This window comes from Pseudorca crassidens, chromosome 5 (assembly GCF_039906515.1).
Source record: "Pseudorca crassidens isolate mPseCra1 chromosome 5, mPseCra1.hap1, whole genome shotgun sequence".
NCBI classification, from domain to species: Eukaryota; Metazoa; Chordata; class Mammalia; order Artiodactyla; family Delphinidae; genus Pseudorca; species Pseudorca crassidens.
In genome coordinates, this window is record NC_090300.1 from 121,425,826 (window position 1) to 121,570,004 (window position 144,179).

At 37.3% G+C, this 144,179-nt stretch overlaps 1 long non-coding RNA gene across 1 annotated transcript; it reads right to left on the minus strand.

The window, feature by feature from the left end:
* Positions 1–46,536: 46,536 nt before the first annotated feature.
* Positions 46,537–114,463, minus strand: LOC137224551 (uncharacterized). The gene is made up of 5 exons (XR_010943380.1): positions 114,291–114,463; positions 91,622–91,779; positions 75,797–75,929; positions 48,804–48,851; positions 46,537–46,724 (listed from the first exon to the last, which is right to left on the minus strand). It is a non-coding gene; the product is annotated as an uncharacterized lncRNA (long non-coding RNA).
* Positions 114,464–144,179: the final 29,716 nt, after the last annotated feature.

Genomic DNA, 144,179 nt, shown 5'->3' on the forward strand with positions numbered 1-144,179 from the left:
GGGATATATGTATACATATAGCTGATTCACTTTGTTATACAGCAGAAACTAACACAATATTGTAAAGCAATTATACCCCAATAAAGATGTTAAAAAAAAAGAGTGAATGCAACAGATAATATGGCCAAAAGGAAAGTCATTTTTATAGACTGAACTATCATTTTCTTAATAGTGTTGATTCTAGTTAAGACAAAAACAATATCAAAATGTGTATGTAAACATGTATGAGTGTGTGTGCATGTGTGTGTGTTATCTGAGCACATGTAACACAAGTATAAGTCGGCATAAAATAGGTAAGCAGAAAAAACTTTTAGAGAGGTAAAGAGTTTCCATCACAATGCCACGCAGAGAGTTAGAGCATAATTTATAGAAGATGTATGTTATGTTCATCCCACGCCCTTCTCTATTCTGCATACCAATGGCAGACAGTATCAAAAGAGAACAATTTTCTTTCCCATGACAGTCAGACCAGGCCTCAGTATCTCTTTCAGCCCCACATTAAAAGTACTGTAGTCACTATAAAAATCGATCAATCAATCATCAATCTTTGCATTCAGTTTAAGTTATTTTCTATCAAAGATCAGCAAAGGACTTCTGAATTTTGAATGGTGGTGAAGAGTCCTTCAGAGATATTTTTCACCAAAAGCCTGGAAAGATTATCCACTTCCTTCTTTCATTTCTTTCTTCTGACTTTCCTTTGAACAAACATGTATCAAGCACTTACCACATGCCATGCATCATGCCAGGTGCTAGAGATTCAGTGATGACCGGGAAACTGCAGTAGAGAAACTCTAGGTAACGTTCATCATTCATAAGCAGTCCCTTCTGGAAAGATTTTCTCCGCTTTGCAGAAAGCTACATGGCCCTAGTTTCATCCCACCATTCTGGCCATTCCTATTCCATCTCTGCTGCCACCACTATGGTCTAAACTATCACGCTTACCTGCACTGCTGCAGAAACCACCTTAGTAATTCGCTATACTTGCTCTGATCCCATCCAATTCATTCTTCACCCTGGAGACAGAGCAATTTCACACCAGATCATGTGGTTCCCCTGCTTAAAACCCTCCAGTGGATTTTTCCTGCCCTTAAGACAGAAATGAATGCCTCTAAAATGGTTTTCAAGGCGCTACACAATTCATTCCATTTCTGTTTATGCAGCTTCATCTACTGCTCCTTGCTATTCACTCAGTGATCAAACCACAGTGCCCTCTACCATTTCATAAACTCACCCTGTTCCTTCCTGCCTTGAGACTTTGAGCGTGTTGCTCTGTAGTCTGGAATGCTCTGTTCTCACTTCTCCCTCTGATTAACTCAGCCACCTTTCAGATTTTAGCTCAGAAGTCACTTTCTCAGAGAATTCTTCTCTGACCACCTGCCTCACTCACAGACTAGATTTAATTAATATCATATTACCGTATACCTTTCCTTCTTTCATCACAGTTAATGACTATGCATTTTATCTGTTTGATTATTTGATAAATGTCTGCCTGCCCTATTAGACTACAAGCTCAATGGCTACATAAGGTGTGCAAGAAAAATATCTGCTTTGATCCTAAGTGTGTGTGTGTGTGTGTGTGTGTGTGTGAGATGTATCTTGCACATAGCAGCTGCTCAACAAATAGTTGGTGTGTGAAGCCATGAGAAAACAATTAACTCATTGGTTGCATGAATGAATAACTAAAGATAACTTACAATCTAGCAGAGAATAGAAATAAGTAGATAGGCCATTGCAGTACAGTTTGATAAACACTGTAAGAGGACAAGTACAATGTGCTATGGGCAAATATAAAATGGGTGTCTAATTCCAATTTTGAGGAGCTACTATAGTAGAGATGAGAAGGAATTGTATAATCAGAGTTACAATTCACAGAAATGGAGCAGTTTCACATTTCCAGCCTTTGCAGGGCTGTGTATAGTAGTAAATAAGAACAGAAATACAAGCTGTGGAGATTCAGCTGAAAAAAAAGGCTATATTTTAAAGTCTGAACTCTAAATGATTGCAAAAAGAGAGACAAAGAATTCTTCCAATTAGTACGTTTGTCCATATTCAGGGAAGTGTCTACACTGAGGCCAATCAGAGAGCACAGAGCAAGTCAGCCAATGACGAAAATCCAGATCATGACAGAATAGGAGAATCGGGGTCAAAATTGGGGTATGTTTTTTCCTTTAATTGTTCACTGCTAGAAAGGAATGGTAGGAAACACAAGGATCTTATTTTTGTTACATCTGAACCCTCTTTCTAGGTGTTTCATATATGTATGCATAAGATAAGATTTATACGCACAATATAATACATTAAATATAGTCCATTCTACATTATGGGTTCAGTAGTTCTCAATACTCTTCTTTGTTGTTGTTATGAAATCTCACTTTTAAAAGAATTTAGTTATGGTTAAACATACATTTGGACACAAACAAATCCAAACTACATAGGCTGTTGAGCTGATAGCCCAGCCTAGCAGCACACCGGTTAGATGATCAGATGATTGTGCTCGATGAAGATAGTGTTTCTGATGGTAGGTGGGCCATGTAATGTCCACAAGTAAACATACACTCAAATAGCTTTGCTGTGGATTTGCCATGTAGCTTCCTGGGCTGGGGAAAGGGGGTCCCATGAAAGTCTCTTTATGAAGATGCAGCCCAGCAACACTAGGACAGAAAGTAAATGGTAAGTCACAGAACTCATTTTTCCCTCACTGTGATCAAGCAGGTTTTGCCGTAGGGTAGCAAATAACTTCAGTGTCCGGTGGGAGAAGCCAAACAGCTGTCACTACCTTGAAAAAATGGAAGTCAGAAAGCATTCAGCAATGTCATACTGTCATGGTCATGTTAGAAGCTGCCCCAGAGACTTCATCTTCCTCTTCATTCTCAGCAAAGGAAATTAAATATCATTGGTGAACAGGGAACTTCCCTGATTTCACCATGATCTCATTTCCAAGGTGTGTTGTGTCTTTTCTTAAAGTACTAAAAATGTCTAGCTATATCTAGAAATAATGTTTGTTTCTTGCACAAAGAATTTTGCTCTTTGGAAAGGTTCACTCATTCTTTCTAAATTAATATTTGCAAGGCAATTGGACATTTTAGGACAAAAATCAGATTATATATCAAGTTTAGTCTTTGTGAAATTAACTTAATATTTATAAGAGGTATATGTCTTTGGTTAAAAGCATGATAATAATGATAAATATGTGTTATTTAATATATGTCATACGATTGGAGAGCACCATAGGTAAGTACAGAGTAAAAACAAATAGACTTATATTCAGAATCACTGGCTCTAATCCATCTAGCTATGTGTCCTTAAATAAACCACTTAACTACTCTGTGCAATGGGTGTCTTACATGTAAAATAGTAGTAGTAGCCAGAATCTTAACTACATTAAAGTGTTGATATATTTAAAATATTGTGAGTTAAGTTTGGGAAAGTTTAAGGCACTAAATATGTTAGATATTATTATGATTAGAAGTTAGAAAAATAATTCAGATTATCTTCAGAATCTTCAGATACATATTTAGACTTTATACATTCATTCTCTTTCTTGGTTTGGAGTACTTAGAATTTTTCTAAATTGAGCTTTATAGTACATTGGTTCTCAGGAATGACAGTTTACTGGAGTGCTGTTTTTGTTTTATTTTATTTTATTATTTTTTGTGACATAGTTTTATTGTTTTTTATTTTATTTTTTCTGATTTTTAAAAGACTTGAAGTATAGTTGATTTACAATGTGTCAGTTTCAGGTGTATAGCACAGTGATTCAGTTTTATATATATATATATATATATATATATATATATATATATATTCTTTTTCAGATTCTTTTCCCTTATAGGTTATTACAAATATTGAGTATAGTTCCCTGTGCTATACAGCAGGTCCTTGTTGGTTATCTACCTTATATAAAGCAGAGTGTATATGTTTGTTTTATCGCATGTTAGAGTAAACTTCTGAGACTTTACACATTTGTGAGTTCACTAGGTCACCACAACTTGCGCAAGATGGTGCTGCATTTGTATCAGGTGGTCTCAGAGCTTTCCTGCAGGAAATATTTTCCCGCTGTTGTTAGTTTTCAACATTTACAGATGGGCCCTAGGCATCTTGCTGACCATCACCATTCATCCCAGGTGAGCCCTGGTCTTTGCGTAGGTACACCAATGCCCTCTGCTGGACAGACTACACAGGTAGCCTCAGAGTCCCTGCTCATGATCTGTGTCATCAGATCTGCGTGTACAAGTACAATCCTCATTAGGGGTACAGTGAAGTTCATAATTACAGAGGTTTGGGTATATCAGAAAGATGTTTTGAGTAAAACAATAAACAGGCATATGACTTTTTAACTTGGGAGGAAATTTCAACAACACTCATTACAAACTGACTTATATTCATGTTTTGAAACACCCATGCTTTCCATTGATTCAGCATCTTTGCTGGGTCATCCTCACATCCTCAAGTCAGAAAACCAATTTATCTCATATGAATTAGAAGAGATGGTACCTAACAGTTCAGAATGATCTTCCAGGGAGATGCATCTTCTCCTTCTGAGTTAATTAGACAGATTGGTAGGCTATATTCTCAGTTATTCAGTTATCAAATATTTATTGAAAATCTACTATGTATTCAGAAATATTTTAAATGCCAGGGCTACACCAATCAATAAAATATTTTTATGAAGTTATTACCAATTGCCTTGTATCTATTTCAAATCTGCTGAAATAGAAGTTCTAATAAGAATTCAACTGGGGTGACCAACTATACTGTGTTTGTCAGGACTGAAGGGTTTCTAAGGATGCAGGACTTTCAGTGCTTAAATAGGTCCTAGGCAAACTGGAATGAGTTAGCCACTCTTACATACATTTCCCATCATAGATGATTGTAACTAGCAGTAGTATTTATTGAAAAATAACCTCTCAGTAGCATTAGGTTCATCAATAATACTATTATTCTGAACAGTTTCTTCTCATTTAAAAGTTGTCACTTATGTACATTCTACTTACGAATCAATCTGTTGAATTGCTATTTACAAGGCATTTTCTTATATAGAAAAGATGCTGAGCAAACCTAAAATCACAAATACAAATTTACATTGTGAAAGCCAAAGAAAATAAACACGGGAAAGCCAAGTTCAACCTTGCAAGATGCAGAAAGAGCTTAAGTTATATAGGATGAATGACCATAGAACAAAAAGGGAAATTAAAACCAGGAAGATATTTATTAATGAAATCTATGAGAAAGACAAACAATATTCATTAATAAACAAGAAATGTAAAAATCACAAAAGCTTAAAACTGAAAAGATCTAAAATTCACCCAGCTCCTTCTGCCCAAACATAAAAGTTTCTCCTGGATTTTCATGTCATTTATCTCCTGATATGTTTTTCTAAAAAAATTATTCTGTTTCTTACTGATAAAAGTTACCTGTACTTTATTTAAATATGATCTTAATTCTCATCATTTTACTTTAAGATAAAAAATATTCATATATCTATGTGTTGTAAGGACTGAAAATAAGGTTCAATATTATTTGCTGTTTGACATCTACTAAAATTGAGAGGGTCTTGGAATAGTTTAGCAGCAACCTCCCCTCCCAACTCTGCTCCTGTAAATAAGGTCCCCTTGTCAAACAACCCCTTATATTGAGGGGACCAGGGCTCCATTTTCAGTTCAATTTTGGCTTGCAACTCATGCTGTTGACTTTATTCTTTTTTGTAGTTTGCAGTATCACATGCATGCAGGTATCACATGCATGTATCACATGCAGTATCACATGTAGTATCACATGTATCACATGCAGTTTGCAGTATCACATGCATGCATGCAGATTTTTCCTGTGTAAAAATTTTTGCTTATCTCTGAGTATCAGGTTTCAGTTCCTTGCCAGACGGTAGATTATCCCAACAAGCCAGTTATATACTACTATAGGATAAAGAGTACCTCACTCTCTTGATACAACAAAGCTTCCCTCTCACAGCTTCTGATTGTTCACTCTGCTCCCAGGTGCACCCCACATGTCAATGGCATGTAGCATCCTCCTCCCCCAGGCAATGAGTATATGTGACTAATAAACTGCTGACTATCTCATCTGTCCACTGTTGGATATTATGTGTCTGGCCATCCCCATAACCCTTGAATGGGAATCCCTCATTCACCAATGGGGTGAAGGAGAGGCAATTAAAACAGTCCATACCTATGAATTCTTATCCAACACTATACAATTCTTCTCAGTCTTCTTTTCTCCAGTGATTTCCACCTTTATCCCATAAAACTCACTGCTTGGGTGAATATAACAAATCATTCAAGTATAACAAGACACTGGAATTGATGAGCTTTTTGACTGGGTGCAAATGAGGATGTCATAATCACACTTGAGAGATAAATGAACAGAAAGCTTTTAAGAAACTAGTTGCTTCATGAGAACTAGAATGAGTAATGACTGCATGGAGACAACTCAGAAATACTGTAGCCAAAGAAGAGTTGAAAGAAAAATATGCATCTCTTTAGCAAGATTCAATGACAAAGAGTATCCAATTATAAATTTCCCATGAAAAATTAGAAGATGCATGTAAGTTCACAAATCCACAGATAATTTCCTTTTCTATTTTCATTTATGGTTTAATTCTTCTTTCAAACTTAACCTTGCATGCCAGACATTATAAGAAAAAAAAGACCAACTGAATTTTTTATACCTTTACCTTGCACCTCCTCCCTCCAGAAATTGATAAGCAAATGCACTGGATATAAGTGGACATTAAAGATGATTCATAGAATGTCAGCAGTGGAAAGGCTTTAAGAAACTGCCTAGTGCAACCATCCACTTCTCACTGAATTAGTGGATGTGAAAATGAAGTTCAGTAAACTGTCTGTGGGGAGTGTCAGATGTCAGTGTCAGGCTTTCTAACTCTCAGTCCGGTTCTCTTTCCCCCAAATATATCCCACGAAATTAACTGAAAATGGACTCTATAGCTTGACTAGATTCCTTATGTGGTAGCTTAGCATATTCATTGAATGACAAGGTAATGCATTAAGAAAGCATTTTCCTTGTTACTCTGGGTCAGACAATGTTTCTTGGAGAGTCTGGAAAAGCAATACAAATTACAAATATTAAGAAGACTCCAGAATTCATAACATTTATAAATTAACTGATCAATAATGCTATTTGGTATCTTTTAAAGTTAACAAAATTTGAAATGATCTGACAGTTAATTACACAAAATATCAAACTTCTGTAAGATCAGCCCAGACAAGGATTTTTCCTGTGTATTACCTGCATGCATGTGATACTGCAAACTACAAAAAAGAATAAAGTCAACAGCATGAGTTGCAAGCCAAAATTGAACTGAAAATGGAGCTCTAGGAAACAGAGCCTTCAGAAGTAAGAAGTTGTTCTACAAGGATGATCCAAAGTTGAGAAGGGAATTCTTTGCAAGGATAGACTAAATCAGACCAACCAGCATAATCAGCACAAAGAAATTGAATTAAAGAGGGGCATACCAAATAGCTAGGAGCATTACAAACACACACACATATACACACACACACATCTCTTTTAAAAATATGCAACACCAAAAATGCATCTCTAAATTATAGGTACAGGAGATGAAGGAGACAGAGGTTTTGTGGATCCTATTGCCACCTAGAGAAAATGTTGAAAAAGGAAGTTGAGAAATTCAGCTATTTTCTATCAAGTAGATATTTGCCTTTTTCAAAATTCATGTTTTATCATGAAATTCTACTCTTTGGAGGATTTTCCTGAAAAAAAAATCACATATAAGTGTATGAAAGCTACCAAAATATCTAAAATAAAGTAGTTAATAATTCTTCTAATAGATATAAGTCTATATGAAGAGTTGACAATGTTAAGAAGTTTTTGCTGGGATTCTAATTATGAAAATAGAGTAATCTTACATACCTTCAACCCAGATGAAGTCTCACCTTGAAAAACTAAACAGTGAAGAAAACGATTGAGCAGACAGGTTTCCACAAGTGGGAGGCTTTCCCAGCCAAATTTCAGAGACAGCCAAAAAGACTAGGCCATTTCCAAAAAACTAACTCACAAATTAATGGTGATTTATTACTTAGGGACCTGACATTAATTAAAGCAAATTTAACAGTATCCTTATCACTTCAAGTTGATGTTATTGCACTTGGCTGGAAAGAGACTACAAATCACTCAGGCAAAGGCTGCCAATCATGTCCTCCTAAAATGCCTTTGTACCCCAGTCGAGAAGTTTCTAGAACTCTAGAACCCCCAAATTAAATTATGTTGGAAGGACCCTAGCCTAGCAGTCCTCTTCATTTTGGCCATCTGTACTCCTCCCAAATGCATGACTTAGCTTTTTAAAAAAATTCCACAAGAAAATCTATGATGAAAAGAGAAATGGCCAGAAAAAGGGTTTGAGGGTAAAAATGTGTTTGGATTGTATAGTTCCACTTACGAGAATACCATAAACTTGATTTAACACTTACTGAATAGTAATTATAGATATAAGCTTTTAATAGGTAATATTTTAATTAACATATTAGAGGAAGATGATGATCTGATAAATACAATAAACTTTATTTGCTTTTGTGACAAATGTGAATCCTAACTTACAATTCTTGGATGCCTAAAGAATCCACAGGGCAAAACTAACAACAGGGGAAGATATTAAGTTCTTTTTATCCATCTTCTAATTACTACCCATATCGACCTCCAACTTCCGCCTACCTTCCAGATGGGATGCCTACACCATGAGATCTTAGTACATCTGTTCAGTTTTACAATTATACTTTACACATTTTGGTGCTGAAGAGGTAACTGAGCACTCAATTGCAGCATATTCTTTTTTTTTTTTTTTCAAATTTCTGAATTATTTGTTCAGAGAATAGCATCTTCAACTAGTAGTCACATCAGACGTCATCACCAAAGAAGTGACTCGCTCAGCTTGGAGAATCCTGCTGCCACTTCTATTTCCACACAGTCCCCAGGCCTGTGTCAGTGAGCATTAAGATGCATTGAGCTCTTGCTATGTGGTCCTACTAGGGATTAATTCATTGTATTGTTTCTCACAACAACCTTGTAAAGTAGGTACTACTATTATACCCAAGTTTACAAGTAACTAAATCAAGGCACAAAAAACTTCACTAACTTACAAACAATCACACTACAACCAAGGAGTGAAGCAGAGATGTAAGCCCAGGTGTACCAATTGTCTTCTACTGCTTGAGAAATTATCCTAAAACAAAGTAGCTTGAAACACTGATCTCATAGTTTCCATGTATCAGGCCACCTTGTGGCTTAGCTGGGTCCTCTGGCTCTGGATTTCTCATATGGAGGGAATTACAGGAAATTCTCAACATTCAACTGAAGGTGGATTCACTTGGTTGTTGGCAGGATTCTGTTTCTCACTGGCTACTGGTCTGAAGGCCTCCGTTCCTTGCAGGCTGTGACCTGGAGGCTGCCCTGTAGGGCAGGCCTCTCCACAAGGTGGCTCAGAATAGCAGCTGGCTTCCAGGATGAGCCCCAGAAAGGATGTGAGCAAAATGGAAGTCACTGTCTTTCACGACTTAATGTGGGAAGTGAAAAAAGGATAGAGATTAAAAGCAACAGACAGAAGGAAGAATCCCATAAGGCAGGACTGGGAGATACCAAGGTGCAGAGCTTCTGGTTGTCTCCTCCATGGGGGTGGTGGGAACAGTGCCTACTTCTCTTAGCAATGATGTGTGACAATATACATGGAGTATTGCCAGCTAGGGAAGCTCATCTAAGCCTTAACGTCCTGAGTTTTATTGGGGCTTTGACACATTGGACGTGACTGACCTTCCACATGGCCAACCTTAGATCCAGTCGCTCCATGGGTTGAAGTGATACCATAGTGCCTAAGGTCCTACACCATAATCACATTGTTAGCCTTGACTATCTGGCATGGCCCAAAGCCTCCAAGTAAGCAAACATACTCATATGAGGCAGACATTCCAAAGACTTGGAGATTACTTCCCAGAAGTGAGGACGAAGGTCAAACCTCTCTTTGGGCAAGGTTCATTCTTTATTGCATACCAGCCAGGATCGTTTTTGTTCCAGGGATGTACTTCTTGGGATTCTTCAAATACTCCATCAGTGTCTCCTATTCTTCGGTGATGCCTTTGCTCCTGTTGGCATCTGTGTAAAAGAATCTAGGGTCTGACCTGTCTTTCACTCTATCAGACCATGCAGACTTAGCTCAGTTTTGGGCTTGCCTCTCTTTTCCATGGTGTGGCACTAGTTACACTCCTGAAAAAAAAAAAACCCTAACACTTCTCGACATCACCCATTTTTAGTTCATTCTTTTGTTGCATGCACTATAAGGTTCCCACTTGGAAGCTAGATGCTCCACTCTCTCCTGAGCATGTTTCTGGCCACTACATAATTGCCTTAGCTTGAGTTGTCCCCAAAGTAGCACTTGATCTAAGATCTTTTTTGTAAGTATTCATCTGGAAGATGATTCTAGGAAACAAGAGTGATGTTGCAGGAAACGTGGGATGGATAAACGGAAAAATCCAAAATGAGAGTGTGATTTTGAGGTTGCTGCTGTGGAGAATGATTCCACTGGGACCTCCTGAGAAATCCACAGGATGCCTCTCAGAATTGTCCACTTGAGGATGCACAGACAGCATTGATCCATTGGCTTGCATCTCCCATTGGTCAAGCACCACCCTGCTGAAACTCCTTCCAGCCACAAACTTGGCATGGGAGGAGACCTGGGGCAGAAGCCAAAGACGTCACAGACAGCTGGGGTGCTACCTAGAACTCTCTACTCCAGCAGTGGCTCGAGCTAGAGGATAAACTTCAGCCATGTCTGCTGCAGCTGTATTACCTATACCAGTGGTTCACACATGCTGACGTTTATCTGAATCACCTGGAGAACTAACAAAGAACAGAGGCCCAGATTCATAGAAGAGAGATAGGGCATGTGCCTTTGTATTCTTACCAAGTTCCCTGAGTGATTCTGATACACTGATGTTTGGATACCACTTATGGTACTCTATAAGGACCCGCCAGGGAGAAGACAACCTTACCAGAAGTTGATTTGAAGTTAATTTTTCTACTATTAACCTGAACTCACGGCAGATCCCTCACACCTTACTTATCCTGAGTTGTATTGGCTCAGCCCATGTAATTATTGTTCCTGCCTGTTCAGCTAGTACCTTGACACTCTAACTCTCCCCAACTCTTTTCCTCAAAGGAAAGGAAAATTACATTTAATGAACATCTGCTATGAAACAGCCGGTTTCATAGACATTTTAGAGCTATAACTTCCTTTAATTCTGGCAACACTGAGGTAGGTGATATTGTTCCTACATTTCAGATGAAAAAATTAAATAGCTCAAAGAGATGTAAAGTCATATATCTATTAGCGACTGGATTAAAAAACAAGTCTACTCAACTGCAAGGTCCTTGCCAGTCTATCACACTCTTGTCATTGTCGAGAAATAGTGACAAAGTCTGCATTAGCTTCACCCAGAACATATCTATGCCCTTTTGAATTTTGAAGAGGCAAACACTTTAAGTTGTAGAGGTCAGACCAATAGTTCTATGTGAAAAGCAGTACCTGACCGCACTTTGATTGAATGGGTTTATGTAATGCAGAAGGCAGGTACTGAGCACCTACTATGCACCAGGCACAGTAATAGGTGCTTTGCATACGATATCTCTTTCCTTTACCATTCATAGTAATAACGGGGCATCGCCATCTCCTTCCCAATTTCTGAGAATAACGTGTAACATCCTGCAACAAGTAAGTCCCAGCGGTTTTATTAATCAGAAAACAGACCCTCAGAAAACATAAAGGTGATAAAATGTCACAAATTCCATTCATATTTCTTGCTGGTTTTATCAGATCTGTTTAATTTCTTTGAGAGACCAGAATAAAACATCACTTATTTTTGAAGTTTGAAAATTGGGACTAAACTTCACTTATTTATTATTTACACACTTTGAAAGAATTTTTAATTGTAAGTTTAAATGCACTGTAAAATGTTTAAGAAGGAGTTAAAATATATCTTAGTATTTAATGGCAGTTTGGGCCATATCTTCTAATATTTATTTTCATTCTGTATATTCTAACTGGTTTATTCTCATTTTCCATTAGCTTTTATTAGCAAAGGATAGTCCAATGAGCATAATATAGCATGTCTACATTTAGTGCTTTCTGTCCCCAAAACAGCTATTCCATCCACTCCAGCATTCACATGTCCATGCCAAATTGTTAATGTTTTTTCAGAGCTGTTCCAGACATTCTTCAAAGCAAATGTATTTGGTATACTACTTCATATTCCTTGAACAGACAGCAACATAGTTTTTGACAGCTTATTTTCAACAGCTAAGCATGAAGTCATTGTAAGACAGTCTAAAGGCATTTAGTCTGGTGTTAATGATCTGTTTTGACTCTTTCTTGTCTACATGTCTGATATTTCTATTTCAACTTCTGCTGCTGAAGATAAGATGACATTTGATAGTTGGGTTCATCCCATGAAAAGTTTAATTTAATTACAGAAGGGCCTGATTTGCTAGATAGAAAGGTCAAGTATCATAAAATTCATTTGGGGGGCAGAGACAGTACAAAGTTCAGACAGTCAGATGGGAGCAACACAAGGTAGAAACAGGCAAAGTTAAAAACCAGTGACTATTCTCATTGAAGGAGAGACGTTCAAATACAGACAAAGGGTTAAACCTAATACTTATCCTTTATTGTGAGTGCTGTTTTTTGGCTTTTTGAGAGTTTCACATCAGGGTGATTTGCAAAAAAATAAATGGTGGATTTAAAGAGCTAGGCTAGAACTGTTTTTGTTTTAAAATAGCACAAGACTCTGAGAACTATTAAAATGATAGTACTCCTAGATAGCACAGGCAAGAACTCCACAACTCTGCCCCTGCCCACCAACACACAAAATCCGCTCGATTTTTATTGAGATTAAATGTCTTAAGACCTGAAACAGTGGCAGTGAATTCCAGAGAACTGCGTTTGCTCCCAGCCCAGTGAAAAAGGTGAAGACAATGAGGGACCACAGGAGCCAAGGCTTCTGAACAATTTCAAGAAAGCGAAGCGCCTGAGTAATGAGGCTTTGCGCATGGCTCCGGGGTCGACTTGACCAGCTGATTTTAAAACAGTTTGCAACAGCCGAGTGACCACGTTGGACCAAAGAACAAAGAACTGCAGAGGTGCAGCTGGTTAGAAATGAGTTTAGGGCTGCGGGAACGTTAATAACTGAGCGCAGGAGGGAGAGAGAGGGATGCGGAGCCAGGGAGAGGGAGTCTGATGCGCTCTCATAATTTGGCTTCGTTCCAAGCATCAAATGTTGATCAAAGGATAAAAGAGGATCAAAAATGACTCAGAGATTCCTGGCTGGAGCCGCTGAAAAAGGGGCCACTTCATTAGACAATATGGTGCGAGGAAAGCGAGGAGCAGCTGGCATTTCAGTTCCATTTAAAAAAATCCTTCACTTTATCATAGGTATTAAATTCGCGCCGGCGTCAATACCTGCACACATGAATTGTCACTGGGCGGTGAGACAGCGCAGGAAGATCATGCTGGAGAAACACGATCTCCTCCCTACCCCCACTTAAAAAAAAATCTCATTACAAAATCGCTGGATGAAGGAAACATGTAATATGCCTGGACCTCCGGAATCCACTGACTGCAGTGCCTTGCGAAATCTGACTTGAAAAATTAATACAAATTGATTTGGATAGAAGTGCTGTCGCATGGATTGAAAACTGGCTCAAAGACTGTAAACAAAGAATAATGACAAATGGCAGGGCAATCAAGGAGCAGTAGCCAAGGTTTCCATAAGACCAGACTGTCCAGGGGGCCTCTGTGAGTCAGGATTTGAGTTCATTTTTGGTCACTACGGGTATTATCTACAAAGGAGTGAAAAACATATGAATGAAATCGCAGCAGACTCACTATAGGGAGGAGGGTAAACATTAATAAAAGGGGAATCAAATTGGGTCAGAGGAATGCAGGAATGATAGAAGGAGAAAATAGACTAAAACTTATTATAAAGGTGAGAAAATGACAGGGAGACATCCCTCCCAAACTCAGAAGATTTGGAGCACACATGCAGATAAATTCAAATGATTCAGTTTCCCTGATATTTTATCCTCTCCTAAATTTTCTGTTGATACTCCAATATTTATTTGAACAAAATAACGATAGACTTCATGGTAGTAAATATTCTTAAATTTGAAAAACTTTATAAAAACGTTTCTTTATCCCCAGCCCTCCTGCTTTCAGGACCCACATCTTTGGGTGCAGGTTAATTTGCATGCTGATTTACCAGCTGAAAAATCAGAAAGAGTAAAAGCTTGGAAACATTTGTAGTCAGGCAACCAAAGTAAAAACATAAAGAGAAAAAAAATGATAATGCAAGTATGGCTTGTATTATTTGTACCTGAAGCTTACTTATGACAACTCGTTACATTTTAATGTGAAGAATAAAAGTTTCCTGCCAGTATGAAATGAATCAATTGATTACGTATTGATTGCACTTCTATTATGTGTTGAGTCCTTTACTAGAAGGTTTTGTTTCGTATACAAGAAAAGGGTTGTTCCAAAGTAAATTTAGAAAAATAAGGAAAGCACATTTCCTTATCTCAAGAAGTTTTGCTCAAGTAGATTCTTAGAATTTCAGTGCTAAAAGGGACCTAAGGGCTCATTGATTCTGACTCCCTTCATTCTGGACAAGAACTGGACCTTTTAGGGAAATAAGACTCCCTCGCCCATGGTGAGGCAGAGGACGTGTGGGAGTGTCTGCCCAGATGCCTCTACATAACTGTGCATCCATGAGACTCCGTGGAATCTTTCACTTTCCATATGCCCCCATCATGCCTGCACCGTCCTTCCAGCCAAGCTGGGCCAAGTTCAACAGAAGCACAGATCACTTTTCCGAGGCATCCATTTTGGCACCCTAACCGAGCCTGCTGACTGGGCTGGGCCACTGACAGTAGCACCGGTCATGTCTCTCTTTTTGCCAGGGTGAACACCACTCTAAGCCAGAGGCTTTCAGAACCTTGGGGCCACTTAATCCCACAAAGCTTTTCATTCCTGCCATCCCTGGCCTCCACCCAAAATGCACGCTCCAATGGTCCTCTGCCCTCTCACACCCTAATCCTCATCCTACTCTTTGTTCCTCTCCCATGACTCATCTTCCCATTCTCACTCCATTTTCCTGTCAAACTCCTAGCCTGTGCTCACATCGCTCCCTCTGCCTGTCCTGCCTTTCCCTACATGTTCCATCTGGTGAATACCCACTCTTCTTTCAAGACTCGTCTCAATTTTTATACCCTTCTTTGCAGAGGAGAATCTCCACCTGCCTCCTCCTATCTGCCTTTCCCTGTAGAATTGACATATCCTTCCATGTTTGCTTCCTATGCAGGGCTTAATAGAAACAAAGATGGAAGAACTTATCAATTCTGTGGGGGCAAGGCAGCTATCATAACTCTGTAAATGGTTAAAGAATTTCTTTGTGTGCATGTCTTCCTCTACTGGAATACAATCTCTCTGAGGACCTAGACCTTGTTTTGTACCTCCTACTGTATCCTCAGTGCTTGGAACAGTGTCTCGAAGCACATAGTAGGTTCTTATTAAATATTTGTTACCTAGATGAGTATCTCTACTGAACGATTATCTTCTTCGAGGCAGGAACAAAGTCTTCTCTCCTCACCACCCTGCAGTTTCTAGCACATATGCCTAGGGAGTCATATTAAATTCTTCCCACAGTGCCATATAGAACCGACATTCTACTATAAATAAATTTCCCTTTTCATTCAAGCACTTCACCAGCTCCCCCTCAATCTAACTACTATGTCTTAACCCTGGTTCTCCCTTAAGATGAGACATCTATTTTTGTCCTCTTGAAAAGAGGCTGCTCATCCACAGAGCCCCTTTTACCTAAGAGCTAACTTATAGATTCCCATTTCAACTCAGTATCTTTCCTCACAAACAAAAGTATTGAAAGTGTAGTTAATACCCCTGTTACTAATCAGCCTGCAGCCCCATCTCCACTGAAATGGTTCTTAATGGGGTCAAACGCAATGGACAATTCTTAAGACTATTTCTGCTATTTCCAATTCTTAGCTCATGAGGTTCTCAACTTCTCTGTAATATCTGACACTTTCAACAAGAAGCATTTTCCTCCCTCACCTGCTTCTTTTCCACCTTCTTCTCTGCTCTAACGTTCGTAGACTTTTGGAAACTCTTTGTCTTCTATCTTATTCTTTATCTTGCATTTTTCCCTCAGACCTCTGAGCCCTATTCTCTGGTTGGACTATCACCTTTAAAATGATGAATCGCAAGTCCACTCTTCTTCTAAGGCACAGTCTCATTTCTCCATCTGTACCTGGAGAGCTTTTCTTAGGTAATCTAAAACACTTTAAAATCAACCTTTACAAAGCTGAATTCATTGTGTACCCTCTAACTCTTCTCCTGTGACATTCTCTTGCTTAGTCAAAAGTACCTCCCAATGATCTCATTTCCTAACTAGAGACATGGAGAGTATTTCTGGACAAGCTCCACTTTTCCCCCTCAGTACATTATCTCTGTTATTCCACACCCAATTTCCCTCACTCTGCTTCCACTATTATTTTGATATCCATCCCTCTTCTCTATCTCTAAGACCACTATGAGAGAATAGTCTCTAGTCACTTTTCTACTGTTTAACAAAGATAAAAATGATTTATGTGTATTTGCAGTATGTCCTCTTCTCCTTTGCAAGAAATACTTGTGAACCATCTACTATGCACATAGTGATAATGGGTTAAAATAATTGAGAGTTGGAAATAACCAGAAACAGAACTAAGGGAGAGAAAAAGGTAATGGGAAGAAAGAGCACATCCAGGAAGGCAGGGAGATGAGTGAAAAGAAATCCTGGAGCCCACACTTGAATTGAGGATGGAAGAAAGTTTTTGGTGTAGTTCTAGTGTTGGAGGGATATAGAAAGATGGGTAAAAAAAGGATTCTTACACTGTTCCTGAAATTCTAATAAAGTCTTACATTGCATTTAAATATACTTGCCACAAAATTTGTGTTTATTTGATTATGACATCACAAAGAAACTAGACTACATGAAGACCAAGGTTATGATCTACACATGGATTATTGTGGTAGCCTGCTACATAATGTCCTATATGCCCCCTTCAAACATCAGAGTGACATTTTAAGGATGAAACTTGATCATGACAATACCTTGTTTAAAATTTTTTGGTGATTTATCCAAAGGGTCATAAAATGTTCAAGCTTCTAATTTAGGCATGACTGCCTTTTCTACTGTGACTCTCACCCAAGCATTCAGCTAAAGCTTTAGATATTCCCCAGAGCTTAAACCATCCTGAATAGCAGTTCTTTGAAGACATATCACCTTGATTATGATTTTTTTCTTCTACTTCCAATGTTCTCCTTTCCTTCTTCATATCACTAATTTCTATGTGTCTTCAAATTCTATACAAATTACTGCTCTTAAAATGCTTTTCCCTAACATCCAAATCTGAGTCACACAACTGACCCCATCACCCCAGTAATCATGCCCTTTCCATTCCACAACCTTCACCCCTTCACCCTCCTTGAGAAAGCCAACATGATCAGTTTGATGTTTGCCTGCAGGATTTTTTTCAGAGCATTATAAACACTGTATGCAATGTGTACATAAAATATGCATGTATAGTTTACAAAATTGAATTACATATATTATAAAGTTGATCAGCAAGAATATAGGTAGGACAATAACCAGGATTTTTTTGAGCAAAATGATGAATGAAGAAAACCTGCTATAATGGATAGTAAAATATGCTATTTCCAAATGTAAACTGACTATTGTAGACATATATAAGGTTTCCTACAGACCAGTGGATCTGTGTAGAGTCCATGAATGGTACAGGGAATTAGAAATACTCTAAAGTCAGTACAGTACTTAAAATCGGTGATTAAAAATGAGGTATTCAATAAATGGATCAGAAAAGCTAGCAAATGCTTAAAAAAGAGAACTAAAAACAAACAAAATAAACTCTAGAATGTAAAATTAAAATTATAAATGTACTTAAGAATATAGAAAATTATTTTTATTATTCTAGAGTAAAAAAAAATCCTTTCTTAGTGTAACCTGAAGATTAGGTAATCTAAAAGAAAGCACTAAAGAGTTTGTTTATAAAACAGTATTTTTTTCATGGTAGTTGTTTCTTTTAAATGTTGTGAAATATAACTTTTCTGCTTTGCCTCTGGCCTTTTCTCAGTAAAAATAACATGAGAGCTATTGCTTCAACCATACATTTCAAGGAAATTTTATAGGTCATTAACATTGTCTGCTGATTTTAAGCTTCAGTACCTACTGAATATCCCAAGATATTGAGATTTACCTTGTTTATAGAATTTTTCCACCTTGAAAATTTGTGATTCTTGGCAACTTTTTTCATACTGTTTTAGCCCAATCCTCGTGTTTACCAAGTTTGTTCACATCCATCTCTCTGTGATTATACAAAATAACTGATTCTCTTTCTCTATATGGCACATAGTTGTAGAATTTCAGAATTTAGCATCCTTAATTTCCTGTTTGCCCTTTCTCCTTGAGACTAAGTAATTCTGGTTCCTATGGTTTTCCTCTAATGACCTGTTAAATACATCAAAATGCTATCTAGGTCCTTTATTACTCACTGTCTCTTGTGTGGTTGGGGAACAGAACAGAAAGGGCAGCCTGAGACGGGAATCTAAAAATCAGAATTTGAAACAGTAATTGAAGTTTAAGGCTTGAGAATAAAGACCAAGAGCCAGCATATTGGCACCCAGCCATGGAGGGCAAAGTAGCTCAGAGAATCACAAAATACATCCAGGCCAAACCAGTAGACAAGTGCACCCAACCACAGTCTGAAGAGAGAGGATCAATTTAGGAGAGAAGGTAAAGTCAGAAGGTTGTGAGAGAAAAATCAACATTTCTGTTGACAGTAAGAGCTCAAGGAAGACTCATGTGTCTCAGGTACTTAGTGAGAAGACTTAGTAGAGAACAGAGGGATAATATGGGGACATGTGTGTGGCCAGAATGAGCAGCTAATGTGGCCAATATTCTTTCTGTCTTGTCCTGGTCAATTTGTACTAACTACTCACAGCCAGAAAACTCTGAAATTTTTCCAAGTTCTCCCTCCCTATTAAATGATAGAAGGGAACATGAGGTTAATTTCAGTGTACTGAAATATAAAGAACTGCCTCAATTTTTTATTTGTCTATAACAGGAGGTCAGCAAATTTTTTTCTGTAAAGGGCCAGATAGTACATATTTTAGGTTTGCAGGTCATACAGTCTCTGTCACAGCTATTAAACTCTACTGTTGTAGCACAAAAACAGTTACAGACAACACACAAAGGAATGGACACGCGTATGCTCCAAATATTTTATTTACAAAAAGAGGCAACAAATTTGCTAACTCCTGGTCTAGAATTTAGTTGTATTAGATATTCTTGCTTACAATTATTAGATCACAAGCTAAGGTTTGGAAATATTTTTATTATACACAAATTTTTATTATAAAGATATTTTAGAAAGGATTTGATCTATGATGTTTCAATAAGCCTTTATTTATTTCAATAAGTCTTTGTACTCTCCTTAAGTACAAAGGAATTTGATTTTTATAATCTATCGTTTAAAATTTAGAGACTAATGTGTTCTTTCTTTTCTTTTTTTCATTATCATCATGGTTTTATTTTACTATAACATTATGAGATCTCTGAAAGGCAACCTGTATAGGTTAAATACTGAGGATTTTGTTTAATGGAAAAGATGATGAAAAACAATATGTATATGGGAAATATTTAAACACGAGATAATATATAAGTATAGTTTTCATCATAATGTGAAAGCTAACTACACTATTAAGAATTCCAAGGTGAAGCACTAAAAGCACAGAGGTTAAAAAAAAGGATGTAATTAGCAGTGAATTTACTTATTGTAGTAATCATTTCATAGTATACACATATATCGAATCATTATATTGTACAACTGAAACTAACACGATGTTATGTGTGAATTATATCTCAATAATTAAAAAAATCCCCAAATGTGCCTCTTCTATTTCTAATCTGTGATTTGATGTTAATGCTGATATGAAGAGCAACAGAAAGGGTGAGTTGACAAGCATCTTTCCCCACTGAGACAATGAAGATCAGTAAAATATATTTTTAAAAATTGATGTTGGAAAGTGTCTTTTGCTGGTCATCTGTTTTATCTTGCACTGTGGCCAAAATAAGAAGCATTTACTCTTATTTTTTTTGCATGGTTTCCTGTAAGAAATTGCTCTCCAATTCCATCACTCCTTTCAGGATGCTAAGTAAACCTGTGGAGACACACTCCATGGAGGAGTTCAAGAGGCCAAGCGATCAATTATTTGCCAAAGGAGCAGAATATTGCTTACTTGCCTATAGTCCTTTTAAGAAAACAAGAAAAATTAACAAGGGAAGAATAGTAAAAAAAAGCAAAGAAATTGAAAAGGTCCCAGGGTGTATCAAGCATCTACAAAACAATTTAATTTTCTCAGTCAAGATGTTGCAAATGGTAATGAATAAATCATGTCCCCATTTGTTAATATGCTTCATCAGGTTCTTGTTTTGAGGGAAAGCAAGGACTCTGCAGCTAGAGTGTTTTTCTTTATGCAGTAGTAAAACTTTTCATAATTTTTACTTACTTATTAATATTTTGTTACGAGTGGTCATATTTTGAGAGCTGAAAGGGCAAATCAATTTAAGTTGTTCACAATTTAGTGCAATAAATATTTAATGAGCACTTACTATGCGCCTGGTAATGGTCTAGGTGATTGAGATATAACAGTGAACAAAACAAAGATCTCATGGATCTCATGGAGCTTACTGTCCAATGGTGAAAGATCATAAACCATAAATGTGACAAATAATAAGGCAATATTTAGTAGATTAGAAGATGATAAGTGATGGTGAACCCTGAAGGCTGGGGCAGGATGTGGGGAGTTAGAATATTTGGTAAAGGTCAAAATAGGTTTCTTTGAGGAGGTGAAATTGTGATCAAGACCTGAAAGAGGTAATAAGCTAACCAAGAGCATATCTGGGCAAAGTTCAGGCAGAGGCTATAACTAGATCAAAGGCCCTAAAGTGGGAGTGTCCCTGGAAAATGCCATTAAAGATCAGGGTGTGGCTGAAGGGAGATGGGGCCTGGTCCTTTGGTAAAGAGTTCACGGATTATAGGATTAAAAGATTGGGGCTAGGGGACAATTTAGGGTACTCTAATGTCTTTTACTCTGAGTAGAATGAAGAGCCATTGAAGGGTTTTGAACAGAAGAAAGACATGGTCTGATCTATGTTTTAACAGAATCAGTCATTCTGGCTTCTGTGTTACGAATAGACTGAAGAGAAGTAAGTGTAGAAGGATGACGACCAATTAGGAGGCTATTAGCATAATCCTGGTAAGTAATAATAGTGCTTCTTGAGGATGAGAAATAGGTTCACAATAGGAACCAAAGAATTCACTCTGTTGTTGATTGATGTATTTGAGGACCCAACCACCAAATGAATTGTCTTTATTAACTACACCACTTAAACACCTTCTAGCTCATAAATATGTACTGTTTTATCCTGATATTCTTAAAGAATTGGAAGCAGACTGGAAAAATATATGTTCTAATTCAGATTGAGAAAAGAAAAAAAAAGAGAGAGAGATTATTAAGAACCTTAAAAAGATGATAAACAAGGCTAAAATAATGTGGCTGATTAGATAAGGCTGAACATGCATGATCCAAACATCAGAAGCTAGATCATCATAACAGTATAGGAATTGGGACAAGGGAGAAGGATAGAAACTATGCCAAAGATAGATGTATGTATGTATGTATGTAGTAGCTTTACCTAAAAGTGTATGAAAAGTATATGCAAAACATTACTTTTAACAGTTTATTATATTTGATACATTCAATAATGTATTCATTATTTATCACTGTATAACAAATTATCCCCAAATTCACCAGCTTTAAACAAGAGATATTTATTATCTCATACCTTCTATGGATCAGATATCTAGGCACAGCTTATCAGGGTGCCTCTAAGTCAGGGTCTCTCGTAAGATGAAATCCGGGGGGACCTTCAAGATGGTGGAGGAGTAAGATGTGGAGATCACCTTCCTCTCCACAAATACAACAAAAATACATCTACATGTGGAACAACTCCTACAGAACACCTACTGAACGCTGGCAGAAGACCTCAGACCTCCCAAAAGGCAAGAAAATCCTCATGTACCTGGGTAGGGCAAAAGAAAAAACAGAGACAAAAGAATAGGAATGGGACCTACACCTCTGGGAGGGAGCTATGAAGGAGGAAAAGTTTCCACACACTAAGAAGTCCCTTCTCTGGTGGAGACAGGGTTTGGACTTCGAAGCCATGCAAGAGAACGCAACAACAGGGGTGCAGAGGGCAAAGTGGAGAGATTCCTGCACAGAGGATAAGTGCCAACCAGGACTCACCAGCCCGAGAGGCTTGTCTGCTCACCCACCGGGGCTGACTGGGGTTGGGAGCTGAGGCTCAGGCTTAGGAGGTCAGACGCCAGGGAGAGGGCTGGAGTTGGCTGTGTGAAGACAGCCTTAGGGGGCTAGTGCACCACAGCTAGATGGGAGGGAGTCCAGGAAAAGGTCTGAACCTGCTGAAGAGCCAAGAGACCATCATTTTGGGGTGGGTGAGGAGAGGGGATTCCTTCCCCCCTTGCACACAGATAGCAGAACACTGCTTAAGCGATCTCCTGAGACGGGCACAAGCCGCAGGCATCAGGTCGGACCCCAGAAACAGGCATGAAACGTTAGTGCTGCTGCAGCCACCAAGAAGCCTGTGTGCAAGCACAGGTCACTATCCACAGCCCCGCCCCCACCCAAGGAGCCTGTGCAGCCAAACACTGCCAGGACCCCATGATCCAGGGACAACTTCCCCGGGAGAACACAAGGCGCACCTCAGGTTTTTGCAACACCATGCCAGCCTCTGCCACCAGAGGCTTACCCCGCATTCCAATTATAACTACTGTACCCCATCCTCCCCCTGACTTCAATGAGCAAGAGCCCCATAATCAGTCGCTGCTTTAACCACCTCCTGTCTGGGCGGGGTAAAGAGGCCTGAGGGCAACTTACACGCAGCGGCGGGGCCAAAATGAAAGCTGAACCCCAGGAGCTGTGCGAACAAAGAAGAGAAAGGGAAATCTCTCCCAGCAGCCTCAGGAGCAGTAGATTAAATCCCCACAACTTGATGTACCCAGCATCTGTGGAATACCTGAATAGACAATGTATCATCAAAATATTGAGGCAATGGACTTTGGGAGCAACTGTAGACTTGGGGTTTGCTGTCTGTGACTGATTTGTTTCTGATTTTTATGTTTATCTTAGTTTAGTTTTTAGCACTTGTTATGATTGGTGGATTTGTTTATTGGTTTGGTTGCTCTCCTCCATTTTTATTATTACTATTAATTTTTTTTTAATAAATTTTTATTTTTTTCCTTTCTTTATTTTTCTTCTGAGGCCTGTGGCTGATAGGGTCTTTGTGCTCTGGCCTGGTATCAGGTCTGAGGCTCTGAGGTGGGAGAGCCGAGTTCAGTATATTGGACCACCGGAGACCTCCCAACCTCATGTAATATCAATTGTCAAGAGCTCCCCCAGAGATCTCTGTCTCAACTCTAAGACCCAGCTCCACCCAACAGCCAGCCAGCTCCAGTGCTGGCCGCCCCATGTCAAACAACTAGTAAGACAGGAACACAACCCCACCCATTAGCAGAGAGGCTGCCTAAAGTCATACTAAGTTCACAGACACCCCAAAACACACTGCCAGACATATAGCCTTGCCCACCAGAAAGACAAGATCAAGCCCCACCCAACAGAACACAGGCACCAGCCCACTCCACTAGGAAGCCTACACAAGCCATTGAACCAAAGTCACCCACTACAGGCAGACACCAAAAACAATGGGAACTATGAACCTCCAGATTATGAAAAGGAGACCCCAAACAAGGTAAGCTAAACAGAATGAGAAGACAAAGAAATATGCAACAGATGAAGGAGCAAGGTAAAAACCCATCAGACCAAACAAAGGAAGAGGAAATAGGCAGTCTACCTGAAAAAGAATTCAGAATAATGATAGTAAAGGTGATCCAAAATTTTGGAAATAGAATCGAGAAAATACAAGAAACGTTTAACAAGGACATAGAAAATTAAAGAGCAAACAAACAATGATGAACAACACAGCAAATGAAATTATAAACTCTCTAGGAGGAATCAATAGCAGAATAACTGAGGCAGAAGAACGGATAAGTGACCTGGAAGATAGAATAGTGGAAATAACTACCACACAGCAGGATGAAGAAAAAAGAATGAAAAAAATTGAGAACACTCTCAGAGACCTGTGGGACAACATTAACTGCACTAACATTCAAATAGTAGGAGTCCCAGAAGAAGAAGAGAAAAAGAAATGGTCTGAGAAAATATTTGAAGAGATTATAGTTGAAAACTTCCATAACATGGGAAAAGAAATAGTCAATCAAGTCCAGGAAGTGAAGAGAATCCCATACAGGATAAATCCAAAGAGAAACATGCCAAGGCACATATTAATCAAACTATCAAAAATTAAATACAAATAAAAAATATTAAAAGCAGCAAGAAAAAGCAACAAATAACGTACAAGGAAATCCCCAAAAGGTTAACAGCTGATCTTTCAGCAAAAACTCTGCAAGCCAGAAGGGAGTGGCAGGACATATTTAAAGTGATGAAAGGGAAAAACCTACAACCAAGATTGCTCTACCCAGAAAGGATCTCATTCAAATGTGATGGAGAAATTAAAATCTTTACAGGCAAGCGAAAGCTAAGAGAATTCAGTACCAACAAACCAGCTTTACAACAAATGCTAAAGGAACTTCTCTAGGCAGGAAACACAAGAGAAGGAAAAGACTGACAAACAAACCTCAAACAATTAATAAAATGGTAATAGGAACATACAAAATGATAATTACCTTAAATGTAAATGGATTAAATGCTCCAACCAAAAGACATAGACTGGCTGAATGGATACAAAAACAAGACCTGTATATATGCTGTCTAGAAGGGAACCACTTCAGACCTAGGGACACATGCAGACTCAAAGTAAGGGGATGGAAAAAGATATTCCATGCAAATGGAAATCAAAAGAAAGCTGGAGTAGCAATTTTTATATCAGACAAAACAGACTCTAAAGTAAAGACTATTATAAGAGACAAAGAAGGACACTACATAATGATCAAGGGATCAATCCAAGAAGAAGATAGAGCAATTGTAAATATTTATGCCTCCAACATAGGAGCACCTCAATACATAAGGCAAATGCTAACAGCCATAAAAGGGGAAATCGACACTAACACAATAATAGCTGGGGACTTTAAAACCCCACTTTCACCAATGTACACATCATCCAAAATGAAAATAAATAAGGAAAAACAAGCTTTAAGCAACACATTACTCAAGATGGACTTAGTTGATATTTAGAGGACATTCCATCCAAAAACAACAGAATACAGTTTCTTCTCAAGTGGTCATGGAACATTCTCCAGGATAGATCATATCTTGGTTAACAAATCAAGCCTTGGTAAAGTTAACAAAATTGAAATTGTATCAAGTATCTTTTCCAACCACAGCACTATGAGACTACATATCAGTTACAGGAAAAAAAAAAAAAACTATAAAAAATACAAACACATGGAGGCTAAACAATACACTACTAAACAACCAAGATCACTGAAGAAATCAAAGAGGATAACAAAAAATACCTAGAAACAAATGACAATGAAAACACGAAGACCCAAAACCTATGGGATGCAGCAAAAGCAGTTCTACGAAGGAAGTTTATAGCAATATAATCCTACCTCAAGAAACAAGAAAAATCTCAAATAAACAACCTAACCTGACAACTAAAGCAAATAGAGAAAGAAGAACAAAAAATACCCTCAAAGTTAGCAGAAGGAAAGAAATCATAAAGATCAGAGCAGAAATAAATGAAAAAGAAATGAAGGAGACAGTAGCAAAGATCAATAAAACTAAAAGCTGGTTCTTTGAGAAGATAAACAAAATTGATAAAAAATTAGCCAGACTCACCAATAAAAAAAAGGAAGAAGACTCAGATCAATAGAATTAGAAATGCAAAAGGAGAAGTAACAGCTGACACTGCAGAAATACAAAGGATCATGAAAGATTACTAAAAGCAAATATATGCCAATAAAATGGGCAGCCTGGAAGAAATGGACAAACTCTTACAAATGCACAACCTTCCAAGAATGCATCAGGAAGAAATAGAAAATATAAACAGACCAATCACAAGCACTGAAATTGAAACTGTTATTAAAAATTTTCCAACAAACAAAAGCCCAGGACCAGAGGGTTTCCCAGGTGAATTCTATCAAACATTTAGAGAAGAGCTAACACCTATCCTTTTCAAACTCTTCCAAAATATAGCAGAGGGAGGAACACTCCTAAACTCATGTTATGAGGCCACCATCACCCTGATACAAAACCAGACAAAGATATCACAAAAAATGAAAACTACAGGCCAATATCACTGATGAACATAGATGCAAAAATCCTCAACAAAATACTAGTAAACAGAATCCAACAGCCCATTAAAAGGATCATACACCTAGATCAAGTGGGGTTTATCCCAGGAATGCAAGGATTCTTCAAAATACTCAAATCAATCAATGTGATAAACCATATTAACAAATTGAAGGAGAAAAACAATTAGATCATTTCAATAGATGCAGAGAAAGCTTTTGACAAAATTCAACACTCATTTATGATAAAAACCCTCCAGAAAGGAGGCATAGAGGGAACTTACCTCAACATAATAAAGGCCATATATGACACACCCACAACCAACATCGTCCTCAATGGTGAAAAACTGAAACCATTTCCCCTAAGATCAGAAACAAGACAAGGCTGCCCACTCTCACCACTATTATTCAATATAGTTTTGGAAGTTTTAGCCACAGCAATCATAGAAGAAAAAGAAATAAAAGGAATCCAAATTGGAAAAGAAGAAGTTAAGCTGTCACTGTTTGCAGATGACATGATACTATATATAGAGAATCCTAAAGATGCTATCAGAAAACTACTAGATCTAATCAATGAATTTGGTAAAGTAGTGGGATACAAAATTAATACACAGAAATCTCTGGCATTCCTTTACACGAATGATGAAAAATCTGAAAAAGAAATTAAGGAAACACTCCCATTTGTTGCACTTCCATTGTAAAAAAGAGATTAAACCTACCTAAGGAGACAAAAGACCTGTATGCAGAAAATTATAAGACACTGATGAAAGAAATTAAAGGTGATACAGACAGATGGAGAGATATACCCTGTTCTTGGATTGGAAGAATCAACATTGTGAAAATGACTATACTACCCAAAGCAATGTACAGATTCAGTGCAATCCCTATCAAGCTACCAATAGTATTTTTCACAGAACTGGAATGAAAAATTTCACAATTAGTATGGAAACACAAAAGACCCTGAATAGCCAAAACAATTTTGAGAAAGAAAAATGGAGCTGGAGGAATCAGGCTCCCTGACTTCAGGCTAGACTACAAAGCTACAGTAATGAAGACAATGGGGTGCTGGCACAAAAACAGAAATATAGATCAATGGAACATGTTAGAAAGCCCAGAGATAAACCCACACACATATGGTCACCTCATTTTTGATAAAGGAGGCAAGAATATAGAATGGAGAAAAGACAGCCTCTTCAATAACTGGTGCTGGGAAAACTAGACAGCTACATGTAAAAGAATGAAATTGGGACGCTCCCTAACACCATACACAAAAATAAACTCAAAATGGATTAAAGACCTAAATGTAAGACCAGACATTATAATACTCCTAGAAGAAAACATAGGATGAACACTCTTTGACATAAATCACAGCAAGATCTTTTTTGACCCACCTCCTAGAATAATGGAAATAAAAACAAAAATAAACAAATGAGAACTAATGAAAGTTAACAGCTTTTGCACAACAAAGGAAACCATAAATGAGACAAAAAGACAACCCTCAGAATGGGAAAAATTATTTTCAAATGAAGCAACTGACAAAGTGTTAATATCTAAAATTTACAAGCAGCACATGCAGCTCAATATCAAAAAAACAAACAGCCCAGTCCAAAAATGGTCAGAAGACCTAAATAGATGTTTCTCCAAAGAAGATATACAGATTGCCAACAAACACATGAAAGGATGCTCAACATCACTAATCATTAGAAATATGCAAATCAAAGCTACAGTGAAGTATCACCTCACACCAGTCAGAATGGCCATCATCAAAAAAGTTACAAACAATACATGCTGGAGAGGATGTGGAGAAAAGGGAACCCTCTTGCACTGTTGGTGGGAATGTAAATTATTACAGCCACTACGGAGAACAATATGGAGGTTCCTTAAGAAACTAAAAATAGAACTACCATATGACCCAGTAATCCTACTACTGGGCATATACCCTGAGAAAACCATAATTCAAAAAGAGTCATGTACCACAATGTTCATTGCAGCTCTATTTACAATAGCCAGGACATGGAAGTGTCCATCGACAGATGAATGGATACAGAAGATGTGGCACATATATACAATGGCATATTACTTAACCATAATAGAAACGAAATTAAGTTATTTGTAGTGGGGTAGATGGACCTAGAGCCTGTCATACAGAGTGAAGTAAGTCAGAAAGAGAAAAACAAATACCGTATGCTAACACATATATAGAGAATGTAAAAAATAATAATGGCTCTGAAGAACCTAGGGACAGGACAGGAATAAAGACACAGATGTAGAGAACGGACTTGAGGACACAGGGAATGGGAAGAGTAAGCTGGGACAAAGTGAGAGAGTGGCATGGACTTATATATACTATAAAATGTAAAATAGGTAGTGGGAAGCAGCGGCATAGCACAGGGAGATCAGCTCGGTGCTTTGTGACCACCTAGATGGGTGGGATAGGGATGGTGGGAGAGAGGTGCAAGAGGGAGGGGATATGGGGATATATGTTTATGTATAGCTGATTCACATTTTTGTACACCAGAAAGTAACACAATATAGTAAAACAATTATATTCCAATAAACATGTTAAATAAATAAATAAATAAAGTGGGAAAGACAGTATTTGGATGAAGCCAAAGGATGGAGGCTCTCTAAAGAGATAAATGAAAGTCTTTAGAAAGCAATGAAACATTATTATAGGATAGGCCAAGAGACATTTAATGATATATTTTTTCTAATATTCTCTTTATAATTGTTTCTATTGGCATTGCCAAACACAACTATTTCCCCTAATTTTCAGCAGAGCATGTATTTTGGAGTCTATGTCCATGGAAATCAAGTAAAGAGATTATTTTTCCTATCTCTGGTAACATGACATACAAGAGGGACCATGTTCATTGCTTGGTGATCTAATCCATTTACTGAACTAAAATAATGAATATTGTGGCTTGTACATGGGAAGAACCTTTAAAAACAGGAACCACTGCCTCCCCCAGAAGCTTTTTCTCCCTATGCCCTACTGCTAGTTTTAATAGGTGATTACACTGTAAATTATATAATGACTTTTTCCCTTAACAATAAAATTTATTTAAAATCTCAAAAAAAAAAAGAAAAAAGATGCAATCAGATGTTGGCTGGGACTAAAGTCAACTCAACTCAGAGTCTTCTCAGATCCACTTCTGAGTTCACTCACATGGTTTTTGATCCTCATTGCTTGTTATCTCCAGATACCACTTCCTTTTCATGTGGGCTTCTCCATAGGGTTATTCACAATACTGCAGCTTGTTTCCCCTGAGAAAGAGCAGAGAGAAACAGAGAGAGAGAGAAAGAGAAAGACAGATACAGAGAGACAAAGAGACAGAGAAATAAGACATCCAAGATGGAAGCCTATTCTTTTAACCTATTTAGGAAGTGACATCTTATCATTTCTGCTATATTCTATTCATTAGAAGCCCATACTCGAGGGAAGGAGATTTCATGAACATGAAAAACAGGAGTCCAAGAACACTGGGGCCATCTTGAGATTGTTTACTATAGACATTCTGTAGCACAAGAATTAAGGTGATAGGCACCTGTATAGTAGCTACAGTGATTCATGCAAATCTTAGATAATTTGTATTCTCTGACACTAAGTGAACCTTAAGTTTCACTCTGCCCATATGGTTGACTAGTCAATTCCCATTCATTGTTCTGAGTGCACTCATCCATTCAATGCTAGAGTGTGATTACTATAGAATTCCATAATTTCTAGAAAACAAATATTGGAGTAAATATGGCTATAATGCTGAAAAAATATATATACAATGCATCCCAAGTAATATATTACTTTTATTTTCTGAATACTGTAATGGAATATTATCACAATCTTTTGCATCACTTATAACAGGTATACAGTAGTGCAGTTTTTTCTTTTTTAGAAAATGATAAATCAGTTAAATTACTTACTTACTGAAATTCTGTAAGGAGAAGCAAAGGATATGTTTCTCCTCCAAAAAAAATTTATATATTTTATGGAGGAGTGGAGACTAGGGAATGTTTAATTCATTTTTAGTATCCATGCAATTTGTTGATATCTACATGTTATTTTTATCTTTAAAGGAAAGCATGCTGATAACCATTCTGGAAATCCTTAAAAATATTTTAAATTATGTTATTTAACTTTAATACATGTAAAATACATGTAACATAAAATTTCCCATCAAAACTATTTTTAAGTGTATAGTTTAGTACATTCACATTGTTGTGCAGCCAATTTTCAGAACTCTTCATTTTGCAAAACTGACCCTCTATACCCATTAAACAACAAACATCCATTTCCCTTCCACCCTCCCATCAACCCTTGGCAACCACCATTCTACTTTCTTTCTCTATGAATTTGACTATTCTAGGTACTTCATATAAATGGAAACATACAGTATTTGTCTTTTAGTGGCTGGCTTATTTCACTTAGCATAATGTCTTCACAGTCATTCATATTGTAGCACGTGTCAGAATTTCCATCCTTTTTAAGGCTGAATAATATTCAATTGTGTGTATATATCTCATCCATCAATGAAAATTGGATTGCTCCAGCTTTTGACTATTGTGAAGAATGCTGTTATGAATGTGGGTGTTCAAATATGTCTCTGAGATCTTGCTTTCAATTTTCTCGGATCTTATGATAATTCTATTTAAAATTTTCAGGCAAATATTGTACTGTTTTTCATATCAGATATATCATTTTACATTCCCTTCAACCGTGCATGTATAATTTAGCCAGAGGAAGCATGTAATGGAGTGTGTGTGTGTGTGTGTGTGTGTGTGTGTGTGTGTGTGTATTGAAAAATTCAAGACAGAAGGAAGAGGATGTGCAAGGGCCTGGAAAAAAGAGAGAGACAGCAGATTGGGGAAGGAGGAGAATGGGGAAGGGAGGAAAGGAGAAGAGAAGAGAGAGATTTTAAATCCTAAATGGTTGGCATATTAAGAGGCAAAAGGAAGAATGGTCAAGACAGCCCAGAAGATAATGGATCATGTGAAGCATATTTTAAAATGTGGACTTTACCTTCAGTGTAATAAAGAGCGATTGATCAGGGAAGTACAAATCAAAACCACAATATCACCTCCCACCCGTTAGAATGGCTGTTATCAAAATGACAAGAAATAATAAGTGTTAGTGAGGGTGTGGAGAAAAGGGAGCCCTCGTGCGCTGTTGGTGGGAATGTAAATTGGGGTGCAGCCACTGTGAGAACAGTATGGAGGCTCCTCAAAAAATTAAAAATAGAACTACCATATGATCCAGCAATTCCACCTCTGGGTATCTATCCAAAGAAAGTGAAAACACCAACTCAGAAAGATATATGCACCCCCATGTTCATTGTAGCATTGTTTACAATAGCCAAGATGTGGAAGCAGCCTAAGTGTCCATCAATGGATGAATGAATAAAGAAAATGTGGTATTTATATACAATGAAATATTAGTCATAAAAAATAATGAAATCTTGCCATATGTGACTTTGAGGGCATTATTTTAAGTGAAATAAGTCGGACAGAGAAAGATAAATACCATATGATCTCAATTTATATGAGAAATCTAGAGAAAAATTAACTCATATGTAGATACAGAGAGAACAGATTGGTGGTTGTCAGAGGCAAGGGTGGGTGAAATGGGTGAAAAGGATCAAAAGGTACAAATTTTCAGTTATAAAATAAACAAATCATGGGTTGTAATGTACAGCATGGAGATTATAGTTATTAAAAAAAAGAGTTAGTATTTTTAAGCATAGTAGTGATACATGCATATGATTTGCATTTTAGAAAAATCATTGTCTGCAGTATGGAGAGTAAGTTGAAGGGACATCTGCCCAGAGAAAAAGAAACCCCTTATCAGGCTACTGAAAATAAGATGATAGACTGAATTAGGTGTCATAAAGGGGATAGAGAAAGCAGAGATGGATTGACTCATACCTAGGAATCCTAAAGTAAAGAAAAATGTGCCATCAAGGATGATACTCAGATTCCCAGTTTTCACCAGTGGGTGGAAAGTGAGATGGAAGAGGTTAATAGAAAAGATGAGCTCAGTTTTGCAATTGTTGACTTTGATGGGCTCATGGAACATCCAAGAGCCATCTTATAGGAAGGAGGAATTCTACACCTAAAATTCAGGAGAGTTGTTGCCTCTGAAAAGATGAACTTTGGGACCATCAACATATAGATAGAAGATTATTAAAACCACAATATGAAATGTTGGAGACATTTCCTAGAAATATGAAAATTGAAATGAGAAGACAATCTAAGATAGAACTCTGAAAAATACCAAAATTTCAAGATTCTACAAAGAAATCTGAGATTTCAATCAATGAGATAAAGTGGAATGAGTTTGGTGTTAAGGAACCAAAGAGGGTGGTCGACAGTGGAAAGAGGAGCAGAGAGGACAAACAAGGAAAGATCTCAGTGATTTAGCCACGAGGAAGCCTGCTGTTGCTGGCTTTGACAAGAACTGGGGTGGCAAGAACAAAAGCTAAATTTACAAGGTTTGGAGAATGAGTGAAGTTGTACTAGAAGCAGTAAATATAGACAACGCCTTCAAAGGATTTAGTTGCGAAGCAGTGGTCATAAAGGACAGTGCTTGGTGGAAGGTACAGACACTTATTCTCACAGTTCTGGAGGCTGGGAAGTCAAGATCATGGTGCTGGTAGATCTGGTATTTGGTGCTACTTCCTAGCTTTCATACAACAACCTTCTTGCTGTGTCCTCATATGGTAGAGAGAAGCTCTCCTCAACTCATAAGGGCATTAATCGCATCATGGGGGCCCTAGACTCGTGATCTCATCTAAACCTCATTACCTTCCAAAGGCCCCACCTTCTATTACCATCACACTGGATATTAGTTCTTCGACATATGAATTCAGGAGGGACACAAACATTCAGTCCATAGCAAGTATTCTAGGAAGGCAAGAGATAGGATCATGAGTACAGATACAGGAGTTAATCTTTTTTTTTTTAATTAATTAATTAATTAATTAATTTTTTGGCTGTATTGGGTCTTCGTTTCTGTGCAAGGGCTTTCTCTAGTTGCAGCAAGCAGGGGCCACTCTTCATCGCGGTGCACGGGCCTCTCACGATCTCAGCCTCTCTTGCTGCGGAGCACGTGCTCCAGATGCGCAGGCTCAGTAGTTGTGGCTCACGGGTCTAGTTGCTCCACGGCATGTGGGATCTTCCCAGACCAGGGCTCGAACCCATGTCCCCTGCATTGGCAGGCAGATTCTCAACCACTGCACCACCTGGGAAGCCCCAGGAGTTAATCTTTAAGGAGGGAAATAACTTCTCTTCCCAGGGACATCTGTTTGTAGATTTGGTGGTAGGAAGTTGGAGTTATAATTTCTCTCTGAACAAATCGGCAAGATTATCAGTCAGTTGTGAGTACAGCAGAATGAAAAATTTGAGGAGAGAGTGGAGAAAGCTCACTAGGGAAACAGAAAGTATTGAAGGTCTAGTTGAGTTTGGGCATCAACGTGTACAGTTATGGGATCATCTTCATTGATACTCAGCTGTCTAGGTCAGATGTAGGGAAATGGATCCCTTGGACTGAGCATTTGCCAAAGGAATAGATAGAAAGGCAATGTGGCTAGGATGTAAAAAGGTGGGCAAAAGAATGGTTGAAATGTGGTCCCATGACATCAAAGCAAGACAGAAAGGAAAAGAAGGTAAGATGGGACCAACAGAGCAAGGTAGAGGGATCACAGGCTGCCAGCCCCACATAGAGAAGGGTGGTGAGGACAACTGAGTGAGAAGGCTTGTGGGAGGAGAGCTGTGGTCAGAGTGGGGTATTCAGATTTAATGTTTCAGAAGTGGTAGAGTCCCAAGTGATGACAACATTAGGTGTATTGGATTATGAGAGGTGTAGATGAACATGGCTGGAGATGAAGTAATCAAGGAATAAAGCAGTTAAGGGTCAAACACAGCATAAAGTAGAGAGTATAAAAAATGAGTTAGATGCTAAATCATTGATGGCATGAGGGTGAGTGCCAGAAGATCAGTCCATGCCAGTAACATTCAATGTTAGAGGATGATGTTACCTGAAGGAATAATCTCAAAATAGTGGGGTTTTTACATAAGGCTAAAGCAACGATGTTCTGCAAGCAGCTTGGGGATAGAGGAGGATGGTTGACATAAGTGGAATGGGGGAAGAAGTAGCCTCAACATGAAAAGTCATGTTCTTATGGAAGAACTCTTACAGATTTTTGTTTACACTGGATAGGACACTGTGAAAGTCAGTCGGCATTTTGGATCAGGGGAAAAAATGAGCCAAAAATAGGAAGAGGGGAATAGGAGAGAAGTGACGAAGGATGACAAGGATGGTAGGCGGGATGCAAGGTTTTCAAAAACACATGCTGGCAGTTCCTGGTGGTCTGCTACCTGGTCTCTCGAGACTGAGGATGACTGGGACAGAGGTTTTGGGACTTGGAAGCTGATCTGTAGATACTAAATGTTTCTCAAATTTCTTGTTAAAATGTATCCATTGCCTCATCCCCTGGCATGTGACTATGAACTACTGAAATATTCTTTTGGTGCACATGCCCATATTTCTGACTTCAACTTGATAAAACCACTTTAGTTCCCAATTATTTGCAGTTTTGTTTGCTTCTCTTGACATGATATTCACTCCAACAACTTAGTGTGCTGACCTTTCTCCTGACATACTCCGTTGATATTTGTCTGTAAGCTAATCTATGACCAAGAAGTTTACTAAGAGTAGAATTCTTCTACTACCATTTCCATCAACAATATCCTATAAATGTTTATTATTACAGAAGTAAAATGCTCCCTACAGGCTTGGTTTCAATTCTGGACTTCACAAGACTAAATTTTAAAAATTCTTCCAAAATGTATGAAGACATTCCATACACAGAATATATTTATTTTTTAAAATAACAAAGAAAACATAAAGAAACAGAAATTTTTTTTCAGAGATTCTGATTTTTCCCCTAGCTTTATTGAGATATAATTGAGATATAACATTGTGTGAATTAAGGTTTACAACATGTTGATTTGATACACTCATATATTACAAAATGATTACCACCATAGAATTACCTAACATCTCTATTACCTCATATAATTACCATGTCTTTTTGGTGGTAAGAATATTTAAGATCTACTTTCTCAGCAACTTTCAAGTATATAATACAATATTGTTCACTATAGTTATTATGCACTAGATCTCCAGAATTTATTCATCTTAAACTGAAAGTTTTCACTCTTTGACCAATACATCTCCATTCCCCCACCCAGGCCCTTGGAACCACCATTCTACTTACTGAAAAAACAGAAATTTATAATACTCAAAGCCCTAAATATTTAGGATTATTCAGAACTTTGAAGAAAGATATAAGCACTTTTTTCCCAAAGTAGTTTAATCCAGTATCTACTAAACTAAACTATCCATGGCACAAGATTTATTTCTAATTTCTTATCCATCAAAGACCAGTACTTATGCAAAAAAAAAAAGTTACTTAAAAAAATGAGCTAAAAGATATATTAAAAAGTCTCATTTTTTTTTACAAGTAAACTCAATAGGCAAAAAAAATTTACTCTGTCAAATTGCTACAAAAATTTCTAAATGTTTATTCTCAATGTTTGTACTTACTGCAACTCGTAATAGTCCAGGGACAGGCACCTGGCTGTGAACCACATTGTGAGTAGCACTGGCTTAGTGGTCTTTATCCAACATATTTCTACAAGGTCACTCCTAATTTCTATAGAGACCTTTGTTTTGCAGCAGGAATGATAAAACTAAAGTGCTGTTGAAATCACTGCTTCCCTCTTAAAAGCAGAAATCTTGTTTATATACATCTTTCCTTTATACTGTATTAGCTTCTTGTACCAGATAATTTTTCTGGGTCTCCAGGAGAAGAAAGTACAAGTAATGACAGAATGAAAAAGAAAGGAATCCTAGGAGGTATGCTATATCATTGATTTATAATCACATGTAATATTTGCACCCCATTTTCTATCTATTCATTCTAAGCAAGCACATTTCTTACTAGCAATCAGTATCCTGATAGTCAAACAGTTGGAAATATTTCCTTTGGAGCAGGAATGTCCTTTTTCCTTAATTTCAAATGATAGGCCATTAATTCTCTAAGGGATGCCAAAAACTATTATAGAATTTAAGGCTAAACCAATAGTGTTAACAATAAGTGTAAGATTATTATAGTGACTTATTCCAAAATTTGAGATAATCTGATTTGCTTCTGACAATTAAAAGAGGCTGAAGTGGTTAATATCATGTCTCACAGTGGAGGCCCAGGATTACCCCCTGATATTTTAACATTCTAGGGTGTGTTTCTTCATGGAGGTCACTGTCACCTCCCTTCATTCCTAGTCATTGTAATGTTGTGCAGCTTACTTGCTCTCTACCCTTTCCCACAAGCCTTCTCTCACTTGGCAGCTGTCCTTCCATGTACATAGATGTGATGATTTGGAATCCTTCTCTTTTCTCTCATCCTCTGAATCAGTTATCATCTTCCTAATTAAAGCACCTCTTTCATTAGCTTATGATGAACTGTGCAGAGGAGTGTAGAGCACTTTGTATTAAAAGTCCCATTAATGGCAATCATATTAACATAAGCAAGACTCTCTCCCAGTATGTGTCTCTCCTTCTGTCTCTGTCTCTCTGTCCCTAATGCCCTAGCCCTCTAGCTCTCTCTCTTTTTGTTCTTTTTAGGACATTTTTACGTGGAGCTGGGGAGTGGATGCAGTTCACAGCTTTTCCATATTTACAGTCAACTTGAACTAGGGAAATGAGGTATGGAAAATAATGAAACGATTAACTTGTTAATATTTTTCTATACTAGGCTCATGCAACTAGAATATAATGAGATGATTAAGCCGTAATTTTTTTCAATCTTATTTCCTACCTTATGCTACATAGATTTTATTTTCTAACAACAAAGAAAAAATCAAAGTTGAAAAAAGATATACAATGTGTGGTGAAGAAAATAATAGAAATAGAAATACTCCAATGGAAATAGTCATAGATAATGTTGTATTTGTTCATTTAAAAATATTTATTGAGCACTTACTATGTTCTAAGCTGGAGATACAGTAGTTCATAAAACAGATAAACTTCTAGAGAATTTGTGCAAAGGGTACTATTAAATAATTCAGAATAGCATGTATAGTTTAATAATATAATTTCAGGCCCAACATATTAAAAACAGAATGATTTTGTAAAATATCATTAATATTACTTGACTACTCAGTAAATCAGAGTGTTTCTGCTTGAAATATAAGAAAGCTATGGCATTCTGGAGCATGCTAGCTAGCTTCCTATTGGGAGAAAGAGTATAATTCGACAATTTTGTGCTTAATATTTTTAGGAATATATATTCTGTTTAATTCCCTCAATGTGCTTCTAAGCCTCTAGAACTGCAAATCATAATAAGAAAATGCCAGAATCTGAGCATGGCATAATCATTATCTTTAGACTAAATTTTTATGTATTGTCTATTTAAAGGGCTTATTCCTTAAGCAAGTATTTATTAAGGAAGGCTTCTTTATAAGTAAAATACAACCACAAATTAAGACATAGTGGTTTTAATCATGTATGAGTTTACTTCATAATGTCTATTAGATAATCACTATACCATATATCATCAACAGAAATGCAAGAACATTATTCAAGTGAGCGCATTACTTCTGATCAGATATGTATGTGAAGCCGGCAGATTTCTATACCAGGGATTGTATTCTTCTGGCCACCTGGGGAGATAAGCAGCTAGGAAAATCTGGCTTGGGCTGGAAGAAGACTAATATTTATTTTTGAAAACATCGTATATTCTGCTCTTCCAGGAATTACTGCAGTAAAGATTTCACCGCAGAGTACATGAGGTGAACATAGAAACTGGATTGTTTCCGTATGTGGAATTGCCGAAACCTACCACTGAATAAAGGTTAAAGACTTTTTCTCTAATTTTAAAAACAAATCTTTTATGATTTCACTAATTTTTGAGTTAAGATAGGTGCCTTTTAGCAGGCAATATATTGTTACATAAGCAGATTTCTTAATATGCTAAAAGAGTGTTTGCTGAACTTTTTGAAAATTAAGCAAGATAGACATTAACAGTCTTCACATCTACTAGAAATGAAAGGGCTCAGATAGTTTAATTTAGCACTTCTCATCTTCCAAAGAAGATTATTCATGTGAATATCCTTGGTGAGCTCATTGTTGTCTGCAATAGAAGGCCTACATTTTCTTTTAGAGCTATAGAATCAAATGGCCCAACAAACTGATTAATAAGATTTTAATCTAGCAGCTAGCATGCTAATTAACTTGTCAAGTATGTACACAAATTCTCCACACAAGTTATTTTTAAAAGTCTTTGCTTGTGTGTATGTACGATGGTAAATGCATGGAATACTTTGAAGCAATACACAAGAACGTCGGAAGGAACAATGGCTGGCTCCCTTGAGGGAGAAGAAGTGGGCAGCTGAGGAGCAAAGGATGCAGAAGAGAGCCTTTTTATTATGTACTTTTTGTATTTTGAGTACTGTGCCATGAGCATACATTAACTCTTCAAAACATATTTTCAAAAATTAAATCATTTTCTTGGACAAGTACTAAAGCTCCCGTTCCTCTTGTTTCCAACCACACAGGGCTCATGGTTGTTCATTCATGCTGGGATTCTGTCTCAGTGTTTTTCAGATCACAAATCCACCCTAAAATCAAGGGAACTATGTTAAGATGAAATAAAATTATTTATTTCAGTCATGCTAAAAAAAAAAGTTATCTTTGCACAAGATCCAACAAAGGAAAGTCAGAAAGGAGAAGGTAAAAGAAGGACAGGAAAGGAAAGGGGAACAAAAGAGAGCATTTGAGAAGGAAGGATGAGAGAAGAAAAGCAGGGAAAGATAAGCATTCTATCACTGTCCTATTGCTACGAAACTACTCTGGTCTGAAATCTCCTTTTCTTCCTACCTTTCTCCCACAAGGTCTGGATCTAGTTCAAGTCATTGTTGTCTCTCACCTGGTTGATGACCACAGACGTCTTTCTGTCTTTTTTGACTCCAGTGTTACCTGCTCAAACCTATCCTTCACCCACCTGCCCCACCTTAAAACCCTTCAGAGCCTCTATACCATCTACACAATTCAGTTCCCTGCCTGCCTCTCCACCCCTAATTGTCATTTCCTCCTACTTTGTGGCTTGAACCTCTAGCAACACTCAACCACTGGTTTTTCCTTCAACAGTACATGCTATTTCTTATTCATCATGCTATTGCTTGTGCTGTTCACACACACACACACACACACACACACAATGCTACAGCTTTCCCTCCTATTAATGACATTATTTTATAATCAGCTGTTTGTGTAAGTGGTTTCCTCTCTCAACTGCAATATGCCTTATTCACATTGGTGTGATCAGGGACCACTATTTGACCTGGCACGTTGAAGATGCTCAATATATATTGGCTGACTTGAAAAAGAGAACGCTCTTGACTGAACTCTCTGTGATCCTAAGGAAGACATTTCACCTGCTACTTCCCTATTTATTAAGTGAAAGAGCAAACTATATCTAAAGAACTTCTCTCTCCTGAGATTATCCATTAGTTATGACTTGCGTTGTATCTAGAACCCAAAGATGCTAGTATCCATATCATAATATAATCATCGACTTCCTCACATTTTTTATTATGGAAATTTTCAAACATACTCAAAAGTACAGAGAATAATTCAGTGAACCTTAGGTGTCAACACCTTGTCAATTTTATTTCATGTATCCTCTTAATCACGCATGTTTAAAGCAAATCTCAATCATGGTAACATTTTTCCTGTAAACACTTCATTATGCTTATCTAATACATACAGACTTTTTAATATAACAACCATAACAATTATGACAATGAGTGACATTTATCTGTGATATTATAATCTATCTTAACATTTTAAATAATTGTATGAGGAAGTCAAAATCCCAAAACCATTTTCAGTATGTTTAAATAATTGGTGCCTCATTCTAGTTTGTGAACATTTCTCCTGACAGTAACTGGCCAGTGTTCAGTGAAGATTAACAGTCTGCATTCTTGCAGAGGGCCAAGGACTGGGTGTTCAGGTCCAGCCTGAAGGGTATTAAAAGAACTTGGGGGAGGAAGTTTCAAACATCTTAGTTTGAACTAATGCTGTTAATCCCCCTACTCTCATAAGCACTAAATTCCTATCTATATTTTATGGGCAATATTATTCTTTCTACTTAAATTATCAAAAATAACCCCAGAGCAATAAAACTGTTCTGTCAAAACGATCATGCTTACCATGATTGTCACAATAATCCTTTTCTAAATACATGTAAGTTGTTTCAAATGGCTCAGGACACCCAGAGTCAATATTAGTTCAGTGCAGGAACTTTAAAAAAAGGAAAGTTGAAGTCAATGAATCTAATCATGGACAACCTGCTTCCCAGGATGAGCCTTAGACACAGCAGTTTCACTTTTGGAGTTACCTGCAACTCCCTGGAAGAATATTTTTGACTACCCGAGGAATATTAGCTAAAACCACCAAACAGGTGAAAGCTTTGTTGAGGCTGAACAGACAATTTTCCTTACAGAGAGGTAAAATAATAGATGACAGTAAAGGAAATAAACCCATTTCCTTAAAAAAAAAGCAGTTTGCTTATATAGTTGACCCTTGAACAACACAGGTTTGAACTGGCCTGTCCACTTACAGACAGATTTTTCCAATAAACATATTGGAAAATTTTTTGAAGATTTGCAATAATTTGAAAAATACTCGCAGATGAACCACGTAGCCTAGAAATAACAAAAAAAATTAAGAAAAAGGTAGATATCGGGCTTCCCTGGTGGCGCAGTGGTTGAGAGTCCGCCTGCCGATGCAGGGGACACGGGTTCGTGCCCCGGTCCGGGAAGATCCCACATGCCGCGGAGCGGCCGCGCCCGTGAGCCATGACCGCTGAGCCTGCGCGCCCGGAGCCTGTGCTCCGCAACGGGAGAGGCCACAACAGTGAGAGGCCCGCGTACCGCAAAAAAAAAAAAAAAAAAAGAAAAAGAAAAAAGAAAAAGGTAGATATGTCATGAATGTATAAAATATATGTATATAACATACAAAATATATGTTAATTTGACTGTTTATATTAATCGGTAAGGTTTCCAGTCAACAGTGAGCTATTAGTAGTTAAGTTTTTGGGGAATCAGAAGTTATAGGTGGATTTTCAACTGTGTGGGGAGTCAGAGGAGAGTGGTGTTGGTGCCCCTAACCCCTGCATTGCTCAAGGGTCAACTGTATATATGAAAGACAGTACATGTAAGAAGAAAGTGAATGCCAACAGTCCAGCTGAATTCATCAACCATCAAAAAAAAATTGTACAATTTTCCACTGTTTCAAATCTGCAGATTCTGGTTACTCAGATTCTCTTTAGAGAATCTTAAAAAAAGAGTGTTAATGATGATAATTAACCCTAGTTAAAAAAAAACCAGAAACTAAAATAATACCCTTGTACTTTGCTAATAACCCCTAAAGAAAATAGCAACAACTAATCTGTCTTTGTTTTGTTTTTACTTTGAGTATGTCAATATTGTTAACCACGCAAGTGTTCTGCTTGGTTTGTCACCAATGGATGCTAATCATCTTTCACTTTAGCAATAATGTTTTATATACACATACAAACATATATGCAAGTTGGCATGAAAAGAGAGGCAGTAATTAAATACTTTAAACTGCTTACACTTTGGAAGAAACATTAATGAACTATGCCTATGGTAATAATTTTGACTGTTTTTACATAACTTTCAAATTTGTTATTTTTGAAAGTCTACCTTTGAGAGATTCAATCTGCTCAGAGTTAAGCCATCAGGCTTTGTAAGTTTATATACAATAAGAAAAACAAAGTGTGAAAGAACAATCTCTGGATTAGGGGAAATCTTTCATAACTATTACTATGGCCACAGCAAAGCTTTCTCTTTTTAGGTAGGATTTTGTAATTTTCCAATGACATTTTAACTTATTTCATTTGGCTTCACAATTACCTACGAGTTGGGAAAAGCCCATTATCACCCATTGTTCTTTTCTGGGTTGCTGGGAATGCTATACACCTTGATCAGGCTTGTGGTTCCATGAATGTATACACATGCAAAGTTCCATCCAGCCATACACTTACTCAGGACACCCAGAGTCAATATTAGTTCAAGTCAATATTAGTTCAATTTATGCAAGCTATACCTTAATAACAATATTTTAAAAGAATATGGTCCAAAGAATATTGGTCTAGTTCACCCAAATTGGGTGAACTAGAGAAGTTTTCATGTGTAACAGTGTTTAAGTTCTATTAAGGAAATGGTCAGTAGACCCTTCTTGCTGAAATAATATGGCTATCCAGTTAGATAAATAAATAAACTTTCCCTGAAGTGGTAAGAAATTTTATTGGCTACACCTTAGTAAATAAAATGCAAGATAATTTCCTAGTCTAGCAGTCAATGTCCACATCCCATTTAGGAGCAAGATAATGCACAAAGTGATCTCACTCTTTAAGGCAATACCCAATTATGTAAGTAGCTGCTCAATTAATAAATAGAACCAAACTAGTTGTTCCTTTTTTTCTTTGGGATTTAGCCGTTCCAACTCTTGCTCCCATGGACCACAAATTTGATCATGAATCAACACAATTGTTTTGCTTACTTAAATTGCATGAATTTATCACTCAGTTATTCAGAATTAAACTGGAGAAATTTATGGGGTGTGTTGGGTCACAGTATAATGAAATATCCATAGCTTTATGGTAGGGGGTTAAGTGGAGAGGGTTGACGGACATTTCAACATTGATTTGTCTTGTCCTTACAGGTCAGAGGATATTGAAAACTCAAATCACTTCTCCAGTGACAATATATGTGTCCAATATTTACTACAGCTCTCTATTTAGCAAACCATTACCTCAATAACTTGAGTGTAGAGAAAGATTTCAGAGAGATTACATAAGTACCTGCTATGGCTGACATAGGTTATCATAGTAAAGTATATTCCAGCCACATCTAAAGTATAGAAGAGTCACATAAAATCATACCTCATATGTACCAATGCTTACAGATCTCATAGGCCTTGGGCACAGGAGCTTATGTATTTTTGACCAGAGTTAGCAATACTCTAAGACAAAAAGGCACAAGTCTTTATAAATTGCATCTCCTTATGCATAACATCTTTAAAAGAGTATTGGTAGTATATTCAGGCACAAAATGCCTCTCTGTCCCAAGAGAATTCAGGAAGAAGGAGCCTACCTTGGGATTCTAAAAGGAATCTTAATCCAAATGACTTCTAGTCCTCTTGACTAGACTGTAAAAAATTCATCTATGGTAATATATGTGCAGAATTACCTATTGAGTCCTCATTGATATTTCATTAGGAATTTCTCATAGGCTGAAATACAACGTCTGGAAGTTATTGGGCTTCTTGATTTTTTTATTAATAATTCCAGATACCAACAATCAGAGAGCAGAATAAAATTATGGTCTTTTTTATGGCCCACTCATACTGTCAGTTTAATGTTGGTTGGTGTGATTTAAAATAATTTTAATGAAATAAATCAGGCTTGCCCACAGTTCTTTCACTTCTTATAACAACAAAAAGAAATGAAAGACATTTTTGTTAGTTATTCCTTTATAGAATGGTTGAGATGTTAGAATCTACAGAAATAGTTTTGTGCTAGAGAGAGGAAGCAGGGCAAGATGAGAGTCACTTACAGGGCCACGAGCCACTGCCAGTGTCACAGTCACCTGTGACTTGATTTATTCTATGTGTGTGTGTGTGTGTGTGCACATGCGTGCACAAACAATATAGTTTTGTCTCATTATGACCCTATCAGATATCCTCTTTTGAGTCTCACTGAGTTTTTGTTGAAGCATCCACACATTTCAAGGGTATATCAACTAAAAGAGGATTAGATGAGTTGAATTAAATATGAGTTGTATACAGTGTTGGCATCTGAATTAACTCTCTTGGGCATTTATTTTTTACGAAACATCGTGATTGTAACCTCTCTGCTTAGTTTTTCATTTCACATATGCTTATGTAAAGTTTAGCAAGAATCAGAAAATTGTTTCTAACAGAACTTCAGAATGATAAAAACTGTAATATACAGTTAGAAATATTATTTTCTCCAAGGTAGAAAAAAATCTTCTGGCACAAACTCAAAAGCTGCGTTTCCTTGGCTTTTGTCTTAAAGTAGATCTGGCAGCCATGAGTTAAGGAAATAATTACGGGAAGGGATGCACAGGAATATAAACCAAGAGAGAAGAGACATGTAATACCTATGAATTACAACTGTGTATGGTCAGCATTTTTATTTGTAGAGACAGTCTGACTATGCATTATCTGTATACAAATAAATATGGTCACGGTACATGTAAAATATTTATAAATTACTTGTCAGGTGCAAGTACTTATTTATATTTGATGTTTGTTGCTCCTATCACTACACAATCGAGGCACTTTAAGGAAGTTAAAAACACAAGTTAGTTTTAGCTGTATCTGTAATAAATTCAACTTCATAAAAGTAATTAATCCTACATCTGAAGTATAATTTTGGTAGATTGACTTCCTTTTTAAATAATGAATAAAAGTAACCACTGAAATATTGTTTACAAGTATCCAGGTTAAGATGGCAGAATACAATTTTATCATTTAATTTCCCTCGCCTAAAATTTAGCAAAATGAGTGAAAACAAAAACCCACCAATAAAAGCAAATCAAAAAATGTTCACCAACAGTCACAAAACAAGAACAAGAGAATAACATAATGCAATTTAATAAACCAATCCAAAGAAAGAAACAAATGTTTCTGGAGGGGAAGGAAGAAGTGAACACAACATGCTCTCAACAATGTCGTCAGCCTCAGAGAGAGCTTGTCAATGCTCCCTAACACAGTATAAATGGAGTAAAGAAAATTTAACTGTTATCTTTTTCTTTTGATTGAACACTACTGGAAAGTCTCCAGGGGAAAAGTGGGTGAAGTCAGGAAAAATGAACAAAAGGATACCTCTGATAGAAGTAAAGCCTCCAGGGTTTCACAGGGAAAGAATCCTACTTGACAGGGTCGCCCACTGAGTGGAGTGACCCTGGACTAGGACACAGGGCAGAGGGCAGAGGAGAGAGTACAGCCCTGAGTTCTAAGAAGGATTGCGTGCCACTTTATCAGAGCTCTCTGACGTGCACAACCATCTCCACTCCTCCCAATTCTCTGGCTACACAAAATCATCTAGAACAAAAAATATTCAACTTTTAGAATCTAGCTTGGAGGTGCAAAAAAATGGATCTTGAAAATGCAGTGTGGTGTCGACCACTATAATTTTTAAAGGAAAATAAAAATGTGAACCCAGCCTCTCACATATTAGCAAGACGAAAAGGTGTGAGTCCATCTTAGAGGAAAATATGAATACATCAATTAAAACCAGAAGAAAATTCCTCACAGTTGCTACACTCTGTAAAATGACTCAGGAAAAGCACAAATTCAGTAAATCAGGCACTTAAAGACAAGTCTTCTTTTCAGCTCTAAGACCTGCCATCACATTGAAGGAGCTGAGCGCACATGTGGGTCAGCTTAGCTCCACTCCTCTGTACATTTCTATACTGAATCACCGCCCACCTCCAGATTCTGATGTTTTAATATAATATTTCAGATCACAACAACCATAACCAACCAGAGGTTGTTATCTCCTACCCCCAATATTAGTCTTGTATCTCCACAGGACTTCTTGTCACTTGGCCTCTGCATTTTCTCTAATCTATCAGCCCCTCTTGTTCAACTCCCTACCCCATCCAGTTTAGATTCCATGAACCTAGAAATATTTTCTCTCTTGGTTTCTGAGTCCACTTTTTCTTGGTTTTGCTCTGTGGTATCTTCTGCCCTAGAACATTCTCCTACTATTATTTTAGAAGCGAGTCTTCCCTAAGGTTTTATTTCTGCCCTCTTCTATCCTCTCCATACGTGTTAGTTTCCTTTTGTCGCTGTAACAAATGACCACAAAGTTAAACCAACATAAATTTATTCTTTTACAGTTCTGGGGAGGTTTGAAGTCCAAAATGAGCTTCATTGAGCTGAAGTCAAGGGGTCAGCAGGGCTGTTTTTTTCTGGATTTTCTGAGGGAAGAAGCAGTTTCCTTTCCTTTTCCAGCTTCTATTGGCCACCTGTGTTTCTTAGCTTGTGGCCCCTTCCTCTGCCTACAAAGAGTAGCACTTCAGTCTCTGTGTCCATCATCACATTGCATCCTCCTCTGACTTTGATCCCTCCTAGTCTGCCTTATAAGGAGCATTATATTACAGTACATTAGACCTGCTCACATAACCCAGGATAATCTTAATTTTAAAGGTTCATAATTTAATCACATCCACAAAATCCTTTTTGCATATTAACTAACAGTCACAGGTTCCAGGGATTAAGATGTAAACATATTGGGGAGGGACATTATTCAGCCCACTATACTGTGCACTGTTTTTGAGGTCTTAACTCCAAAGTCTTTAACTATAACTCTTATACTAAAGATTCTGCGGTTGGGACTTTTCTGCAAAGCATCAGCCCTGCCTATCCAATTCTTCCATATGAATATCCCACAAACACCTCAAACTCTAAAATATTCAGTGACATGTCTATCTTTTTGCATTTTATCGTAAACTGTTTTCTCCTTTTTTGTATATTTAGGCTTTTCCTTCAATCTGTATCAATTTCATTAGAATGTAGCCAGGGTTAAGGGTCCCCCTTCTCCCACTTCTGCCTGCTTCCTTGAAGAAGCCTTTCTGATGTCCTCTTAGTAGGTTAAACTTCTCTATATTATGCTTTCATAAAAGAGTGCTTTCATAGCACCATAAGCCACTCCATCTCTAGTACTTAACACAGTATAATTTTACACAGGGTATACATGCCACTACTGGGCATGTATACCCTGAGAAAACCATAATTCAAAAAGAGTCATGCACCACAGTGTTCATTGCAGCTCTATTTACAATAGCCAGGACATGGAAGCAACCTAAGTGTCCATCGACAGATGAATGGATAAAGAAGATGTGGCACATATATACAATGGAATATTACTCAGCCATAAAAAGAAACAAAATTGAGTTATTTGTAGTGAGGTTGATGGACCTAAAATCTGTCATAGAGAGTGAAGTAAATCAGAAAGAGAAAAACAAATACTGTATGCTAACACATATATATGGAATCTGAAAAAAAAAAAAAAAAGTCATGAAGAACCTAGGGGCAGGATGGGAATAAAGACACAGACCTACTAGAGAATGGACTTGAGGATATGGAGAGGGGGAAGGGTAAGCTGGGACGAAGTGAGAGAGTGGCATGGACATATATATATACTACCAAACATAAAATAGATAGCTAGTGGGAAGCAGCCGCATAGCACAGGGAGATCAGCTCCGTGCTTTGTGACCACCTAGAGGGGTGGGATAGGGAGGGTGGGAGGGAGACGCAAGAGGGAGGGGAGATGGGGATATATGTATATGTATAGCTGATTCACTCTGTTATAAAGCAGAAAGTAACACACCACTGTAAAGCAATTATCCTCCAATAAAGATGTTTTAAAAAAATGTTGCTTTTTGATAATTTATGGAATCCTTAGTCTCAGTGCTTCAAGGTTTCCCAGAGCTGGAGTTGTGATTAGCAATAGTCTAGCCAATTTTTGATGATCACCTGACTTTGTAATAGGGAACCAGGAAGAGACAGGTGGTCTTCATGATCACTGCCTTCTGGTAACCCCACAACTGTGGCATGAGGTCTTCTAATTTAGTTATAAAAATAACACAAATAGAAAGAAAAGCTACTGCCCCCAACCTGAATAGCTTCAGTTCAAATAATCTTCATGATCATTAAGAAAATACAAGGCTCCAGAACACAATCGCAGTCTTTTATAAGAACACTTGTTGATAACTTTGATATCCTATCTTCATTCAGCCTTTTGAATAATTAAATTTTGAAAGAAAATTTCATTTATCATATTTTTTTTTGAAAATTAGCTAGCAATAGATAAATTAGAAAAGATCCTGGCAGTGAAAGAAAATGCAGACATCAGAAACTTATAAAGTTGGAAAAAACACATTTCTGAAATCAGATTTCATTATAAAAAATGTCCTACAATGCAAACAGGGTTGTTTCTAATAATGAATCTGTCAGCGGCAGTTACTGACAATAATTTGTAAAACCCTTATTGCCTATTTTATACATAACAGCTCCTTGAGTAAAGAGCCTTCATTTTCCTAAGAGGAAAATCAATCGAATCTACAGATTGAACTTATGTTTTCTGTTTTGGGGTGCAATTCATCCTCAGCTTCTGTAACGTCTTTGGTACAATACATAATCTTGATCAGTTGGTGGCGATTAACATATAATAATTACATTCGAAAACATCTATGTGCTCTGAATGGGGTCTTGTCAACAGCTGATGGAACTTTTAACAGCTGATAGAACCCAGACAGCTGCAGGACTTTCCCATCTACAAGGCCTGCTAATCTTCAGCTTCCAAGATTGTATACCTCGGGGCCTCTTTATGGTTTGACTACCTCTAGGTACTTGAAGAACGTGGTCAAGATTTACTTACTGGAAATGTGGAGCTGCTTGACTTTGACTGTAATGTAGGGCTTACTGCCCTCTTCCTACTTGCTAGACCAAGAATTCAACAAACAGCCATTGCATCCTTGGTAAGTCTAGTCAAACCCTCTCCATTTTCTCATAAGGCAGTAAGATTTCACTCTAAGACCTGCCTCAGCTTCCCATTGATAAATACTCTTCTTTGAATTGGAGAAACTCACAAGGCACAGGGGCACTTTTTGTTTTCAATTTCTAACTCACATGAACATTTGACAATATTTGTCTAAAGATAATAAGGTTATACTTTTTTCTGGCTTTTCAAATTGAAATTAATAAATGATGTCTTTACTTGATTAAATCTTAAAACCAATTAATACCAAATAGTTCTTGTGAAATTAGTCAGATTCCATAATTGGAAAGAAACTTGTACGTGTGATAGCACAATTCAATATTTATGAAGATTTTTTTTCTATGACTAGAGATACCTGTTAATGGGTTTCTAAAAATAAGGAGATTCAGTAATTATCACTTAAAAAACTCATTATCTGTTTCAGAATTTTACCAGTCAAGCTCTTTATCATTTCTAATTCAGAATTAGAGGAGGATGGAGAGAAATTGTAGTCACTTTTCATAAAAGTGGCCCACAACCTGATGTGAGTTTTCCAAAGATATGATGGAGTAACGATGGAGGTTGTTTTTGCTTTTGCAAAAAAAGCCTTCATTTAAATTACCTAAGCCAGTACCAAATTTTTTTCAATGCTATTTTAGTCCTTTCCCTTGCTGCCACCTCACTGTTTTACAAGTAATGATAAATGTGATAGTGAGTAATGACATCTATTCATGGAAAATGTGAAAGGTCTGAAGTTACAGGACTTTTCATTGGGAAAATGTGTCTCTAGCAGAGGCAGGCACCTTGACTTAATCAACCCAGCTCCAATTCTGTAAAAGAAATAAATTTTCTTTAAATTTTATTCAGTCCCCATTTCTTCCTCCCCCCCCCCTTATCACTTCAGTCCTATTAACTACACACACTTTTTCACGGTAGTTTAAGTGTAAAGAAATGTTTCAACTCTTATTTTTATCCATTAAAATGCAAATGATGTAGGGCTTTCTGATTGTTTAATCCCCTGGGAGCTTTTGGATATGCAACATTGAGTACATGTTTTCAAAGTGAATTCTTCTATATCCTTCATCTTCTCCCTTCCAATATGCAGAACATAATGAATGATTAGTGTTGAGCCAGGAAAGCAAGATGTATGTAGAGATTAAAAATGACCTTGCTTTCTTGGTCTCCATTTGAGAATAGCTGTGTGATGCACAGAGGCCATTTTACAAACTTGAGGTTGCACAGGTTATTTCTATAGTTCTCCCATATCAGGATTTCAAAGTTATTTATCTCTAAACTGACATTGGTAGTAGACTTGAACTCCACCTAAGAAACTAGTACCTGTGTAATTAATGTAAGAAAAATGATCCACCATGAAAGTCTGTTGGTTTTAGAAATATAAAAAAAGAGTTTTATATGGGCTTCCCTGGTGGCGCAGTGGTTGAGAGTCTGCCTGCCGATGCAGGGGACACGGGTTCGTGCCCCGGTCCGGGAAGATCCCACATGCCGCGGAGTGGCTAGGCCCGTGAGCCATGGCCGCTGAGCCTGCGCGTCCGGAGCCTGTGCTCCGCAACGGGAGAGGTCACAACAGTGAGAGGTCCGTGTACCGCAAAAAAAAAAAAAAAAATATATATATATATATATATATATAGTTTTATATATATATATAGTTTTTATATATATATATAGTTTATATATAGTTTATATATATATATATAGTTTATATATATATATATAGTTTTATGAAATAAAATTCACATGTTATAGCAAGACAAGAAAAATTTTTCTCTGCCTTTTGGCCTCCTCTCTCCCTCCTGTTTTGCATTGTCTATCAACTATAAAGAGCAACATTCTCCTGCCATCAAGACAATTCCTTAAAGATAACATTCCTTCATGATCTTGTAAGGGCCCATGATGACACTTAGATCTGGTTTAGGTAAACTGTCAATAATATGTCATTTAATATACAGCCTTCAGTCTCAAAAAACTTATATAACTGTGCCTTGACTTCTAACAGGCGGAACAGATCTCAGAGCTTTCTGAGATACTGTTCCTAGGTTATAAGCTTCAATTTGGCTTGAATACAGTTTTCCATTTCTTTCTTAGAATGACTGATTAATTTTTTTGTTGACAATTCTTTTTCAGAAGTTTACTGGAAATAAAAAAGAGTTATTAAACATTTGAATGCCAAGCATTTACTCTTAAAAATATCTACATAATACCAATATTATAGCATAATATTCAAAATATAAAATACTAATAATATCAAAATAAAATTTAAATTGCTCCAAAAGGAATGGAATTAATTTATTTATATCACAAAGATAGGTAACAATCTTTTTTAGATACAAATACATTTTTTTTTCTCAATGAGCTTCTTAACTTTCACTGAGTAATATCAACATGTCTTTTTAAGGTGACTTACCTTTATCCAAATATCCCTTTCTGCAGACTCCCAGCAAAACAGTACACTATCCATCAACAGTATCTTCCCTTTCTCCTCTCTCTTCCAGGAATACTTAACACCCAGGCCACAATGTGCCATCTAGGCTTAGCTCATTCCATGCTCCATCAAAATATATCTACTTTGTATCTCATATCTTCAAGTCTCCAGTCAGTATAATAAACTAATCTACTTCTGAAGTTAATATTTGCATAGATAAACATATTACTCCATGTAACATGTGGAGGGAAGATGGTTAAAAACCATAAATCCACTCTCATGGTAAGAATGTCACTAATGTGAGAGGTATTGATATTTAGTACCTTAATGAACTCTTTTTCTGCTTCTGGAATTGCCTGCTGTAATTAGCTTTCTACTCTCCCAGAAAGAAAGATCCACTCTGAAATGTGGCTCTTCAAGAACCATATTCCCAAACCAATGGCAATAGCCAAACCAGTAGGCATATTATCCATCATGACTCTTTTTGTGAAAATCATATCAAACATGGGTTCTTGGATCTGCCTAAGATATTTCATTTTCCCTGAACTTGTTTTCATTTTAACTATTAACTGTCAAAAACAAGATAAAGTTCCACCTAACTTATTTTTGAGCATAAAATTCATTTTTTACTCCCTACAAGTAACACTTCAGCATAACCATGATCAACACACTCCTCTTTTCTGATCTCTGGACCTGATTACAAAAAAGCTTTTTCTCTTCAGACCCATGTGACCATCTTGTAATTATCGTATTCCCAGTAAATAGATATTAACCTCAGTGTTTACCTAAATAAGTTTGTGGCCACTTGCAGAACCTATTATGTAAAGATCTTCACAATCCTCTGCTTGTCTAAAAATTATACTTCAAAGGCTTTTGGTTCAATCAGCTCCAAAACATTACTTCTAACTTCAAAATTCGTCCCTTCTTTTTGGAGGGAGAAGATGATAAGATAGGTTATTTCTATTTCTGCGAGTCAAAAGATTTATTTGGCCATTTGACAAAGGTAACAGAATGTTGCTCCCTATTTGAAAATAGGGAGGAATTTTGCAAAAGCATTGGAAATTTCAATTAATTAAAATCTATTTTAATCTAAAAAGATTTTAATTCAAATAAAATAACTGATTAAATAACACAAATTTAATTCCTCCTATAGTTTGAAAAGCACTGTTTTTATATGCTAAGTACTTTAAAGCAGTTCGCATTATAAAGCATTCAAAGGCTTAAAGCAAAGACTAAATGGAGCATGTCTGTAAAAGCAGCAACTGGCCTTGAATATAAATGTGGTCTTAAATAAAATTATGTTATATGCTGCAAATTGAGAAATATTAAATATTTACATAAAATTATATAATCTATTTTTTACTTATTTTCTTCCTTATATAGTTTACCAATTCAGATTTTTTTAGAAGCCCAATTTAACTCTACGCCTATGTCATTTTATTATGAAAAGGAGGCTACATGAAACAAATAAGTGAAACAGGTTTCTGTTCTTCATACACAAACAAGAGCTTTCATAATACACTGGAACCCTCTAGAAACAAATTATGGCTTTCCTGTTTAAGATGCAAGGATGAAGAGTAAAGTGAAGGTTCCTAAAAATGAGTCTTTATATCTTATATACCTAGAAGTGTGATCCAATACTCTATCCACAAGAGATGTGTAGAGGATTCATAATAGAGACACAGAAAGCCAAGCACTTAAAAAAAATTTAACATGCCAAAATTTCAAAAGCCCTTCTGACACTTAACCAGGGCCATAGGAGTGATGCATTTACAGACACTATGCATTCAGAATCTGAAGAAATTCAGTAATACTACATGGATGTCTGATGTATTACAATTTTCCCTTTGCTAAGGCTTTAAGGTTAATTAATGCACGTTAGGTTTGTTGCCTGAGCTTGTAGGCCTATTGCTCTCCCACCTATATTTAATTGGACTTTGAACTAGAAGCTAAATTGGTTTTGTAATTTTTCACAATTTGCTTTACTGTGTATATATGGTCTCCCTAAAACATATGAGTGTACTGATGGCTGGGATGGTATCTTTCGGGTTTTGGGCACTACCCAATTGCATTAGAACCATACAGTGCTCCTGGTGCAGGCATCATGGTGATTCATCAAGACTAAATCAGGAAACTAAGCCATTAATTGGCTCCATGACCCTGGACCAGTCATCTCACCTTTCAAGGCTCCTGGTGCTTCTAACATAAAATGAGATAATTACACTCTTTCTAAGAAACTTTCCAGGTATAAAATCCCATGATGCTTAATTAAGGAAACAAGTACAGGAAGGGATAATATGAATGTGTGGGAAGGAGCTCCTAGTTCAAAATTTGGGAGTGAAACCCAAATTCAAAGGATAAACTGCCAAATCCTTGGCAAAACTATTCAAGCATTTGAAAACCAGGGAGAGCATTGTGGAAAACCAAGCTGAAAGCAGAGAGAAATCTACTCTCTAAAGATAGAATGGTGTGGATCTGGATTCGTAAATTGGATGCTTCTCTTGAGTGAATGCATTCTCCAACCATGTGCAGTCTGGCAAAAAGCCTCATGTGTCAAACAGTAAGACAAACTGGACAGAACAGCTGAAAACTAGGAAAATGCCTAGAAATACGAAAACAACAGAGAGATGATCCTAATCTCTTCCTAGATCCTCATCCCCAAATTTGGCAGACATAGAGGAAACCAACAGGGGCATAGTCTGGAAAAGCAGCAGTAGGAAGGTGTAAGAACAGGGTAGATAGATAAGCAGCTGTATATCATGAGGAACAGAAAGTGGAAAAGTTTGCAGATTGATCCAGGCAACTAAACACCATAGTAGAACAAAAATCTAATTTCATAAGAATATGATGAATCGAGAGTGGCTACAATGTATTATCTATGATATGCATATTTCAATCTCAAATTAATCTATATACAGAAAACCGGGGAAGTATGAAGTTATACTCAGGAAAAGAAGGCAGACAATAAAACAGACTCTGGTCTCAGATGTTAGATTAACAGGCAGATTGCAAAGTACTATAAATATATTCAAAAATAGAAAATATGCTTAAATAACTGAATAAAAATGCTATCAATGGCTAAACAGTTAATCTAAGCAGAGAAATTATAGAACTAAAAATTATAGTTATTAAAATAAAAACTTCTTTAGATAGGCTCAATAGCAAATTAGACATAGCAGAAGAAAGAAATAGTGAACCTGAAAATAGATCAATATAAGTTTCCCGCTTTAAAGACTAGAAAGAAAAAAGATTAGAGAAATTCAGAATACCATCTATCCTGTAGAATATTCTGTGTGCATTTGAGAAGAATGTGTATTCTGCTGCTGCTGGATAGAATATTCTGTATATGTCTATTGGGCTCATTTGATCTAAATTATGGTTTAGATATAAGTCCAATATTTTCTTGTTTTTCTGTCTGTATGATCTACCTATTATTGAAAGTGGGGTATTGAAGTCCCCTACTATTATTGTATCGTTGTGTACTTCTCCCTTCAAATCTGCTGGTATTTGCTTAATATACTTATGTGCTCTAATGTTGAGTGCATATATATTTATAACTGTTATATCCTCTTGATGAATTGACCCCTTTATCATTATATAATGACACTCTTTGTCACTTGTTACCATTTTTGACTTAAAGTCTATATTGTCTGATATGAAGAGCTGCCTTTGCTCTCTTGGTTTCCACATGCATAGACTATCTTTTGTTTTCTCTTCACTTTTAGCTATGTGTATCCTCAAAGCTTGAGTTGCTTGTAGGTAGCATACAGTTGGGTCTTGTTTTTAATCCATCCAGTCCATCTATGTCTTTTGATTGGAGAATTCAATACATTTACATTTAGAGAATTATTGATAGGTAGGAACTTACTAATGTTATCAATTGTTTTCTGTCTGTTTTGTAGGTCCCTTGTTCCTTTCTTCCTCTCTTGCTGCCTTCATCTCTGAATTGATGATTTTCTGTAGTTGTATGCTTTGATTTCCTTCTATCTTTTATGAATCTATTTTAGGTTTTTGCTTTGTGGTTATTATTTGGCTTACATCTCATAATATAGTCTGTTTTACACTGATAACAGCTGAACTTTGATTTCATACAAAACTTTACACTTTTGCTTCCTCCTTTTATGTTTTTGATGGCACAATTGACTTCTTTTCGTATTGTGTATTCATTAACAACTTATTGTAGCTGTAGTTATTTTTAATACTCTCACCCTTTAACCTTTATACTAGAGTTAAGTGTTTAACATTTTACCATAGTACAGTATTAGAGTATTCTGAGTTTGCCTATAAACTTACCTTTACCAGTGTGTTGTATATTTTCATATATTTTCATGTTACTAATTTCAGGGGATCCATGGCTGAGGTGTTACCAGTGGCTCATGGATGGGCTTCTTGATGGAGTCCATACAGTTAGTGGGATCTATGTCCATTTAATGCCCTCCAAAAGAGTTCTAACTCCTGCTCTCCCAGCCTCTTCCAGCCCCCCAGTCATGCAGCTCATAATTCAGTAATCTGGATGGGGAGAGAAAGAAATGAGCTCCTTTGGCAGCAACCCACACAGCTGGGGAAGCCAGGTGCTCTCTCACATGCTCCCTCTTTCCCCTGTGAGAGAAAACATGGGCCGATTAGATCTTTCTTGGCCTGAGCTGTGTTGCCTTGGGGTAAGAGGTCTGTGAGTAAAGTCAAGCTATTCCTTTTACCCAATCTTATGTGTCCAGACTTGTAACTTTTTGCTCCACCAATGCACTGGAACTTCTCCTCTGGAAAGCTGGACTTCTACAAAGACTCTCTCGTCTGTGGGTGATTGTCTATGACAGTGTTTTCCAGGGGCTCCTGGACCACAGCTGAGGGGCTAGAGTTGGTTCAAAGGTCACTACAGGATCCACAACAAGGACCAAGATCTATCTGTCTATTGCTCAATGCATGGGTCAGCAAGACTCTGCCTAGGTCCCTTGGCATATGGTGCTGGATCCCAGAAGCCCCACAAAGGCACTTTTGTCAATGGATAGATGCCAAACTTTTGTTGTTGAGTTAGGGGACAAAAATGAGGGATGTTTTATGCCTCCATGATGCTGATGTCACTCTGAGTCCAGGGTTTTCATTGGGGGCTGGATACATTGGCACTTTCTCCCTGCACAATTAGCTATGATTTCCAAACTCCCAGAAGAATAGCAGGTATTTACTATAAATCTCATTGTTTACACAAACAATCTAGGTAAACTGGTACAGCCGGGTTTAGTGCCCTAGGCACATAAAACAGCATTATTATTTAGTAACATGGGGAAAATTCCAGTCAAGTTTTTATGTGACAGCTTCAACTAGCAAGCCTTTCAAAGAGCAACATCAGACCTACTGTATTAACTCTTTCCTACACAGTCACCCTGACACTGCTTCTAAACCCCAGCTGCGGCACTTTCTTCCATAGCTGCAGTTACATCTTGTTTGAATTTCCCCTAAAACTCACAGAAATAGCCTCATTACATCCTCTGCAGAGAAACCAGGCATCAGCAAACCAGCTCCATCTCCTGAGATGTCTGAGTTTCACCTCCACAAGTCTCTTCCTTAAAGCTTTTAAAATTTAGTAATTCCAACCTCTTCTTTGTTCACCTAGACCTAGAAGTGGTCACTGCTTCCTGCAATTGCTATTTTCACAACTTTGTTTTTGGCAGTTTCTTTTATTTTCTTTTGAGTTAATTAACAACTTCATGCTTAGCTTAAAAATCTTTATATGAAATTATATCTGTTCAGATACCTGCTGTGGCTTTTGTTAAACCCTGACTGATAGAAGAGCAGAGACCATCTTCCTTTGGCAGATGAGGTTAACAAGCAAGAACCAACAGGATTTGTTGATTCATTACTCATTATTTTTCTTTTTTGGCACCTGGTTTGTGGTGAGGCAGCTGTGGCAATGGTAGCAAGAACAGTAGTAGCTGCAAATTTACTGACCTTTGATGACACCGGTGTTGGGTGAACTTGAAACCAAATTTCAGCATCAACCCCCCCTCCCTGACCCTAATCCTATCCTCCAACCCTTCCAAAAATTTTTCAAGTGCCTATTAGGTTTATTCCTCCTTGGAATGTCTAAAGTGATTTTTGATTTCTATACTAAAGTCTGATAGATATAGGCTATTTATTAAAAGACTACAGGAAGCAGTATATTCAATAGTGAAACTTTTAAAATATTCCCCATAAAATCAGGCATGAAATGAATATGCTCACTCTGATCATTTCAATTCAACATTGTGTAGGAAGTATTAGACCCAAAGAATTAAGTGGAAAATAATTAGTAAGAATGACACAAAACTAATTATTTGCAATTGACACAACTAGTTACATAAAATCCTCAAATCTAGCTTATATGGAAAATTTAAATGTACCAAAAATGTCACTGTAGCCATATTGCATTTGACACTACATTGTATCTACTTTTATAAGACAGAAGAATGTTTTTGAAATATTTTGGTGACTTTTTTTCAAAACTAGATGAAATTCATTATAATCAATAACTTAGGAAATCCAATAAGAGTTTATTCTTGAATGGTTACAGTTGATGGGATAGAGCCTTGAACTAATTGCACAAAAGGAATTGTACCTATAAATTTGTCAGCTAGCTTGATTCACTAGAACACAGTTAGAAAACAGTTTTCCAACTACTTTGATTTTCAGAACAACTATGATCTTGGCCCTTAAGACTTAGTTAACGTAGTTGAGCTTTAATGGATAACTTGAAATTGTAGAACCATAAAATTTTATAGAAACTGAGTATCAAAAGAGAACAATCTGTTATGATCACAGTCACTGCACATAGGAATTTTAACTCAATGCTGAAATCTTTCTCTCAGCCACAGCTTACATATATGGCCACTGCAAAGGTGCACCTCCATGACATTTTCCTGAATTCCCTCAAATAGGAGTTTCTGTGGTTATTCTCTTTAGGTAATTGCAGCTTCCAGAATAACCTCAGGTCACTGAAATGCCCTGCTTCTGCAAATAACCCATTATTAGTCAGATTCCATCATGAAAATCCATCCTGCTACAGCTGTGGAGATGTGACTTTATGATTTTGGAGGAAAAAATGCAAAGAGGTATCCAGTGGATCTCTGTGGTGAAAGTGATGCTGTATGGGCACATTTTATAAACCGCACTTATTAAAAATTGCCTTCACCTCTTGGTTCTCTTCATCCTCCTCTGCCTCATGAAACTCTTCTAGGGAGTCACATATATGTTGGGTGACAATAAATGAATAACCTTTGTTCTTAAAAAATGTAAACTTCTACTGTTCTTCTATGACCATTGTCTCCATCAAGGTCCAGTAAGAAGATAAAAAAATATACCAGTCATTGAACAGAAAGAATTTAATATTAGGAATCATCAACTAGGTATAAAGTTGTGAACTAAGTAATTGAAAAATAAAAAGAAAGAAAGAGGCAGCAACTGCAGGAAGCAGATACTATCCCTATGGCTGAAAGAACAAAAGGAAAAGGTTAAACTTACTAAAATTTAGAAACTTAGGTGCGGGATGGAGGAGTCCTGAAGAGCTGAAACTCAGACCTTTGAAGGGAGGTTCTGGTTTAGTTACTCAACGGGTACTAGTGTCTCTGAGCTTAGGGGAGAGACCCCAAGTGGCTGGGGCCTGAACCTCAGAGGCTGGGACTCTGTTGGTTGATGGTGGTGACTGTAATAATGACCCAATGAGGCTCGTTCCACGAGAGTTGAAAGAGTGCAAACTGAACTCAGCTGCTGCTACCCAAGGAAGAACTGCCTGCTGCTGCTTGATGAAGAAGCATTGACAAGGTTATGCTCAGGGACCTGAGAGTAGACAGGAAGCCAACAGGAAGTACACAGAAGGGCAGAGTCCCTGTTTTCTTCTCCAGCTTTAGTCTCCTTCCTCTGCCCCTTGTGGTAGAGTCTAACAGCGAGTCAGCTGGTGAGTAGAAATAAGGTTTGCAGAGTTCCAGCTTCAGCATCACGAAGCAAGTACAGAAGGGTGATTTGGAGCTGAGAGACAATTGCTTAGTAACTGGCACAACCATCCACAGAAGACACTTCCAAAATAACTGCAAATTAACTCATGATTACAGTTACACTGTGGTTAACGGATAAACTGCCTGTGAAGTTTAGTAGCTTGCTAAGAAGTTACATTAACTCAACATAGCCTCACAGTTTTAACAGTAGAGAAAGAAATAAAAATTCAAATTCCAATCCCTGTTTATCTTGTGATACAAGAAGATTCACTACGCATCTGGATGTCTATTTCTGATTTTTGTTTGAAGAATACTGAACCAGTCTATGACTTCCAAGAGTAAAAACTATAAAATGAATTTGACAAATACTTATCAAACATTAAAAAACCCAAGGAGTTGTGGTCCTTTAAGCCAGACCAAATAAAGTTAGTCTCAGATGATGTTTGTTAAAAACGTACTCACTCCCAACCCTCTCCCCAGACCCAAAATAAACTAAATAACTACTAGAATTTCTCACTTCTGCTTACGTCAAAAAATCAAACCTGGATCTGGTCAGTGTGTGAAAATATATGTTGCTGTATCCTGTTGGTGAGAATTTCATTCACATTTCTATGCAGGGGGACAGTTTGACTATTATGCATCACAATCCTCTAAAATATGCTTTATTCTTTTTGACAGAAAACTCATTTCTAAAAATTTACTCCAAGGAGATAATCACATGCTTATAAAATAGATTTAGCCCAACATTGTTCTTATCAGTGTTGTTTAAAATAACATAGAACTGAAAATAAACCTAAACATTTATCCATAGGAGAATGGTTGAGTAAATTATACAAGTAATGAAATACTATGCAATCTATAAATATGACTAGCTAAATAGGTATAGTTTTATTACCATAGAAAGAACAAGTTATAAAATATTCATTCATTCAACACCTGAGTATACTTATGTCAGAAATTATATAAAGTGTACATAAAGTCTCATCCCCACAAGGAGGGCACAACATGAAAATACTCAGTTTCAGGATCTGAAAACCTTGAATAAGCAAAAATAGACGTGACAAGAAGTGAAAGACTTGTGTCTCTAGTAAGGATGGAAAAGAGGAAGATTTTCCCATAGTCAGACTGTTTTAAATATGTTTTTGTGCTGAAGTTAGAAAATGGAAAGCTTTTACCAAAAGGGCAGGGGGAGGGGGAAGTCTGCCTTCTGTATCCATTCTTCCTTAAGCCCGATATGCAGAGTGAGAGACACCTCAGTCAGTGGTGGGGCTGTTTTTCAGTACTTTCATATAAGATGAATTAACACCATTTCTCTTCTTGTATCTGTTTAGTTTGTTGAACTAAAATCTGAAGCAAGTTCAGACAAAGAATTCAGTAATGGGAGTCTTAGGGAATAAATAAATATGTATTTTTTAATGCAGTGAAACTTCAATCAGTTTTTCTGGGATAGAGAAAGTTTCACTTAATTGAATATCCAGTATTTATGTTTCATTCACCACCTATTAAAGGCTGCCTATGTGCTAGAATAGATGTCACATCTAGTCTGGTTCCTGCCTTTAAGGAGCTCATAGTTTAGTGTATTTCACTCTACTCTCCAGCAACAGTAAAACTAGTGTATGAAAGATTATTGAACCTTTCTTTAAAGAATCAGACTTTTGTCGCCATCATTACTATTACTATTAGTTGTCTTTATAATACATAGTATATTTCTTAGTTTGTAGTGTCTCCAGGACATACTCAGTATTACTTTTGGAGGAAAAAAAAAATTGTACTATCAGGTGTCATTTGTCTAATTCTGCTAAAGTGAAAATGTTGAAAAATTTCAGGTAGCAGTTTTGGTTATATAGGCTCTAATTACTATAATTTTTTTTAAATGTAGTTGTTTACTTTTCTTTTTGTCTGATTTTAAAAAAAAATGTCTAAACCTAAAAAAAAAAAAAAAAAAATCCTGAGTACCTGAATTGGCCAATAAACCAAACACTGACAAGGTCCTTGTCCATAAAAAGCCCCCATTTGTGTAAAACTTTGCATATACTCATATGGACACATGCACATATATATACATACACATACACAAATATCAGGCAGGATATCCTTAAAAATATTGAGTCATTAGTTAAAAAAAACCATGTTTTTCTCTCAGTGGTGGGACTGTAGCTGATTTCTACTTCTGTCTTTGAATTTTTTTGTACTTTAAAAACTCCTACACTTATTCAAAATCTAAGGCACTAAACCTTAGCAGAGTTCTCAGTTGAATGTGATTTCTCTTTAGCTCAGAATTACTTTATTATTCAGTTTGTGTCATTCTTGGGGACCTTGTATTCCATTCTGAATTATAATTAGTTTTGTACTTGTCATCTCTCTTTATAAGATTAAAAGTATCTTGAGGACAGTGACACCGCCATGTGTAACTTTCTGTCCCTCATAGCATCTAAAATAGAGCTTGGCATTTAGCGTGTGCTCAATAAATATTGCGTTTCATTCCTAATTTCACTCGCCATCAAATTGCACTGGGCATTAATCAGAGTAACTGCTTCACTCATATAGTTTATAGGTAATCAAGCACTACTTATAGCCCATTCTGAGGAACGGCCTTAGCGAGGTATGTTTTGTAATATATAACCTCAATCCTCCAGACACAGCTGACTGTACTAACGGTGGACAATTGACCCAAAGACAGCCAGTCCAAAGACTGGCCACAGACATGATCTGGAATGAAAACTTGATTAATAGGCTATTCACAAGAGAAAAAAAATCCAATGGTTATAAACATAGGAAATGGTTCTCAGCTTTATTAATAATCATGAAAATGCACACTAAAACAAAACAGAGACATGATTTCGTTACCACTGGATTATTTAAAATAAGAAGACAATGTCCTGTGTTGAAAAGAATAAAGAGAAATGGTCACTTCCATACACCATGGGTGGCAATGTAAATTTAGCCTTTTTGGAAGGCAATTTGAAGGCAAATTTTGGAAGGCAGCATCTATCAACATTTACATTGTGCTCATCTTTTGATGTAGTTATTCTGCTCCAGGAATACAACTTGCAGAAATATTCCCTTGTGCACGGAGATGAGCAAAGGGTGGTCTTTACAATCTTTTATAAGAAACACTTAAAACATTCCCTTCGTTAGAAAAGAAGAGTTAAGTAAGCTATGTTACATCCATACTGTAGTAAAAGAGGCAGGGATTCAGTAAAGTTAATCAAATCCAATTCAATGTCCTTACCAAGACCCACAGTCCTGTGTAATCTGGCCTCTGCCTCTGTGAACTCATCTCCTCCCTCTTCCCTCATCACTTGCCTTGTTTCAAAATCATTTGCCCATTCATATTCCTCTACTTGTATTATTCTTTCTCCAGACATTCTCTTGGCTGGTTCATCCTCTTCAAAAGCTCTGCTTGAATGTCACCCTGTATCATCCTTCCCTACATTTTATCCCTCTTTATTTTTCTTCATAAAGTGTACCAGCTCCTGACATTAAACACTGAGCTACATATTAATTATCCATCTCCTTCACTAGAACTCAAACATCTATGGGCAAATAATTTATCTATTGGTTACTATCAAATCACTAGTGTCTAGAACAATATCTTGTAATGAATAAATATGTTAGATTAATTAATTAATTAAAAGGTATGTGGTGGAATTATGCATTTTAACATGGAAAGATATCTAAGGTATATTAATGTTGCCAAAAAATACAAATGATATGGTCCCTTTTATGTAAAGAATAAGTGTATATGCATGTATATATATATCCATTTATATATGGATGTGTTTGTGTGTGTGTATATTTGATACACAACTGCATGCAGATATTTAGACAAAGAACTAAAATTATACACATCAAATTGTTATCTCTGTTAAGGAGAGTGTCAGTGGGAGGCAAGGAAAATGCAAAATTGCAAGTTATTTGAAATAGAATGAAAGAAAAGGAAGATATTAGCTCCTGTCCTATGGTGCTCAGCTAGCTCTTCCAGAGTCCCTAAACTTCCTTGGCCAGATTATTCAGCTTTTTCTGGATTTCTATGCATATATCCAAACACAAACCCTGTGATACACTGTGACTTGAGTGAGGCTCTATTCTTTGCTTAAATCACATAAATTCCATGTAAGAATGTATGTTCTTGACCTAGAGAAATAGTGCCATGTGTCAGAAAAGTACCATGTAATGAACTCCCTTTGTCTTTTAAAGAGGAGAAATAATCAAATTAAGCTCAATATTGGGCAACAAATCATGGACGCTTTCCAAGGGGTCATCAAAACAATCTATATGGTTTTCTGTGTATGTTTACTTTTATGTACTAACTTCTTTCTTTCCATCTTTCTTTCTTTCTTTCTATCTTTCTTTCTTTCTTTCTTTCCTTCTTTCTTTCTTTCTTTCTTTCTTTTGTTTGCTTATTTGATTAGCCATTTGCTGTTTTTAATCCTGCAGTTAGGTGTAACCTAATTGAGTGAATGTAAGGCAAATTATATTTTTTTAAAGCACAAAGGAACTAGAACAATACAAGAGAAAATGTTATAAAAACAGATGTTCCATGGTAAATGAAAATGCTTCCTCCTTCTGAATTTTCTTACTCAGCATGTCAATGTATCATGACAGATTACATTATGCACTGCATTTTATTCTCTTTAGAGCTTCTCTATGTGATGAAAGAGAGATTATGAGTAAGCATTTCAGAGAGACATGGTATTGGTGTCCTTCTATCTCTTTAGTCATTAAAAGAATAGACCATTTATTTTTGTTAAAAAAATATGAAATCAGGGCTTCCCTGGTGGCGCAGTGGTTGAGAGCCCGCCTGCCGATGCAGGGGACATGGGTTCGTGCCCTGGTCCGGGAAGATCCCACATGCCGCGGAGCGGCTAGGCCCGTGAGCCATGGTCGCTGAGCCTGCGCGTCGGGAGCCTTGCTCCGCAACGCGAGAGGCCACAACAGCAAGAGGCCCGCGTACCGCAAAAAAAAAAAAAAAAATCATACCTGTAGTCCTATCATGGGATTTTATCATCTTTAAGGTTTTATGTGGGATCTAAATGAGACTGATCATTGTAGTCACTATAATCTTCTAATTTAAAAAACTGTGTTAAGTTTATCTATAAGTGATCCCTGAATATGTTCATACAGTCCAACCACTGGTGTTACATTACGGAGAATACCAGTTTACTAAAAATTTCAAGATCACTTTGTAGTTTTTCTGCTTCAGAGCATGAGGTTTATCAGTTGTGAATCAGCATAAATCTGAGCACATATGATTACAAATGCACACATGGCAAATCTTGGCTTTCACAATTCAAAGTGTCTACAGATAAAGAACTGCTCTTTTAAGTGCAAACTGAAAAAACAAAAAAATAAGGTATCACATCTCATTTGTAGATTGTGTTCCTTCCTCTGAAAGACACTGAAAGATGAGGTCACGCTGTTCTATTAAAGCATATTCCCTTTTACACTGAGGCAAAGATATGATTTAAGAGTTTGCTCATCACTATAGCCGTGCCTTTTATGCTGTGAACTATTGAAAAATAAATACACTGCTAATTCTTTGCAACTACTAGACTATAAATCAAACATGCCAATTAGTAAATGACCCTTATTCCTCATTTCTGCTTCTTAGTAAAGATTACTAGCTATTTGTGGCTACTACAAGAAAACATAGGTTTTGGGGAAAATGCTTTTGCCTATCGTTCCCCTAAGGCAGCTTGCATCGTTTTGAAGCTCTCTCTGTAATTAAACAAACAGCTAGTTGAAAGGTGAAAATTTTAATCAAACATTTTTTATAGGGTTTATATTTTTATTCTTTCCATAAGATGCTAAGTGATGTATGTGAATGATTTTTTTTCCTGCTAAATTCACTAATTGTTTTGATGGTAGGTAATCAGAGACACAAATTCATGAAGAAAAGAAATGGTCAGACAAACTGAGGATTCATTGAGATAATTCATCTTGGAAAAAAAATTTAGCAGTAACAATTAAAAAATTAATTCAGCCCAAGCATAATAATAACTCTTGTTTACTGACTATTTGCTGTTTACTGGCGACTAACCAGAATTTAGCACCTCTGGCCAGCTCAAAGCTGAGAGCCCACTGGATTTAGCAATAAGCAAGTCACTGTTGTCTTTGCCAAGATCAGTTTCTGAATCAGTTTCAGTGGGGATGGAAGATAGGTTTCAATGGATTAAGGAAGAGTGGGCGAGAAGGAAATAGAAATAACTGCCATGGAAACAAAATTATTCATAATAGGAAAAATAGAGATATAGCCCCAAAAAGCTGGTGGAAACCTGGACTTTAAGAAAAAATTTTTTGATTTTTTTTTTTTAAGATAAAGACGAACTGAGCAGATGCAAATGAAACCTGGGATAATAGTTTTAAGGTACAGAAGAGAGATGTAGTAATCCACCGAACAAGGCAACTGAGGGATCAGAAAGAGAAGGAGGGTTTCAGGAGACGATATCCCTTCTGTGTTCAGATTCTGTCAGATCCTACTGCACATCTATCCTCGGGTATCCCACGAACAACTCAAACTCAGCATTTCCATCCCATCCCCAAACTTGTTCATCTGTTTCTGCTTCCTTTCTTAACAAATGGCAACTTTATCCACCTACATTCCCAAACCAAAAATCTGGACATGATGCTGAATCATGCCTTTTCTTTATCCTCTCATCCTATTGCCAAGTTCTGTTTATCTTTTAAAAATAGGAATATTACATTTCTCCTGAGAATCTTTCCCTGAGAACCCAAGTCCAGGTTAGGTGCCCTACTATATCAGTCAGGATCCCATCAGAAAAACAGAAATTACAGCAGATATTACAGGAGAGGGGATTTAACACAAGGAATTAATTACACAGAGAAAGAACTGAGGAGCTGAGGTAACTGAGGACACAGGGAGGGGGTAGGGTAAGCTGGGACGAAGTGAGAGAGTAGCACTGACGTATATACACTACCAAATGTAAAATAGATAGCTAGTGGGAAGCTGCTGCATAGCATAGGGAGATCAGCTTGGTGCTTTGTGACGACCTAGAGGGGTGGGATAGGGAGGGTGGGAGGGAGACGCAAGAGGGAGGAGATATGGGGATATATGTATACATATAGCTGATCCACTTTGTTATAAAGCAGAAACTAACACACCATTGTAAAGCAATTATACTCCAATAAAGATGTTTAAAAAAATTAAAAAAGAAAAGAATAACAGTAGAAAGCCAACTACCACCTCTAGAGATTGAGCAATGACTCAGAAAGATGGCTTTACTAGCACTTTGGCTTCTCCAGTTCTGCCACCTTCCATCCTCTCTTCAGTGCCTCTCTTTGGCCAAACCCAGCCATATTCCAGCTTAGCCTGGGAAATGCAGCCCAAAAGTTCAGATCTCCTCAGATACAGAGCAGAGCTGAGAAAGGCTAGGGATAGATATAAGAAGAGGTGAGTAAAAGACTCCTGGAGCACTTTCACCTTCATTAAATCTGGTCTATAAGCTCTCAGAGGACAGGGACCACTGCATAGTTCAGAGTCTGGCATTCCATAAGTATCAAATATTTTACAGAATAAGTGAATGATTGAGTAGCAAATGTAATGTCAGCATTTAATAAGCAGAAAATCTGTGCCTCTTTGTGTATATATAACTTGCTGTCAAGTAGTCACATTTATTGATATAGTGGAGCTATAACTTGGCGAAATAGTATATACAGGGGTTATATTGCTTGACTTTTTAAAAATTCCCATTAGTACCTTAGACCTTTGATTCCATCTCATACAACTTGCTGGAAAACTAAAAGTTTTGCTTGATCTAATGACCCTTGTTGTTTAAAACTCTCCACATTATTTACAAATCTGTGTTTTAGCAATTACCACTAACCTAGTATATTCTACAAGTTTCTCTCTCCATCTAGCTCTGGCAGCTCCAAAGCCTTTAGTTAAAATCTTCATCTCTATTGCTAGCTCCTGCCAATGGACCAACTGTTTCAATTTCCACCAGTCTTCTGCCTGGTCCAGCTTCTATTTCTAACCACTTTCAACAGAGTCAAATATATCTCATCTGAAGGACTTTCTATAGTAGAATTTTCCTGTGGATCTTATCTCTGTGGTGCCTCTGTTTCATGTGGCTACTTTTGTTCAAATATGTATTTAGGATGATTTGTAAGTCTTGTCAAAATTAAACAAATCTGGACACTAAAGTGTAAAGGACAGAACTTAGTTGGTAATATGCTACTGCAATAGGGAAATGAGTCCGGAGTAAACCGAACTCAGCTCTGATTAGTACAGTGGTGACTGGACATTTTAGAGGAAGAATGAGGGGATAGGGAGAGGAGTGAGCAGGGGCTCAACAGAGTCAGGGAAGAGAAAATTTACAAAAATTAGGAAAAGGAGGTTGGTGCATGTGAAACCCATCTGGGTTTATTAACCGGTGCTTATGGAGAAGTTAGGTGCCTATACACCCACAGAGGATGGGAGGCAGAGGCCCTGTCTTCAGGTGTTGGTTGAGACAAATAGTAAAGTCTTAGGGCAGCCTTGAGTTCTCTCCTGCAGGCACTTTAAGGGTGGGGGTGTTGGGGGTGGGTGGGAGAGGGACTAGGGTCATTGCTCTTCAAAACTGTGTTAATGTTTTATTCAAGTCTTTATAGGCCAAGGTTAGGCTTAATCCAGAAGAGTGCTCATAGGAGCCTGGCTCGAGTTTGGCCAAGGAGAACATTTTTGTCAGTCTTATGCCAAAATACATCCTCAGCTATTCACTCTCACCAGACACCCTCTCCACTGGAAAGGCAGGAGGAGGTCATTACAGATGGAGTTACATGCCTCCCCTCCCCATTTCTCACAGCACAAACTTTCTAAGAGCAGGGACTAAGTGAGGTTCCTTTTTGAACTACTTCTCCTGTGAATTCACCCATTTTTCTCCACATTTACTGTCACCCAGGGGTGGACCAAGTGGTTGGTGAGGTCTTCCTCAGGTGCAGTCATTTAAGGGGTATATAGTATCTACTGAGAATTTTAAAACCTCTGCTTTTCATTATTGCCATTCTTAATAATGTCAGTGACAAAAGTATTCCTCCTCCCTGGAATCTTTCGTGGATCTAAATTCTAAGTAATTTCTCTGGCTGCTGTTAAGTTTTAACAATAATATACATAAGCTTCAAGTTAGCACATTTTTACTACTTATCCTTCAATAAATATTGTAGTTTTACAGGGAAGCTAATTTGGAGAATTCCCAGTTGTACACTCAGGTTTTAACACTTGTGGATTCAGCATATGATAAGCTTTCATTTCAAAACAACTTTGTAATGGTTCAGAAATCAGTTGAGCTCTCTTTGGATGCTGTAGGTATTCTTTCATTTAAACAGTAGATTCAAAATATATGATGAAAACACATTGACTGTAAAAGATAAAGAAGCAGAACTTGAGTTACTTCAATTCTGTCATTCTGTGTGACCACTTAGAGTCTACATTTGTGTTAAAAACATTAAAAAAGTGAAATAGAAGGTGAACCATGAGGTACAACATTCCATTTGCTAAGTACAATTTTTAATTTATACATATTGAATAGCATCATTAAAATTGAAATTTATTCTTTTTAAGTTAGTAATCATTTTAAAACTCAAAAATGGATCAAGAAAACAAAATGTTCCATCAATTTTGTCACTGAGTTGCTGCCTACATTTTGGTTTTAAGAAAATTCCCTTACTAATTGTCAGGAAATTATTTATATAAGATATTATTATAGAATTATAATCAGATGATTAAAGTTTAAACTGTTAAATAGATATAAAAACAACTGAATGAGTAGCTGTGCATTTATCCATTTTGGTGCAACATTATTTTATCTTTCAATTATTTTTTATTGGTGTGACACAAAGTTCAGTGAAAGAAAGTCTTCCTTGCCTGTATTTCTTTTCTAGCCATTATCATTATAAGCTGTCTGTTTCATTTGATGATTATTTCTGAAAATAATTTTGTCACTTGGGGAGATATTTTAAAAATGAGACATTCCAGCGTTAAATGCACTAGGTCTACCCCTGCTGACACCCACCCTAATCACCCGCTGTCCTCTCTCAAACCACAGTGCCTGATTCCTATCTGCACTTCTTCATACAGGAGTCATAATGACCTTTTCAAAATACAGATCTGATCATACCCACTCCCTTCTCTTTAAACACTTCCATGGCTGCAAAATGGTCTTAGGATAAAGACACAGATCCTTATCGTGACCCCACAAGTTCTGCCCCTTACCCATTACCTTTACCCTTACATCAATCACCTTACCTTTTCCCTTACTCCAGCCTCTCATCACTCTCTGCTCCACTCACAATGGCCTCACTCTCAGTCTCTTCTACTTCCACACTTGCTCTCTTCACAAGACCTTTGCAGATGCTGTCCCCTTTGGCTAAAAGCCTAGCCCCTCTGCTTTTATTCTGGTTCTTACTGATCCTGCAGAGTTTCATTAATTGTTAGCTCTTCAAAGACATATTCTCTGATCTCCCTTGGCTAGATGAAAACCCAACAGTTACAGCCTCACATAGCATCGTGCGTCTCTCCTTCTAGCACATGTCAGAGTTGCAATTTTACTGGTGTTCGTATTAATTAATGTTTGTTCTCCTGTTTGCTCATCATAATATATCAAATGAAAGAAGGAAGGCAAATGAAAGAAGGGAAGGAGGGAGGGAAAGAATAAAGGAAGAAGGAAGAAAGGAAGGAAAGAAAGAAGGAAGGAAAAGGAAGGAAAGAAGGAAGGGAGGAAGGAAGGAGGAAAGGAAGAAAGAAAGAGAGAGAGAGAAGGGAGGGAGGGAGGGAGAGAGGGAAGAAGGAAGGAAGGAAAGAAGGGAGGGAGGGAGGGAGGAAGGAAGGGAGAGAGGGAGGGAGGGAAGGAGGAAGAAAGGAAGGGAGGGAGGAAGGAAGGAAGTAGGGAAGAAAGAAAGGAAGGAAGGAAGAAAGAAACAGAGGACGGGAGGGAGAAATTGAAAAACTCAGAGGAGAGAGAAAGGGAGGAAAGTGTGACAAAGAATAAAAAAAGGACATAGAGAATTAGACAAAACGATAACTACTCAGTGTTGGAATGATGTGAGATAATTTGCAAACTTGAACATTTTATAGTAAATCATTCGTAAAGTATATAGGAAAGGTTAATTCACTCAATACTTATTTAATATAATCTCTCATACAAATCCCTTCTCCAAAATTACTTTGTAGGGTCTTTATTTTATAAAGATATGGTCAGAAGAAATGCATGAGAACACCAAAACAAAATAAAATGACAAAAACTGAAAAAATATATTTTCAAATTATAGCACAAAGTGTTAATTTTCCTCATATGAAAGACCTTCTGAAAAATGAAAAGCAAAAGACCCACAGCCCTATAGGAAAGTAGACAAAAGATATGAGGAAAGAATTCACAAATAAACACAAAAACTTGCTCACATAACAGAATGTAATTAAAACTACACAGATGAGATTGGCATAAATCCAAAAGTTTGACAACATACTTTGTTTGGTTGGCTATAGGGAAATGGGATCTCTTATATTTTGTTGGTAAGAAGAATCTACAAGGATATAATCCTGATGAGGGAAATTTAGTATTAACTAGCAAAATTACATATGTATTTACCTTTAGGTCACCCTCCAATAAAAACCTTGTCTAAGCATCTATTTCAAAAATACTCTGGGGAAAGGCATATGGGGTGAAGGGTTCAAGGCGTTCCATTTTACTCCTCTCTCTACTTTTGTTACTTGTAAATATCCTTAATGGAAAGGTTTTAAAAATTAGTATCTACTGGTGTTTTCTTTTGACTGCAGTATTCTAATGCCTTAGCTTGGGTTTCCCCCAAAAAACAAAGCCTAAAATAAAAGCTGCTGCATGAATGGACTTATTCAGAAATGCGATGGAGTGGGGATGGTAAACAGGGAAGAAGGGAGGGTCCTGACAAAGGTTCATTGTTGAGTTGGCCACCACAAGAGGTTGCTCAAATGGAGGGACTTTGAGAAAGCCTAATGGAATAAACCTCAGGAGCAGACGCTCTCAGCCTCAGGGAGACCCCAGGGCAGAAGGGAAGCAGCAACACACTTGTATTACCTGAGCCCACGCCCTGTTAGGGTATCCCTATGAGAAGTCCAGCCTGTGTAGAAACAGTTCCTCATCTGTGATTGGACAAAGAGAATTCAATATGGTGCACAAGAGGTATGCACTACCAGGAAAAGGGATTATTCCCACCGCTAGAGGAGTTTTAAAACTTGACTTTGAATTGGTAGAGTGAAATGAATAATATGATTACTTTTAAAAATTTTGGCATTAAACCATCAAAACCCCAAATAAATCATCTTATTATTTCCAGTTTTACCAAGATATGCAGCTTTCTTAGGAAAGAATAATACATATTAAAGCTAGAGGAGTATATTATAGATGTTAAGAGTTCAAATATGTACCAATCTATAAGAATAAGCCAGCTGTAAATGGTTTTCAGTGAAACAGGCCTAAATATTTAGCATATTTAACATATTAAATATGCTAACGGGGGTGAGAGAGCATTTTATATATATATAATACAATATAACATGTGTACATATATTGATTTTGAAGGGAATGTAAGCTGGCATACCGTATGCTCCATAAGCATTATTGAGGCAATGATAGAACAGCCAAGCGCTCATTTTGAAATGCTGATTATTTCTCTATGCCAGACAGAAGTGGGAATCAAAATGATTTACTCTAAGAACTTTGACTGTATTACTGTGAAATCATTTATACACTATTAAATGATTTGAATACTCACCAAGTCTATAAGTCCCAAAGCTTGTTCCTTCACATTTCTCTGCATTTCTTCCACCAAAGCCAGATATTATGTGAAATAATGAGTCTGGAATTCATAAGCTGATAAAATTTTTACTGGCTTCAATCATGTGGGCCAGTTAAAAGTTTGCAGTCTTCTCAGTATGGTCTTCCCAACTGTACTCATTGCTGTTGTAACAGGATTACCACAACTTCAGTGGCTTAAAACAACAGAAATTTATGTTCTCAGAGTTCTGAAAGCCAAAGTCCAAAATCGAGGTGTCAGCGGAGCTGTGCTTCCTGCTGAGGCTCTTGGAGAGAATCCATCCCTTGCCTCTTCTATCTTCTGGTGGCAGCTGACATTCCTTGGCGTTCCTTCATTGTGGGTTCTGTCACTCCAATGTCACCTCTGTCTCCACATTGCCTTCTCCTCTGTGTGTATATCAAATCCCCCTCTACCTCTTTTGTATAAGGCCACTCATGACAGTATATAGGACCCATCAGGATAATCCAGAATTAGCTCTTTATCTTAATTATTCTCAGCTTATTCACATCTGCAAAGACCCTTTTTCCAAACAATGTAACATTTATAGGTTCAAGAGATAAAACCTGATGTCTTTGGGGCTGCCATTCAGCCCATTACACCAACCATGAGTTAATCAACTGAAGTAATTTCTGTCTTACTTACGGCTGCTGTAGAATAACAATTGAAAGGGAAATTCTGCTCTCCCCATATTAATCCCCATCCCCGCCCTCAGATTTAGCCATATTTTGTTTCTAAGGTAGAGGTCATCACACTTTCTTTGCAAAGTCTCAGATAGTAAATATTTAAGGATTTGCTGGCCATGTGGTCTCTGCTGCAACTATTTAACTTTGCCTTTATAGTATGAAAGCAGCCATAAACAATATGCAAATGAATGTGTTCCAATAAAACTTTATTTTCAAAAACAACCATCAGCCAGATTTGGCCTGTGGACTAAGGTTTGCTGACTCTTACAAGGTCTAAGCTTTTCTTGGGGAAAATGAAAATATTTCTGTATTTCAGGGTCTGTACAGAAATATCCCTGTGTTTCTGGAAGTGCCCTGAAAGAGGAAAGGGTGAATATGTTGAAACTGAGATAAGAGGAAGGCAAACTGTGTCAGGCATGCAGGTGTGAGTGAAGCAACCCACGTCCAGGGGAAAGAGATGTGGCAGCTCCAGGAGTATATCAGGTTCCTATTGCTGCTGTAGGAAATGACCATGAGCTTATTGTTTAAACCTACAAATATATTATCTTATAGTTCTGTAGGTTAGAAGCCCAACAGAGGTCTCACTGGATTAAAATCAAGATGTCAGCAGGAATACGCTCTTTCAGGAGGCTCTAGGGGAAAGTCCGTTTCCTTGCCTTCAGCTTCTAGAAGCTGCCCACATGCCATGGTTCATGGTCCTCTTACTCCATCTTCAAAACCAGGAACAGCAGTTTGAGTCTTTCTCACATCAGATCACTCCAATCTTCTTTTCTGCCTCCCTTTTCCACTATTAAAGATGCTTATGATTACACTGGGCCTACTCAGAAAATCCTAAAGTCAGTTGATTAGAAACATTAATCATTATTGCAACCTTAATTCCCCTTTTCCATATAATGTAACAGTCATAAGTTCTGGGAACTAGGATTAACGTCTTTGTGGGATGACTATTCTGCCTCTCACAGGGCATGAGCAAAACCTGTATTCTACTCCAAGCAAAGCTCAGGAAGTGGCAAAACTTCTAATGGGGATGACTGTAGAGATACAAAGAGGCTGAAAAACACACTGTGGCCCTGAGAGCAACTACAAATTTCTTGTGTCAAAGAAGACCATGTGAAAAGGCATCTCTGGAACCCAACCAGAGCATCTCTGCAGCTCTCAATAGACTTGCCCAGCATTAAAATGAACAAAACAATGGTGGCCATCATGCACTAAAGACCAGGGACCTCTTCCATTTTCACAGAATAGTGTGAGCCCCAGCTTCTTAGATGAAAGTAAAGAGTAAGTTCTAATAATGACTGTTACTGGATGTCCTGCCAGTCAGATGGTTGGAAACACAGAGCAGGTTAAATCTGGCTAGAAAAATAGAAGAATATGACATCCCTATTATCTCTATTATCTCACAGAACTTACTCATAGTTACTACATTATCTTCCAAAGTATAGATGTTCAATAATATGTTTCCCTTCTTTCTTCCTCTAACTTCCTAACATTTCAACCCAGCTACTCAAAAGCCTTTAAAGATTCAGCAGGTCTGAGCCTGGCTTTAAAGATTCCTCAACTAATATCTGATACAATGCTACCTTTGCAAATTCATTACCAAATATTAACTTTTACACATCATGATTTCCAACATAATTTTAATATTTTGTGTTTCCTGTTAATGAGTATTTTTATAGTGCTTTCATGCCTTGAAAAGCTTTTTCCATCCCATCTTTACACTTCTAAAGCCATATTCAAGGTCATTTGCAAGTGCTACTTTTAAGCAAAAATCCTTCCTTGATCTTTCCAAAAGAATTATTGGAGACCCCAACTCTATTTGCATAAACCTTTAACTGCTAGAGTCTCCTAGCAGTGTCAGTCAGATGCTACCAGAAAACAATAAGTATTGCAGCAAAAAGATTTAGTATAGAAGCTGGTTATACAGGTTTGAGGGCTGACAGAGCAACAGAAAACACTGAAGATTATCCAGAGATAACATGCAAGCTACTACACGTAAAGCTTGGGGAATAAAAAGGAGGAGGTTAAATTATTAGAATTTAGGATCTCAAAGCAGGGGCCTTGCAGATCTGGGACTCAGACCTCTAAGGAGGGGGCAGTGCCTGGTTGGTACTTATGAAGGAGAGCAATCAACTAGCTTTAGAATTCAAAGAAGCCGGAAATTGAAACCAGAGGCCATTGTTAAGACAGACTGTTCCTACTGGGGTGAAATGTCACTGCTGCATGAATTGTCATGCTAAGGTGATGGCAGCTGGAACAGCAAATAGGAATAAGGAAGTCCTTGTCTCCTTCTTGTGTTCCCGTCACTCTAGTGCTTCTTGGCAGAACCTAACAGGAAGCCAGCTGGCAAACAAGTCTGGGAAATACAGTTTGCTGTATCTTAGCCCCAGATTGGTAAGGCAGATGTACAAATGTGGAATTGAAATCAGACAGGGCAGGCATTCTGGAAGACTAGTGAGGGAGATAATTTGCAGTAACAATTATTTCAGTACCTTTAAATTGTACCATATAAAGGTTGACCATGTGGTCAACACATTGGGCTGGTCCAAATTCCAGTAATAACTGTTTACTTTTCCACCACGAAGCTTCCTTTTACAATTATCCCTTTCCACCTGTAGCACTAAGAGTATCTCCAGACACGAAAACCAAAGATCTTGTAATCCACCAAAGCTGTCCTCCTTCTCACGTAATACTCATCCACTACCAAATCTTATTCACCTTCTTTATGATGTCTTTATTGCCATCCTTATTACCATCACTCATTTCCCATCACTTTATATTTGGAAGGCTGCAAATTACCCAGCTGGTCTTGTTTCTTCCAATCTCAACAAGTCTTTGTTGAACAAGCACTCTGCAAAACAATATGGTAGTCACAGAAATAATTATATTGGAGAGATAATACTAGCACATGTTTAAAGATTACATAATCAGTGATATAATACTACCAGTGAATATTTTGGAATTCATAAACAAGAGGAAGCATTGAGACTAAAGGTAACAGAGCAAGACAAGAGATAGACATTGAGGAATTGTATAAATTGGTTAGGCAGAGGAGACAGGAGAAAAACCAAGGGAAGAGGACACTCCAGATTGAAGGACAATGTAACAAAAAGCAAGAGGCAAAAATGATCATGTTGATAATTGGAAGGACACAAGGAGGTAGGACTAATCAGACCTCAGGATGCATGCAGGCAGTATCAGAAGGTCCTTGCTGGGATGTTAGCCACTTTGTGAATAGGTACAAATGAACTGTTGAGCACACATATCCAAGTTACTCTGGAAGTACTAGTAAATATATTCCTATTTCATAGAGTCTAACCAGGACAGATGCATCAGTGTCTCCAGTGTCTGAGCACTATTCCTGATTCTGAGATCACAGACTGATAGCATTAGTTTCTCTAATGTCCAAACAATTTTGTTTACTTCTGTTGACCCTAGTTTGCTTTACTCTTTGTTAAAACACTAAGTATTTCTATAACAACTTTAAGTCATGTCTTTCTCATTTTGTACAGGATTTTTCTTTTTAAAATAAAATGATCACTTGAGTATCAGTTAGGATGTTTTTGTCAGCAAGGAAGAGAAGACTCAAAAGATGACTGGAGGGAATTCCCTGACGGTCCAGTGGTTAAGAATCTGCCTTCCAATGCAGGAGACACAGATTCTATCCCTGGTTGGGGAACTAAGATCTCACATGCCATGGGGCAACTAAGCCTGCGTGCCACAACAAGAGAGCATGCACACCACAACTACTGATCCCCATGCTCTGGAGCCCTAACACCACAACTAGAGAGAAACCTGCACACCACAACTACAGAAGCCTGTGCACCGCAATAAAGAACCAGTGTGCTGCCACGAAAGGTCCTGTATGCCGCAACTAAGACCCTACGCAGCCATATAAATAGATTAATTAATTAAATTTAATTTTTAAAAAAAGATGACTGGAGCAAATAAGGAAAATACGGTCTGCATGACAAGAAGACCCAAGGAGGCATTTCCACAGTTAGTTATTTCAGAGAGCTTTTTATATCACTACAATGATCCCTTTCAGTGTGTCTCTCTTTTTTCCCTCATTGCAATTTCGTGACTATTTTGTCAAAATTTCACTTCTGTGATTCTTCTAGACTTTTAAATCTCTCCATATAAAACTATTAATTTTTTCTCTGAACTTCCTTACATCTGTTTTTCAGAAGTTTATATTATATGACTATCTTCTGTGTTATATTTCTGAGCTATCAGATACTTAACATAGGACACTTTCTTCCAAAATTCTGTTTTTTAACACAGGAAGCTTAAGTAAAAGAAAAAGTATCTGAACTGAGTTAAAATTTTGGCTTTTTTACTTAGTAGTTGAAGAAATGACTTAACTTCCCCAAGTCTGATTCTATGTATGTAAAATGAGAATACAAATATCTCCTTCATAAATTGTGAGAATTAAGTGATGATGTGTGTGTCTGTGTATATGAGTATGTTTGTGTGTGTCTGTGTCTATGTGTGTGTGTCACCTCGCTCTCATTCTTTTCAAATGTCTAAAGTGTTGAAATGTCAAAATGTGAAGTTCTTCAAAACTACCATAAAATAAGAGTTACAAATTCCACAGGAGCTTGTGGCAATTGGCCTTCATGATCTGAACTATCGCTGTCCTTTCTTCAGCCTGTAGCTTTCTTTCTTCAAGATTTCATTGAAGTCCCCTCAAGCAGTTCAAAGCATGTTTATGTGACAGAGTCCATCTCTGCCATATCTCCCTCAGGACCTTGGAAAGGTTGGACTCCCCAGGGGCAGGACCCCTCTGCAGACACTGAAACATCTTTGAAAACTGCAATAGTTAATTTGCAGTCCTGCTTGCCTCTTTCCTGTGTCATTTCAAGTTCACAGTTTATTATACAATTTAGATAGCTGTTTTCCTTTCCAAAGAAAAGAGATCCCTCTAGTGGTTCAAGTGAGCCTCTACTTTTCAGTGACCAAATGAGAACAGGGAGAGAGAGCTCATTTAATTTCTAAGAGAGATGAGAGTTGATGAGCTGGGAGAAGAGAGGTGAGCTGCAACGTTAGTTAGGAGACCCAAAGAAGCATGATTTGATGGGATATCTTTCTTTGTTATGTTGCCAGCAAGCAAGGAGTTTTATGGACCTTTGGAGACTTGTTAGATCCTTGCCACTAATTTTATCTTTCTGATTATCATTTGTGATTTATTACCATTTTCTCATTTCTGTTATTTCAGCTCATTTGTCTCCTATCTGCTTCGCTTTTAGAAGATGTAAATTCCTCTCATATAACTGCCAAGCCCATATACTGCATCCCGTGCATAACTTTATATGGAATTAGTTGAGGACAAAGAGTTGGTTATCATTCTTATGTTTGTATTAAAAGAAATAGTCGAGAAAATCCATGTGCATTTCCGGTTTTGTGACTTTTACCTCATTAGAAAGAGAGGGGAGGGCCATGGGGTCATTTTTTTCTCCCTTCAGTTCTAGTGAAGCAGTTAGAAAGATTTTTTAAAAAATCATTCTCCATAGTCAAAACCATTTAAAAGAGAAGTGCTAGTAACCTGCACATTACAAAAACAATGCCTGAGATTTAATTGGATCAATAAAATCTTACTATCTTACAATAATATTTTACCCAATTATTCTACTGTGGACATTTTGCCAAAGTCATTCATATGCTTGGTATTCAGCTTTTGAATGGTCTGGTCACTTGGTTAAGGCTGAGTGTGCACTTCTGTCTCCTGCAACTATACCTCCCCTCCAACAGTGATCAAGCGGAAGATATAAGAATGAATGACACATCCACCATCCTGGGGTTGGTTCCTGAAGTGACCCTGGCAAGTAAAAAAGAAAAATATCCCATGTTCATGGGGATTTTGTGTCCCAGAGATTAAGGGACTGAGCAGTACTCATGCCAATGATTACTTATCTAAAAACTACTGTCACCGGTTACAGAGTATTGTTTAGATGCTAAGGCAATAAATCTTTTTTTTTTTTTTTTTTTTTTTTTTTTTCGGTACGCGGGCCTCTCACTGCTGTGGCTTCTCCCGTTGCAAAGCACAGGCTCTGGACGCGCAGGCCCAGCGGCCATGGCTCACGGGCCCAGCCGCTCCGCGGCACGTGGGATCCTCCTGGACCGGGGCACAAACCCGTGTCCCCTGCATCGGCAGGCGGACTCCCAACCACTGCACCACCAGGGAAGCCCAATAAATCATTTTTGAGAGTTAATGTGTTGAAACATATATTGTCCTTCAATATAGTAATCAACAGCAATGGTGGGTTTTGTTCCACTTCAAACTACTGGTCCCTGGGAAATTGAGAGAACACAATGTTTCAATGTCACAGTATATTAGGTGTTTCAGAAATTCCCACTACTCCCTCTTCAGTTCATGTTGAATGAGTGAAAAAGCAATCAGTAGATGGAAGAGGCAAAATCAAAACCAAAAAATGTGAACTGGCTAATTTCACAAACCAGGTATACTGTAATCACATTAATTTCAGGATGAATGTGAAACAAAGACCACCACTACTTGATATTCTTTGTCAATCTTCTATATTTTAGCTGCATTATAAATTATTTATATATTTAGCTGCATTATAAATTAACCCTATAGCTAGTGCTCATGATTCAATATTCTTTTTGAAACATTATATCTCATATGTTTGATTCATCCCTATTATTTTAGTTATAAAATACCAACCTCATGATAAAATTTTAATGCCCTCAAAGTCCACCAGGGAATACTGATACATGAAGCTCCTAGACTAGATGCTAAGTGGGTTCTTTGGGTCCTTTCCATTCTAGGAGAAGGATCATGACACTGTGATGATGTTACTAGCTTTGGTATCACTTATTCAGCAAACCATGTTGAGTGCCTGTAGTGGATTCATATTGTGTCAGTTGAGTTAAGATGGAACCACATTTCCAGGAATTCTCTTCACTGTGTAATTCCAAGTTACTATGGGCCACAAGTGATATCTGCATAATACCTGAGAGGTGGAAGTGAAACAGCAGCCTTGTTTTTTCTTTAATATTTGGAAGACCTATGCAGGTTCTCTGCTAGGCACTATTGCAACTCACACACATGGTGCCCCCTGCTGGCTCACCTTGATGGTGGAGGGCAGATCCCTGTCCACTGCTCCCCCTGCTCCCCCTCTCAGCTTCTCCAACTCCTGGGACAGGTGAATGCTTAGTTCTGTGACAAAGGACTCAAGCTTCCATTACAGGTCACCTGCAATATTGAAATTGGAGATATGAACAGACCAATAGGGGTTCTAGTCCATTCTTATGAGTTCCAGTCTCATCCCCAGGGGTTCCAGTCCCTCCTTGCTCATCATCTTTTCTTCCCAGGTGCCTTCCTTCCTAACTCAGATATAAAGACAACAGACCTTGATAGGCTCTTTAACAAGCTCCCACAATCATATAAGGTCAACTCCCTACAATAAATTCCTTGTGATATATCATTCCTAGTGGGTCTGTTTCTCTGACTGAACCCTGATGATACAGTGCCCACCATGAACACCACTACAACTGGTAGCAGGGATTTCAAAAATGAATGAGTCATTGTGGTGAAGAAGACTGTTTGTTAGGGCTACCATAGCAAAATACCACAGACTAAGTGGCTTAAACAACAGAAATTTATTTTCTCACAGCTCTAGAGGCTAGAAATCGAAGATCAAGATGACAGCAGGTTTAGTTTCTCCTGAGGCTTCTCTCCTTGGCTTGTGGATGGCTGCCTTCTTGCTGTGGCTTCACCTGATCTTTCCTTTGTGTGCATGCATCTCGAGTGTGTCCTCCTCTTATCATAAGGGCACCAGTCCTATTAGATTAGAGCCCCACCCTTGTGACCTTGTTAACCTTAATTACCTCTTTAAAGGCCCTATCCCCAGATACAGTCACATTGGGATTTAGGGCTTCAATATATGAATTTGGGAGGAACATTATTCAATCCATAACAAAGATAAACAAGTAAATGGGATACTGTAATTACATGTGAAAATGTTAGGTGCAGTTACAGAATGCCATGGAAAACCACAGGAGGGGTATAACACAGTTCTGGAATTGGGGGTTCAGAGATACGAGGATTAAACAATGTATCATCCAAAATGGGACCTTGTGAGAGTGAAAGGAGGCATTAAAAATAGACATTAATTGACAGATCTTCTTCGGGCATATTCTAGAACTGTCCCAGGGAAACTAGGAGACATAGGTACCCTGTTCAGAGAAAACCCTGTAGAGAAAATAATATCTAGAGTAAGACCTAAGGAGGAACAGAAGTCAAGGAGACAAAGATAAGAGGTGGGCAGTACTCCAGGTGATCAGGCAGAAAGAGCATAATGAGCAAAAAACAATAAGCTGGAGGAACAGTGGCAAGTTTGAGGAACTACAAGATTCCATGTGGCTGAAGTTTAGCAAGAGCAAGGTAAGCAGGATTCAGAAGATAAAGTAGCCCTTTAAGGAGTTTGGAGTTGGTTCTGATGGGAGATATGGGCCATTACAAGTTTCAGTCATGGAAATGACATAATTTTGTTTACATTTTAGAAACGTCTTTCAGAAATTAGATCAATGGAATATTACTCGGCCATAAAAAGAAATGAAATTGAGCTATTTGTAATGAGGTGGATGGACCTAGAGTCTGTCATACAGAGTGAAGTAAGTCAGAAAGAGAAAGACAAATACCGTATGCTAACACATATATATGGAATCTAAGAAAAAAAAATGTCATGAAGAACCTAGGAGTAAGACAGGAATAAAGACACAGACCTACTAGAGAATGGACTTGAGGATATGGGGAGGGGGAAGTGTAAGCTGTGACAAAGTGAGAGAGTGACATGGACATATATACGCTACCAAACGTAAAATAGATAGCTAGTGGGAAGCAGCTGCATAGCACAGGGAGATCAGCTCGGTGCTTTGTGACCACCTAGAGGGGTGGGATAGGGAGGGTGGGAGGGAAGGAGATGCAAGAGGGAAGAGATATGGGAACATATGTATATGTATAACTGATTCACTTTGTTATAAAGCAGAAACTAACACACCATTGTAAAGCAATTATACTCCAATAAAGATGTAAAAAAAAAAAAAGACATGGTGACTATAGATTATAACACTGTATTCTATAATTAAAATCTGCTAAGAGAGTAAAATTGAAAGGTTCTCACCAAAAAAAAAAAAAAAAAGACGAATATGTGAGGTGATAGATGTGTTAATTAACTAGATGAGGGAAATCCCTTCACAATGTTTAGATATTGATTAAATCTCCACAATGCACACTTTAAATATCTTGCAATGTTGTTTGTCAATTATACCTAAATCAAACTGAAATTTTAAGGAAAAAAAGAGAGAAATTAGATTAAGACAGCAAACTCTCACATTTCTTGACTCTTTTCTCTGATACCTCTTTTCCTCCTAGGACAAAAGGATATTGTTTTAAAGACCAAATAAGTAACAGCCTCAGGAAAAATAAGAACTTCCATCTATAAAACATAAATATGGATGATCTGCAAAAATCAAACAGGATCAGACAGACAAAGAAACCACCATTCAATATATGAACCCCCAACATCTGGAGAGACTAAGGAGCCAAGTTCAAACGGCTCTCATTCACCAAGGAGGGGACAATTGGAGTGTCAATAATGATAGCAACTAAAAGGAGTAAAACACATCAAATAAGTTTCAGTCTATAAGTCTATAATGATATTGTAATAAAACTAATTGGTTGCCACTTTAGAGCAACTGTAAATTATTTTGAAAACTGTTAAATAACGAGAAAGAGTAAAGCATTTTTATTGCCTTTCCTATATGAACTGTACCAAGAGGTAACCAATACTAAATGAGAAAAAGTTTCTCTTTATAGAAATAAACCAGCTAATAAATGAGGAAGAAATTATTTAATTAGTACCTCACCATTTGAGTTAATGGAGGTAGGTATTGATCAGTAATAGCTGCTAAAACCACAAAGAAAAACAAAAAAACTTTAGGTGCCTCTTGATAGAAGAATAGAACATGCCCTGTTTATTAATTTTGCTAAAAAAGATTGAATTTGAATCTAATTAAACCTCTAATCAAACCTTCAGAACAATTGCTAATGTATAAGATGTTTAGAACAACACAGGTTACAATCAGCAAAATGAACCTACATTAAAAAAGAAATAGAAGAAGACAGTAGATTCGAAGTATGTTCAGCAACATACCTACCAGTCACAATGTGTAGATTTTACTTATATCCTGATTCAAAGAAATAAACTGTAAACCAAAGTTGTGTTATTAATGCCACAATTGCAAATCTAAATATTGACCAAATATGTGATGACTAAACATTTTGAGTTTGGGGATAGATGAGACGATATTTCTAGAGAGCAGTTGCATCCGTAAGTCCAAAGCTCTTAATAGACATCTGGACTAAAAACATAAATGTGGGAATTGGAATCATCTATGGGTTTTTGCTGGACACATGGAAGTTTATGAGATATTAGGTTATGTATAGAGTAGAGTTTCTCATTTTTGGCACTGTTGAGGTTCGAGGTCAGAGAATTCTTTGTTGGGGAAGGCTATGCTCTGCCTTACAGGATATTTAGCTGCATCCATGGCCTCTACACAACTAGATGCCAGTAGTTTTCCTCCATCCAGTTGCCATAACCAAAAATGTCTCCAGACATGGCTCCAAATTGCCTCCCATTGAGAATCACTGATGTAGAGTGAAAAGAGGAAGGATGAAGACTTGAAGAATCAAAAGGACCTGTAATCAAGTTACATCTCCACCGTTGCTAACTCTGACCCTCTCTCCAGGCCTTCCTCTTCTCATCTCTAAAATGCAAATGACATCGTCTCATCCGCTAAGTAGCTGTGGCAATTATTTAACATGGAGAACACTTACTTCATAATGAGAACACCTGTGACATGCCTCCCTTCAAACCTGCCCATTGCTATTGATTTCCTATTCTTTCCTTTCTCCCTCAAAGTTCTTGGTCCAGTTTAGCTCAAAAAAACTCCAGAACACAACTTCTTTTTCTCTTATGGCCAAGAAACCTGAAGTTTGACTTTATAGCTATTGCCAAGCTGCTTAAGGATCCCTCAGAAACTGACTGTAAACATCCACCTTCACCTTCTTCCCAACCCTCCACATGAAGGTCCTTTGCAGGAAGAGAGATAAGTAAATAACCTCAAACAGCAAAGATGAGTTACTGTTGTCTCTGGAGTCCAAGATCAAAGCCCACACGTACACCTCCCAGAGAGCTCCCTAAATCTGACTAAGAGACAGCATAGACTCACTAAAGCTCTTTAGATCAAAAACTAAAGAAAAATATATTTTTTCAGTGAATGAAAAATATTTCACCAGGGGCAAGTCACTCTGTCATAAATGAGGCTCCATGTCTTACTTGGGCTTTGAGAAAAGAGTCTTATGTTCATGCTTTACCTCTATTTACCCAACATGATTTCCTTTTAGCAGTAATTAGTTCTATTTATTAACAGCTTTACTGGGATATAATTCACATACCATACAATTCACCCATTTAAAGTGTGTGATGCAATGGTTTTTAGTATATTCACAGAGACAGGCAACCACCACCCCAGCAATTTTAGAACATTTTATCACCACAGAGAGAAATCCCATACCACTTAGTTATCAGCTCCCTACCCCCAATTCCCTTAACGCTAAATGACATTTTTCTGTTTTATATTTCAGTAATCCATTTCTGTCTCTATAGATTTGCCTATTCTGGAAATTTCATGTAAATGGAATTATGTAGCCTGTAGTCTTTTGTATCTGGCTTCTTTCACTTATGAAATTATGAAAATACAACATTTTTAAGATTCATCCGTGTGGTAGCTTATATCAGAGTTTCATTCATTCCTTTTTAAGGTGGAATAATATTCCATTGTATAAACATAACACATTTTGTTTTTCTGTTCAATAGTTCATAACCATTTGAGTCATTTCCATCTTTTGGCTATGGTGAATAATGCCGCTATAAACATTCATGTACAAGTTTTTATTTGAGCACCTGTTTGCAATTCTTTTGGGTATATGCCTAAGAGTGGAATTGCTGAGTCATATGAGGAACAGCCAAACTGATTTCCACATCAGTTAACTCTTACATGAAAAATAATTTTAGAAAGTAGGATAACATTTCTTATGCCAAAACAAGATATCCCTGCTCAGTTTGGTTGAGTACCTAAGTCAAGTCTCCATAGAGGAGAGATGGTAGACATGTAAGGCAGACATGCCAACATTTTGAACTATTCTGCATTTATGCCAAATATAAATGCATTTACATTTTAAATATAAATGTATTTATTCTGCATTATGATATTTTTGTTAAAGAGTTTGTAAGGTGACTTAGTAACCAAAACATTACCTGAAACCTTGTTTCTAGGGAGAAATGTATTATAAGTTAAAATTTGTGTTCTAGGAAAATGCATTTTCCTGGTCACACACGGCCCCTGGGGCCACCTGACCAGGAAGGCTCACCCTCCCTATCTCATCCAGCAGCTTCAAAGGACATTTAACATCTAACATGGGACTCTACCAATCCTGGAATTTCAAGGCTGACTAGGTAGAAGGGAACTCTTCTTTTCTCATTTTCTTCACAGTCTAACAGGCTCTGGCTACCCATCAAGCAGTTATGTGGGAGTTTATACGTGCACATCTGATTCTGGAGGGATTTCCTTTTCTCTTTCTTCTCCCTTTTGCCTGGGATCACAGATCTTGCACATATCTAAGATATTCATCGGGCAAGTGTTCAACTATAAGAGAGCATCTTGACTCCAGGTGAATTCCCTGGCTTGAGATTATTCTAGAGGGGAAATTGGCCAAGTACAAGCGGCCAAGTAAAGTCTCCAACCAAAGGAGCCAAGAGCAGCCCAGGCCTTGAGGAATCTCAAGTGGTGGCAAAGGAGCTTAAGGCCAAGGATTAGGAGTATAGTGAAATCATAAATAAAATAAGGGTTTTGACTTTGTAAAAATCAAAAATACATTGTGGTTAGAAAGCAAAGTGGATCAGGGTATGTGGATTAAGGCAGACTAAGGCTATAAATACTAGAGTGCCTGTGGTTGGCAGCTTTCTAAGATCATTACCCCAAATCCCTATACTCTGGTTTACATGCCTTGTATAATTTTCTCCTGGAGTGCAGTCAGAATCTGTAATTAGGGTGACATATCAATCTTGTGATTAGGTTCCATTGTATGGCAAAGGTGAATGGATTTTACAGATATAATTAAAGTCCCTAATCAGTTGGCTTTGAGTTAATTAACAGGGAAATTATCATGGTTGGGCCTGACCCAATCAAGTGAAGCCTTAAGGCTGGCCTTGAAGAAGTAAGCTGCTGTGTTGTGGAAGCCTATAGAAGGAGCCATTGGGCAATGGAAAGCAGCCTTTAGTTGCTGAGAGTGACCCTGGCCAACAGCTTGAAAGAGAATGGGGATCTCAGTTATACAGCCGCAAGAATGGATTCTACTGAAAACTTAAGGGAGCTTGGAAGTGGATTTTCCCAGTCGAGCCTCCAGATGAGGATGCAGCCAGCAAGACCTTGATTTCACCCATGTGAGGCACTGAGCAAAGAACCAAACTAAAACGTGCCAGATTCCTGACCCATTGGAACTGTGAGATAATAAATCAATTTTGTGGTAAGCTGCTCAATCTATGCAATTTTTTATGTGGCAACAGAAAACTAACACAGGGCCAAAGGTCACAGTGTGTGTGTGTGTGTGTGTGTGTGTGTGTGTGTGTGTGTGTGTGTGCATACTGTGTGCCCTAGGAGAGCGCAATGGCTTTGAAACATTGGGCAGATCCTCACATGTATTCTTGCTGTTGTTCTATATGCCTTTTGTGCAGTTATCCTTGACTTTAGTTTTATGTCTAAATTGCTCTTTTCCTACCTATTCTATATGCACACCTTCTATAATTAAATTTAATACATGTTTTCTGTTCTTGTCTTAATGCAATGAACTACACAAAGGATTTGCATTTAATGTCTTTTGTACTCACAGGTGGAGTTCTAAACCCCTAAACCCCGCAAATGCTTTTCTGCTTTGAATCACAAGTTGCACTTATAAACGGAATAAGGAGAAGAAATTAGAGGCTGGCTATAGTGAGATTTAAAGTTCCTAGGGGAGTAGTAAACTGAATAGAAAACCTGCAGTTTGTGTGTGTAATCACACAGACCATTGAGATATGGGTGTTATTGTTTAGTTAGCCCAAAATTATATAGAAGCCTTAGCAATTTTATTTGGGTGATTTCAGAGCACAGAGTGGTATATATCTGTATCATGAGATTGCAGTTTGAATAAAAATACACAACAAGATAGACTCAGAACACTCTATTACATTGCTTGTAGTGCTATCACCAAAGTCTCCCATTTCATACAAAGACAGATGGACAACAAATGTCCTTCTGTTCTTGGTACAGAGCTCAAATTGAATGGGATTTATCAGGATGTCACATCTAATCCCTCTTCTTAAGGTGCTCTGACTGTTAGTTTTGGCTGGCAAGAGAAGGGGAACCAAATGATTAAGTGCTGGACGACAGGGTTCCTAGGTTAAAAAAGTTTTAAAGTAAGTTCTATTGTCTTGTATTTTCATATGCCTTTCTAAGCATAAACATTTCTAATTGATATCAGTGGATCTGAATTATGAATTAATCTAAATAGCCAACCCTTTCTCCAAATAAAACCAGAAAGTGTCAACTAAATCTTTAGTAATAGGTGTATCTATGCTTGTTACCCTAAAGAATAAAGCCAGTATTGAAATTTCTAAGTAACACCAATAAAAATGTATTCATGAAGTAGAACATTTTTTATTTTTAAATTCTTATAAAATGCCTTCCCTCCTGGCATGGAATACTCTGCTCATGAAAGTACTTGCAAAGCCTCCAGCTGTTCCTCTTCGTTTTTCTCCCATCAATTCCAACTATCATCTTAGAAAGGCACAATAGAATTTTCCTAAATAATCACCAACACATGATGAAATTACTTCTCCAGATCTAAGAGCTCCAGCAAAGAATTTGTAGGGGATTACTATCTCATTTTCAAATAGTGCCCTATTCAGATGTAGTTACAATCACCCTACAGTTAGAGCAATAATTTCTTGTTACCACACATCAGGGGGTCTCTAGTTATCTTAACAACTGTCATGAAATTCTAAAAGAAAAATTAATTTACATTTTGCTCTCATTAAAAAAAAAAAAAGACTAAAATGTACTCTGTTAGAATCTCCTAGGTGGAATTTGAATTTGAGAATTCAAATTGAGAATGGAATTTGAGAATTTCCATTCATAAAGCAATCCCCAGGTATTTCCAATGCAGCTAGTCTGTAGACCAGAGTTTAGAATCACAAAAATTAGGAGCTATGTCAACCTCTCATTGATATGCTAGAGTGTTAATTGTGATATAATTCTTGAAAATAAGCTACTTTAACTAAAAATTAAAAAGACAGTCTTTTGGTCTGAATCCTTGTATTTAACATCTCATTCTCCCAAATTCCTAATGAAATGTCCAAAGGAATTCAGAAATTGTGGAAAATCTGAATCAGCTCTGAAAATCAGGGAAGGAAACCTAACTATTGGGGGAAAAGTCAAGAAATTTCTGCAGAATATATTGCTGTATTGGGACCCTATTGGGAGAATTGCTGGCCAACTCACAATTCATAAACTGACCCTGAGTACAGAGCAGCAGGGCCTGCAGTGAAAATGGACATTATGACAGTGGTAGGAGGCGTGGGGAGGAGGTTGCAAATCTAGAGGTAACAAGAGTGAGATGACTCGGCATAATTTGCTCCCAGTTTACACTTGAACTATAGAGCGAGCCAAGTAGAATGGGGGCAGTGCCACAGCTGGCCTCTAAAGAAAAAGGCCTTACCAGTTAGAGAATAAGGACGTTATCCCAACAAACAAAGAGGGAATAGACTATCTTTGGCATAGGGGCAAGACTACCTGATGTGGCTGCCCTTGGCTTTAATTCACACCCTACTCTTCAGTGGTAATGCCCCTATAATTTGACAATGTAAAACTACAGTAGAGCTAATCCTACCTTCATTTTTTTCTTCTTCTTTCCTTCCTTTTTCTCTCTCTCTTTCCCTTCTTCCCTCTCTCCTCTCTTCCTTGTTCTCCCTTCCTTTTTGGTTAAAATCAAAACAACCTTTCAAAAAAAAAATCACATAAAACTCCAAATATGGACAAGCTTACAGTTTCCATCACCAATTATTTATCCAATCACTGTCTCATTCTCCATCCCTCCCACGTATGCTTACTTGTCAGAATAAGCAAAGAGAAAATTATAAAAATTCAGTAGTTCAAAAAAAGGGAATTAAGCTGAACAGGCAGAAAAAAATATTCCCTTAAAATGGCTTTATTAATAAAAGCCAGGAAAAACTATAGAAAATCTCTAATATGTATTTCCTAAAAGATTCAAGAGGACACTTTTTCTATTAAGTATAAAAGCATGAAGTCATATAAAAGATATAATCTGAGAGCAGGAAAAGTTGCTTTAAGATGAAAAATATGACCATTAAATGTTCTAATGCAATGGAATTCATAAAGAGAAGATGAGATTCTGTAGAATTAGAATCAATAGATTAGAAAAATAAGCTAGAGAAATCCTTCCAGAACTTCTAGAGAAAATAGACAATGTTGCCAAAGCAATTTAAAATTTTGTAAGACAAATCCAGTAAATCTAAAATAAGTTTTATAAGAAGTCTAGAAGGAAAGACTCAGCAGATGGAACAGCAAAAAGAAAAGAAAAAATGATGGGTGAAGGTGGTCAAAACAATCTTCCACTTATAAAATAAGTAAATTTGGGGGATGTAATGTACAGCATGGTGACTACAGTAAATAATACTCTACTGTATATTTGAAAGTTGCCAAGAGAGTGGATCTTAAAAGTTCTCATTACAAGAAAAAATTTTGAAATTATGTTATGTAGGCTTATTGTGGTGGTCATTCTGCAATATATTTGTATATCAAATCATTATGTTGTACACCTGAAACCAATATAATGTTATGCGTCAAAAGAAAATCATGTAATTCCAAATATAAAGGACATATTTAATTAAAACAGATTTAAACCTGATATATCCTTGTGAAACATTTAAATTTCAGGACTAGAGAAAAAAATTTACATGCATCAACATAGTGCAGGGGGGTGGATGGCAGGGACTGGGTGGACAAAAACTTGAACAGTCACTTCACAAAATAAGTAATTTACAAAAGGAAAATGTGAACTGTCAAGTTGGCTTCAAGCTTTTCTGCAATACTAAATGTCAGAGGTTCATGGAGCAATGTCTTCAGAGTTTCAGAAAATCATTCTATGATCCAAGAATTCCATATCCAATCAAGCTGATACCCATACAAGAGAGAAGAAAATACAAAGCATAATACCTCTGTAGACTTCCAGAAAAATTACAAAAAGAAAGTGACAGCTCATGGAGACAAAATCAAGATCAGAAAGCTAAGAAGGGAGAAGACAGAAGAAGGTAATAATCAGAAACAGTGATTTCAGAGTGGTTACCATGTGCCAAATACTTTATATTTGTTTTTACAGGTAAAATCCATAATGAATTTGTGAAAGGTGTGAACTTTTATGTGCTATATACCAAGGCACTACCAAAAACAAAAACACAGCAAAATCTAATGGAAGAATGTAAAATTGACAAAAAGTAATCACAGTAAGAAACATTTAATGTTTTCTCAGTTTTTGGTCATTCAAGACAAAAGTTTAGTATGTAAAACAATTGATATAGTTAATATGTTTATTTAGTAGGTAAAAATATGAAAATAATAATATAGTAATATAGAACTATGTACAAAGGAAAGTGGTTAAGGACATTGCCTAAAGAGCTGTACAACCTGGGTACCAAATGTGTTTCCCCCACTTAGCTAGCTGGATTTGGGGCAATATACTTGCCATCTCTCTGCCTCAGTTTTCTCATTACAAAGTGAAGGATATAATTGTGTGATGATTAAATAAATTTATACATATGAAATACTCAAGACATAATAAGCACCTATTTAGTACTCAGTCAATACTAACTGCTATAATAACAACTAATGATGATATATACAGAATTTTGAACTTTACCTATAGAGAATATTCTTTCTTTTCAAATGTCTTGGGGATATTTACAAGAAAATAATAATATAATATGCCAAAAAATTCAGTAAATTATTGAAGGTAGAAATTGTGTGAATTACATAGATGTGCACAAAAATTTTACTAGTAAAAAGTAAAGATGCAAAAAAAAAAAAAAAATCAGACTACAGAGAAACTTTAAAACGCCCTCCTAATTAACTCCTGAGTTAAAAGAAGAAATTGAAGTGCACCTTTAAATTCTCTAGAATATAACCAAGTATATATCTATATATCAAACCTAAGTGATCATGGTAAAACAATAAAACTTTTAAAATAAAACAATGAAAAACATCTTTGTGGCTTTAGAATAAGCAAAGATTTTTAAACAAGAAATAAAAACACCTCTTCAAAGGAAAAAAAGTGACTGGACAATATTCAGATTAAGAACTGTGTGCGTCAAAAAGATACCATTGAGAGAGTGAATAAAAACCTACAGAGAGGGTTTCCCTGGTGGCGCAGTGGTTGAGAGTCTGCCTGCCGATGCAGGGGACACGGGTTCATGTCCCGGTCCAGGAAGATCCCATATGCCACGGAGTGGCTAGGCCCGTGAGCCATGGCCGCTGAGCCTGCGCGTCTGGAGCCTGTGCAAAACCTACAGACAGGGAGAAGATATTCACAATACACATATGTAACAAAAACTTCATATACAGAAAAAACTTTTAAAAATCAGTAAGAGAATACAAACAAAAAAATGGACAAAAACTTGAACAGTCACTTCACAAAAGAAGGTATCTAAATGGCCAAGAATCTATGAAAAAGTACTTTGTTAGTCAACAGAAAAATGCAAATTAAATCTATAATATGAAACCACTGCACCCTTACCAGAATGGCTAAAATTAAAAAGAACAATCAATACCAAATTTGGGCAAGGATATGGAGTAACCAAATATCCCACCCATCGCGGTCAGAGTAAAACTGGTAAAACACGTTTGGATAACTGGCAGTATCTAGTAATGCTGAATATATATATTCCAGGTATATTCCTAACAGACATGCATGCATGCTCACCAAAACATGTCTACTAGAATGTTCATAGCAGCACTATTTATGATACCCTATAATTAGAAATGACCCAAATGTCCCGAATGGATAAACTAATTATGAGGTATTCACAGAATGAAATACTGTATAGCAATAAGAATGAATAAATTATAACTACACATAGCAATACAGCTGAAGCTCATAAATAATGTGGAGCCAAAGATGTCACCTAAAAGACTACAAACTGCATATTCCATTTATATAAAGTACAAGAAAGGAAACAATCTATGCTGTTAAGAGTTAAGATTCCAGCTCCTCCTGAGAGGGTTGTGACTAGAAGGGAGGGTTCTGAGAAGCTGGAATAGTCTATTTCTTGATCTGGGCACAGGTCACACAGGTTTACTCAGTTAGGGCTGGTTATATGAGCATATTCAGTTTGTAAAAATTTGTTGAGCTTTATACCCATGGTATGTGCACATTTCTCCAGGTATAATAATTACCCTTCAATAAAATATTTTAAAAATCTTATGGGATCAGGTCAAAAGTATACTCATAGGAAAATACAGAGCATTTTATGCATAACAAAAAATATCACTTGAGTATAAAAAAGAACAAAATGAAACTAGGAAGTAGAAGCAGAAAGAAGAATTAATAGAGATGAAGAACCTTATTTAAATTAATTATAAAATATTAAAATGCAAAATTGATAAATAAATCTAAGCATTAGTTCTTTGAAAAGACCAACAAGATAAGCAAAGTTCTGGACAAGTTAAATGGAGGGGAAAAAGAAAGAAAAAGAGGCAAAACCTAAATTTGAAACACACCAAAGTAGACTGTGGGTATTTTACAGATAAGTTTTCTCAACTTTGGCACTGTTTACATTAGGGCCAGATAATTCGTCTCTATATAGCCAAGAGTTTTTTGAAAATGAAGTGTGCTTTGCTCTATTAGATAATAGAAATAATAGAAAAATAATTTAAATAGTGTAGAATGAGTACAGGAAGAGCAGGCAGATCAAACAACATAAAACCCAGAAAAAGACTCAAATATTTATAGAAATTTAATACATGTTAAAAGTTACCTTTCAATTCCAGTAGAGAAAAGAAAGATTCTTCGATAAATATTTGAAGATTTAGGTACAAGAAATGTTTGTTGAAATACTATTCGCACATGAAAAATAGGAAACAAGTAAAGTGCCTAAGATTTTAAAATTTGTTCTATAAATTATGATACATTTATGCAATTAATATGTTCAGCCATTTAATGTTACTGTAGAAGAGTATTTAAATCTACAGCAAAATGATTATTATATAATAATAATTATATATATTATATACTATATATATTATATATATTATATATATTATATATAATATATATTATATATATTATAATAATAATTATTATAATATATAATAATAATTATATAATGTTAATCAAAAACGAAACATTTTACCCTGTGAGGTTTTATTTTTGTATTCTGTCTGGCATGTGAGTAAGAGTGGAGAGAAGACCAGAAGGATATACACTAACTGAAATATTAAGATTAGTTATCTCTATATAGTAGAATTTCCATTGATTTTTATTTTCTTCTGTGAATTCTCCATATTTTCTAACTGTCAATATAAAAATATATCATTTTCTTAACAACCAAAAGCAAAGAGATAGAGAAGGCAAAGCATACACAAAAAATTAATCTGTAACACTAAACCTCCTGAAAAACATTGATGAGTGCCTTCTGATGACCATTTTCATCAGTAGAACTAGCCAACTTACCCACCTGGACAAAAGCTCTGTTTTCTGACTAGTGTTGATCCCTGTATATGGAACCTTCCCTCCACCCCTAAGCACCAGCTGTCAACATCCCATTCAAAAACTCAAAAGCCAGTGAAAAGGAAGATACATCAGTAGTTGATAAGTACATGAAAAAGATATAACTTAAAACATAGTAAACCATAATTCAAAAAGAGTCATGTAACAAAATGTTCATTGCAGCTCTATTTACAATAGCCCAGAGATGGAAACAACCTAAGTGTCCATCATTGGATGAATGGATAAAGAAGATGTGGCACATATATACAATGGAATATTACTCAGCCATTAAAAGAAACGAAATTGAGCTATTTGTAATGAGGTGGATAGACCTAGAGTCTGTCATACAGAGTGAAGTAAGTCAGAAAGAAAAAGACAAATACCGTATGCTAACACATATATATGGAATCTAAAAAATAAATAAATAAATAAAAAGGTCATGAAGAACCTAGGGGCAAGATGGGAATAAAGACATAGACCTACTAGAGAATGGACTTGAGGATATGGGGAGGGGGAAACGTAAGCTGTGACAAAGCGAGAGAGGCATGGACATATATACACTACCAAATGTAAGGTAGATAGCTAGTGGGAAGCAGCTGCATAGCACAGGAGATCAGCTCGGTGCTTTGTGACCACCTAGAGGGGTGGGATAGGGAGGGTGGGAGGGAGGGAGACGCAAGAGGGAAGAGATATGGGAACATATGTATATGTATAACTGATTCACTTTGTTATAAAGCAGAAACTAACACACCGTTGTAAAACAATTATACTCCAATAAAGATGTAAAAAAAAAATATAAAAAAACACAGCAAAATAATGCAATATACAAACTAGGATATTTAAAATTAATAAAACTGGCAGCACCAAAAACTGGTGAGGATCTAGGGCCTCCAGAATCCTTATATACTGCTGATGGCAGGATAAAATGGTACTTTAGGAAAATAGTTGGCAATTTCTGATAAAGTTAACACATCTGACCTATGACCCAACAGTTCCACCAGGTATTACCCAAAAGAATTGAAAGCATACTGTTTGATTCCACTTATACAAGGTAGCTAGAATAGTCAAATTCATAGAGTCAGAAAGTACATTGGTAGATGCCAGGGGCCAGGGGGTGGGGAGCTGAGGAGGGGGAATGGGGAGTTAGTGTTTAATGGGGACAGTTTCAGTTTAGGAAGGTGAAAAATTCGGGAGATGGATGATAGTGAGAGTTGCACAACAATGTGAATGTACTTAGTGCCACTGAACTGTACAGTTAAATATGGTTAAAATAGTATGTTTTATATTATGTGACTTTTACCACACAAAAAAAATTTTTAAAGCATATTGTACAAAAGGATTTGTACAAGAAAGCTTACAGCACCTAGATTCATTCATGTTAAAAATCAGAAACCATTAAACATCCATCAACAAGATAATAGATAAATAAATTGTGATACATTAATAAAATGGAATACTATTCAGGAATAAAAAGGAATGAACTATTGATATACACAACAATGTGGATGAACTTCAAGAACATTCTGCTGAGCAAAAGAAGACAGACACAAGAGAGTATTGGCTGTATTATTCCATTCAGGTGAAGTTCAAGACCAGACAAAACTCATCTACAGTGAAAGAAATTGAAAGAGCAGTTTCTTCTGGTAGGAGGTACGAAGGTGGCCTGGGAAGGAGCACAAGAACTTCCTGGGTGACGGCAGCATTCTATAAGTGTGTGGGTTACATAGTGTGATTCATACATGTGTCAAAATACATTGAACTGTAACACTTAAGCTCTTCTTATTTATCTTTATGTAAAATACACCTCAATAAAAATAAATATTAAGAGGTAAAGAGAAAAAGGCCAATAACATCCTGATACCTTTCCTGATTCCCATTTGGGATTTGATCTTTCTCCTGTAAGGCTCCGTATCTAAGCTCTTCCCTTGTCCTTCTCTCCCACATTAGTTTAAATGCTTTCTTCAGGCAGGAACTGGGTCTTGATTCTTTTTTTTTTTTTTTTTTTTAATCCAATGTATGTCTAGCATGGTATTTTACACAATGGAACTTAATAAATATTTTTGGATGATCTCAGTGATCCAATGAAGAGAAGAATGTGACAGCACTTACTAGTAGTGGCTCAAACATGTCTCAACTTTCACCGTTCAAAGTGAATACATTCATACCAGTCCTGAGCTACAAGCATCCTCAAGATCGCATTGCATTCCAGGGATCTACAGGTTTTTCTGGAGACTGTGCTTTTGGACGGACAAAGCCACTGTTGTTCAGACACACACACACACACCAAATGATTCTCTTCCACGTTGCAGTCTGCTGAACCCATGAAAAATCCTCTAACTATTACCCTGTGAATTCCCTTATCTCCTAGACTGATGGTGGACAGCAGAGCATATTCACCAAACTGGGGCAGGGGCGAGGCACTGAAGCAGTTCAGAACATGACCCCCCAAATATGCTGCTCTGTCACATTGATTATTTTGAGTTAAAGACACTTGAAAAAACAGCAAATACAAGAATAATTATCTGACTTTTAAGAAAAAAAGCAGGAGATGTAATCCCCATGTGAAAGATGTCCTCCTGGTACCAGAAAGAAAGTAACGCTCTTATCATCAAGGATAAGAAGTTGAGACCTGGAGAGTTCTATACAAATAGACTTTGTTAAAATACTTCTCTTCCTTTAGTTTCCCCACATAATTCAGTCACTTTTCCACAATTGCCTCTCTTTGTTCAACCTAATACAAAAGCAAGCAGCAAACACCCATTTCTTCGTGTTTTCATTCCTTATGAAGGCTGCCACGTCATGTAAAACTTGCATTAAATAAATTTGTACACATTTCTCCTGTTGATCTATCTTATGTCAATTTAACTCTCGGGACCAGCCAAAAAAAACCCAAGAGTGTAAGAGTGTAGAGATAAAAGTTCACCTATCCTACAGCGCTATTATTCCTGCCCTTCCCACACCTAGATGCTGGCATATACTACTGCAGGCCCAGGCGACACCCAACTGGTAGAGTAAACACACTGTTCACAACATGTGGATCTGATAGGTTCTGTAAATGCTACCATACGGTGAATTTTTATATTGGAACTTCTTAAATTATTTCCCAGTAAAATTTGGAGAAATAGTTTTATTTGAAAACATTCAGCTCCCAAACAAATATACAATCAACAATTTCTACTAAAGCATGTAACTGAAGAAAAATAACCACTCTATTAATGATACATCATTAATATTAAAAATAGCTTCAAAATAGAAACTTAAATGTAAACATAGTAGGAACTAATGTCAATTTTGAGAGATAGTTCTGTGGAAAAAGCAGAGGTAAGCCTCAAATCTTTCACCCTTTGGATACTTATACTAACCTTCTAATGCCCTAATACTTCTAAATTTTTGTCCCACATCATTGTTTTAAAGGATCTTACTGTATTCCACTTAGTAAAGTTTCCTTTCATTGTCAAATCTCTGATATAATGAGATCAAACTCAAAATGTTTACATAATCTATTACTCCAATCAAATTTTGATGTTTTTATTTCCCATCACTTCCTTTGCTTCTGCTTTGTGGCCCTGTAGCCTCAATGAGTTTTAATTAGCCTTTCTTGTTTTTTCCTATTTTCATTCACTAAATTAGAAACAATTCTGAAAAGCATTTTAGAAGTTATTGCTTATGAAAAGAAACTATTAGAACATGACCCCCATTTTTATTGCTATTGGTACCAAGAGCCAGAAAATTCTTTTGACTCTCTCCGCTGCCTCAACACCCATGTCCCAACTTGGCAGCCCTAATTCTGCAATGTGTTCAGGATCCACTACTTGTTCTGCTCTAACCCTGCTGGGATTGCTACTCAGGCCTTCATTGCTCTTTGCAGGGGCTTCTATAACTTACCCATGGACCTCCTTGCTAGTAGGCTCCTTCTCAGTCCAATCCAAACCTCAGCCTGAATGACCTTTCTAGAACACTCATCGATCATCCCATTCATCCACCTACAGAAGAAAGTTAGAAATCCTGAGAATCACCTTCAAAGCCTGTGACCCCAGCCTAACCTTCCAACCTTACTTGAGTTTGCCACTCCCTGCCTGCCACACCAAACCCCATCCATCTCAGAAAACAGAGGACATTTTGAAGAAGTGCTTCTGATGAAACCACTTAAGCACCCGGGACATTTGTCCACTGTTGTTTTGATACTACTGCAAATTTTACAATGATACCACATTTTCCACCCATTTGTTTTTCATCCCAATATCTCTGACCTTTTTAAGTAATAGCAAATCTTTCAACTGTAATTTCTTTTTAAACACCAAGGAGTATTAAACCTCCTTCATGCAAACACATTATCACCCTTGAAACTTGTGTGGCCCGCAGCCCATCCTTATCCTTTTGAAGAGAAACATGTGGTTTCACTCTTATTTCATCTGTTTAATATGTCCTACACTGTTAAATAGAGTTCTTCTTCCAAATGACCTATATGCTTTCATACATTTCTCTTTTTTTGCTTATGATATTATCTCTGCTTGAGAATTCCTTGATAGTCTTCTCCACCTAACTGAATCCTATAGTTTATTCAAGATGAAGAATACCATTATATTCTATCTCTTTGGCATATGGATTATTTGGAACTAAAGACAGTTGAGAACCAGCAGACACAGAGAAAGCTCTTTGCCTCCCCCTAACTTCCAGAAAAAATAAAGTATGAACTTCCCCTTTTGTAAAGGAAATTTACATTTATAAAGGAAATTTCTATTTGTAGAGATGTCTCCAAACCAGAAAGAGAGCTACTTCCAGGAGACAACTCACCACCCCAGAGACTCTTATCTGCATAACAATAGGCCCCTTATTTACCAGACATCTCCCCCTCTCCCCTCCTCATAACTTGCCTCCCTCACCAGCAGCCCCAAACCCTTCTTCCTTTGTTTAACCTAAGTTGGTATATAAGCCTCAAGCATCTGACAGCCTCCTAGAGCCAAATTTGTCTTTGTGAATTCTCATGCACCTACAGGTATTTAAAACTATTTTTTCTTGTTAGTCTGTGTTTATCTTTGCCTCCCGGTATACACAGGAGTATTGTTTTCCTCTCCCGTTGCGGAGCACAGGCTCCAGACCGCAGACCCAGCGGCCATGGCTCACGGGCTCAGCCTCTCCACGGCATGTGGGATCTTCCCGGACCGGGGCACGAACCCACGTCCCCTGCATCGGCAGGCGGACTCTCAGCCACTGCGCCACCAGGGAAGCCTGTTAGTCTGTGTTTAATCAGTTTGCTCTTTTGGGCCCCAGCCTTGAACCTAGGAAGGTGGAAGAAGAGGGATTTTTCTCCCCACGAAGGCCCACCCCAAACATGTCTTCTTCTTCAAAATGCTTTCCTCTTGATGTTCCTAGCACATCACTTCATACATGAGTAGGAAGTTGAATATACTTAATCTGTTCACAATTACGACTAATAGAGGTTCAAAAGTGAAGCTATATCAAGACTCTAGAAGTAAAAGTTTTAAGGTTAAATAGTCCACTTTTGTTCCCAATTTGTAAAGTACTCAAGTTTTCATCCGGTCTTTCTTTACATCCCTATTGCCCTTAGTGACTGCTCCCTTGAAACATCTAACATACATCTCGTCTCTCACCTTACACAAAAGCAGATATAATCCATTTGTGACTTTTCAGGCCCTGGATAATAATCATTAAGGGTTGTTGAACAGTGAAGGAAGGAAGGAAGCATAACCCAGCAGGACCCTATGGGGCCTTTCCAGGACAGACCCCTCCCCCATATCCTCTGCTTTAGCTCCTCTCTGAAGTACCTAGATAATAGTATCTGATGCACATTTTCTGAGTCGTTTTACAGATGCTAAAACCCCCACTAAATGGAAGAAATTAACAACTTGAAAACGGAGAGCAGGTAGCCCCCCGACCTACTGGAGCCTACAGATTGATCATGTTAACCCCTGTGACACTGCCCTGTTACCTCACCATCAACCAATCAGAGAACTGTGTGAGCGGATCTCACACCCTGGGACCCCACTCCCTCACCTTGCCCTTAAAAATGTTTTCCTGAAACCCATCAGGGAGTTTGGGTTTTTGGAGCACTAGCTGTTCTGACTCCTTATAGGCACCAAAGCTGCACTTTCCTTCATCACCACCCGGTGTATTGGCTTTACTGCAAGCTGGTGAGCTGACCTGACCCAAGTTTGGTTCAGTAACAGAAGGAAGGGAGGAAGGAAGGAAGGGAGGAATGGAGGGAGGGAGGGAGGAAGAAAGAAAGAAATTGTAAATGAAAAATGGAGAAACTGTTGGGGAGGAGAAAGTGTCCCTACACCCTCTCAGGGTCTCTGGCTGGGTCTGAAAATTAAACTGACAAAGACAGATTAACAGGAGAAAAAGATACAGATATATTTAATCTAAGTTTGACATCACATGGGATCCTTCATAACAAGAAGAAGACTCAAAGAAACAGACCTGAGTATTTCATGCTACGTTTTACCAAGAGTAGACAGTCATAGAGGAGTATGATGGGTTAGGGGAGGTCAGATGACCTTCCTGCTTCTCCTGTTTTCTCAAACTCCTTAGGCTTGAAATATTCACTATTCCAATAGGCTTCTGTTGGTTACATTGCAGCAAGCATTTGTATATGGAATTGCTCTTTAAAAGCAGGAAATCTGCTTCTTTACCAACACAGGTTTGTAGATTCTCTTTCATTTTCTTGCCTAAAACGTCAGCTCTGTAAATTGTTGTAGCAGCTTAATAAACAAATACTAAGTTGTGATCTCCCTGAGGACACCTATGTCTTATTCGGTGATATTTCTCAAGAACTTCATGACTACTGGGTAGGCAAGCTGGCCTACATTTAATTGAGAATGTATTGTGATTAATTCTCTTTGGACCAGTGGAGCCCTTGCTCTCTTTGTCCATCCACATGGCAAAACTGTGGGAAGAATAACAATCAGAGAGATCTGAAAATTGCTCATTTGATGTATTTTACTGGTACATGAAAGGACAAAAGCCTAGGAAATCACTCTCTGCATTGAATGCCATTTGCCTCAGATCAATAATATTCAGAAAATGCGTTCACAGGATAAATGAGAATCGTCTTGCCTCCAAACCACAGCACAAAAGGAAAAAAGATATACTGTAATAAGATAACTTTTGTCAGTCACAATGCACTACTTTCAGAAGGCTGTTTTCCATGCCTCCTTAGTTGTTCCTATTACATTCTAGTAACTGCTAAGATTGAGATGTACCAAAGTTAGGTTGAATGTTTAGGAAACACGGACTTAGGTGGTCTTATGATTTGTTAACTTATTAAAAGGCATGTTATTTCCTGGACAAACTAAATGAGAACACTGACATCTCCTTATATTTTTAAAGTTCTGTGGTTCATTTGTCAAACTGTAGTACATACCAGACTCAAAACCTCCCTCACTTCTTTCTTACCCCATGCCTGGTTTTAATCTCAGATTTAAGTTTAGATGGTGAATTGCCTTAGAAGGCTGGTAAATTAGTTTTAATGTTTCTTAAACACCAAATACGAGTGGATCATTCTGCTAGATGCTTTACGTATTCTACCCAATTTAGCCCTTAAACAACCATTCTGAGGCCTATGTTTTTGTTTCTATTTATACTTGAGGAAACTAAATATTAAGCAACCCAGTAACCACGGGCCCACCTCACTTACCCCCATCAACCCCGCCAAACAAATCTGAGGTTGCCTATTAGAAGCCCCATCAGAGTTCATGATCTTTCCATTGTTCCAGACCTTTCCATTGTATCCAACCCATGGCAGTTTTAAATGGCATCCTCTTTATAAAACAGGGTCAGACTGGGTTTTCTCCACCTACCCGCCCCATCTCCCCCAAAATTGTACAATCTGAAAGCAATTTTTCTTATTCCTTCAATCTCCCAGATGAACCAACCTCAAAATAGGTCCAACCAAGAGCCACTTGGTCTAGTGAAAAGTTTGGTACCAGCTGAGGAATTACAGGATCTGAGTTCCCGCCACCCCTGACTCTAACTGGCCGTGTAACCTGTGCCCAATTAGTCAACTCCTCTAAGCCTCACATTCCTCATCTTTAAATAAGAAGGTTAACCATCCAGTTCCACAGGATATTTTTGTCTGATTTATAATGGAATTTCTAAGAGAGTAGGTATATTTTATGTTTCTTTTAAATTAGCATTTAATCAGTAAACTGCAAAGTAGTTTGCCCACAACCTTAAAAAATGACAGCACAGTCTCTCAACCACACTCTAATGTCATTTGGATTTTGTCCTCCCACAAATCCCTTTTTTTAAAAAGAACGAAATAGAGACACAGATGTAGAGAACAAACGTATGGACACCAAAGGGGGAAAGCGGCGGGTGGTGATGGGATGAAATTGGGAAATTGGGATTGACATATATACACTAATATGTATAAAATACGTAACTAATAAGAACCTGCTGTATAAAAATAAATAAATAATTTTTTTTAAAAAAAGAATACAATGATTTAAAAAACTCATTAATGTGTTTTTGTTTATTATTTGGCATTTCAAATGTGCTGTTCCTATATTGAAATACCAATATCCAAAGCCGACTGAAAGAGAGTGGATTCTTTGAGATGTTCCAAGTCGAGCAGCACCTTAATGATCAGACAGTAATAAGTCGGGATGACAGCGCTGCCCATGGTGCATTTCATGGTGCGAATGGTACGGACTTAGCAGAGTCCCATTAAATTAATGAGAAGCCCTGGCCTTTTTGGCCAGCAGGAGTGAGCAACATAATGGAGCCATCCAAACACCTTTCCATCCCTAGGAATGAAAGGCGAGATTGAAAGGACAACCAGTTCAGTTCGTGTTTAGCTTTCCACACAATTTATCCCCAAGATCAGGCTGTTACTCCATTTTTCCCTCAGTTGGGTTTTCAAGATCAGCAGCTGCTAAAATAGCCTTTTTAAGGTATTTTAGGTTGTTGACACCCTTGTCTCCTGAATACATAATAAATAAAAGGACCAGGAATCCCTCCAGAACTCTAGCACTGTCCAGTGAAGGTGTCCTTTGAATTGGGATTCATAAAGTGGGCTTTCACTTGATGTTCTGCTTGTTTTTACCATCAGCCAACAAAGGGTCTGCTATAAAAAGGGAGGCATCTCGATTAGTTAAAGGTAAATAAATGAAATGGGAATCTAATTTTGCTTGAGGCAGAATGCCAAAATGGGAGAAATGTTGGATTAGGAATTAGGCGAGTTGTGCTACCAAGAACCTGCGCAGCCAGGAACAACTGATGGCCTCTCTCAAGACCTCAGTCTCTTCGTTGATAAGAGAATTGGTTTGACAATATGATGCATAAATTTTTCCAACATTTTGAAATATATGGCTCTCTTTGAAAATCAAGAGAAATATGGTCAATGAGTAGGTAGCAGATGCTGTTGTTGAAAATAAATATCCCAGGATTTATCTTTTCTTGGGAATAGATCTTCTTCTGTAAATGGGAATAGTATTCTACACTATTTTCCTCTCAGTGAACACACAGACTCGAATCCGTGGAAATTTTATTTATGTATTAAGGGTAGTCACACAGAACATTTTTCATATTGCCACTGTTAGTATTCTTTACCATGACTCATATCACCTGTTAGACAACATTGATCAACTAGTCTTGACACAATTTGTTTTTCTACTTTCTTTAGTCCATAATTTAATTCTCTTAACCACCAGGAACAAATCGTCAGACAACACTTTGAAAGAGTTCATGTCTTATCATTTTTTCAACATAGATCATGCAGTGACTGCATTTCCATTTAGTGAATTAATCCTCTATGTCTTTTCTGATTCCTAATACTGCCTTGCCTCGTCATCCCAATACTCATTAACATCTTACCCAGAGAATGGAAGTTTAAAGAAAACTGTTGAAGATCAAAGATAATTTATGGGTTTGAATAGAAGTTTTAAATTACAGAAACCAGTAACATTAACATTTACATGAAGAAACATATAAGGGATTTCTGGATCTGTATGTTCTACAGACTTCTGACAGAGCTAAAGCCCCAGGAAAATAATAAGATCAAAATTTAATATGCAGTTTCTTTGTAGGTTTTTATAAAAGTCTGCTAAGAAGAGAAATAACAGACTTGAATATGTATTATCTGTTAAGCACTTTACCGTATTAGCTTGTTTTATCTCATATTAGCCCTAAAAGTATTATATTATGAGTTCTGATTTACAAATAACAAAACTGAGACTAAATGAGGTAAAGTAATGAATGCATAGTCTTATAGCTAGGAAACAGCAGAATCAGTATTCCAACTCTGGTCTTGAGGACTCTAAAAATGATATGTTTTTTTTTCACAGTATGTCACTGCAAGAGCATTTGTGTGTGTGTGTGTGTGTGTGTGTGTGTGTGTGTGTTCTGTATTTTTCAAGAGAATTGCAAAAACCTATTGGATTGTCCCTTTTTTCTCTTTGGTCTTCTTACTTTTCTTTCTCTCTTCCTCCTTAAGTTCAAAGTGAAGGCTTTTTATTTCAATTCTTTCCAAACTGCCAAGATTCTGAACCTAATAATAAAATATTATTTATATATTCATATTAAAGTGTAGTTGATTTATTACCAATAATAATAAACAATTATCTTATTCCATTATTATAGCTAGCATATATTGAGAACAATATAGCCTAAACCCTTGGCAAGCATCCTCTCACTTAATGCATGATAAGGATAGGTGCTATAATAAACGTTTACACTTGAAAACAAAAGTTTAAGGAGACTTAGAAACTTACCTAAAATAAAAATTCTTGGTTGTTTCTAAAGAAAAAAAAAATCTCATATCTGTTTAATTATAAAGCTTGTATTCTTGACCACTATGAAGAAATCTAGAACTGAGAAAGGAAATATATGGTAATTTTTTAATTGCAAGTAGATGGGATTTAATTATATTCAGTTATATTTTTAAAAAAATTTTGGTTGTTGATCTTTATTCTAAAAAGTCCCTTTAACTTTTTGCTCTTCAAAAAACTGCTTGTTCTACACTTAGGAAAGACAAAAACAGAAAGAATAACCAACCCAACCGAACAAAATGTTGCTGATATTATGTTATAGCACTGCCATCCAGTGGCCATTAAGGGAAACACATAGCAAATGCTTCATGGCTGCAAATGATCATTAGTGCAATTATTTAAATATAAAATAAAATGCTGAGTTGAAAAGAAATATTTGAGTAGTAAAGTTCAATTTTATTATTTACCCTGGACCTGAGGCATCTCAAAGTGAATAAACTAACCCTGTCTGTGTCATGATGTAATTGTTAGTGCTAGAGGTCTTTAAACAATTTTAAAACGCAAATAAAAGAAAATGAAGACATTTGTGCAATTGGGAATTTCTCTTTAAATTTTGTAAATGTTTTAGTTCAACACAATTTTTATTAGCATATATGTTGCAAAACCATGTTGAAATTGCCCATGTAAATGCAGTGCTGGGCTTGGTGATTGATGTGTACAAAGAGCAAAACCAACTGGTTTTCGGTTCTTAGGGCATGGATGCTACTATTAAACACAGCCTCTTGAATTTGTTTTATTGCATGTAGATTAATGTGAATACTTCATTTTTCATTATTTGTTGGTTTTGTTTTGTTTGTTTCTATGTTTGTTCAAACATTTTTTTCTTTATTTATTGGTTTATTTAAACCACTGGCGCTAAAGACATCTGTCCATAATGAAAGGCAAAATCCAGAGCTCTTGAATTCAAAACTGTTTCAAATCATGAATTGGAAGAAGCTTTGATTACTCATTTAGAAAATATTTATTAAGATTTGGTGAGGTGCTACACATATAGTAAATACGGCATAGTCTTGCCTTCAAAGTAATTACTGTTCACTTCAGAAAACAAAAACACAAATATACAAAGCAACATTCACAATGTGAGGAATAGGCATGGAATCCAGTCTTCTTGTTCATAGGAATTATCTCAAGAAGCCAGCAAGTGCTTCACACATGGTAAAGACCCAATTGTTGCTGGATGAATGAATGGAGCAGTATAATTGAGGTAAGTATGAGGTGTAACATAACACCCACTCGCAATCTGAGAGGTTGCAGTAGGTTGTCTAGAGCAGGAAACTAGGCTAAGTTGTGATTGGGGGTAAGTAGTCAAGAGTCATACTAAGTGAGGTGAGTCAGAAAAAGAAAGACAAATACCATATGATATCACTTACATGTGGAATCTAAAATATGACACTAATGAACATATCTATGAAACAGAAACAGATAGACATAAAGAACAGACTTGTGGTTGCCAAGGGTAGGTGGAGGGGGGAGGGAAGGATTGGGAGTTTGAGGTAAGCAGATGCAAACTAGTGTATACAGAATGGATAAACAATAGGGTCTTACTGTATAGCACAGGGAACCATATTTAATACCCTGTGATAAGCCATAATGGAAAAGAATATATATGTATAACTGAATCACTCTGCCGTACAGCAGAAATTAACACAACATTGTAAATCAACTATACTTCAAATAAAATTTAAAAATAAACAAGATAAAATACAGGAATGAGAAAACAGGGGAGTGTACAAACTAAAAAGAAAGAAAAGAGAGAGAGAGACAGAGGGAGAGAGAGAGACAGAAAGATGTGTTTCAGGCAGAGATCAGTAGGTGGAAAGGTCTGGGGGTGACCCTAGAATTATTTAATTCAGGTCATTTGAATAGTAAAGAAACTGTAAGTAAATGACTTGCTGAAAGTCACATCATGAGCAGTGTCACAATCAAGTTTAGACTGGGTCTTCCGATTCCCTCTCTAATCTACTTTGATTTATTAGTGCAACAGTGAATGAACTTTTCTAAGGGGAAAAAAAGAATGGGCTTCAAATGTGATGGTAGTGAAAACGGGATTAAAGGAGCCAATGAGAAAGACACTGTAAGGAACGGCACCAAAGACGGAGGAGAGCTTAAACAAGCTTTATTTGGGAACGCTCCCTGGCGAGGTTCACTGGTCCGAGAGAAAGGGGCCAGAGAAGTCGCGCCCGGGCGAGGGTTTGGGCAGAATTTATAGGGGAAGAAGGGAAAGGGGTGTGGTGAAACTGGGAGGGCGCAGGGTAGTCCTTATTTGGTGGTCTCTTCGGATATCGTGGCAATATCTGGTGCCGGTTGCATCAGTCTTGGGACGGTTAGTCCTGCCCCTCGAAAGGCGGGAAGGCTGGGCTGGGTGGAAAGTCCCCAGGTCAGTTCCTGGAACTCGGTGGGTGGGAGCTCCAGGTCAATTCCGAGAACTGGGTGTGTGGATGCAACCTGTGAGTCTGATTGCGTTCCCCTGCCTCGGGCCATTTGGCCTTACAGACATGTTGTGGAAAGAATCTGCAGTACTCAGCTAATGATTGGACAGAGATGGACTCTGAGGATGGTCAGCTTACAAGGGACAAAACATGAGAAGCAAAAGCAAACCATCTGCTGAACCTTGAGAGCATTTCCTCTGTTAACTACATACCCATTCATTAATGCTGCTACTGTTAATAAGAATAAGAACCATGCAGGAAGGGAACAGCCCTGGAGGGCAATGTTGCCAAATGGTTGAGGAACAGCCTCTGAGGCCTAATAACACTGTAGGCAGTATATACACAAGACACATTTACTGAGGGCTGACAGCATAATGCCACTATGGGGAAGCCAAAGAAAATGGAAGAAATGATTCCCTTTCACTAGTAACTTACACTCAGTTGGAGGGCTTTTTACAAAACTTTGCAGAAATGGGCAATTAAAAACATCCCAGGGCAGCAATAGCACAATGGGGAGACATCATGGTGCACGTGCAGTGGTCTGAATCTAAAAAAGCCCATGTTCTCACCCCAGCTCTGCAGATCAGGGCTGACTCCATGCTGGTCATGCTGTGCTGTGCACTGTTATCATACATTCCCATAGTTGTGGTGAAAATGTCTGGCTCGGGGAAGTAAAGTATCCTGAATAAGATAGGTCTTATCTTATCTTATCTTAAAATTCTCACAAAATAGTCAGTTTGGCCAGTGGGAGGGCTGCCATCACTTGACCTCTTTGTGTTTCATGTTCCTTGCATCTAAAATTGAGTGAGTTGGTCTTTCAAGGACCCCTGTCAGTCCTCTTCCTACTCACTATGTTAGTGTAGTGCACGCTTTACTTGGCTGTTGAGAGAAGGTCAAATGGAGAAGCAGAACAGCATGCTTTTTGTAGCCCCTTCATCAGGCCATATGCTGGTCTTTGAAGCCACACCCTCAGTCAGATGCGGCCACTCATCATCCACACTGAGCTCTCCTAGCCAGCCTCTGCCTTGAGCCCTGGTAACTGGTTAAACAAAGCACTTCAGAGGCTACTCCTCCCTGATCCATGACTTATAACTAGCATCTAAAATCCTAACTTGTGATTTGGCTTTTACTTTATGTGTCCTTCCTCTGAAATTGCTAGCCTGATCTCCTAAGGAAAATACACTACGAAGTCACTAGCCTTCTTTGAAAACTTGATGTTGGAGAAGACTTAAAGGGACTGGAGTTGGGCCCGGAAGAAACTATTGGACTAAACTGGTTGAGAGAATATCTTGTTCACAGATGGCATAAGGGGCTCTTCTTGGCTGAATGAAGGGAATTTTAAGAAAAAAATAATGTGAATATTAAGTATAGGACAAAGAGTTAAAATTTACTTAATATACAGTTTTGACCCTCAGTAGATATTTTTAGTGCAGTCAAACCTCAGAGAGATTGCAGGTTTGGTTCCAGACCACCACAGTAAGGCAAATATGGCAAGAAAATGAGTCACACATTTTTGGGCTATAAATGCATATAAAAGTTATGTTTACACTATACTGTAGTCTATTAAGTGTGCCATAGCATTATGTCTAAAAAAACAATGTACAGACCTTAACTTAAAAATACTTTATTATTAAACAATGCTAAGCATCATCTGAGCCTTCCGCAAGTCACAGTCTTTTGGCTGGTGGAGGGTCTTGCCTCAGTGTTCATGCTGCTGACTGATCATGGTGGTAGTTGCTGAAGATTGGGGTGGCCTGTGGCGATTTCTTAAAATAAGACAATAATGACGTTTGCCTCACTGATTGGCTCTTCCTTTTAGGAATGATTTCTCTGTAGCATGCAACGCTGTTTGATAGCATTTTACCCACAGTAGAACTTCTTTCAAAGTTGGGGTCGATACTCTCAAATGTAGCCCTTGCTTTATCAACTAAGTTTATGTAATATTCTAAATCCTTTGTTGTCATTTTGACAATCGATGAAGTCCGCCCTCTCACATGGGCACGGTTCATGGAGCCCCAAAACAATTACAATAGTAACAGCAAAGATCAATGATCACAGATCACCATAACGAATATCATAATGATGAAAAAGTTTGAATTTTTGCTAAAATTACCAAAATGTGACACAGAGACACAAAGCGAGAAAATGCTGTTCAAAAAATGGTACCAATAAGCTTGCTCGACACAGGGTTGCCACAAACCTTCAATTTGTAAAAATGCAATTATCTGTGAAGTGCAATAAAGCAAAGTACAGTAAAACAAGGTATGCCTGTAATGACTAAGGGATTTTGTGATGATCACACACCCCATTCAAGATGGTGTATGAAAGATGTGCTAAAATTTAAGAATGCTATACAACAGAACAAGTTGAAGGGTTTTGCCCTGAAGAAGTTTTACAATATGACAGTCAGTAACAACTGAAAATTAGGAGAGCTCTATACAGTAAGCAGTAAGCCAGACTTGGTGACTTTACGTAGACAAGAATTCAAAACAACCCCAAAATTGCAAATCTGAACACTTGTAAATGATGGTATGAATAACAGAAGCAAAAGGTGATCTTTTAGAAATGATGATGATTATCTCAGTTTTAGACTTTAGAAAGTTTCATGTGAGAGAAAGGCAATATCCTGTCCTGGAATCTGAACTCAGAAAGGCTTTAGGTGTCAAATATAGCAAGAGGTAGAAGATTCAAGACAAATACATATATATATATATATATATATATATATATATATATATATATATATATATATTCTTGTGTATAACTTTGGAGAGAAGTCCATTGTTGGTGACCATGCATAGTAAGTCTTCTACATAGTGGAGCATTCCAGAGACTAACTCAAGACTAAGTATTATAAGAAAGTCCACATGGTGGGACTTGAAAGGTAAAACAGGGATTAGTTTGGAGGTGTCAATGAAAGAAATGTTGTCTGCCATATCAGTAAACAAAGGATGTTGCAGCCATCAAGCCATCACATTACAGCCACCCTGACCGTGAGCCCTGAGGAAACTCAGGATGGAAACAGGATGCCTGCCATCAAGCCAGCAGCCTCTGCAGTCACCCCCAATGATGCACCCTGAGGAGACTCAGGATGAGAAAGCATAGGTTACTGGCCCCAGAGAGCCGAGGTGCATATCAAAGGAATGATTTTAGTGAGCCCAGACTCTTGCATCTTCCCATACATAGAAAAGCACTAAATCCCTTAACTTGAGATGTCTGGTTTTCTTTAACAGTAATCTTTTGATGTTCTGACTACCTGGTCTTTGTTGCAAAAACTCCTATATATCCTGGCTCCTCTCCCTTTTCTCTTCAGAGCAGTCTCTCAGAGCTATCTGAGATGCTGTGTCCCAGGCTTAAGTCCTCAGTTTTGTCCGCTGAATAAAACATAGCTATCAACTTTTAGGTTGTGCATTTCTTTCAGATGACAGAGGGTAGAAATCACTACCATCCTCATCAAATACTTAAAGAGCACCTTCTGTGTGCTGGACAATGTAGTGAACACCGGGAAGAGAAAAGGATTTACCATGATCCACTCTCAACTGCTAACATCTGGTTCTGGTGTCTGGGTGTCTTCTTCAACACAAATTATATCAACTTTAGCTAACATTTATTAAAGGATCATTCTGAGTCAGTCAGAGTTCTACACGTTTTACATAGATTATCTCATTTAATCTTTATAACAACCATATAAAATAGGTCCTCATTACCATTTTACAGATAAAGGAAACAGAAAGGAGGTGTAGGAAACAGCTGACAAAACAGGTCTGACTGTTACCCTTTGAATTGCACGCTTACACAGTTGGCCCTTAGCTGGCATCTGAAACTTGAATTTGGGGAGTGTTCCCACCATTCCCCAAACTGATAAGAGTAGCCCATTTTGCCTAACTGCTTATACAAACGATGGTTTATTATGAGCACCTGATTTCTTTCTGGGAGTCTGGAATTTTGGTAGATGCTAGACAGAGGGTGCCTACATGATCAGCCCCCAATAAAAACCCTGAGCAATGAGTCTCTAATGAGCTTCCCTGGTTGACAACACTTCACTTGTATTGTTGCAACTAGTTGCTGCCAGAATTAAGTGCATCCTGGGTGGCTCCCCTGGGAGAGGACTTTGGAAGTTTGTACCTGGTTTCCTCCATACTTTGCTCCAGATGCCTTTTCTCTTTGCTGATTGTGCTTTGCATCCTTTCACTGCAATAAATCATAACTGTGAGTACAATTATTTGCTGAATCCTGTAAGCCCTTCGGGAGAAATGACATCACAGTAGTTCATTATCCTTCAAGTCTGGGGTGCTTAGAATGACTTGTTTGGTTGGAAGAGAGAAAGAGCAAGTGGTAAGGGATTAGGTGAAGGTATATAACCTAACTCCTCACTGAAACAGAACTCTTCTTCCCTCACAAATGCAGTTTTGCTCTCAGTATTGCCTTTTGAGAGGGGAATGAGAAACTGGTTGCTCTAGGGCATTGGTCTTACAAAGGAAAAGTATCATCTAGTGCAGTGATTCTCAAACTTTATCATGCATATAAATCACCTGAAGGGCTTAAGTCACTGCTGGGTCCCACCCCCTGGTTTCTGATTCAGTAGGTCTTAGGTGGGCCCACAAATTCACAGATCTAACAAGAATTTGCTGATAATGATGTTGGTAGAGCCACAGATCTACTAATTCACTAGCATCTCTAAGCACATATGGGCAAGGAGATAATACTCTGCTTTGGGAGAAGAAATGTTCAAATCACAGGATGCTTCTTGGAATACAAACACAGAACAACTGATTCTATAACAGTTACATAAGAAGTTGTTTATCTGGTTTTTTTTTAATCAGACTTCTAGCTCTTTTAACTCAAAAAACTTTTCCAGAATCATTTCCAGATTGCAACATTTGTATGTGGGGAGAACTTCTAGGGACAAGAATAGTTCAAGAAAATTCTGTGATTCTTTATTTGATGTGGATTACTATAAATTTTGTATATGAAAATTTGCATGTGTGGGCTATTTAATCATTTAAATTTCAAGCATCAATAGAACTGGTTCTCAAATCTGTAACATTCATTCTCACTTTCAGTATGAAATCTAATGATTTAGAATTTGAGCAAAGGCACTTTAAAGTAGAATGTTTAAAATTGGAATACTTTTCCCAGTTTTTAGTTCTAATGTCTTAAAATTTATAATTAAAAGTAGACTGTTTTGTGCCTATTTCCCTAATAGTAAATTCAGAGGTCATGACAGCTGGCTTGCCTACCTTAAAGAAGCTGCTTAGGCCCAATTTCCAGGGCCGATGAACCAACCTGGATTCTATCTGATTGAATCTGGGGTGAGTGATATGTTAAGTCACACTTACAGAGACTAAAGTTGTTTCTTATTTTAAAAAAAATTGTTTAATGAGAAAACTTTGATGTATTTTGTAAGTTGAACTGACCCCAATTCTTCTAACAGTAAGAATTACCCAACTGGATTCCTATCTCTGATTTGAGGTCTTAATGTCAGACCCCTTAAACATTGAAGTGATGTAGTTTATCACTTAATGCAGGCTGAGTAAATGACTTCAGACATAGCCTTTTCTTTTTTTTGTTCCCTAGGTGCAGGAAGTTGCTTTGATTACATTGCTCAGTTCAGGGCACATTTCATTTTTGCAAAACTCCTCTTGCTTTTTATTCTTTTTTCCTTCCCATCACTATTCTCATTTCCACCATGGATATTAGTAAGTGCTACACCCAAATCTTTTTTTCCTATCTTTTTTCTCTTTTGGAGATCTGATTTGTAAACATTTATCAGCACATCACTGGTTCCAATTTTATGTGTGGTTACTTGTACCTTTAGAAGAACTCTATAGTTCACCAGGTCTCAAATCTTCATTTGAAGAATGAGAAATGTGAGGAGTAATTTTGTGTATCAACTTGACGGGCCACAGGGGCCCCAATATTTTGTCAAACATTATTCTAGGTGTTTTGGTAGGGGTGATTTAGGTGAGGTTAACATTTAAATTCGCAGACTGAGTAAAGTAGATTGCTCTTCATAAAGTAGGTGGGCCTCATACAGTCAACCGAAAGCCTGAACAAAACAAAATGCTGACCCTTCCCCCAGTAAGAGAGAATTCTCCTGCCTACGAGCCTTCAAATTGGCCCATCGACTCTTCCTGCCTGATGGTCTTTGAACTGGACATTACTTCTGAAGATTTTGGACACATCAGCTTCCATAATCATGTGAGCCAATTCCATATAATACATTCATTTATATTGGTTTTGTTTCTCTGGAGAATGCTGATGAATACAAGGAATATGAACTTAGGTGGTCCAAATCTTTGAAGGATGTGGTTCTAAATAATTCTGACCAGAGAAGAATGTACTAATTTTCTTTTAAAGATCCCTTCCAGTCTTGAGGTTCTAGTTTATATTGATATTCAAATTTGCAGTCTCAAAATGCAACATACATCTAAGAAAACTTCGGTTAATAGGAACACAGGATAGTTCTGGAAAGATATATCTGCAATTAAAAAAAAAGATAAAACAGAAGCAATTATTTTAAAAATTAAGAGGAAAAGGATAACCATCTTGGGAAGGTTACTATGTTTAACCTAGTTTCAACACAGATGGAAATATTTAAAAAATGGAAAAATTCAACAAAATGAATACTACAGAGCAGTTGAACCTGGCTCAACAAGTGTAAATTGTTGTAGCTGTAGTCAAAGTCAAATCTCTGTCCCTATTTTCATAGAAGTGACTTTGGACCCCACATACAAAGACAAAGGAGAAGCTGCAATGAGATGGTAGGAGGGGTGCAATCATAATAAAATCAAATCCCATAACATCTGGGTGGATGACTCACAAACTAGAGAACAATTATACCACAGAAGTCCACACACTGGAGTGAAGGTTCTGAGCCCCACATCAGGCTTCCAAACCTGGGGTCCAGCAATGGGAGGAGGAATTCCCAGAGAATCAGACTTTGAAGGCTAGCAGGATTTGACTGCAGGACTTTGACAGGACTGAGGGAAACAGAGACTCCACTCTTGGAGGACACATATAAAGTGATGTGTGCATCAGGACCCAGAGGGAAGGAGCATTGACTCCATAGGAGACTGAACCAGACTTACCTGCTAGTGTTGGAAGGTCTCCTACAGAGGTAGGAGATGGCTGTGGCTCACCGTAAGGAAAAGGACACTGACAGCAGAAGTTCTGGTAAATACTCCTTGGCATGAGCCCTCCTGGAGTCTGCCATTAGCCCCACCAAAGAGCCTGTAGCCTCCAGTACTGGGTCTCTTCAGGCCAAACAAGCAACAGGGAGGGAACTCAGCCCCACACATCAGGATACAAGCAGATTAAAATTTTACTGAGCTCTGCCCACCAGAACAACACCCAGTTTTACTCATCACCAGTTCCTCCCATCAGGAAGTTAGCACAAGCCTCTTAGATAACCTCATCCACCAGAGAGAAGACAGCAGAAGCAAGAAGATTTACAATCCTGCAGCCTGTGGAACGAAAACCACATTCACAGAAAGATAGACAAAATGAAAAGGCAGAGGACTATGTACCAGATGAAGGAAAAAGGTAAAACCCCAGAAAAACAAGTAAATGAAGTGGAGATAGGCAACCTTCCAGAAAAAGAATTGAGAATAATGATAGTGAAGATGATCCAGGACCTTAGAAGAAGAATGGAGGAAAAGATTGAGAAGATGTGAGAAATGTTTAACAAAGATTTAGAAGAATTAAAGAACAAACAAACAGAGATGCATAATACAATAACTAAAATGAAAAATACACTAGAAGGAATCAATAACAGAATAACTAAGGCAGAAGAACAGATAGGTGACCTGGAAGACAGAATGGTGAAAATCACAGCTGAGGAACAGAATAAGGAAATAAAATGAAAAGAAATGAAGACAGCCTAAGAGACCTCTGGAACAACATTAAATGCACCAAAATTCACATTATAGGGGTCCCAAAAGGAGAAGAAAGAGAGAAAGGACCCAAGAAAATATTTGAAGAAATTGTAGTTGAAAAATTCCTTAACATGGGAAAGGAAATAGCTACCCAAGTCCAGGAAGCACAGAGAGTCCCAGACAGGATAAACCCAAGGAGAAACACACCAAAACACATAGTAATCAAACTGACAAAAATGAAAGACAAAGAAAAATTATTAAAAGCAAGAAGGGAAACATGACAAATAACATACAAGGGAACTCTCATAAGGTTAACAGCTGATTTCACAGCAGAAACTCTAAAAGCCAGAAGGGAGTGGCATGATATATTTAAAGTGATGAAAGCAAAGAACTGACAACCAAGATTACTCCACCTGGCAAGGATCTCATTCAGATTCAACAGAGAAATCAAAAGCTTTACAGAAAATCAGAAGCTTTACACACAAGCAAAAGCTAAGGGAATTCAGCACCAACAAACCAGGTATACAACAAATGCTAAAGGAACTTCTCTAAGTGGGAAACAAAAGAGAAGAAAACGACCTACAAAAACAAACTCAAAACAATTAAGAAAATAGTAATAGGAACACACATAGTGATAATTACCTTAAATGTGAATGGATTAAATGCTCCAACCAAAAGACACAGGCTTGCTGAATGGATACAAAAACCAGACCCATCTATATGCTGTCTACAAGACACCCACTTCAGACCTAGGGACACATACAGACTGAAAGTGCGGGGATGGAAAAAGATACTCCATGCAAATGGAAATCAAAGGAAAGCTGGAGTAGCAATACTCATATCAGATAAAATAGACTTTAAAATAAAGAATGTTACAAGAGACAAGGAAGGACACTACATAATGGTCAAGGGACCAATCCAAGAAGATACAACAATTATAAATATATATATGCACCCGACATAGGAGCACCTAAATACATAAGGCAAATACTAACAGCTACAAAAGAGGAAATTGACAGTAACACAATAATAGTGAGGGACTTTAATACCTCACTTACACCAATGGAAAGATCATCCAGACAGAAAATTAATAAGGAAACAAAAGCTTTAAATGACACATTAAACAAGATGGACTTAATTGATATTTATAGGACAATCCATCCAAAAACAGAAGATTACACTTTCTTCTCATGTGCACATGGAATATTCTCCAGGATACATCACATCTTGTGTCACAAATCAAGCCTTGGTAAATTTAAGAAAACTGAAATCATATCAAGCATCTTTTCCGATCACAGTGCTATGAGATTACAAACCAATTACAGGGAAAAAAATGTAAAAAACACAAACACATAGAGACTAAACAATACATTACTAAATAACCAAGAGATCACAGAAGAAATCAAAGAGGAAATCAGAAAATACCTAGAGACAAATGACAATGAAAACACAATGATCTAATACCTATGGGATGCAGCAAAAGCAGTTCTAAGATGGAAGTTTATAACAATAAAATCCTACCTCAAGAAACAAGAAAAATCTCAAATAAATAATATAATGTTACACCTAAAGGAGCTAGAGAAAGAAGAACAAACAAAACCCAAATTAATAGAAGGAAAGGAATCATAAAGATCAGAGCAGAAATAAATGAAATAGAAACAAAGAAAACAATAACAAAGATCAATAAAACTAAAAGCTGGTTCCCTGAGAAATAAACAAAACTGATAAACCTTTAGCCAGATTCATCAAGAAAAAGAGGGAGAGGATTCAAATCAATAAAATTAGAAATGAAAAGGGGGAAGTTACAACAGACCCCACAGAAATTCAAAGCATCATAAGAGACTACTACAAGTAACTCTATGTCAATAAAATGGACAACCTGGAAGAAATGGACAAATTCTTAGAAAGGTATAACTTTCCAAGACTGAACCAGGAAGAAATAGAAAATATGAATGGACCAATCATAAGTACTGAAACTGAAACTGATTAAAAATCTTCCAACAGGGCTTCCCTGGTGGTGCAGTGGTTGAGAGTCCACCGGCTGATACAGGGGACGCGGGTTCGTGCCCTGGTCCAGGAAGATCCCACATGCCGCGGAGTGGCTGGGCCCGTGAGCCATGGCCGCTGAGCCTGCGTGTCCGGAGCCTGTGCTCTGCAACAGGACAGACCACAACAGTGAGAGGCCCGTGTACCGCAAAAAAAAAAATCTTCTAACAAACAAAAGTCCAGGACCAGATGGCTTCACAGGTGAATTCTATCAAACATTTAGAAAAGAGATAATACCCATCCTTCTCAAACTCTTCCAAAAAATTGCAGAGGAAGGAACACTCCCAAACTCATTCTACGAGGCCACCATCACCCTGATACCAAAACCACACAAAGATACAACAAAAAAAGAAAACAGATGAATATAGATGCAAAAATAGATGAAAACAGATGAATATAGATGCAAAAATCTTCAACAAAATACTAGTAAACAGAATCCAACAACACATTAAAAGGATCATACACCATGATCACGTGGAATTTATCTCAGGGATGCAAGGATTCTTCAATATACACAAAACAATCAATGTGATACACCATATTAACAAACTGAAGAATAAAAACCATATGATCATCTCAATAGATGCAGAAAAAGTTTTTGACAAAATTCAACACCCATTTATGATAAAAACTCTCCAGAAAGTGGGCATTGAGGGGACCTACTTCAACATAATAAAAGCCATATATGACAAACCCACAGCAAATATCATTATCGATGGTGAAAAATTGAAAGCATTTTGTCTAAGATCAGGAACAAGACGAGGTTGCCCACTTTCACCACTATTATTCAACATAATTTTCAAAGTCCTAGCCATGGCAAATAGAGAAGAAAAAGAAATAAAAGGAATACAAATTGGAAAAGAAGAAGTAACACAGTCACTGTTTGCAGATGACATGATACTATACATAGAGAATCCTAAAGATGTCACCAGAAAATTACTAGAGCTAATCAATGAATTTAGTAAAGTTGCAGGATACAAAATTAATGCACAGAAATCTCTTGCATTGCTATACACTAACAACAGAAGATCAGAAAGAGAAATTAAGGAAACAATTCCATTCACCATTGCAACCAAGTAATAAAATACCTTGGAATAAACTTACCTAAGGAGATAAAAGTCCTGTACTTAGAAAGCTACAAGACACTGATGAAAGAAATCAAAGATGACACAAACTGATGGAGAGATATACCGTGTTCTTGGATTGAAAAATCAATATTGTGAAAATGACTATAATACCCAAAGCAATCTACAGATACAATGCAATCCCTATAAAATTACCAGTGGCATGTTTTACAGAACTAGAACAAAAAATCTTAAAATTTGTATGGAGACACAAAAGACCCCGAATAGCCAAAGCAATCTTGAGGGAAAAAAAACGAGCTGGAGGAATCAGACACCCTGACTTCAGACTACACTACAAAGCTGCAGTAATCAAGACAATATGGTACTGACACAAAAACAGAAATATAGTTCAATGGAACAGGATAGAAAGCCCAGAGATAAACCCACGCACCTATGGTCACCTTATTTTTAATAACGGAGGCAAGAATATACAATGGAGAAAAGACAGTCTCTTCAATAAGTGGTGCTGGGAAAACTGGACAGTTACATGTAAAAGAATGAAATTAGAACACTCCTTAACACCATACACAAAAGTAAACTCAAAATGAATTAAAGACCAGACACTATAAAATGCTTAGAGGAAAACATAGGAAGAACGCTCTTTGCCGTAAATCACAGTAGGATTTTTTTTGACCCACCACCCAGGAAATAAAAACAAAAATAAACAAATGGAACCTAATGAAACTTAAAAGCTTTTGCACAGCAAAGGAAACCATAAGCAAGATGAAAAGACAACCCTCAGAATGGGAGAAAATATTTTCAAACAAATCAACAGACAAAGGATTAATCTCCAAAATATATAAACAGCTCAATATTAAAAAAACAAACAACCCAATCAAAAAATGTGCAGAAGACCTAGATAGACATTTCTCCAAAGAAGACATACAGATGGCCAAGAAGCACATGAAAAGATGCTCAACATCACTAATTTTTATAGAAATGCAATGAGATATCTGCAATGAGATATCACCTGCAAACCAAACCAAAACTGCAATGAGATATCACCTCACACCAGTTAGAATGGGCATCATTAGAAAATCTACAAAAACAAATGCTGGAGAGGGTGTGGAGAAAAGGGAATCCTCTTGCACTGTTGGTGGGAATGTAAATTGATACAGCCACTATGGAGAACAGTACGGAAGTTCCTTTAAAACCTAAAAATATAATTACCATATGACCCAGCAATACCACTACTGGGCATATACCCAGAGAAAACCATAACTCAAAAAGAGACATGTACCACAATGTTCATTGCAGCACTATATACAATAGCCAGGACATGGAAGCAACATAAATGCCCATCAACAGACAAATGTATAAAGATGCGGTACATGCATACAATGGAATATTACTCCACCATAAAAATTAATGAAATTGGGTCATTTGTAGAGACGTGGATGGACCTAGAGACTGTCATACAGAGTGAAGTAAGTCAGAAAGAAAAAAACAAATATCGAATATTAACGCATATATGAGGAATCTAGAAAAATGGTACAGGTGAACCTGTTTGCAAGACAGAAAGAGAGACACAGATATAGAAAACAAACGTATGGACACCAAGGGAGAAAGCAGGTGGTGGTGGTGGGATGAATTGGGAGATTGGGATTGATATATATACACTAATATGTATAAAATAGTTAACTAATAACCTGCTGTATAAAATAAATAAAATAAAATTCAAGAAAAAAAGAAGTGATATTGGAAGAAGAGAGTTCAGATCAGTTTAATGTCATTGTGTTTTGGGGTATATTATAGACTGAATGATTTGTGTCCTCCAAGTGCATATGTTGAAATCCTAACCCCCATGTAATGATGTTAGGAGGTGGGCATTGAGAGGTAATTAGATTATAAGGGTGGAGCCCTCATGAATGGGATGAGTGCTCTTACAAAGGAGATCCCAGAGAGCTCTCCAGCCCTCTTTCCACCATGTGAGGACACAGCAAGAGAACAGTCTGCAATCAGAAAAAGGAACTTCAGCAGAACCTGACTGTGCTGGCAACCTAATCTCAGACCTCCAGTCCCTAGAACTGTGAGAAATAAATTTCTGTTGTTTATAAGTCACCCATTCTATGGTATTTTGTTACAGCAACCCAAATGGACTATGACAGGATGGTTGGAGAAATGTGTCAACCAGTCAAGAGTATGAGTACCTGCAGGTACTCAGTGTCTAAGAAGCAACAAGCTGCTTGGGAGGAAGTAACTACTATTTTTTGCGTAAGTATTGATACCAGATACTTTATGTATAATATCTTAAATCTCTTTTAAAAATGATATCATTCTCATTTATAGAGGAAGAAACTGAGACTCATAGATAGAGTAACTCACCTAAGGCCGCAGAGGAAATAGTGAAGCCAGGACACCAACCATAACCATCTGGCTCCAAACTCAATCCTCCTCCCTTTCCACATCATTCTGAAAAATAGATGTAGGACCTCCTTCAAGAAATAGTTGAAATAGTTCAAATCTTTAAAAGCAGAAGGTATTGGGCTACTGACCAATCATAGTTGGATTTAAAACTTTTAAGCAATTAAAGAGGTTAGCGAATATTTATTAAGGCAATTTTGACTGGAATGCTTCCCTCCCTTTGATGATCTCTTTTACACCTCATTCATTTTCCTTCCCTACCTATCCACTGCTTTAGAATCTAGAGTAACGGTAAGAAAAGGTATTTGGAAGAGGATTCCACAAGGAAAAAAAGCAGAAGAAATAGACTCTGAGGTTTACTTATTTGAATTACAATGGAAAGAAAGAATGTCTCAATCTGTTGTTCTCCCACAGACTGTTCTGGAAATGATTCTGAATCATGCTCTATTATGAAATACATATCAAAAGATCAAAGACTATAATTTGTAAAGTACATAAATCAGTGTTTCTCAAATTTTGGTCATGCTCTGAATTCATTATCCATTGTCACAATAATACCTCTTAACAAAACCTCAGTAGCATATGATAATAATTTTTTTTCCTGCTCCTGAGTCTGTGGGTCAGCTGGATGATTTTGTTGATTTGAGCCAGTTGCAGCTGATCTTGGCTGGCTCACTTATGCATTTGTAGCTGACTAGGCAATGCCTGGGAGCTGGTTGACTTAGGAGGTCCACAGCTGTGAAGACCCAACTCTGCTTCATTTGTTCCCATATCATCTAACACACTAGCCTCTGCTTGTTCTAATTGCTCAGCAAGGTTGCAAGGGAGCAACAATGTACAAGGCTTCTGAAGCCTAGGCTTGGAACTAGCATCTTGTCATCCCTGCCACGTTCTGTTGGCCCAAACAAGTTGAAAGGCCAGCCCAGAGTCAAAAGGTGGGGAAAAGAACACCTTGGGAGGAGCTGCCAAGTCGCACTGTGAGCAGATGGGAATTATTTTTGCAATCAGCCTACCACATTTACCTACCATCTTTAGGAATTTTGCAAGTTCCCTTTATGTGCTTATTAACATGCCTGTTATTTAAGATGTCCATATTACCACACCATATTTGTGAAATCATAGATTTCAAGTTTTATTTTGTATATGCATTAAAAGTCATAACTAATAAAACCTGGAAAAAATACCACATACAAGTTGATATTCTCTCAGTGAGACACACTGAATTAAGGTAATGTTCAGAAGCTTCTATGAGACCCAAAGAGATGGAAAATCTCTAACTTGCAGTGAGATAGTCAAAGTGTCTCTCTAACAAGTGCTGGACTCCCTATTGTATCTGAAGTACTCAAATAAATTCAGAAGAAGATACTAAGAGCTTAAACCCTGTCTCTGGAAAGTTTGCAATCCAGGGTGGCAAACAAGATCATCTTGTCCAGCAAACTTGCTAACCCTTCGTGAGCAGAAACACTACGTGTATCACACAGAGAATAAGTAAAATAGTATTTCAAATTAGGAGGTGATCGAGGAGAGAGGAGAGGTAGAAGAAGGCATGGATGGAATTGATTTTGAGCTGGACTTTCTCATATAGGGAGGAGAAGAATAGGCAACCTTGAGGTAGGGAGGCTTTTTAAATTGAAAGAAAGCCCCAGCCAGAGGCTCAAAGGCAATCAATAAACAAGCACAATTAGGGCTCAGCAAAATTAGATAAAGTTAAAACCAACATTATCCACATTACAGTAAATAAATTAGATTATGTACACTTTGGCTTTGGACTTCCATATGGTGGTCATTGTGTACATCTGAATTTAAGAGAGACAAGGAAGAGTATTAAAGACTTGAGAAACGGGACGGACTCTACTTCTGGTAAGTAGGGCTGCAAATTTTGAACCCACATTGCTACTAAAGGAGAAAAGCTGGACATAATATAAAAACTATTAGCTAGATTGCACTGGAAAGCTCACAAGATAGTGAAGAATTATCAGGTCAATATCCAGGAGAAGATAAAAGTCTAGAAAGGTGACTCCAGATTTGGGGACAGATTTTCCTCTGGAGACGTTAGCTTCTGAGAGCCTGACCAGCACTTTTGACAGCCTCTCAGGCATAAAGTCATCGAAGGTGGAGTCCAGGCTCATGCTTTAGTTTGGGGCCCTAATAGCTACATCCGGAGTCAAGTTCAGGTAAAACTGCCCATCCGCAGACTACAGCTCAGCTTCAGAGCAGCTAAGTCTCTGAAATAGATATGTGTCCCAGGGCTACTACCATTTTAGAAATTTTGTTTTCTAAGTCTATTTCATTTTCATTTAGCTGAGTGTTCCTTCTACTGGACACAGACAGAATCTCAAAGAGAAAAGACATTCATGAAACTACTAAGAAAATATAAAATGATGTGTGATGCAAAAGGGAATTTTAGTTATCACACTAAAGAATTCAGAGCAAAATATTGCATCTTTATTCATTATCAAAAAAAAGCAAACAAAAGTAAAACTTTTTTATTGGAACCCAATCATGGGTTATTCGTATATTTGGCTTTCTATTGCTATCTTCTTTACTTGGTATCTGTTGAGACGACTTTTTTTCATTGTACGTGGAGATTGATTGCAAGATGTAGAACAAAAATAATTCTGAGTGGCACATGAATTATCAAGTCATATAGGAGAGAAGCAGACCCAATTTCTGAAGGTACAATACAGGTAGCCTTTGCCATTAGTTTTGGTGGAGTTTTATTTTATGATGCTTCCAGAAATTCTTAACATATAATCTCCAGATATAACTAAGAGTAGGCTCTGCTAAGCAACAGAAGTGGATTGTAACACATGACAGTTAGTATGTAGGCTTATAATCTGCTACTCTACTTAAAATATCCTGGTATGTCTTCCTATTTAATTCATTTTTCTGATTCTCAATGTGTCAGAACAAAATGTTCTCATTCTTTCATTTTTGAAGACACAATTGTTATTTGTATAATTTTAATTAGCACTTGTCTACTCTGTTCTTTACACTGTTTTATATGTGGGCGGCTGTGTTAAATGAGTAAGCAAAGCATGAGCCACCAGATGCTGACTTGCAGAAATGAATAGGCCTAATGTATCCAAGTATGTTCAGTGGTAAAATTTGCCATGGCTGAACATTCTAGTACAATGTACTAAACAGGAGTCTTTATCTAAGATATTCAAAATCATTTCAAATATTTAGTAAAATCAATTGCAAACAATGGCCCTAAAAGAAACTACTGCAAGCAATTATAACCAGATTAGATACAAGTGTTCTTCCCCTCCAAAGCTTCTATGATGATTAATTTTAAGTGTCAACTTGGCTAGACTATGGTGTCCAGTTGATTGGTCCAGCAGAAGTCTAGATGTTGCTGTGAAGGTACGTTTTAAATGTAATTAACATTTGAGTCAGTAGACTTTGAGTAAACTTTGAGTTTATCCTCCAGAATGTGGGTGAACCTCATCCAATTAGTTGAAAACCTTAAAAGCGAAGACTGAGGTTTCCCAAAGTAGAAGGAATTCTGTCTCTGAACAGCAATATAGAACTTCTACCTGAATTTCCAATCTTTAGACTCAAGATTGCAACATCAACTCTTAGCTGAATTTCCAGCTTTTCAGTCCGCCCTATGGATTTCGGACTTGCTAGCTCCCACGATCATATGAGTCAATTCCTGAAAATAAATCTTTTCCTCTATATACATATATATATATATATATATATTCTACTAATTCTGTTTCTCTGGACATCTCTGATAAATACAGCTTCCAAATTATAGAATGAAGGTGCATGCAATAAATTTCCCATAGTCATTTGTAATACTTTGTATAAATTTATCAGATGTATCTGGCATGCATTCTTAGAATGATATTTTAATATTGTGTCTTGTATTTTTTAAAACAAGTGAATAGTAGCCATGAACCACAACCCATTTATCATGTATAATTTTTTTAGATTGTCCAGGAGAATATGTTCTATTGACCCTCTCCTAGGTTTCCTTTCTCAGACTTATCGTACTGTTGCTTCCATACTAATTCTTAAAGAACATTAAAATTTATATTTTCCACCCTGAGTAAATTTTAAAATTGTAATTGTATATCTTATGGCCCTCTATAGATTTCATGCCAATGTTTTTTCTTTTTTTCTTTCATGAAAACAACTAATGCTATTACTTTTTTCTATTTTGAAAAAAATTAAATTGCCATCTATTAAAATCTATGGAAAGAAATGCTGCTGTCCTCTAAAACGGTTCCCAGAGAATTATTATCAAGGGCAGTTTATCTAAAGTATGAGTGTTAGGGCCATTGCAAGGGCAACTTTTAGTGGTGGGAAGGAACAAAAATAATTTATTGGAGAAGAAAAGTGAGTTAGGAACGGAGAAGTCTAGAAGTGTTTAATGAGTATATGAAGGCAGGTTTTGATATTTTCATTCTCAACTCTCTCTTCTTGCTGTGGCCAGGTGGAAGGAAAGACTTGGGTTTCAGAGAAGAGGATGGAAGAATTCTAAAAGGTACATATAAGACTGTTCCTTAATCTTTTCTCATGACCTAGTGAGACTGAATATATCACTTTTAGTTGGGATGGAAAATAAAACCAAGTGTAGGCAGCTAAGGGGAGGAGACGGAGGGACTGAAAAGAGAACAGTTGACAAAATGTCCAAAATTACAAAATCCATTAAACTGGTAATTTTTCAAATATGCTTCTTTATATAGTCACTTGGAGACAATGATTAACTATATTAGTTTCTTCAAAATATGCCTGAGTAAGTTTTAACAAAGTTATGTAAGAACCCATGTTCACAGGATGGCAAGAGAGAATTTTATCTTAGCAACTGGTACCAGTGATCTAAAAATGTTTCAGTCTTATATGAGCACCCTAAAATCTGTTTTTATACGTCCTCCAGATTTTTTCCTATATAAATTGGCAAGTCTTTGATTCCTTGTCATGTATATGACCCCAAGCTAACTTGCAAGGTTTTATTTGTAATTTATTTCCTTTGCTATACTGACACCTAACTCTAGTAGCAGGTTTGAATGAGGTAGGGATAGGGAGAGACATGAGGGACTTCCTCTTCAAGGAAATCTCTAAGGTGACATGGTAAAAGAATAATCTTATTCTGATGGGAATCAGGCAAGCAGAGGGAATCTGTTTCTGAGGGCAAGGGATGCTTAGTGGAAGGTGGGAAAAAAAACACCTAAGTATCCTATTTCTAGTTCTCAAATTTAGATATTTGAATTTGTAATTCCCTTTCTTCAAATCATCTAATTCTACCAAAAAGATCCATGCCACCATGCAGCCTTGAATTCCTGCTACCATACTTTGGTGGCAGCAATGCTGTCTCCCAGAGCTTGTTCCCAAGTGAACACAGAGGATGATGGAATTAGCAGTTTCACAACTTTTTGCGTGGATGACTAAATTCCCATGCTAGAATATTATAGGACTTTTAACTGCATACATCTAGACAAGATTATCAATCCCATTTCTCCATATTTCCCCTGGGATATTTTGCATGTGCTGATCTACACTCTTCATCAATTAGGACATTGTTTTACAGTAGGTAACAGAAATATCTAGTGGCTAGCTTAAGGCAATAGATTGATTGATAGGTATTTAAGGATAGAGACATATTTAAGAATGCATATGTATTTAAGGATACATATATATTGAAGGATATGTATATTTAAGAATACCTATATCTATCTAAATATATGATATCAGGAGCTAACTACATTGATAGAAGGCTCTTCTGAAAGGGCATCTCTTAGCATCTCACTCATCTGGCTCAGATGTGGACACTAATGATCTGAATAAATTGCTTCTTCCTGTTTGAATCACAAAATACAGAGACCAGGTCACATATGAAAAATCCAACTGAAGGGATTAAATCATTATCACTACTGACAATCAGGGTGTACCCTGTTCTCTTTGATCTATAGAGCAGGAAATAAGACATTGTCTACCAACAAGATCAAACATTGTGGGAAATTATCCCCAGATAGGATACTAGACAGCCTTAAAATGCAAGTGGGTACTAAAACTTTTGGTATCTTTTCTGCCCAGCGTAGTGCCCACATTGAGTAAAACTCACTGTCGTGTTGCTAACTTGTACATGTTTCTGAGACAACTCTGAATTACTTCCACCCGGACATGTCTTGGCCTTTTTTTCCCCACTAGCAAGGACTGAAAGCAAGTTTTTTTTCACTGTAATTATTCAGTCATCATGAACATATTAACTTGTGTTGATTTGCAAGGGAGCAGTCAAATGGCTGTTATAATAGCAAAGCCAAGTGTCCTTTGATCATAGAAACATCAGTAATATTCATTCACTGTCTCTGGCACATGACAATTACTTTTCTACCAGAGAAAGGCCATCTCAATTGAACTTGTATTTCCTGTTTCCCAGGCATTTTAAGTAGGAGGAGGGCAGACCTTCTCCACCATCTAATGCAATGGTTTGCATCCACTTAATTTGGTTGGAGTCTTAAACATCCTAAATCCTGATTGCCTACATTCCAAACTGTGGGGTGTGGCAGACAGCCCAGTTGTTTTAATTCCAGAAACTGCTCGATGAAGTTTGGTTAAACCTCTCTAATGTATACACCCTCATGAAAGGTGGGAAAAGTTTGAACTCTGGGCTTCCATTCATGTGTTATATTTATTGAATATGTAAGTGATTGAAGCACGTTTATTTTCTTGGTTTTGACGTTTCCAGCCACTTAGTGATAGTTTTCTCAGTACGCCTAGAGAGAATACCAAGCAAATCTTATTCATCACTTGTTCCCAATAAAGTCGAAAAAACAAATGTTTGAGATATTAAGGGATAATAAAAGATCATTTGGTGAGTAGCAAATGAGCAGTACAGGCAGCAATAGGAGTAAGAAAGAATTTTGTTGCTGTTGGTGGTGGTAATGGTGAACTAGTCCCCTCCGTCAAGTTCTGCTTCAGAGAGAACAGCTTTTATTTTCTTTCTTATGTGTTCAGGTATAAATTAACTCCAAATTATTTTGATTTGTGATACTTTCAGATAAATGTTTCTGCCTTCATTACCAAAGAGGAAGATACTGTTGTTACCAGAAACATCTGTTCAAATCTGTTCAAATGTATTCAAATCCAACTTTGAATAAAGACAGCCCTGAAGCTGTTGCAAGTGGTCCCTTGGTTATCAGCCTTCAATATGTATAACTTGGCATTGAATCCCAGGTTAAGACCTTGAGAAAGAAAAATCCCTGAATTGCTGTATCCAGAGGAAAATGTCTGATAATGTGACATGGAGCATTAAGACTTTTGGACCAAAGACTGAGAGGAAGCGTTTGCAGATCATACCTCCATCTGCAAGTTAATAATCCTTATAAAATAGATTATGTTGTGGGACTATCTGTGTCCATGGCTTAAGCAGAACTGTAGAGTGATACAAATAGGAAAATAAGTATTTTTAATAAACCGGTGTTACAGAATTCTCCAGTATGAACTCCAGGATACCCACCCTCCCTATAGCCCTCTGGGTCAGTTTTACAAGTGTAAAAGAATGAACAAGATAGTCTTGCTGGACTGGTTCAAGGTTCTTCTCTAGCACCTAATATGTTGTTTGGTATACACTAACATTTGAGGATTCCTAAGTGTCAAGCACCACACTAAACAGATTATGAGCATAAGGGTATGGAAAGAAAGGGAATTCTTCAATATATTTTTTGCAAACCCTGCATGCCTCTAACGGGTTTAGGAACTCTCTTCTTAAATTACAACTTTACCAAAAGCTTCTGGAATCCTACAATACAGTGCCACCACTGAATTTTTTTTTTCTTTTAAGTCCATAATACAACGAAGACTTGCCCTTAAACTATAAAATATCAGATGAGTAACAAAGTGGAGAAAACTAAATTCCACAGAGTTTCTGGTGCTATTTCCTGATGGAGACAGCAGTAAGAAGAGAAGCCTACACTATATTTCCATTGTCCTTGATTGTCATGGGAAAGGCCGCCAGATAGTAATGTGATCTTTTGGAAGAATATGAAGGGAGGGGTCAGTAACAACAATAAAAGAGGCATGATTCATGGTGTGACCTCACCCCTCTCAGATAATTAGGTATTTGAAGGGGCTCAGGAATGCCAAATGACACTGAATCACCCAGATATTTCTAGTTACTTACTCCTAATACACTGCTTATTAAAATTAATAGATAAAAAAAATCTGTTGTCGGAGACTTCTGGTTCTGGTCTGGCATGTAAGAAGCTTAGAAGTTGCCACTCCATCCTAACAAGTAAAAGCTGAGGGCTTCCCTGGTGGCGCAGTGGTTGGGAGTCCGCCTGCCGATGCAGGGGACACGGGTTCGTGCCCCGGTCTGGGAGGATCCCACATGCATCGAAGCGGCTGGGCCCGTGAGCCATGGCCGCTGGGCCTGTGCTCCGCAACAGGAGAGGCCACAGCAGTGAGAGGCCCTTGTACTGCAAAAAAAAAAAAGTAAAACCTGAATAAACTGAAAAATCAGCAACTCTTCTTAGATCCCTAAGAGAAGTAAGGCCACAGAGCAAACTGCTGACTCCAAAACTGGAGAGACAAACAGACAAATACAAAGAATCACAACTTCCCAGAGCAGAACCCTCCATGGGAATCAGTGCTCCAGGGTAGGAAAACCTGGACTATAACTGATGAATTGCTGGAAGGTTAATGTGGACAATTCTGGGAGATAAAAGCTCCAGAGGGACCCAATCATCAGTGGGCCCCTACAATCTTGTGAGTTTTATCTCCTGGAGCTCCACCAGATTCTCACAGTAAGTAGAGAAAAATCTCCTTGTGCTGCCAGGGGGGTAAGGGAAAAAGGAGCCATCATGAAATGAAGCGCATCATTCTTTTCTTCTCAATAAGGTTTGCCCTCCGGAAGAACTATTTAACCAGAGCCCACCTGCTTTGGTTTTATAAGGGCGTAACTGACCTGGGGGAAGGGAAATACCCAATTCCAGTCTACCCTAGCTATCCTGTCGTACATAAGGGGTGGGTGGGGTGTGACTTCTGAGAAGTGCTTACGAAGTTCACAGTCCAGTACATAGTCTCACTAAAAGACTGAGACCTAATCATATGACTATAGAACATTTCCACTCTCCCCACACTTTCCCATCACATTACTAAAGTCTGGTTCACTGCAGTTTCTTTAACCTCGTACATCATATCCAGCTATTGAGAAAAATTACAAGGCATATCAAAAGATTAAAAAAACATAGTTTTAGGGAATTTCCTGGAGGTCCAGTAGTAAGGACCCTGCATTTCCATTGCAGGGGGCACGGGTTTGACCCCTGGTGGGGGAACTAAGATCCCACAAGCTACGTGGCATGGCATCGAATAGAGTAGAATAGAATAGAATAAAATAAATAAAATAAAATAAAATGCCTTCCTGGAACCCACTGGGGAGTTCAGATTTAAAAACCAAACAAACAAAAAACAACACAAGCAAACAAACTCCACAGTTTTAAAAGGCAGAACAAGCATCAGAACCAGACTCAGATATGGCAGAAATGTTGGAATTATCAGACCAAGAATTTAAAACAACTATGATTAATATTAAAGGCTTTAATGGATAAAGTAGACAGCATTCAGTGGTACACCCTGACAATGGAATACTATTCTGGGCTAAAAAGAAATGAGTTATCAAGTCATGAAAGGACATGGAAGAATCTGATGAAAACTACTGACAATCTCTCCAGAACAAATGCATTTGCGTACTTTACACATCCACCGAAATCCATCAAGGGGCCCCAGGTTAAGAATCCTCATCTAAAGTTTGTGTAGTGCTTCACAACCCTTTTTCACATTATGAAATCTATAGAAATAATGATATTTTTACAGCACACTGGAATAAATTAAAGGGGATTTGAAGGCAATTATATAGGGTTTAGTGAGAAAAAATGCTTTTTAATGCTATCTCATTATAATGAGAAAAATAAAATAAACATATTAAGGATGATATGAAATACTGTGTTTGTATAAGCTTCCAAATAAAATCTTCTCAAAAATAAATTAGTAGAAGACATAGGGGAAATTTAAATGCATATTACTGTGTGAAATAAGCCAATCTGAAAATGTTACACACTGTATGACTTCAACTCTGGAAAAGGCAAAACTATGAAGACAGTAAAAAGATCAGTAATTGTCAGGAGAGATGAATAGGTTGAACACAACAGATTTTTGTGACAGTGAAACTACTCTGTATGATACTATAATTTTGGATAAATGTCATTACACATTTGTCCAAATGCATAGAATGTACAACACCAAGAGTGAATCCTAATGCAAACTACAGACTTTGGAAGAAATGATGTATCAATGTAGGTTCATCCATGGCAAGAAATGTACCACTCTGTGCGAGATGCTGATAATGCAGGAGGCTATGCATGTGTGTGGACAAGGGGTATATGAGAAATCTCTGGACCTTCCACTCAATTTTACTGTGAACCTAAAAATACTCTAAAAAATAAAGTCTAATAAGAAAATTAGAAATCTATTTTCTACTATGAACCACAGACCTGGGTCCTTTAAAAACTTAAGATTTTTTAAAAATTAACTCTGCAGTTGTATACTAACTTTATGATAAAACTCAATTACTTGAACTACTTTGTCTATCTCCTCATATCTACACTTCTTCTTACATAAATGTTTCTAAAGTTTCATTCAGTAACTGAAATGTGAAGAGAATAAGAAAGGGGAGGGGAAAAGATATGAGTTAAAGTGTTAGTAGCATAAGATGCCTGGAGAAGTTGAGAAGGATTCTCTCCACTTCTTAGTGAGTTTTTACATAAAAGGACTGAGAACTGAGCCAAACATACAGCGTTGCTCCTGAGTGGCTTAAACTTCTTGGAAAGGGTTTTCACAGTGTGAAGCAGAAGAGCTTTATAGCCGTGAGCTATAGACAAAAGCCTGGGGAAGGTTATACAGGTAAGTTGTCTCAGAAGTTTAGTTCCTCAAGTTGACTTCCACTTGAGACAGCATCTCGGGCATAGTAATGAAATTCAGTGGTGACTGAAACAAGTCAGAGAGTAGTATCTGAATTCACAGGAAACTTGTGGAGCCTTGGAGGTCTTCTGGGGCATTGAAAGTATTAGGAGGCGAGGCAGATAGGGGGAAATAAAGATGAGAAGAGAAAGCTACTAAAATCATCTTTCCTATTATTTTACCCTCTGACAATAGTTAATCCAAAGGTGAAATAGGTTTAGTCTCTATCTCAATTGTGTCTCATCAATTTTGTCTAAACATTTTGAAATAGCCTCTACTCTTTGCCATCTCTGTCCTGTCTTCTATATTGCTGTCTGAAATTATTCTAATTCATGAATAGGATTAGCGACTGGAAATAATAAGCACTCAAATATTTGTTGAGTAAATGAAGTTTCCTTTCATGATTAAAACCCTCCCAAGGGGGCTTCCCTGGTGGCGCGGTGGTTGAGAGTCCGCCTGCCGATGCAAGAGACGGGGGTTCGTGCCCCAGTCCGGGAAGATCCCACATGCCGCGGAGCGGCTGGGCCCGTGAGTCATGGCCACTGAGCCTGCGCGTCCGGAGCCTGTGCTCCACAACAGGAGAGGCCACGGCGGTGGGAGGCCCGCATGCTGCAAAAAAAAAAAAAAAAAAAAAAAAAAAAAAAAACCCTCCCAAGGTTTCTAATTGCTTATGTTATAGAGTCCAAATTCCTTAGCATGATCTGTCTCGAAGACTTTAATACTCCAGGCATCCTCTTCTTTCCTAGGTACTTAATCGCACGTACCTCCTCATGACTTCCTGACTTTGAGATGTTCTCTTATATTTCAAATGATTTACATATGCTATTTCCCCTGCTGTCATGCCCTACTTCCCATTTCGTCTTGAATGCTTCTATGCCTCCTCAGGCCTGTTCCTCAAAATCTTCCCTGAGGTTTTGAGATAGACTAAGTTGATCTCATCAAAAAGTTCCCATGCTACAAACTTGCAGTTAGAAGATGAAAGAGTCCTGAAGATCTAATGCACAGCATACTAATTATAGTCAACAATATTCTATACTTCAAAGCTGCTAAGACACTAGGTCTGAAGTGTTCTCACCACAAAAAAGAAATATTTACGTGATGTGATAGAAGTTTTACCTAACACTACAGTGGTAATCATATTGCAACATATAAATGTATCAAATTAACATGTTATACACCTTAAACTTACACAATGCTATGTGTCAATTGTAGCTCTGTAAAAAAATAACAATAAAACAATTTTCTTAAAGTTCCCATGAAACTAGTAAAACTTATCCTGCTTTTCAAGTGTGTTATAAATGGTTGTTAATGTTTGTTTCTCCATTTAGATGGCATTTTTTGAGGGCAGAGATCTCAGCCTAATTGTCTATGTCAAGGCATGGAATATGGTGGAACAAATAAAGCAGTGATATTAGGCAAACCTAGATTACACTTCTGGCTTCCCCTGTCTAGTTGTATGACCTTAGTAAAATTAATTTCTCAGAAGTTTGGTTTTCTTCTCTAAAAATACAAAAGAAAAGTACCTTGGCTAGGTCAGCACCTGGGAGAAAAAATTTCTATTTCCGAATTAAATGTAGTGGGATAGAAGCAGTATGTGTGTGTGTGTGTGTGTGTGTGTGTGTGTGTGTGTGTGTGTGTGTAATTATCAGGTTTCCAAAGGATTATTTTAATATTTAATGATTTTTAGATTACTTTTTTATCCAAACCCTTAATCCCATTCAAAACTTGTAACAAATGCTGCCTTGACAAAGTCTATTCTAATTATAAATATTTGAAGTACCTGTATTTCTTTGTGGAAATGAAAAGTTGAAACTTACGAAATATGCTTTTAGTTTTACTTCAAAATAGCATTTCTGAAGTGATTTCCTTTTATCATCTGACAAGTTACCTGCTTAACTTGAGTTTTAGAATCAGTAAGTAGTTCTTATTCACAGAACCTGCTAATATATTGTAGCATCAGAGTAAGTGAATACACTAAGAGAGTAACATAGGTGTGAATTAACAAATGAATGTCAAAATATAAAACTATACATAGGCCAAAAGTTAAAATTGCAGCTCTTACCTGTGAGCCAAACTTGTAACTGGTCTATATGGAAAAATTGATTAAAAGCTCATCTAGTTCCTAGGATTTTGTATTTATTCCAAGCCATCCTGGTATATTCATGTTTGCGTTTTTGATTCTTAAGTGTGGAAGTGAGGATAACTGGAGAGAAGATGAGTGAGCTATTGTGATCAAAGATTTAAAACTAAACACGGCATGAAAGGCCATGGAAATCCAAAGCCATTCTCAAAGAGGAAATGTGTGGCCAGGCCTGTGGAAAAGGATATTTCAGCCTGAATTCAGTATGTGGTATCTCTTTGTTGTAAAGTAATTGCAAATCAATGCACTTTGAGTATTAAGTTTTGAAAATGTACCTTGGATCAAATGTAAAATTTATCCTCATTAGATTCTTTACCTTTAAGGATTTGAATTTCCTCTTACCCTATGCATGCCAAAAAAACCAAAAAACACAAAAAACAAAGGAATAAAATCAAAGCTCCCATTTTAAAAAAGCACCTCCACAATTTGAAATTTGGTTGTTCTCAAAGGGTAAAATTTCTGCCACATGGATGACAAGGTGTTGTCAAGGCATAATGGGAGGCTTCTGTGGGAGTATGCGAGGCATTCATGCACAGAAGTTGTATCACATTTTGAGCTCACATACTCTTTGAAACAGAAAGAATCTAAATTTCAAAGCTTTTACTGACGTTTCTCAACAACTGTAGCATTTATTCATAGATGTCCAATATAATCTTGTAGCATTAATCCTATAAATAAAAATATTAACTTTTTAAAGAAATATTAAAATTATTTTCAATGCCTTTTTACCTTGTTACTTTCTTGGAAATCTAAAATAACTCAATATGTCAAAGAAATAAAAACATACTTATCTTACAGATTAATAAAATATAGTTCCCAAATATTAATATAATAGGAAGAATATAAACCAAGACTTCATGAGCAGACTGTGTCCAATGACCAAGATTCTTTGCTTGACCAAACTTTATTCAGGCTCCTGAAACTTCTCCTCAGCCCACCTGTGCACTTCCTTGTAAAATCTAATTTTAGCAAGATCCCTCCTAGGTTATTTTAGCAAGAGTTCCCCATCCTCCATATCTGTTCACCCTCAATATCTCATGGGGTTTCTCATCCTCCATCATCCCGCAGGTGATGTCTGATCACCATGGCCTGTCTTTAGCAGATTCTGTCAGGTGAGTCTAGCTAGAATCTCTCTTACCCCTGATGTTTCAGTAATTTTCCATACACTTACCCCTAAACTGCTTCTTGGCTATAAATTCCCACTTGCCCATACTGTTTTTGGAATTGAGGTCTCTTTTCCTTATTGCAATGGTTCTGAATAAAATCTGTTTTTACCACTTTAACTACTATCCAGGTTTGTTTTTCTTTGACACCAAGGGTTGTTAGGTCCTTTTGCATAATTTTATTATTGAATCCTTACAGCAACTACTATTTATGTTTTACTATTCTCATATCAAGTTTAGAAACTGAAAGGTAGAGGGATTATGATTTATTGAAGATTAAGGAACTAGTTAGTGGTAGAAACAGAACTCAAACCCAGGGGTTTTGTAGATTTTTAAAAGTCCTACTTATTCCAAAAGTTGTGTCATTTCTAATTTTTACATAGTGTTTCAAATTTTTCTTCAAATATAGAAAACATAGAAGCAGTTAAGCAGGCAGTTTTTACAATATGGGGGATGTAAATAGCTTCCTTTTCTAAGATATAGTAAATTTATCTTAGCATCAACACATTTTGGAAAGAAGCCATCATCATTATATGAGGGAGTTCCCAGAAGTGAGCCAAAACAGAACCTTTGAAAATAGAATCATATGAACCTTTCATTTCATATCCTCTAGGGAAGTAAATGAAGAATCTGTATCCCACATGGTAATGCTCCCTGCTGACCATCCCATCTTTGGGAAGGGTCATGCTACATTCCTGGAATGTTTGAGGTCATTTGGAAAGATTGGCTGCATTCCCATCTACACCCATCATTAGGGAAAATAGTGTTCAAATTCAGCCAGCTGATGATTGCAAACTAACTCTTTATAACATAGAGCTCTCATCCATTCTTGAACTTACAAAATAGCCTTCAAAGTTACTTTATAGCAACAACCTGTTACTTATTTCTAAGGAAACTCATCGTATTTTATTATTAATAATGATTATTTGTTAACCTCACAATACCCAAATAAAATAATTTAAGAAATTATTTGACTCCCAGGTTTAAGAGTGAGGCATTTTACCTCCAATCTGAGGGAGAAGGATGCATTCCACATGGAAGTACAGCACTGCAAAGTACTTTGCACTATAAGTGCAAAGTACAGCACTTACAGCCTTACATAAGGTTGTAAGTATGTTGACTCATACATGCCTTTCTGGTTTGTTGGGATTCGTGTTTGAGAAATCACGAGAACCCATTCCATGTACTTTGTTAACTAGGGATAGTGATTAGGGATAGATAGCACGTTTTAACTGTTTAACTCCTTAAACATATGATTCATACATCATATTTAAATAAATGGACATGATAAAGAGCTTGAAACATGGCCAGTATAGAAGAGGGAAAAGAATCCTCCTCTACCCTTTTACGTTCTGCCCTAAGCCTGATAATTAACTGGAAGTAAGACAGAATAACAGGAGAGAAGCATACAATTTTATTTAATATTTTTGTGTGCACCCAGGAGCCATCATAGGGAAAAATGAAGACTCAAGAAAGCAAGTAGGATTGAGAGTTTATATACTTTTTTAACAAAATATCATAAATTTGTGGGGAAATGACAAGACAAAGGAAGAGGACTTAACTTAAGCTTTTAGAGGCAGTAAATTGTAGGGAAGTGACTAGAAAGAATATGAGGGAAATTAATGGAAGGCTAGGGTTATTTTAGTAAGTTTGTTTGTACAGATCCATTTAGGAATTGATAACCAATCTCCAGTGGTAAGAATGTTCTCTTACTGGTATAGGGAGGGTGCCTTTTTCATGGGAAATATGACCTGCTTTCAGGTAGAAAGTGGGAAGTCAGAGAGCCCTTCCTGTATCTAGTGTTTCTTAAGTGTCTTAAGCTCAATATTATCAATATACCAAAGAGGCATGTTTTGGGCTGGCATGCTCTGAACACCTTCACCATCATTAGCAGTAAAGAAAATGTGTACTTTTAGCTTTGGAACTTCAGTAAATAGAACACCTGAGGGAATGCTGTTAAGAGTCCATTTAATTCACACTCACCATAAAGTAACACAGAAGTCACTAAAAGAAAAGCTGGGGGAAAGCACTAGCCTCCAATTTAGTAGTAGTTTAGTTCAAATACGTGAATTGCAGTACATACAACTGACAAAGGAGAACTTGCCAGAGAGAAGACATATCCAATAGCACAAAGAAGAAAAAGAATTTGTTTTCACATGATTCCCAACCCTCATGTTAACTATTTTACATCACAGCTCTAAATTTTCTGAATTAACTAGGCAGTTACCATACTCTAGAGCTATTTGCTGGTTTACTTGCGAGCCTGTGAGTAACCTCTACCAAGGTAGGGGTAAACTGATGTAAAAAGCTTGATTCTATCACACTTACCCTAGGACCACCAGTACAGAGCACTGTAGAGCACCTATTTGGTTAAAGGCCCAGGGGGGAGGAGATGAAAAGATGACAAAGATGCTCTAGGGAACTGGACTTCATATGGAAAATTGAGCACAACTGGAGGAATGAATATGGTAAGTGCTGTAATTAGTACATTTGCGGTGTTATATCGATTCTAACAAACAGGATTGGAGAAGACACTTGGAGGCAGACCACTATACACTGAAGTCTTCTTGAATCCCAATTCCAAACTGAGACCACAAATGTGAACCTTGAGTAGTTGCCAATACATCATCTATTAAGTGGTCAAAGCACATAATTTGCTACATGATATGTAAAGTTCTTCTTCCCCTGGCAGTATCTAATTTTAGAAATTCCAAGAATCCATTTTAAGGAAAGAAAGTTCGATGGACAGATAAGGCATTTGAATATCTAATGGAATATGATAAAGAAGGCAACATTATTAAATAAGTTGTTCATATAATATGTTATACAGCACTGAAGAAATGCAGCCAAGAAAATGGCTAGAGTCAGAGACACTTGATTCAAATACAGATGTTTTAAAATCAATGCAATTTAGTTCTCTCTAGTGGTTTAGGCCAACAGTGTTTATTGTGTGCATGGTGTCTCCCAATCTCCCAACATGAATGTCTAACTTTCTGTATTTTATACTTGCCACTGCTGTCTGTGGCCCTCCAAGATGACAATGGATTGATTCATGGAATAGACAGAAACATCATTCTAGATGATTGGGAAGGTCAGATGATAAAAGGCTTTCTTTGCTCACAAGTTAAAAGATTTGGTTTAAGACAACAGCAGAACACTGGGGTTCTGGGAATAGCAGTGGAAATGATACCTACCCTATTTACTCTGGAGAAGAGATATAGGCAGGATGGGATGATACCAACATTCATTAAATCTGAGGGAAGATATTTTTCAGGAAAAGGGGACTTAGTTATCTTCTCAGATTAAACATCAATTCTTCAGACTTCCTACATGTCCTGGTTAGCAAACTTCCTTCCTGGTATAAGTGTACCAGGAAAGGCAATTGCTAGAGAAGCCCAACTTAAGAAAGAAAATAACAGTTTTTTAAAAGATATTGTATTTGTTTTGATAGAACTTAATTCAGAATCATTATTCTGATTTAGTCACACTCATTCATCAAAACTAAACTAACCTCTGACAATTACCTTGCTTTTACTTTCTCCGTATTCCATGTTGGGAAGAAAGTTAATTTTTAATATTACTCTTATGAACCTCAAACTTAGTCTGTTGGAATATTTTAATTATATAAATACCTGATTCATATTCACTCTATCTTTCTGATTTCCCATATCCACTTTTACATCATTAATATGTCTTTGCTGGCTTCCAAAAGAGTTTGAAATTCCCTATGTTCATTAGTATTTTGTACAGATGAAGAAACAGGGCACAGAGGAGGAAGCTTTATTTGGGAACTTGCTGTTCTCTCTTGAATAACCAAAGCTCTTTCTACTGGTATCTTTGGGGAAAAAATATTCTAAGTATAAAGGAGAATCTGAGTAGTTATGCTCTTTGGTTGGTAGACCTTATTTGCAAGAGCACTTTACTGGACTCAGATTAGAGCCTTCAGGTAGAATGAGTCAAGTGGACACTGTCATAGCAGATACTCTTCCAAATGTTATGCAAATAATGGTATCAATTTGAAATTCCTATTATTTGTGGACCAAAAAAAAAAAACTGATTGACTCACCATATGATAGGTAGTCAGGCATTGGAAGTCTCCAGGTAACATTTAGGGGGCCTGTGTAAACAAATAGAGAGGCCCATGGATTTAAAACAGTATCAGATAACCTAGGTTACAGATAACCAAAAAAAAAAAAAAAAAGGCAGTAGTGCTGTGATAATCTATTCTTCCCAGCATGTTTCTCATGCCAATTGCCTTTTATTTTAGACAAAACCCATTTTCCTATCTGTTTTTGGGATACCAGTATGGAACATAGTATGATAATAATAGTACCTCCCATTTTTTGAACGCCTGCAGTGTATTGGATGCTAAGTGTTTGTCTCTTTTTACTTTTATGGCAGCCTGGCAAAGAAAGCGTTATTATTCATATTTTACAGATGAGAAATCTAAAGATCAGAGAGGTTAAAAGACTTGCTTAGCGTCTCAGAGGTCATAGGGATTGGAGATGGGATATGAACGCAAGTCCGAATCAAAATCCCTTGTTTCTTCCCGTATGTATCTTTCCACACTATGTTTCCTGTTATGTGATGGAAATCAATGTGTAAAATACTAATGCCAATATTTTTCAAATAAATAATTTATTTTGGCAAACACTTGTCAGGTTTTGCTGAGCTAACTTTAGCTTTACTATTTGTATATATGTGGTCAAATGGGAAGTACTTCTCCCTGTCACCTCTTACCCCATTCCCCACTCTCAATTTCCATGGATACACTGAAGTAAATCCTGATGTTGGTAACTAAGGCCAAATATTTAGGCAAGAGTTTCAATAATTAGTTCCCATTAATTCATTCTGTGACATTTCCTTGAATCCCAAGACAGTATTGACCTTTCCAAAGGAAATATCAAGCTTTCATATTACAAGTTTGATATATAATTACGAATAGCCCTTTCGATGTTTTGGAAAAGATGCTTGTGTGGCCTCCTTTCTATTCTACTGGTAGCATTGATAAGTAGTTTCTGTAGTTAACAGAGTCAAATAAAATATTTCAGGGAGGTGCAAGCACTTACAAACACACAATAATCTATATGGAATGGCCATGATAACTATGGGAGCTATAATCTGGTATATTTCCAAAGGAAAACTTCAGACTGAAATCTGTAGATAGTTTTTCCAACTTTCCAATTCCCCCTAATTTTCAGTTAATATTCTGTAATTGGGGTTAAAATTAATCAAAACAGTAAAATAACAGGAGAATAGCATAAGTCTCCTAGACAAAAGATTTCTTTAGCACTGATTTATAGAATATATTTTAACATGCCCAATCTCTGTGATAATATTGGAGCTGCAAACATGATTAAGAAAGAACTAAAAAAAACTCATTTTGAATGATTTGGGGAGGGTTAAATAAATGATGGTGTATTTACTTGATGGAATAGTATGCAGACATTAGAACTGATGTTTTCAAAGACATGAAATTATGAGGAACTGTTTGATATCATATTAAGGTGGAAGGGAACAGGAGGTACTTATATGTATAGTAAGATTACTGATTTTTTTAAACAGTTCTACACTGGAAAAACCTACATCATGATAAACCAAAACATCATAATGATTTTTTATAAGTAATGGAATCATGGGTGATTTTGCTTCTCTTCTTTTATATTTATCAACTTTATGAAAACATTATAACAAGAAATAATAGATTTTCTGGAGGCATGGACAAAACTCTTAGCAAGAGCATGGGATAGAGATACTAACCCTGCCTAAGGAAGTTAGCCAGATATCACAAGAATATTCAGTTGGTATTTAAGGAAAGGTTGGTTGAGCAAAGGGAGAAGAAAGGATATTCCAGGCATGGAAGAGTAAAACTACCTGGTATATTTAGGAGCAGTGGTAGTGTGTACTGTACTTGGCCTAAGCATACCATGATTAATATGCCTGAGCATTGTTAGGTCATAATCAAGGCAAGTCTCTCCAAAAGCAGACCTTAAGTAAGCAAACAGGAATTTAGGTAAGAACAAAAAGAACTGCATGAGATATTACAATGGATGGAACTGATTTCAAGGAATATTGATAATTCTATTATGCTTCAATAGCTATAATCTCCTATTATCCTCCCACTTGCGATATTGTAGGGTTACTTGTCCTTAGTCCTATGCAACGTTCAGTGATTGTAAAGAAGCAGGGCAACAAGATGAGGATGGAGAGAGATAGGTGAAGCCAGATGACATTCTGTCCTACAGTCAATTAAGAATAAAGGTTCTTTGTAAGTCCAGAAATAAATTCACACATACACAGTCAACTGATCTTTGACAAGGCAGACAGGAATACACCAAGGGAAAAAGATAGTCTCCAAAAAATGGTGCTGGAAAAACTGGATACCCATATGCAGAAGAATGAAATTTCGACCCTTATCTTACACCATATGCAAAAGTAAACTGAAAATGGATTAAAGACTTAAATGGAAGAACAGAAACTATAAACCTCCTAAAAGAAAACATAGGAGAAAGATCATTGACATTGGTCTTGGTAATGATTTTGATGAAATAAAATTTATATTTTAAGGCAGGACAAAAAAATTACACATACAATTATGTCTCTGTGTCCTTTTGGGCCTCCTCCATCCCTCCCTTATATGCAGTGTGCATCTGCACTACACACTAACCAGAGCTCCTTAAAGATGGGAGTGACTACTCAACCATAAATTTCCATTTTTTCCCTTTCTTCTGATGCTAGTAATGTAAATTCTTTAATGAATAGTGTTCTTTCACAGCTCTGTAGGGGGTCATAATGACTTGTTTCTTGCTTTGCACATACCTGGACTATGTATCTTTGACAAGCTTTATGGAAAACTTCAGTATGTTATCTTGATGTACAATCCTTTGTTTTGACTTCTAACAGGTGGAACAGTTCTCAGAACTTTCTGAGAGTCTGTCTCCTGGATAAAATCCTCAGTTTGGCTCAGATAAACTTCCCTTTTTTCTTCTTAACTTGATTGAACTTTCTTTGACAATTTCTTGGACATTACATCAAAAGCACAGGCAACAAAAGCAAAAAGTAGGTAAGTGGGACTACATTAAAAATCTTCTGCACAACAGAGGAAACAATCAACAAAACAAAAAAGCAACCTATGGAATAGGAGAAAATATTTGCAAATCCATATCTGATAAGGGGTTAATATCCAAAATATTAATATATAAGGAACTCCTACAACTCAATAGCAAAAACGAAATCAAAACAAAACAAATGTCTCCATTAAAAAATGGTCAAAGGGGCTTCCCTGGTGGCGCAGTGGTTGAGAATCTGCCTGCTAATGCAGGGGACACGGGTTCGAGCCCTGGTCTGGGAAGATCCCACATGCTGCGGACCAACTGGGCCCGTGAGCCACAACTACTGAGCCTGCGCGTCTGGAGCCTGTGCTCCGCAGCAAGAGAGGCCAAGATAGTGAGAGACCCACGCACCGCAATGAATAGTGGCCCCCGATTGCCACAACTAGAGAAAGCCCTCGCACAGAAACGAAGACCCAACACTGCCAAAAATAAAAAAAAATTTTAAAAAGTAACAAATGTTCAAGTACAATTGGTGTCTTTAAAAAAAAAAAAAAAAAGGTCAAATAACTTGAATAGATGTTTCTCCAAAGGAGACATATGATGTTAGATGACGACCAAAGTATTTCAAAAGGTCCACAACCTCTTTAATCATCAGGGAAATGCAAATCAAAATGGCAATGTGATATCACCTCACACCTGTTAGGATGGCTACTATAAAAAAAGAAAATAACAAGTGCTGGCAAGTATGTGGAGAAATTGGAACTCTTTTACACTGTTGGAGGGAATGTAAAATGATGCAGCCACTGTGGAAAAAAGTATGGTGATTCCTCAAAAAATTAAAATAGAACTACTATATCATCTAGCAATTTCACTTCTGGGTATATACCCAAAAGAACTGAAATCAGAGACTTGAAATGCAGAGTACCTGCACTCCCATGTTGGGATGGGATGCACTCCCATCCTCCCATGGATGGACCTGGAGGACATTATGCTAAGTGAAACCAGCCAGCCACAGAAGGACAAGCACTGCATGATTCCATTTATATGAAATGTCTAAAATAGTCAAAATATTAGAATGGTGGTTTCCAGGAGTTGGAGGATGGGGAAATGAGGAATTGTTCAACAGGTATAAAATTTCAGTTATGCAAGATGATTAAGTTCTAGAGATCTGCTGTACAACATAGTGCCTATAGTTAAAATACTGTATTATGGGCTTCCCTGGTGACGCAGTGGTTGAGAGTCCGCCTCCCGATGCAGGGGACACGGGTTCGTGCCCCGGTCCGGAAAGATCCCACATGCTGCGGAGCGGCTGGGCCCGTGAGCCATGGCCGCTGAGCCTGCGCGTCCGGAGCCTGTGCTCCTCAACGGGAGAGGCCACAGCAGTGAGAGGCCCGCGTACCGCCAAAAAAAAAAAAAAAAAAAAAAAAAAAATACTGTATTATATTCTTGAAATTTTGTTAAAAGGGTAGATCTCATGTTGAGTTTTCTTGCCACAATTTAAAAAAAGAGGAGACAGGAGAGCTCTTTATGAGAAGGGGAGATGCAGAAGCAGATTTATTTCTGTAAGTAGATCATTCTTGTAGCTGTATAAAGGATGACCTGGATTAGGAGAGAAACTGGGGGCAGGAAGGTCAGAGAGAGAGCTGGGGAATGGTTCCAGGGCAACATGGTAGAGTGGAGAGGCAGTAATTGTGAAAAATGGCCAAATTAAAGTTTCCTTGGTTAAATGACTCCCTAACTCCATGATCTGAGATAAGTCTCTTTACTTCTCTTCCTTCACTTGTAAATTGAGAGTGATGGACCTTCTTCAAAATATCATTGTGAAAATTAATATATGAGAAAGTATTTTATACATTGCTAAACCCTATAAAACTACACGGTTTTAGTAGTTGTATTGTTATTAGTAATAAGAATATTAGTATCATACTATTGCACCATCCTAACAAGGCATTTATTTTGAAAACATATACCAAAGGCAAACAAGGAAAACAGGTGAGAATTTCTGCTTATAATAAATTTTCTGGGAAACAAATATGCTATAGCAGTCATATGGCTGCATTTTATAATGCAAGACTTTAGTACTGGTCTAAAATCAGATTTGAAGTTAACATTTTTTATTTAAAAATATGCGGTTAAAAAAGAATCACTGGCTTATATCATCTACTTTTTTGATATTGGAAAACCACCAAATAAAATGTTTATTTTCAAAAATGTATATTTTATCTGGCTAACTCTAGTGTTAATACAGC